This window comes from Oryzias latipes, chromosome 1 (genome assembly GCF_002234675.1).
Source record: "Oryzias latipes chromosome 1, ASM223467v1".
NCBI classification, from domain to species: Eukaryota; Metazoa; Chordata; class Actinopteri; order Beloniformes; family Adrianichthyidae; genus Oryzias; species Oryzias latipes.
In genome coordinates, this window is record NC_019859.2 from 20737770 (window position 1) to 20877877 (window position 140108).

The 140108-nt window shown below is 39.3% G+C and overlaps 8 protein-coding genes across 9 annotated transcripts; 5 read left to right on the top strand and 3 right to left on the bottom strand.

Annotated features, from left to right (window-relative positions):
• The first annotated feature begins 967 nt into the window (after positions 1 to 967).
• Positions 968 to 24752, top strand: pdlim3 (PDZ and LIM domain 3). Its single transcript, XM_023958077.1, has 7 exons — positions 968 to 2504; positions 16234 to 16385; positions 17459 to 17543; positions 17634 to 17821; positions 19903 to 20030; positions 20540 to 20651; positions 24390 to 24752. The coding sequence occupies exons 1-7, from the start codon at positions 2313 to 2315 to the stop codon at positions 24577 to 24579; spliced, it is 1047 nt and encodes a 348-aa protein (XP_023813845.1). The 5' UTR covers positions 968 to 2312; the 3' UTR covers positions 24580 to 24752.
• Positions 24753 to 31658: 6906 nt separating this feature from the next.
• Positions 31659 to 34269, bottom strand: LOC101165457 (neuropeptide Y receptor type 2-like). The gene is made up of 2 exons (XM_020701278.2): positions 34061 to 34269; positions 31659 to 33466 (listed from the first exon to the last, which is right to left on the bottom strand). The coding sequence occupies exon 2, from the start codon at positions 33437 to 33439 to the stop codon at positions 32354 to 32356; it is 1086 nt and encodes a 361-aa protein (XP_020556937.2). The 5' UTR covers positions 33440 to 33466; positions 34061 to 34269; the 3' UTR covers positions 31659 to 32353.
• Positions 34270 to 45802: 11533 nt separating this feature from the next.
• LOC101158747 (lecithin retinol acyltransferase-like) lies at positions 45803 to 48402 on the bottom strand. The gene is made up of 2 exons (XM_004066019.4): positions 47713 to 48402; positions 45803 to 47162 (listed from the first exon to the last, which is right to left on the bottom strand). The coding sequence occupies exons 1-2, from the start codon at positions 48196 to 48198 to the stop codon at positions 47007 to 47009; spliced, it is 642 nt and encodes a 213-aa protein (XP_004066067.1). The 5' UTR covers positions 48199 to 48402; the 3' UTR covers positions 45803 to 47006.
• Positions 48403 to 48521: 119 nt separating this feature from the next.
• Positions 48522 to 52330, bottom strand: LOC101162811 (lecithin retinol acyltransferase). Its single transcript, XM_004065957.4, has 2 exons — positions 49767 to 52330; positions 48522 to 49019 (listed from the first exon to the last, which is right to left on the bottom strand). Exons 1-2 carry the CDS (start codon positions 50298 to 50300, stop codon positions 48867 to 48869), a joined length of 687 nt encoding a protein of 228 aa, XP_004066005.1. The 5' UTR covers positions 50301 to 52330; the 3' UTR covers positions 48522 to 48866.
• Positions 52331 to 60287: 7957 nt separating this feature from the next.
• On the top strand, positions 60288 to 63698 carry fgg (fibrinogen gamma chain). Its single transcript, XM_004065958.4, has 9 exons — positions 60288 to 60422; positions 60498 to 60545; positions 60627 to 60813; positions 60950 to 61034; positions 61502 to 61632; positions 61896 to 62029; positions 62116 to 62300; positions 62459 to 62736; positions 62829 to 63698. Exons 1-9 carry the CDS (start codon positions 60360 to 60362, stop codon positions 63005 to 63007), a joined length of 1290 nt encoding a protein of 429 aa, XP_004066006.1. The 5' UTR covers positions 60288 to 60359; the 3' UTR covers positions 63008 to 63698.
• Positions 63699 to 64614: 916 nt separating this feature from the next.
• Positions 64615 to 70828, top strand: plrg1 (pleiotropic regulator 1). 2 transcript variants are annotated; one of them, XM_011477057.3, is made up of 15 exons: positions 64615 to 64772; positions 64955 to 65061; positions 65361 to 65497; positions 65593 to 65646; positions 65734 to 65827; positions 65923 to 66004; positions 66089 to 66187; positions 66294 to 66386; positions 66577 to 66726; positions 66875 to 66976; positions 69187 to 69289; positions 69401 to 69509; positions 69595 to 69734; positions 70090 to 70283; positions 70371 to 70828. In XM_011477057.3, the coding sequence occupies exons 1-15, from the start codon at positions 64764 to 64766 to the stop codon at positions 70428 to 70430; spliced, it is 1533 nt and encodes a 510-aa protein (XP_011475359.1). In that variant the 5' UTR covers positions 64615 to 64763; the 3' UTR covers positions 70431 to 70828. The 2 variants fall into 2 exon arrangements, with proteins under 2 accessions (XP_011475359.1, XP_004066007.1); XM_004065959.4 differs by having other exon boundaries at positions 65596 to 65646.
• Positions 70829 to 70934: 106 nt separating this feature from the next.
• On the top strand, positions 70935 to 108727 carry dchs2 (dachsous cadherin-related 2). Its single transcript, XM_004066020.4, has 20 exons — positions 70935 to 73721; positions 79357 to 79548; positions 79650 to 79881; positions 80839 to 81075; positions 85580 to 86605; positions 86673 to 86860; positions 88668 to 88767; positions 88861 to 89021; positions 89097 to 89934; positions 90405 to 90644; positions 94588 to 94722; positions 95680 to 95889; positions 96052 to 96912; positions 97005 to 97118; positions 98051 to 98262; positions 98349 to 98500; positions 101473 to 101603; positions 101668 to 101954; positions 102148 to 102289; positions 105641 to 108727. Exons 1-20 carry the CDS (start codon positions 72012 to 72014, stop codon positions 108229 to 108231), a joined length of 9759 nt encoding a protein of 3252 aa, XP_004066068.2. The 5' UTR covers positions 70935 to 72011; the 3' UTR covers positions 108232 to 108727.
• A 27586-nt stretch (positions 108728 to 136313) lies between these two features.
• On the top strand, positions 136314 to 139743 carry sfrp2 (secreted frizzled related protein 2). Its single transcript, XM_023958131.1, has 3 exons — positions 136314 to 136948; positions 137091 to 137171; positions 138432 to 139743. The coding sequence occupies exons 1-3, from the start codon at positions 136462 to 136464 to the stop codon at positions 138734 to 138736; spliced, it is 873 nt and encodes a 290-aa protein (XP_023813899.1). The 5' UTR covers positions 136314 to 136461; the 3' UTR covers positions 138737 to 139743.
• The last annotated feature ends 365 nt before the right edge of the window (positions 139744 to 140108 follow it).

Sequence of the window (140108 nt, forward strand, 5' to 3'; positions counted from 1 at the left end):
CAGTATTCGGGCGTTAGCTGTGACACCCGTTAAAGGCATCTCTTCGGCAGTTCATTTTACACTGTTTTGCTCCAACATCCCATTCAGAACTTGTTTTGTTCAGAAACAATCATATTATACCACAGAATAGGTTTTTGAGGCCAAGGAGGCAGTAATATCCTGTCTAATCAAACAGAACGCTTGAATATGAAGTTCTAAAAAGCTGAACTTCGATTAGTCTGCGAAAAATCTACATTCTGTCATGGCCAAATTACCAAACAAACAACCAAAATAGTCTAAAACTCCTAATTAACTATTAGCTTAGGCAGGCCCAGATGTTACGGACCATGCATGTTCAAAGTCCGGCCCTTCGGCCAAATTTCTACTGGCCCTCAGGCTCCTTCCAAAAACTCAAAAATATGTGGCCCTGAGCATTTTCTCATAACTATGTATACAATTTCTTGTTTGTGATTGGCTAAATTACATCTTGAAGGGCTTATGCTATGCTAAGTCTTTTTTTTAAATTTTAAGTGTATTATAATGCATGACCCTGGGAGAATTTCAGGCAGGCAGCTCAGCAGTGCATTTATAACCACCCTGCGGGCAGTTCAGCCCAATTAACTCACCTGCGCCTACGCCCTATTCATCCATTTCTGCGAGCGTTGCGTTTGTCGCTCCGTTAGGGGTAGTTTTAGACCCGTAGTTTTCTATGGAGATCTTGTTTTATTGTATCTGAATGGAGCCTCATGCCAAACTAAAAGAAAATATAGAAAATAAAGCATTCTCTATTGCATGAGTTTTCTGACTGACATGTTCATTCCTCACGAACAGAAACCCCAAAGCGGTGTTTTGATCAGCATTTCTAAGTGTTCCTCTAAAATCCTGCGCTCTGAGCACCAGCCCCTCCCAACCCACAAAAACGAGCGGGTTCTCACGAGCTGACGTAGACCAGTGAGAAGAGCCCCTTCCATAAAGAGTCTGCACTGCCCGCACCGCCCCCCCAGGCTACAAAACATACCCATTTTTTCTGCCAAAACGCTTTCATTTTATATGCACAAGATGCACATCCATCTTTGAAAACGTTTGGATGTCGTGGATTTCGTGGACAAGACGCTGACACACTCCTGAGACTGACCCTAGGATGACGTCATGAAGTGGGCGGCACCCACATGGAGCGAAAGCTGGAGCCTCAGGGATCAAGTCGTCTTACTTCTGGGTAGAAAAATGGCTTATGGAAATAACTCATATTTAATTATCTTGTGTGCTAAATATAATACGTTATCATAGACATGGATACGGTTTAATATAAAAGGCTTAAGAATAGCATGGTATAGGCCCTTTAAGCCGTTGTATAACAGTGTTTTGCAACCGGTTTGTGACCCTTTCTAGCTCAGTTCTAAAATGTCAACTGTAAATGATAAAATAATTGACACGAAGGATTTCGCTTCCAGAATAAGCAGAAAATGGAAATTTTGTTTTATGAGAACTGTGTCTGCCAAATACGTCAAGAGATTTCTGATGTTTTCAAGAAGTTCAATGTCTAGGCAAGACATGCTAACTTTGACGAGCTAATTGAGAGTTTACGAGGTGAAAAATGGAAAAATTGACAAGAATTTAGTTAAAACCTAATTAGATGGGGTTTATTTCTGTGAACAAATGAAAAGTGTATCACTGCACTGAAATGTTCATTAAAAAGTTCATTTGCATTTAATGTGATAAAAACAGTTCAAAGAATGTCAGGCTGAAACCTTTTTACCTCACCAAATTTGTCCGCCTTTGCAAAACGTTTGCGCCCCCCCATCATAGACCATGTCCAGACACATGACTAAGGAAAAATGATCATAAGAGGTGTTCTTTAAGCAGTGAGGGAAAGCTGTTTTGTATGAACACATGTGAAATGAGAATTGGACTGTCATCCCGCCTTGGATTCAGACACACAGTGCTGTATGGGATCAATAGTGGCTGGAATGCGTCTGTGAGACCTCCAGGACCTCCTAGAGGAGCCTTGTCTTCAGACCAAATAAGGACAAGAGCAGCAGGGCTTAAGCATGAGAAGAGGACAGCAGGAGCTGGAGGGCTGGGGCTGTCAGCAGATGGGAAGCTCTTCCATAAGTTATCTGTCAGATAAACATCTCCATGCAAATGTTCGCACGGGCCCAAACGTGCACTTTAGTTTGGTTTAAACATTTCCGGAGAACCAGTTGCAAAGACAAAAACTCAAAACAAGTACACCAGTTAGTTTTGATGGGACAAGCAGACAGTCTGATTCCAAAATCTGACCAATTACCTCACTGGGGTCTGCCCATTTCCCCTCCCTCTGCAACCCCCCCTGCATGGATCAAAATCACCATCATGGTGATACGTCCTTGCTGTTCGACAGCAATCGCAGCACTGAGCGGTTCCACAGACAGCTGGGAGATACCCTGCAGGTCATGCCACTTAATGTGGTGTTGGATGGGCCGGCCCCCTGGGGTTTCCGCCTGACAGGAGGAAGGGACTTTAACCAGCCCCTGACCATCTCCAGGGTGAGTGATGCGATCTCTGCCTTACAAGGTCAAAGCTGAACTGGTTTGAGCAAAAGAAAATTCATCGTTTTTTTTGGGGCCTCGATGTAAATTTTAGCCGAAATAATCATTCATTCATTCATTCATCTTCTTCCGTGTGTCCCTTTCGGGGTCACGGGGTTGCCGGAGCCTATCCCGGCTACTCATGGGCGAAGGCAGGGGAAACCCTGGACAGGTCGCTAGTCTGTCGCAGGGTCACACATATCACAACCATGCACACCTATGGACAATGTGGAGTGACCAATTAACCTATGAAGCATGTTTTTGGACGGTGGGAGGAAGCAGGAGTCCCCGGAAAAAACCCACGCATGCACGCATGCAAAATAATTATTTGACCAAAAAATAAAATGTTTTAAAAAAAAACACGGTTCATGTGAATTTTTCTCCTTCATTCCAGATGGATGACACATGGCTTTATTTTTTCACTTGGTTACACCAGCTGGGTTTATTCTAGAAACATGAAGGGGTGGTGCAGAGCCTGCACCTGTGCAACCAAACAAGCAAGAGGCTTAGACAAAAATAGAGGCTGACATGTTCTCAGACACACGCACACAAACATGTGTTACATGCTACACAAAAACTCAGAAAAAGTTTCCCTGAATCTTCTTTAACCCTGCAAACACAATCAACTAAAATTTGAAAAAACTGGGAAATGAGTGTCAAATAAACATTTTAAAAAGCAGACCTTTTCCGAGACTTTTCAGATGACATGATTATTAATATAAGAATATTTCTGAAATGTACTAAAATAACACACATAATGCAGCTTTGGAGTTTGCTCTGTTCCAGTTTCTTGTGTTTGGCAGCACTTTATCTTTAAAAGTAGAAATGGGAGGCATGACATATGGGAGCAAACTATTTCATGACTGAAAAATAATTAAATAAAACTGCACTTTTCTGCTAAATTTGCAATAGTTTCCAGCTGCAAAAAGGACATTTCCTGTTGATGAAATATGCAACAAACATCTGAATCCCCAAAGGAAACACATAGAGTCAGAAATGAGGGAAACAAGGGGAGCGTATGATGTTGAGAAGTATTTTTGGGAATATTTTTCTAATGAGAACAAAAAAAAAGCATCTGTTGCCACCGACCTCTTTGCCCAGCTTAGTATTGAAGAGTGGAAACAGAAGCTCATTATCTTGGATGAAAAAAACCAAAGCTTTGAACTTTACTTCTCTTTTAGATCAAACATAAAATGTTGATTTGCATAAAAGTCAGGCTTAGGGACAAAAACCAGAGAAGATGGAAACATTTTTCATGAATTGTGTGTGTTCAGTTTTAAAATGTATTTCCCAAAATTCCAGCTCTAAAAATCCAGCAGCCTTTTTTGCTCCTGTCTTGATTTTTGACAGAAATATTGCTGTAAGTGTTTTACAGCTAAATCCCAGAGTCAAACAAAGTTCAGGGTTAGGAGTTCACCTTTATAAAAAGAAATTAAACAGGACGATGCTAAAAGTGGAGCTCAGAGGCAGTTTTTCTCTGTCTGGCAGCCACACACCTGTCGAGGGATAAAACCGTGGATGATCGATTCAGCAGTTTGGAAAAAAGAATTATAATGATATAATAACATAATTATTTTTACTGTATTTGTGACCATAACTGAGTACAAAAACTGAAGTCAGAAAGATCCCAGCCACTCTGTTTAAGCTGAAGTGAGTCCAGTGTCCTCATCCACAGCCATGTTTGGTCAGGAACATCCTGCCCTTCATGACTCACCAGTTTAAAAGTAAACACAAATGGTTATCATCCTCATATTCAGCAAACAGCAGCCTTACAGGGGCACTTTGGAGCTCCAGCAGAGTGTCTCCCTTCAGGAGCTGCTTTGCCGATGGAAACAGTTGTTCAGGATTATGTGTCTCTGCAGGAGGTGTGTTATCACAAACACCAAGACCACCCCCACTGTAATCGTCAATCAGTCTTCATTTTAATGAATGCAGAACAAGTGTTTCTGTTGCATCACCATGATATATTTGTGAAAGGCCGACTATCAGGATCTGATTGATTCTGTGCCAGGATCCACCTGTGCAACAAGTTGGGATGTTTTCACACTTGTAACCCAGCTGGCCCCCGGTGGCTCAGCCATCCCCCAATATTTGTCTGCGTTCACGTGAAGGTGGAAATACTTTGGAACAAGGAATATGTTTTACAAGAATCCTAAAATGAGAATGAAGCAGTAGAAAAGTCATTTTAATATCAATGCTTAAGTCCTTTAGCATGTTAGCTGAAGTGACCTGAAAAGAATTTAGAGCTAAAAGCTAACTTTGCCTTTTATTGGACAGAATATGATGTGTTGGATGCTTCCAGACACTTTCCCGACATAACTTTAGTTCGACATAAATAATAACAAATGAACTCTGCAATGTCAAAAGTCCGAATAATAAAGACCCACTCTGCTGTTTTGTGTGAGCGAAGGCAGACACGGGAGCAGATGATAAATTACCATTGGAAAAATAACCTTTGCACATTTTTTTATTATCTCTTTATTTAGTTGTTTTCTATTTTGCACATTTCTTTTGCACATCTTTTTACCTGCCCTGTTCTGTAAATAGATTTTTAAATTATAATACCTTGATGTTTGTTTTTATGCTACATTTTCTTGTTCTTGCTTTTTTATTAAATTCTAAGTCTTTTTTTCCCTCTGCTGTCAGTTGCTATGGTGACAAACAAATTTCCCACGTGTGGGATCAATAAAGTATCTCTGATTCTCTGATTCTGATACCGTATTTGTGATGTAGAAATTAGCTCCCTGCCTCGGCTCAATTCTGATGCATCCACTTGCAGACAAATACATCCATGTACGTCTTTGTTGTGCTCTGATATAGCTCGCCATTTTTGTTGCACCCCTAATGTTAGGTTGGGGTTGTGAGGGGCTGTAAGCTAGCAGGTAAGAATGTTAACAGATTGATGATGGGAAGTCAGGTCAGGCTCACTCCACGCACAACTCTGATGAGAATTTCTAATAAAGTCCTGCCGCTCTGCAGAAACTATGTCCTAGAAAACAACACAGTTTTGTTTTGGTGTTTTTTATTTTGGCTAAAAAAAGGCATAATCATAATTATGACACCACTGGGAACTCTTAAAATAGATGAAAAGATGATCAGAAAGTGTTTTTTTATAACACTATTTTAACACTTTTCTGAAATGACCTAAAAATAATATGAAGCTAAAAGTTAACTATCACTTTTATTTGACAGAATTTGATTGCTTCAAGACACTTTCCACTCATAATTTGAAAAAAAAAAACTTTAAAAAGTTAGAATAGTGTTTTAAAGATGCAGAGCTGCAGAAACCAACATGCTTATTGTGTGTCAGGAGAATATTTCTGATGGGCAGATTCCTTTCTTTGCTGTGGATTTGTTGCTTTCTTGCAACTTGCACTCAACTCATTTGTTCTCTTTAGCTTCAGTTCTCCAGTAAATTTGGAATGATTCGAGAAAAGTGATCCAAAGAAAAGGAGACAAAAGGATAAAAAGCTTCATAATTTAAGGTAGAATATTTGAGTTTGAGCTGCGTCAAAACAAGAGAATGAAGAAGGTTCAGGAAAGCCGATCTGACAGCAGCACTCAGACAAACGCATCCGTGTAAATCACTCTTCCCTCTTTGGCGGCATGAGACATCCTCTCCGCACTTTCATCCACAGTTATTTATAGCCTTGTTATTTCATCTCAGTTTCAGTGCAAACTCTCTCTAGGGCTTGGTTTGTTATTTATATTATTATGGTCTGTGTGAGCATGGGTCAGGGCCTGTGTAAAGTGAGAATCAGCTCACAGAGGTTTTCTGTGTGACCCTGCAGCTTTCTTGGAAGCTTTTTCCAGAAGATTATGTTGATCTGGGCAAACAGGATACATGTTCTTTTTTATGCTCTGTTGGATGTCTACTTATGGGTACCAAGAGACAGATGTGAACCAGTGATAGACTGGGCTTCTCCCCCTGTATCTCACTGTGCTGTTTTAAATTTGTGAACTTTTGGAGACTTAAAGATTTAGGTCATGACTGAGCCCCCCCCCCCCCTTTTTTTGTGTCTCCTCCAACTGGGGAGCAGGTTAGACTCTAGGATTAGAGAAACAGATCAAAGGAAGGGATTTAGCCACCAAATACAGTATCAGTAGATTAAGTACCCATGATGCAAAACAGGCCAGGATTCTTTTTAAAGGCTTGCTTCATCTAAATAGAATTTACAGAACTTCTGTGTTTTAAGATGACAACAATACCGACATGCAAAACCATCAGGACAACTATTTTTAACTTTTAATTAAAAAAAAAATAAAACGTTTTAAATCATTATTTAGACCAGAAGTTTCATAGTTTGTGACTTGAGTGTTCTTCTTCTTCTTTTGCTCCTGGTTGACCCTTTTAGCACAGCTTCTCATTGGTGAAACACACCTGGTACAGACTGTCACCAGCTGGTTGGACAGGAATTTTCCAGTCATTGGAAAAAAAGCTGAACAGCAGCCATCAAAGCCGAGATTTGGCCAATTTTAACAGTTTGATCATAACTAAACTTGTTGAATTATTTTTACAATGGCCACAATACTGTAAACCTTACATGTTTTTTCAACAAAAGACAAAAAAAGCTATTGAAAGGCAAAGCCCCCCCCCCAAAAAAACAGTTTGATCAACATTTCCTTAAATTTGTGAATGAGAGGTTTAGAGTAAAACTGTTGTTTTGGTGCATGAAAATGATCAACCCAGGATTTATCCTTGATTTTCTCATACTTTAATTTTACTTTTTGCAAATTGTTTTTCAAATTTCTAGTGCTCTGTGTAACGGTACATTTGAGATGCAAACATGTTTGACTAACATCAGGGAAGTTTCTGGATTACTGAAGTGTTTCTGGAAAAAAAACTTTTGTGATTATGAAACTTGACACTTGAAGTTTATTTTATCATTTATACTTGAGTAAAAAGAGAGCAAGTGCAGTATACTAAAGAGCATGTTTGTGGAGTGTAGGAAGTATAACTTTTTCAAACTGGATTTTACAATTCAAATACAAGAAGTAAACTTCAAGTATACTGCCTCTCTTTAAGTATAGACTACTTGTAGTACACTTACAAAGACTACTTTTTGCTAAGAGGAAAGTTATTTAAAAATTGACAGGTCTGAGACTAAAACAAAAAACTTCAGAGAAACTACATACATGCGCAAAACAAACTGGTTATTTATTATTTTTTAACAATATAACTGACCAAAACAACATAACAACATAAGGAAGCTTGTAAAAGCATCCAAAGTGGAGGTTTGGTATCCGTGAGGAGCTCAGGGAAGAAAGAAGAAAGTGCTGCCAACCACCAGGAAACATTTATGAGAGTAATTTAAAAACTATTAGAGTCAGTTATTCTTCAGTGGAATAGATTATTCACATGGATCACATGACAGTTTCACTGTTTGTTTTTTTCCAGCACTTGAACAATTCAGAAAGCTCAACCCAAGGTCATGTTCTTTGATGAACAACAGAAAATAACAGCATTTCCCTCTACAGTTACCGGGTTAAAGTTAATGTCTGTTCAAAAGAAAAAAAATGAAAAAACACTTATTGCAGATTTGAAAAGCTTAATATAAGAAATATTTTCCTTTGTGGACTGAAAATAAACACATGAAAAAAAGACAGACAGACAGACATAGATAACATAATTGTGATGCGGGTGTGACAGCATGCTCTAATAAATATTTTTAAGAGTATACATTTTGATTGTTTATTTTTCTCACTTTACAAAATTCAAATTGGGCAGTCAATATATCCAATCAATATATGGGGTTACTACTTTTTGCATTTAAACAGCAATTATTCTTATAGGTTTTTTTTCACAGATAAGGGTTTTTTTAAGGATCATAGTCAGGTGTTGGACCAACCAATTATCCCAAACAGGTGCTGATGATTGTCAACGTCAGCTGTAGGTTCAAATCCAGTCATGAACTGAATTAGAAGCAGCTGTGGAGGAGGCGGCTTTAAACTGTGCTACCATGGTGAGGCTTTGAAAGACAGTTTACTTGGTGAAGACCGAGCACAGCAGAAAGACTCAAGGTAGTTCTTTTTTTTTTTTTTTTTTTTTTTTTTTTTTTTTTTTAACTTGTCCTGTCCAACAGCTGGGCAGACAGATGAGAGCTGAGGGCCTCTTGTGTTGGACATATTTTACTTTAACAAGAGGGGTTATTAATCTTCAGACAAACCAAAGGTATGTCTGAATAAACCCCTTTTGTAATTGAGGCCAAACTTTATTAATTTCAATCATGTCTGAAAATCTTTGGTGTTGGACCGGACGGAAAAGGAAAGAGGGGAAGAAGAGAGAGGGACGTTAGAGAGAGGGGGGGTAGGGGGTGATAATAGGAGGGGAAGGGGGATAAGACCATGAAGCAGCATAACAAGTTTACTGGTTGTTAATCATTATGGTAAGGTTCAAATGTAGTAAAAAACAAAACAAAAAAAAAGGGGCGGAGCCTGTCCACACACACTGAAATCTATTAAACACACCTGCTAGCTGCAAAAATGTAAAAATGTAAAAATGTCCACCTGTCGACATGTACACAAAACAGATAGTGTTCACACGCATACTTATGCCTTAAAACCAACTAGTGTGAAATATTTCAGTCATTCAGTCATGCAAACTGTTAGTGCAAAGGTGAGCTAACACCAGTGCTCAGGTGAGTGTTTATGTTCTTCCAAAATGGGTGGTGGAACGTGAAAAGAAGGAGGGAGAGTGCCCAGCCATCCCCACCCCAAGACCCCCACCGCAGCAGCAGCGGCAGCCGGAATCCCCCCAACGCCACACGGGAACCGGCAGGGAACAACCGCCGCCCGGGCGACCAAGCCCGCCACCCAGGCCAGGGCCAGCAGGGCCGCCGCAAGGCCCCCAGAGCCAGAGGCCAAGGAGGCACGGAGGGAAAGTGAGCGCCGCCCCAGCCCAACCAGGAGAGCAGCCCCCCCGCCGCGCCGGGAGAACCCAACGCAGGGCCCCACCGGAGAAGGACGCCCACAGCCCCAAACGAGCACCCCACCACCACCCAGGAGTTCCGGGCATCCCCCCGCCCCAACCCCAGATACGAGCCAGGACCCCCCAAGGGAGACCCGCTCCGCACTCCAGGCAGCCATCCGCCCGGCCCACGGTTGGTCCAGGGAGGAGCGAGGCAGGGGACCGCCGCCCCCGCCCAGGAGGGGGGAACCCCGGGGAAAAAAGAGGGCCCACAAGGGGTGTTGTAAATATGGCCCGACCAGGCTCGGCCACAGTTGGAAATTTGGCGGGGCCCAGCACTCAGGAGCGAGGACCAGAACCCACCCCCCAGGGACCAGACACCCCCGGCTCAGATGTAATGTGAACCCCCCCACCGCGCGGAGAGAGCACCGCCGGGCCCAGGAAGCCGGCACCCCGGGGACACGGCCGCCGTTGCAAAGGGGCCCGTACCCCCCACCAGGGAAGAGGCAGGGGACAGATGGACCCAGGTCCCACCTTCCTTGCAAAATGTGTGTGCGTGTATGTGTGTTTGAGAGGGTGTGTGTGTGCATGTGTGTGTGTTTATGTTGGGATGTATATATTGAGGGGGGAGGGGTGTGTGTACTAAGGGGGGTGCAGTTAAAATTGGCGGGTAGGGCACTAAGGGGACATCTCCTGATTACTCACAGTGACGTCCCCTCACCCTCCCCACCAAGGGGCCCTAAATGTCTAAGGTGCGGTTAAAATTGGCGGGTAGGGTGCTAGGAGGACATCCGCTGCTTGCTGGCAGTGATGTCCAAGCACCCCCCCTACCAAGGGCCCTACATGTCTAAGGTGCAAATAAAACCGAAAGAGGGGGGGCCCACTCCATACGGCAACCATAGGAGGGGGGCTACTGCCTAGTAAACCCCCCCCCCTCAAGGTAGTTCTGCTGTTCGGCAAGGTTTCTCCCAGACAAATATTTTCAAGATGTGCTGTTCAAGCTCTTTTTAAAGAAATGGGCAACCTCGAGGGTTGTAGACATGCTAGGAATTATCAATGCCCAGAAATACAGGCAGATCTTTATCCAACATGCAAACCTACCAGGTAGGTTTTTGATTATCTCAAAATGTTTTCTACAGCAATACAACAACTCCAAACATACTAACTAATGCCGTAGTCACAACTGCCCTTACAAGTGGATACAGGCTATCTGCGGGTAAAAAGTTAATGCATATTTGAATGCAAAAAATGTTTTGCACACATGCATGTTGTGAGCCCAGGTTGTAAGGAACACTTAAATCACTCATTTTTCAACCAATTTGCGCAGGGAGCCCATTAGTGCAGTTACAGTTGTAAGTGTGCGGTCCTTGATTGTCTTCTTCCATGCTGTCTGACTGTTAGAAATGAGGAATTAAGACAATCAGGGTGTAGTTTGCGTGGACATCCTACGTATGACATGCACATCCAGAATCTCATCCAGTATATTCTTTTGTATCTTCTTATGAGCTCCTACTTCTTATTACATGCATGCAGTCATTAAAGAGCCAGGGTGCACGCTTTACTGACAACTAGACTGTGGCGTAAAGGGCAATATACAACATCATCCCCCGTACTTAAGAAGCGTGTGTAACTCACATTAGCCCTACAAATACTTGACGATACACTCACAACAATGGTACGTTACATTTACAAGACGTCTGTTGAGGTGGCCGCACAAGCCTCAAGGGAACAAGACACGCCTTAGATTAGATTAGATTAGATTTGCTTCATTGTCATTGTTCGTTGGACAATGAGATCGAGGCATCACCATAACAGTGCAAGAATATCAAGGAACAACGGAATAAATATCAAACAGATCAGTATATACAAGTCTAAAAATATAAACTGTAATGAAGAATGTCCGCAAAATTGCATGCAAAATTTGTGTGTAAACATGTCAGATGTGCAATAGGTAGCAATGAGATATAGTGTTGACACTGTGGACAGAGTAAGTGGACAGAAGTATGGATTTTTATCTGGGCATTTTGGAATTGAGAATGTTATTGCCTTGGAAAGAAGCTGTTTTTGAGTCTGTTCGTTTTGCTTCTGATGCCTCTGTAGCGCCTCCCAGAGGGCAGCAGGTCGAACAGGTCTGAGCCAGGGTGTGAACTGTCCTTGATGATGTTCTGAGCCCTAGTGATGCAGCGCGCGGATTAGATGTCCGTCAGGGGTGGGGAGAGGGCACCCAATGATCTTCTTATCCGCGACCGCGCACCTGCCGAACCAAACTGTTATGCAGTATATGAGCAGGCTCTGGATGGATGACTGGTAGAAGGTCAGTAGCAGGTTGGTGCTGATGTTGTTCTTTCTGAGGACCCTCAGGAAGTGCAGACGCTGCTGAGCCTTCTTGATGGTGGCTGTGGTGTTGGTTGTCCAGTAGAGGTCGGCAGAGATGATAATGCTGAGGAACCTGAAGGTGTGGACCCTCTCCACATGCTCCCCATTAATATGGAGGGGGGTTGGGCCTGCGCCATGCTTCCTGAAGTCGACAATGATCTCTCTGTTTTGCTGGTGTTCAGGGTGAGGTTGTTCTCTGAGGACCAGGTTGTCCGCTTCAGGACCTCCTCTCTGTATGCAGAGACACCGTGGTGTCGTCAGCAAATTTGATGATGCTGTTGTTGCTGTGGGCTGGGCTGCAGTCATGCGTGTAGAGGCAGTACAGCAGGGGGCTTAGCACACAGCCCTGTGGGGCGCCGATGCTCATTGTGCGGGTGGAGGAGAGGTGGGGGCCGAGTCTCACAGTCTGTGACCGGTTTGTGAGGAAGTCGTTAATCCAATTGCATGTGGGGGGGTGGGAGGCCAAGAGTGAGCAGTTTATCGCAGAGTCTGTCCGGGATTATCGTGTTGAAAGCGGAACTGTAATCCACAAAGAGCATCCGGACGTAGCTCTGCTGCTGCTCCTGGTGGTTCAGGTGGTTCAGTGTATCAAGATGCAGCCCTCCAACCCTCCACGGGCCAGGACAACCCCAAAAACCCTGCAGCACCCGTGCAGGTCAAACCGCGTACATGTGCATGTGACTAAAGCAAAAGTCTTTAAGAACCATCCTTAGCGTAAAGAAGAACAAGAAGTTTCGGAAGGGATGGCATGGCCCCTCACAGAACCCTGATCTCCACATCGTCAAGTGTTTTTGGGAGTACAGGAAAAGACAGAAAGACACGAGAATACCTAGATTCAGAGATCAAGGTTAGTTGTCCAAGATGTTTGAGATGACCTACCAGCAGAGTTCCTTCAAAAACTGTGGAAGAGTTGATGCTGTTTCAAGGCAGAAACTGGACACACTCAGTACTCATTTAATGTCGATTTCTCTTTATGATCATTCACTGCATTTTCTTGTTTGATTAAAATAAATGGTTAATTTTTGAGGGGGCTGATGATTTGGGCTTTCTCCTGACGAGAAAAACTGAAGTGGAAAGTTGGCTTCTGATTCCCCTCTTCCAAACCACTTAGGAGTAAAGCGAAGTGAATAGCTGAAGTTTTATTGAATTTTCATCCTCCGTAGAAAATCCAGAAGACTGCAGTTGTTATTTTAACTATTCAGCATTCAGTATCTTTGTCTCTTAGAACTGAATATTTTTACTCTTTATTTATTAGTATTCATTGCAGAATCTGTCTTTTATACATAGCAGTCAATGGGAAATGTCTGCCTCTTGTAGTTGGTTGAGGAACAGCAAAATGTGGTACTTCTTGGTTTACCTGGTTGAAAGATGAAGGCCTGGGTTCAATTAGAAAAGCAGGTTTCCCCTAAACTTTCTCCTTGACTCGCAATTTATAAAGGTGAATCAAAGGCCGACTTCAGCATTGTGTTTTCTGTGTTTCTTGTGCTCCTGTGTTGTCAGAATGATGGAGCTTTTTTCATTTGCAGTTAAGCGTTGCCGCATTGCCTGTCGTGCTTTTATTTTGCAGGTCACATTGAACTCTGACCTTTCTCTGGTCGGTGCAGTTTTACAGAAGGGGGAGACACTTTTTGAAAAATTTGAACCACAGACAGAAACGATTAAATAGATATGTGGAGTTGAATGCATTTAAGTTCTGAATGTGAAGACACTGTTGTGTCTGGTCCACAACAGTGCAGCAGGTACATGCATAGAGCCCATGTTTACTTTATATACCATTATTCTTATTCATAGAGTGAGAGTCTCAGTTTAGCTTTTACATGTGTGCATTTGTCATGGACATGTTAGATTTTTTCACTGTATAAAGTCAGTCACATGTTCTTTGTTTCATTGCAGATTTAAATTAACTCTATATTTCTGCAGAAACTGTGGACGAAATTCAGAGTAATGAAAATAAGCATATTTATTTGGGGGATTTAATGTTAATTATAATTTATTGTGGTTCAACACTTTCAGCAAAGCAGCAAGTTGAACATCAATTTTACATACTTGGAATTCTATAAGGTTTTCTAAACTGTGAATGTTACAAACTGGCTCTCTGTCTTTACCTTGTAAACCCAATTACGTTTTAGCCCTCACCACCTCAGGATCTTTTAGAAACACTGCATGGAAATATATTATCCGATCAATAGAAAAGGAAAGAAAAAGCTAACCCTCTGCCTTAGCTTCATGAAGGTCATGTTTATTGAAAGTATAAAGTAGATATTACATTGAAAGCTCAGAACAAATAGGTAGGATAGCATTAGAACACTCACAAAATTTAAAAAGAATTTTTCAAAGCATTTAGTTTTCTTTTTTATAGAAATTGGTTATTTAGCTGTTTAGCTGAGTAAATTGTCAAGTAGTTTGAAATTTCCTGTTACTTTCTTTTAGAATTTATTTTTTTGACAAAGTTTAAAACAATACTTTTGTTCCACATGTTAATTGTCACAATAACAATAAGATCCACTCTGATTAAAATTGTGTGTTTGTTTTTTTTTATTATGTTCTTGTTGCATTTTTCTCATGATGGAGGACATATAAAAAGTGATGATTGGAGTGGAACTTTAAGCTGCACAATGTGGATTAAAGAAAGTATGTTCAAATGAATACAAACTGACGACCCGGAATAGTTGTAACACGGGGAAAGTTAAGGACAAAATAGAAGTTTAGTGCATGAGAGAATGACACTTCTTGGTAGAATACAACTTAAACTGGTGTCTGGCTTTGACTGATAGTCAGGGAGTCAAAAATCGAAGCTCCATCAACGCAACTGCACCTCCTCAAGCTGCACAGATGAACATCTATGTTCAATAATGTTGTTAAACTTCCCTTTACATTATTTCATTTTAAGAGAATAAGAGGAGTTGTGGTCTAAATCTAGATCAACTGTAAGATATGGATTTATGACTTTTCTTTCTAAATGAAAACACAGCCAAAGTAGCCATCACAGTTTTAGTTTACAAGAATACCCTCCCCTTCAATAAAAGAGACAGCTGTTCTTTCCTGTACTTGTTATTTAGGAATGTGCTGCCAAAAAAAGAGGGGCTTACAGACCTGAATACAGAAAGTGGAGCATCACTTTTAATCTAAACTTTTAAAAATTCAACCAAAAAAAGAAAAAATCCACACTGCAATGCTAACTTTTTAATACCATAACAGTACATTATCGGTTTACAATGAATCTTTTGTGTGTTTCAAATGAACTGAACTTGAGGAAAGAGTTTCAAAAACGAATTTTGATGGCCTTGCTTTTCAAAACCAAAGGGGAATGTGGTATTCCTGTAAAAATCCTGCTTCATTGTGTGTGTGCACATTCAACCCCATTCCAGAGTCTTCAGCTGTGAGAAAACACGATTCTGTCCTCACTGCAAAGACACGTGACTAACTAAAGAGCTGGGATTTCATTAGTGCTAAAGCAGTGCTGTAACACAAGCCTCCTGAAACAGTACCTTCATTACTCTTTTTGAAGATCTTAAAAGTTTTTTATTTGAAAATAGCTTTTAGGAAAAGCAGATTGACTCTATTTTTGTACTTTTTTTGGTGACAAAAAATCCAAACTCTTCCCTCATCTAATAAAAATACATTTTTGGCTGATTCATAAAGGAAAAACGAAGAAAATAAACAGCTTGGGTCCAATGAAAAACCTTTAGATTCATAATTATCTTTTTGATTGCAATAATTTGATGTCTTAATTTAAAAAGAATGCAAACAACCAAGTTTTTATATTTTCTGAGAAATTTTGATCTTCGGTTAAAACTGACAGAGTCCTGAAATAGACTTTGCTAGTTTTTGAGGGGGAAACGTAACAAAACATCTAAAAAGAAAAGCAAAAAAGACATTTAAAGAAATTCCGATTAAAGTAGCAAAATAAACCAAAGTGTTTGGTTTGATCACATTAAGAGAAATAACATTAAAATATTAAGTGCGTTTATCATCATTAAGCAAGCAAAGTTAGCATGAAATGAATAAAAATGCTTAAATGAATAGTTGATAAAAGATATTTGAGACTAAACCCAAATGTTACAAAACTGCATGTAAACTATTAAAACTGGCAAAAAATCTGTCATTTCAAATGGACCGTCTTCCTCAGTTTTACCCCATTTTTCTCAATGATTAGGTGATGCTGTGGCTTTAAAAACAACAAAACTAATGTATGTTAGTTTTAGAATAATAAAAAGAAAAAAGCAGATGAACTCTCTCCTTCTATATATAACACAAACATATTTGATGTGGTTTATTTTAAGTTTACCATCTTTTTGAGCAGATTTCACGAAAATCTTGTGCCACAACTTTTGTTTTGCAGAACTTTTGTAAAGTTATCCAGTTTATTTTAATATAACTCTTGTTTGGTTCCTTCTTATGCAGATCACTCCAGGCAGTAAGGCGTCCTCAGCCAACTTGTGTCCTGGGGATGTTATCCTGGCCATCGAGGGAGTCCCAGCTACAGACATGCTGCACTGTGAGGCTCAAAACAAGATAAAGGAGTCCAGCAAACAGCTGTGTCTCACTGTGGAAAGGTAACAAGATCCAGCAAGAACAGGACCACACTGTTTTACAGCGCATTTGATTTTTTACTACAAAAAGTTCCTGTTTTAAGGATTTTTTATCTACAGAAGTCTTAAATAAAAACACTCAGTGGAACTTTACTAGGCACACATGTTCAACTGTTTACAGAGAATGGTCCAAAAAGAGAAAATATTCAGTAAGGTCCGAGGAGAATGGTGAGACTGATTCCAGTTGATAGAAAGGCAGCAGTAACTCAAATAACCATTGGTTACAACCAAAGTCTGCAGAAGAGCGTCTCTGAACACACAACACATCCATCCTTGAGGCAGATAGGCTACAGCAGTAGAAGACCACACTGGGTGCCCCTCCTGTCAGCAAAGAACAGGAAACTGAGGCTACAGGTGTACCTAGATAAATAATTGTCGCTCCTCACTGTATTTTCTAATAAAGAGCAGTTCTTCAAATTCTGCCATCCTGCATCTGTCCTCTTACATATTTATTCAATCCAACAACTGGGGCTCTCAACGTGGAACAGTTTATAAAATGATCTAAAGCTCCTCTGTTTGATCTTGACCAATGAGCTCCAATGGATTTATGAAAACATGGAGAAGTTATTTGTGGTAGTTTTTCAGACTCTTTTATTGCACCTCGTTGTTTTGTCATTTTACTAAGTCTATGTGTAGTCTATCTATTTGACAGTAAATGTTGAGGTTTTGCTTTCAAGAGGGTTTTTCCCTATTGCTACAAAAATCTAAACTAAATCTGTTGGAATAAATCTTATATTATATAGAGAGGGAAGTGGTATTTATTGATTTAGTAAAAATACTTCTCAAAATAACATGTTTTTATACAGTATTACAGTATTAAAACTTTGTGGGTCCAAATTAATATAACAAAATGAAACTAATAAATGACACATTAAGCCACAGAAGTAGAGGAAGACAGGAATATGGCAGTTCAATGACACATTTCCAAACCTCATTTTTGATGTTTTGTGGGTTAGGATTATAGACTCACAAACTTGTGGCTCATGAAGATAAGCCATGCTGATTCAACCCTCCAGTCAGAATGTGTCTGTTCTCAGGAATCAATCACGACTCTGGTCGCCTCATGTTATGGAGGACGGCAGAGCTCACCCGTTTAAAGTCGACCTTGAGACCAAACAGCAGGTTTGTAGAATGATGATAAATAATTAAGAAAAAAACACTATTGTGTGTGCAGTTATTAGGAACGTTTCGTCCTATTTCCCACTTTTACAGGAGTATAAACCGATCGGCGCCACTCACAACCGCAGAGCTCAGCCGTTTATTGCTGCAGCAAACATTGATGACAAACGACAGGTGGTCAGCACGTCCTACAACACTCCCATAGGCCTGTACTCTTCAGGAAACATCCAAGATGCCATGGAGGGCCAGATCCGAGGCCTTGTTCAGCCCAAGCCTGAGAGGTACTGACTCAGGGCAGTAATAAACATTTCTCTATGAGCCAAAATTTCAAAAAGGTACATATTTTATAGCTTTTCTGAGACATTTCTGCAGAGCAGCGGGAGTTCATTAAAAATTCACCTCTGAGTTGTGGGTGGGACTGTTGGCATGGAGTAAGCCTGCCCCCATTTCCCATAATTTCTTTGCACCTTTTGCACTTTCTCCCACCAGCTTACAGCCCTTCACAATATATATATATATATATATATATATATATATATATATATATATATATATATATATATATATATATATATATATATATATATATATATATATATATATATATATATATATATATATGTGTGTGTGTGTGTGTATTCACAATGGAAATTGGCCAATTACCATAACAATGGTGACAGGGTGACTGGGTGATTAACATCACCCAGTGTGGGTCCTTGGGCAAGACCCTTAACGCTTTTGCCTACCTCACAACATGAGAGACAATGTTAGGAGAAACAATAGCAGACATTGAGGACAGTTACTAGTTCCTTGGAATTTCGCAGGCAAATGGCAACCTGTAGCAGGCAACAAAGAAAGCTGCAATAGCTAAATACCTCCAACGAGTAAGGCAAGTCCCGAGAAGCCGGCTCAATGGCAAAAATAAGACCCGGGCAATAAATAGCTACATGAATACATCAAGCTCAAGGACCCAACTGACAATGTGCTTAGTGAATGTCTCAGACAATGGAGAGCAGAGGATAAAGTGCTGGAGGACAGATCCTCATGGGAGGACAAACCCCTGCATGGGATGTACCAGCCCTGAGCCCTGAGCCCTGAGCACCAGAGCAATAGAGGATCAGATCTACCACACCAGACAAGACCCAAGGTGTAGGCTGTCCAAAGAGGCGCCTGAAACAATCCAGCACATATTTGCAGGGTGTAAGATGTTGGCAGGTAAAGCATACATGGAGCGGCACAATCAAGTGGCTGGAAAAATATACAGGAACGTGTGCAAAATATGAACTGGTAACCCCAAGGTCAAAATGGGAAAAAACACCCCCCAAAGGTGGTAGAGCATGAAAGGGCAAAGATCCTGTGGGACTTCCAGATCCAGACTGATAGTATGGTAATGGCGAACCAACCAGTCATTGTAGTGGTGGATAAAGAACAGGGAAAGCCGTTGTGGTGGATGTGGCAGTGCCAAGCGATGGAAACATCAGGAAGAAGGAACATGAGAAACTGGAGAAATACCAGGGACTCAGAGAAGAACTGGAGAAAGCCTGGAAAGTGAAGGTGACAGTGGTGCCTGTGGTAATTGGAACACTCGGGGCAGTAACCCCCAAGCTGGAGGAGTGGCTACAACAGATACCTGGAAAGACCTCAGACCTCTCAGTCCAGAAAAGCATGGTGCTAGAAACAGCTAAGATACTGCACAGGACCCTCAAATTCCCAGGCCTCTGGTAGAGGACTCAAGCTTGTGTGAGTAACCACCCACAGAAGGGTGAGAGGGGCGTTTTTTTTATATATATACTGTATATATAGATATATATATCTATATATACTGTATATACTGTATTTGTATGTATGTATGTCCTCCATCGTCAGAAAAATGCCACAAGAAAATTTTAAAAGCACCAAAAACCCAATTTTCATCAGAGTGTGTTTTTATAAATTAGTCATCCAAAAATGTAATGGTAGGAAACGTACGATTCTCCATTTGTTGCAGTTTGTTTGCGGATATTTTTTTCAACCTCAGTCTTTGTGCTCTCGTCATGAGTTGCCTCTTCAACGACCCCTCAATCCAGATCCAAAGATGTGCTGAACATGTCAGCCAGACTTCATCAGGCTGCTTGACTAATAGAGTGTAGCTATGTGAATGACAGGAGAGCATATAGAAGAGAATCCAAGTGGAGCTTAGCTGCAGCTGTGCCACATTAAAGTAGGACGGATAGCAGTGCAGTGTTTTCAGAAAAACAATATCTAAAAAGACATTTTATGACCGTCCAACATTTTTTCCCCTGCTTTAAATCACGTTCTGTATATTTTATCTATATTTTATGCTCTGACCTTTAAAATCTTGTGTTTCTGAAAACCGCTTCAGTCCCAGAGCTCTGAGCAGCATCGAGGAATCTGACGTGTACCGGATGCTGCAGAAAGACCAGGATATGCCCCAGGAGCCTCGGCAGTCTGGCTCCTTTAGAGCCCTCCAGGAGTTTATCGACAGCGACGGTGAGCCCTTTCTGCCTCCAAATCAATGCAAACATTTGTAAGATGGATGAGTGAAGGCTGTAAAAAAGAAAGTAAATTAGCAAATATTTTAACAAGATAAATAATCAAAAAAGATGTAACATTCATTTTTAAACTAAACTCTTTTAATGACTCTGCAATTTAATTTCAATTGTCAAACATGTTTTTCCCTTGATATAGAAATCAATGCAACCAATAATTGCCCGTATGTGACATTGTGCGTCACAGCAATTGCAATGTTAATGTCTGTTCTTTGTTATGTCAGTGCCGTGATGTCTAAGTTGTATAATATGTCAATAAAAAAAAACCTTCTCTATCTGCCTCACTGATTGAAGAGAGAAAATGCACTCTATTCTTACCATGACTAAAAAGTGTCATTCTGAATGCAAGAGGCTTTTTGTTAGTTCCTGAAGTGTTCTCGACTTGTGTCCTTCAAATGCTCTGCTTCCATTTATTCGCTTGATTGAAGCCTTCCTTTCTCCTGTGGACAGGCACTCGTCCCATTGTGACCCGGACAGTCAAAGCCCCCACCTCCAAACCAGCTCCACCTACAGGAAACTTGCAGAAACTGCCCGTCTGCGATAAGTGTGGGAATGGGATTGTGTGAGTGAAAACAGAGCAGGACATCTGTGGATCTCATTAATCTGTGGATCTCCAAAAAAGAATCGGAAAATTAAATCAACAACACAACCCTTTTCTTTCACTCTATAAATACAGTGACTCGGTTTGTTGCAGTGGTGTGTGTTTGTCTCTGTGTGGTCATGAATGAACATTAGACTAGTCCAGGTTCTCTGATTTAATAAGAGCTAGATAAGAGGAAATATGACTTTTTTATCTAGTTAGTAAACACATGTTTTATTCAAAGAGACTTAAAGGTAAATGAGCTATTTAAGACCATTTAAATAGACTCAAACTGGGAAAGATGGCAGCGGGGAATCAAATGGCAACCTCCTGAGCAAAAGAATACAACATTTTCGGTAACACTTTATATTAAGATTCCTTAACAAGCTTTGTTAACACATTTACAAGCATTATAAATGAATTTATAGGGTGTTAGTAAGACATTTATTAGTACAATAAGTCTAATAAGGTTAATTAAATTACTTAGTTAACACATTTACAAGCATTATTATTAGGATGTTTTCAAGATGCTAATGATGCATTTATTGATATTATAGGTGCCTAACAAATGTGTCAGTGTTAATAAGCTTAATAAGATTTATTAACAACCTTTGTTAACAAATTAAGAAGTATTATTATTGTTTGGGGCTCTTGTAAGATATTTATTAGCATTATAGATGCCTGACACAAGCCTAAGTGTTCATAAGCTTAATAAGTTTTATTAACTAACGTAACAAATTAATAGGCTTTATTAATGTGTCAGATGCTAGGAAGATATTTATTAGCATTATAGATGTCTTGCAAATACCTGAAAGTGTTAATAAGATTTATTAACATCTAAAGTCAGACCATTGTCTTCTAAATCCATATTACTAAACTGCTTATAAGCTTTACAAATGTATTAATTAACTCTGTTAATAGTTTATTAATTGTTTTGCAGCACCTCATCTAAAGTGTGGACGTTTTTTAGCACAAACAACCACAAAGCATAAAGATTGTAAAAAGAACTTTATGACATTAAAACAGACTAAACATACACAAATCGTTCTGTAAAAGATATATAATAATTTAATTCAGACAAATATTTTTTTTTTTAAAACATATACTGGTGTTGGATGAATAGCATCATAGCTAATAAGGATAAAGTATTAGCATCTATCCTGAGTGAAACATTCATTGCAAATCCCATCACCAGCAGACAGTTCTCTGCATTCAGTGCCAACTGCATTCAACCACTGTTGCCTTGCTTCAAAGTCCACAAGAAAGTTGCACAAGCCAGTCATTTTTGAAGAACGAAGACCATTTAATAAATCTACAGGAGCCATGCTTAAGCTAACACGCTAACCTGCCCATCTTTGATTATGAAAGGAATCAAAGATGGGCAGGTTAACTAATGTCACCATTGGCTAATGAATCTGTCAATCAAACTCATCAGCAAACCAGGCGTGCTTACTTTCAGCCAATTGAATGGCCTCTTAGACTTTGCTTTCACACAGGTGACGAAAAAAGCCCCGCCCATCTTTGATTCTGTACCGGTCGGTCGTTAGCGTGTTAGCTTTAGCATGGCTCCTGTAGGTTTATTGTCTTCGGTCTTCAAAAATTACTGGCTTGTGCAACTTTCTTGTGGACTTTGAAGCAAGGCAACAGTGGTTGAATGCAGTTGGCATTGAATGCAGAGAATTGTCTGCTGGTGATGGGATTTGCAATGAATGTTTCACTCAGGATAGATGCTAATACTTTATCCTTATTAGCTATGATGCTAGTCATCCAACAGCAGTCTGTTTTTTTTTAAAAAAATATTTATCTGAATTAAATTATTATATATCTTTTACAGAACGATTTGTGTATGTTTAGTCTGTTTTAATGTCATAAAGTTCTTTTTACAATCTTTATGCTTTGTGGTTGTTTGTGCTAAAAAACATCCACACTTTAGATGAGGTGCTGCAAAACAATTAATAAACTATTAACAGAGTTAATTAATACATTTGTAAAGCTTATAAGCAGTTTAGTAATATGGATTTAGAAGACAATGGTCTGACTTTAGATGTTAATAAATCTTATTAACACTTTCAGGTATTTGCAAGACATCTATAATGCTAATAAATATCTTCCTAGCATCTGACACATTAATAAAGCCTATTAATTTGTTACGTTAGTTAATAAAACTTATTAAGCTTATGAACACTTAGGCTTGTGTCAGGCATCTATAATGCTAATAAATATCTTACTAGAACCCCAAACAATAATAATACTTCTTAATTTGTTAACAAAGGTTGTTAATAAATCTTATTAAGCTTATTAACACTGACACATTTGTTAGGCACCTATAATATCAATAAATGCATCATTAGCATGTTAAAAAAAATCCTAATAATAATGCTTGTAAATGTGTTAACTAATTTAATAAACCTTATTAGACTTATTGTACTAATAAATGTCTTACTAACACCCTATAAATTCATTTATAATGCTTGTTAATGTGTTAACAAAGCTTGTTAAGGAATCTTAATATAAAGTGTTACCACATTTTCTAATTTACAGCCACTTACGATATATGAGAACTGGACTGAGGGACTCCTCCCCTCTCATGTTCAAACAGGAAGTACCCACTGGCTCCAAAAAGCCAAATCCCATGGACTTCTCTAGAGAAATATAAACTGACCAATCAGATTACTTTTGAGGTGAGGGGGAGTTGAAGATAAATACTAACCATCACAGAAATTGATACCACTTTTGGAGGAAACACGTAATTGAATGGATGCTACATTTATAAAGATAAAAAATAATGTGTGCCAGACAAATAAAACAGTAAAATGAATTTTAATGATTTTATTTTTTACCAGATATTGCAAAGAAATCTCTCAAAAGAACACGTGACAGCAATAATTATACAGTTTATGATCTGACCCTCAAAAAATTCTCATAGAGTTAAAAATGTTTTTCCCTCTTAATGTTTAAGCAGTTTTCAAATGATCACCAATGTTCTCCCTTGTGATTCATTATACATTTTAAAGAGCATTTAAGCTACGTTCACATCAGGCATGTGACGCAAGTTCAAGAACGCTACAAACAGGCATTCTTGAACGTGCTGGACTGTTGCTACCTGATACTAGCACATGTACTCACAGTTAGAAGAGAGTTATGAAGTTCAATATGTTCCAAAAAGGACGCACTTGTAGATTTGATGTGAGAACTTGTAACATAGAATGTGAGAATTTAATCGGAGAGTTGGTGCAAAATGTCAAAGCGGTGCAATTCTGGTGAATCTTGCTTCACTTTCACAGCTCACTCTGATATCTGAAAGACTTGGTGTCATAGAATTCCAGCTGGGCACAAACCAATTATTAATTTATCTGGTTGGGACTTCTGTGAATCTAAAGGGAAGCCATCCAAACATCACTACCAAATCTGAGTCCCTGATTGGTCAAAGTTCAGGTGGTTTAACTTTCAACGCGCATTTAATTGACATACATGTTGCACGTAGAGTCCGAAAACGGACTTAAAAACCTGAGTGTCGACACATAAACAGAGGAGTTTTGTACAGGAAAACCCGAAACTTGCTTTTACATGCGTTTACATACACTTTTCATTTAAAGTGGCCATCTGAACGCACATTTCCGAGCCTGGAGTGAACGTAGCATCACACCTGAGAAAACAATTGTTTTGAAAAAACCTCTTCTGAACATTGATGTCACCTTTTTTCTGTGTTTGAAACTGCAGGGGGACAGTGATTAAAGCTCGGGACAAATACCATCACCCCGGGTGTTTCGCGTGCTCCGACTGTGATGTCAACCTAAAGCAGAAAGGCTATTTCATTGTGGAAGGGCGTCTGTACTGTGAGAGCCACGCCCGAGCCAGAATGAGACCCCCAGAGGGACACGACCTCATCACAACATTCCACTCACCTTAGAAGCTTCTCCAAGCACTTTGCCAAACATGTTCAGTGATCTGCAATGTTTGTGCAAGATAATCTTAGCAGAACGAATCATGCTAATGTGATGAATTGGAAATCACACTTCACAGCTATGTCTCATTTAAACATTTGCCACATTTTTAATGTTTCCAATAAAGAAATCTGGTCAACTTTTTGTGAATTCCTTCATATTAGCAACACTCTTCTGGAAAAAAATCTTTTTAAGCATCAGACCCTTTAATGAATGCTTTATTTTTCTTTGATTTATCTATTTAAAAAGTAGAGGCGTAGTTGTCAAACAACCAAAGTACAAACCAACATGTCTTTCCTTTTCCAAACTAGGAAAAATATATATAATTGTACTGAAAAACGTTTGTTTTTTTTCCATTAAAAACATTTTGCTGGATCCAGCAGGTATTTATTTACTGCTTTCCTTGAGTACTTGACAAATCAGTTAAAAGGTTCAGAGCCAGTAAGATTAAGATACAGTTTCAAGGCCAGTAAGGCCTAAAAAGCAACAAATTCGTTCACTAAAGAGGCAGAAGATTCCAGAAAATTATTTAATATTGATATTTTCTTTTTGAATTTACACCTTTTATAAAATGTCTTAACAAGAGCACCGCATAAGAGTGAAAACTCACTCGACACGAGTGAGTTTTCACTGCTGTCTCGCCCCACTCCCACAGAGAGTAATCCTGTCCCATCCCGCTCCCAGGCCAAAGTTTAAAAAATAATCCTGTCCCATCCCACTCCTGGTAATCTGACTCCCATCCAAAATTAACCCGCTCCTTCCTTTGAATTATCTTTTTTCTTTTATCTTAGTTGTGCCAAATAGGGTCTGTTAAGAGAAGGGCAAACAGTGGTGGCAACTCTCCCGCCTAAATTTAAGCTATCTGGTTTTAGGAATTAAACCAGAGGTCACCACTAGACCGCCATTGTATTGTTTTTTGAAAAACTGCAGATTGGAAGCTTCAGGCACAAGCTCTGAAATTATGCTCATCTGGGGATTTGTGTAAACAAAAAATTAAGATCTTGCTGCTGCGGTGTTTTACCAAAATGTTTAATACAACTAAATTATTTTTAATCATCTTAGGACAAACTTTGTTGACTGAGCACATCCCCCTGCAGCAAGCAACTCTTTCCTTCAAAGCTTTGAGTCACCTGAGACAGAGTGCCACACTTCAGTTCTTTGGTCATCACAAAAGTCAGAACCAATTATCAAGTAGCTGGTGTGGAAGGAAGGAGTTAGCTTTCCAAGGTGTGAGTCATCTCGGACAGGGAAGGAGCCCCAGCATCTTTATGTCTTTGGTCATCACAAAAGTCTGAACAGGTTCATCAGATCAAGCTCGGAGATGCTCAGAAGATTGCCGTCCATCACGGTTATTGTGCCTCGGACGATTCATCAGTGCTGCGGTCCGTCCTAGTTTTACCATGGTGTACTACAAAAGAAAGTTAAAAAAAAAACACACATCCTCAAATCAGTCATCGTCATTTGAAAAGAGGGTTGGCGCGGCTGCAGCTGCGCAGGCGACTGCAGTTCATTGCAGTTGTTCTCAATTTCATGAGTGACCAGATGAGGAGATCAGGCCGTTTACACGGTTACAGAACGATGCATGAGAGGAGTGAGCTGGAAGGACTGCGTGTCACTCTGGACTTGGTCTTTTATTGTAAGAAAAAAATAATTTTCTCGTGATAACGACAGAAAAAGGCCATTTTCACCTTCGGTACTTTTGAACAGTAATTTGTAGAAAAAATGAAAATAGCCACTTTTGTGCCACAGTTGTCAGTTTAGCTTGAAATCGGCAAATTTCATCTACAACAAAAATTCTCTAAAAAACCCACATCTAGTCATAAACATTTTAAGCTATTTAATTTCTCACTATACATTTCTACATTTGTGATTATCTTTTAAATGTTGCCCTTCTAAGTGCGAACCAAGGCCTGCCTTCTTTTGTACATGCACAAAAAATGTCCCAGCTATATCAATAGGATTGTGTCCTCTTTGTACCAACCAGCACTGATCAATACACTATTGTGTTTGGCAACTGACTCCACTTCATTATTTCACAATTTAATATATTTAGTTCAGACAAAATCAATAGTCTTCTTACAAAACACCATTAATCAAACATTAACATAGAGAAATCCAGGGAATAGAAAAACCAAAGAGCTTTTTTTTCTTTGAAGTCTTGAATACAAGATGCATTAGCAGAGAAGGGTAAACTTAATTTGCTTCTAAGCTATTGTTGGCTTTATTTCATCAGCAGACAGTGCATCCCCATCCTGGGAGGGGGGAATTTTGTGACAGGAGCAGATGCTCAATAATGTCAGCCAGCTGAAGGGACAATTATTGACCTAATGCTGAATCCACCATCAATGGCTTACTAAAAATGGAAAACTTCAGCTAATGTCCCAGTCCTTGTGCTCCTCACGCACACACAAAGTAAATCAGTGAGAACATGGTCAACAGGAAGAGCAGCACAAAACTCGAACACCAGTGTAATCATTGTGAAAGCAGCTAGCAGCAATTAGAAAGTGGAACAAAGACAGACCAAATGAGCGGGGAATGTTTTTTTCTGGTGTGTGTGATAACAAAACCTGCAACAGTTTCCTGCTGAATTCATAATGGAAACAATTTTACCTCCACAGCATCTGCAGCTTGAATCGCGCTAAATAAAAAGAAGGTATTGAGTGCATCAAAACTACAGACTCCTATTTATCCTACTCTAAAATTATTTTTTACTTTTATACATAATCATTTCATTTCTTTCTTGAGATGTTTTTGGATTAAAGTGATTTTTTTATTGTGCATTTGCCAAACAATACATGGCATTATAAATTTAAAATGATAGCATTAAAATAATTTCTAAATTATACAAATCTGCAAAGGGTTTACCCAAAACAGTTGTCAAAACATGCAAATAAATATGCAAATAAGCAGTAGTTGCCATTGCAATTTGTGAAAAATCCAAATTGTATAAATGCTTTAAAAGAAAATTTGAAGACTATGCCAAACAGCAAATGCAAACATTACAGATGGTGACACATTTGTGCAACAGTTACAAATTCTGACTGTACTACATTAAATACAAGGTTTACTCTGCTCAATTGAGCTTAAATCCATAAAAAAATGTGGCATTTTATTAACGTCATCAAAGAGATTTCGATATAAAGCTTGCTGAGAGCCAACTGCTGGTGAGACAAAAACATCCAAAAGCAGAACAAGATTACAGAAATGCTTTAATACAGAAATAAAACACAGCTCCAAGAGGATTTTCTTTGGTCATATCAAATACTAATAATAAAAGACAGATGGAGCATTTGTTTTTGGCGTGTGGAAAAACTGCTTGTGGTTTTGCACACAAACCTTTTTTTGTGCACAGCTATGCCAACATTCAAGTACCTGCAGAAGAGCTGGAATACTGGAGAGTTGACTTGCTTTCAGAGTAAGATGAACACCATTCGTGCCAAAGACCATTTGAATTTTCTAATTAGGATGTACAACATCTATATACATGAGATTTTCTGCACAAAATTCAAGGTTCTTCTTGTAAAACTATGATTTCTTTTAATCATTTTTCTGAGTTAACCCTTGTGCTATCTTAGATGACCCCACCCTTACATTGACATGTTCTCCCTACCATGACAAAGGTGGATAAAGGTGGAAAGATTTCATGTAATCCATGGATGCCAATGAAGATCACAAATCATTGAAGAAAAAAGGTTCAGAGCACTGTCTAGTGGGTCTAGATGACCCAACTCCCAATGTTACAGTCCCTAGGATAGCACAAGGGTTACAGCTGCTGCAACTACGTCTATCTGTCCTTCAAATGAGAACATAAGCAGCAGAAACAGCACTTTCTGTATATTTTTTTTTAACTTTAAGCCGCATGATTTTGAAGCTTTGACGCTTTGACCACAATCAAAGCAAATTTTTCCAATGGTTTACAGATGGCATCAAGCCTGATGCAGTCTTACCATCCGTCTGTCCTTTGCTGCCCAGCTCAGGGTGGTTTTTCTAGATCCTGCCACTCTGACTGTTTCTGTCAGAGGACACTCGTTGCAGAAGTGTCTCCACCTCCAATACTTGCAGCATTCCTGCCCCTGCAGAAAGCAGGGGAGCCAGCTGCTGGATCCTGCAGGTGTGAGACAAAGGAAGAAAGGAAAGCAAAAATGAGTGTTAATGGAAATAGGTGGGGTCAAGTTGGGCAGGTTCAGACTGGTAAAAGACCCTCCATGGGGCTGACAACAGGGATGTATAATGTGGAGGCCCCCATGAAGTCTGAAGACATCTCATCTGTTTTCTCTTCCCGGGAGGGAAGCAAGAAATCACCTAAGTTGGTGCAGCTGCATCTTCCAACAGTACTCTGTCTGCAATCACATGGCAATTTCAGAGTAGAAGTAGTTACAGATCTCCATCAGAGCCATGTCTGTGGGCTCCGGTGGACTTTTTATCAAGGACAGCAACCGTGAGGTTGTGAAAATGCTTTTCTAATCAGCAAATCTTAAACAGATAGCACAGACACCTCATGATTAAATTCGAAATCATCTCAACTTTAAAACATCATTTTGTCTTTAATGGACACAATAACTTGGCATATTCCTTACAGCATTTTCAAGTTAAAAAAAAAGGGAATTTGATGTAACTTTTATACCCAAAGAATTGTACATTTAACAAAATGCAGAAAGTGTTTTTTTTTTTAAATGACTAAAGAATTATTCAAAAAATCAAAAAGGTTTACTTTTCTTTACTTTTCTTTGCTACTTAAAGCAGCAGAAAACAGGAACATCAAAAAAAAATTTGTCATTATGCTATCCAGCTAACAGCTTCAGAAATGTGTTACCTTCTTTTTTGAAAAATTCCATTAATAAGTTGTGATTCTTTATTGAGATAAGGTCTGTGCTCACAGATATTATTGATCATGACAAAAATGCGAAAAAGGTTTTAAAAAACAAATTTTCCTATAGATTTCTTTAGCTCTGCGCTTGACTCAAATAGCAGGGTATCTTTTATAAACTTTTGTGGCATCTGGTCAGAAACTGACAGTCAACAATTAGATAAAGCTCGTTGAGATGACTACTGTTGTAAATACTGTGCTATATAAATGAAATTGAATTGAATTGAATTAAACTGGCTTGAATTGAATGATGTTCTCTCAGTCTGGTGTTTTCAAGTATTCATAGAACTGCAGGTCACGGCTTACAAAAGTATGATAGAAGGTCTTGGGAAGCTCATGAATATGCTGCTGTACAAGGCTTATCTTAAGAGGATGTCTATTTTATTTATTTTTTAACTGCATTAAGTCTTTCTACTCTGGTTACAGAAAAAAAAAGCAAAAATAAATATATATGTATATATGTATTCGTGTATATATATATATAGATATATCTATATATATATATATCTATATAGATATATAGATATATATATATGTGTATATATATATATAGATATATCTATATATATATATATCTATATAGATATATAGATATATATATATCGATATATATATCGATATATCTATATCTATATATAGATATAGATATAGATATATAAATAGATATATTTATGAGACTGGGGATAAAAGAAAATCCAAAATAAAATTCATATTTTAATAATACACGTTTCTATATTTCATCTTTTTTTTCCCTGAAAATTGCTGGTAAGAAGCAATTTGCTGATGTTAGATTTTTTAAGAGTTTTATAATTGGGGGATATGTTTGTTAATTCATTAAAATATATACTTACTTAAATAAAGCATATAATTGCTAATGTAATACACGGCTATTTTATGATTTAATGATGCAAAAATAGTCCATGATTGAAAAGATTTCCATGTGATAAAAATAACCCAGTTTCAGAACCAAATGATCAGTCCCTAGTAATGCATCCCTTTTCCATTCCATGACCAGAACAAGGGTTGCTATGGTAAAGATCAATGATTGTGACCATGTTTTCTGTCTTCAAAATGCCATTAGTATTCTTCTTTAAAAAAAAAAAAAACTCATTGCTTATTTGAGTGATTCCTGATGGTGTTTATTTACAAGGGTTCTGGCTGCTGCATCAGATAGAAAACCTTGGTAGCCAGTGAGAAAAAACTAATAAAAAATATTTTTTTTAAAAATGTATTAGTGTTTATGAGACATTTATAGTACCTGGTTTCACATAAATTGTTTGAAACTACTAAAACATAAAAATGATGTTTTTGTCTTGATCCTAAGGTCCTACCTCTCAATAATGTAGATTTTTATTTTGATGCAGACTAGTTAAAAATCAAACACAGCAGGTAAACATTTAGAAATCTGTTCTGCTGAAACGTACAAAACTGATGGTTTAAAAGTCACTTATTTCATTAATAAAATTTCACTCCAAATCAATGATTCATTTTCAGTTGTAGATTACACCCAAATGCACTATGTTTACTATACTGTATAATTCCACTAAAAAACAACACACATTCAAAATACACATATAAAATAGGTCATTCATTTATTGAATATAAAACAAGATTTTATTTTGTTTTTAATCTTAATATTCCTTCCTACTTTAAGGACCTTGGTTTAATGATTAAATTTGGAGTTCTTGGATTTCCGTAAGAATTCTTGAAGTTCTGGCAGCTTGTGGTTCATTACGCGGCTTGAGGTCACAAACCACGTGTCAATTTATGAATGATAGAAGCTTTAAGCTGACTTTCTAATATGTCAGGAAACAATCTAGACAAATTGAATAAAGCTGATATGACATCTTGTTGTGTGGTTGCTCTCTATTAACACAGGAAAATGTCTTTTTTTGGAAACTACGAATTAATGTACTTTCTTAATTTAAAGCGAATACAAATTCAAATTCATTTTTAGCAATCTTTAAGTAAGTATAACAGGCAGTGGGATATGCTTAATGCCATTGTATTTGAAAAATACTAATATTGAGGCATCAAATGATTACTTAATTATTTAAGGACAGCTGAAACATTTAAAATTTTAATTAAAATTTGGGGCCAAAGGCAGATCAATGTGTTGGTGTTTGTACGGTCAACAGAAGCTCCAATGTGTCAACATATTTTTTTTTTCTATTTTAAGGTGCATTAATTAAAATCTAAAATCTGGACGTCTGAGAACCAAATTGGAATTACTTTTATTCTTTCATTGAAGCAATCTATCACAAGTCATTTAATACTTAATCATGACAGGGGCATCTGGACACAGAGCTGCACACCATTTAAATAAAGTGTCACAGTTGCAGTCAAGTCATTCATTTGATCATCTCAGAAGATGAAAAGAATATTAAACGGTCGTCTATAAAAGTCATCTTTGAACCAAAGTTTCACTTGCTAAAAAGGGAACTTGGTTATGATTTGACTCTATGTTATACCCAGAGCTCCTCTGCACCACATGAGAAAAAAAACAAAAAAGCACTTTTGATCTGTTTTTGAAGAATTACACTTAAACTTTGTATTAATTTCTTTTTTCACAAAAAGAAAAAATCTTCTGCAAAAAAAATAAATCTAATGAAGAGGCTATACCACAATAGAATTAAAAGATAACTTGAAATGCAAAATAACTACGTATTTTCATAAAGCTAGCTCTTCTATTGTCAGTTGTGCTGTGAAATACTTTGTTCCCGGTTGCTCTGTGTTGTTCATTTAACTGCTTAAAAGGTGAAAACACTTGTCAGATATTAAATTAATTGAAGTTATTGTCCTTTTCTGCCATTTTTGAAGGTCAAAATCCAAAAATAAGCCACAATCAATTGTGAATAGACACTCTCAGACTCTTAGACGTTTGTCGATTTATCATCAGTACAAACCCTGTCTTTTTGTGCCTCTCTGCTTGTGGAGTTCACAGTGAGGGAGCCACAACATTTGCACACAGTCAAAAAAGCCGTCCTGTAGTTGTTGTTCATCCATCCATACAGGATGGGATTGACGCACGTTGAGCACATCGCCAAGATGTGGAAAACAGTGAAGACCAGCTTAAAGTCCTTCATGTGCAGAACGGTGTTATCAATGTCAATTGCCAGCTGAAAGGCGTGGAAAGGCAACCAGCAGACGGCAAAAACCACCACCATGGTCAGCATCATCTTAGTGGTCTTCCTCCTGCGCTGGTGGTCATTGCGACCACACTTCATGTGATGCTTCAGCTTCTTCCAGATGCGAATGTATGCAACAGAGTTGATGGCCAAAGGTATGGCGACTTGCACCACCAGCATTGACATGCTGTAGAGCCGTCCGTTCATGCTGCTTCCTGGCCACTTCTCTGTGCACACCTGAATGGACTCCTCTGGTGAAAAGTCAAATGACCCGTACTCCCTGAAAATGGCAAGAGGACTTGCCAGCAAAGCGCTGATCACCCAGGAGAAGACAATAACCATGGCACACATGTCTTTGGACATCTTAGTCTCCATGTGGTGCACGATGCTCCTGTGCCGGTCCAGGGCAATGATGTTTAAAGTGATGGTGGAGACCTGCACGGTCATGCCTTGAGCAAAGGGCAGCAGGTAGCACAAAACCTGCCCAAACATCCACTCATCATAGAGTGTGTAGATAAGGGTGAAGGGCAAACACAGAGTGTTAACCAGCAGGTCAGCCACAGCCAGGTTTATGATAAAGAAGTTTGTCACAGTTCGAAGATTCCTAAACTTGTAGACGACGTAAACCACCAAGGAGTTTCCGGTGACTCCAAACAGGATGATGGTGCTGTAAGCCAGGATGAGAATAACCTGAACTCCAACCAGTTTTGTACTGTCATCCAGCTTCAGAAGACTCTCGTCATTCAATGAGAGTGCAGTGGAGCAGCAGTTCAGAGTATCAAGGTAAGACTCTTCCAGTTGACTCATGTTTAGTTGATCTTCTGGATCCATGACTGAAGTCTCTCCTCAAAACTAAACCTGCAAAGGAATCAGGATTATTAGTCATTCTGTAATGAATATAATTTTTTTTTTAAAGAAAATTTGGGAAAAACTTCAAAAAATCCCTCAAATAAAATTTGATTTTGTTAACTTACTTAAACAAAAATGTCTTTTTACGTAGATTTATTCACATGTTGAGAGTTATTGGTCACCCTAAACGTTTGTAAAGCAAATTTCCATTAAAAATGTTGTCTTTTATTTATGTATATAAAAAAGCATTGTGCACACTCAGTTTTTCACTGTGTATGCATTGGAGAGTCCTGTTGCTTAAAGATGCTGCCATTGAATAAGCTATAAATGCACAAACGATATGTAAAGAGTTTAAATAAAAACCAAAAGACAAACACGTGTCAGCGCCTCGACTGGAGAGGATGGTTTGACAACCCTCCTGTCAAAGCCTGCAGGGGCTTTAAGCCTCACCGTCTTCTCTATTAGACTCTATATGATCATCATTCCAACTAAACGATTTTTCCAAATTCCAATATTGCTCTAATGACTTATTTCCTTTTTATTTTATTTTTTTTTTAAGAAATGTTTTTCCAAAAAGTCGTGTTATGCCAGTTTTACGCTCACCTCAGTCCGCTGCGCGAAGCATTCAGGTTCTCTTCACTGTTTCTGTTCGCGCAAAAGTTTCCATTTTCTCCTTGACGTAAAATCCCGGCAAACAATACGGTTCAGACTTTCCTAACCACCATCAAAGAGCCTCTATGTTTAAAAAATAAAAATGGACCGCGTGCGCTGAGCGGCGGAGCGCGCAGCTGGAGCCAGTGCGCACTGCAGTTCGTTTGGCATTGAAGGTGTCTTTACTGGCCGGTGAGGCGGCTGCGTATAGGCGCTCAGAGGACGCACGTCTCCTCCACTGACGACATCTTCAAATATGAATTTGCATCACAATGAATGGGTCCCTGTTCTGTCACCGACTTCAGGATGTGTGTCAGCAACTAGAGAGGCTGGCGGAAGACTTCAAGAAAACAGTGATCGATCTCCTTCAATATCCATTTATCCTTTTTCTGAACTCACTTCATTCCCTTTCGGGGTCACGGGGATGTTGGAACCTATACTGTACCCTGGACAGTTCAGTCTATTGCAGGCCTTTCCCAAACACAAATAATAAACAACATATTAATTTATTAGTAGTAGTAGTAGTTGTAACTGACATAAACTGTAGCATGTTTGTGAATAAAATATAAGCCAGTATACTCAACAGAACATTTAAAAAGATAAGACAACAATATTTATGTTAAATAACATGAAAATATGATTTATTTATAGCACAATCCCTTGTTTATCAAGCCTGGGTTTCTCTGCACTTTTCAGTTCACAAACAGCCTCATTAGCTTGTCTTGTGACTCTAAATTGCCTGTAGAGGCAGTTGTGCATGCTTGTGATGGGAACCCCTGCCCTCCAGCAAAGAAACAACTGAAGTGTAATCAACAGTACCAAGTAACCTCATTAACTTTATAAAGAAATTTAGCTCTTTAAAATAGAATAGAATAGAATAGAATAGAATAGAATAGAATAGAATAGTGATATTTGGTATCTGTTGACTTGCAAATCAACAAGATAAATGATGTTTAAAATACATTTCCTATCAATTATTTAACAATAACCTGCCTAAACTTTAAAAACGGATTACATGAAAAAAATAATTAAAAACAAAACTACTTTACTTTTATTCTGAAAACCTATCACTCCACGATAAATAAATACGCTTTAAGGATCTCCATTAAACCAATAAATATTTCTGAAATGATAATGATGTGGTTGAATAAACACAGATTAAAAACCTCTATGAAGCAGGTTTTTAACAAACTGAACTTAATCTTAAACCTGCAAGCTTTCATTTGTCTCATGATCAGGGCTTTTTTTAACTTAGTGTTTGCTTCTTATTTTGTTACAGTCATGATTAGAGTTCTGTTTGCTATAGTTCTGCTTCCCGGTTTATTTTGAAGGTTTCCTGCTTGTCCTTATTTTTGAGTTTTACCTCCCTGGTCCCAATCTCGCTGATCGTTTTCACCTGTGTCTCGTCAGTCCTGTTTGTAGAAATGTCTTGTCTCTGCCGTCTTCTATGTTGGTCCATATTGTCCTCTTCCATGGCTACCTGTTTACAGTTGCTTTTTGTTTATGAGTATTAAAACTTTTGTTGTTTTGTTTTTTTTATTCTTCTTGAAACCACCTGCCTCCCGTCTCTGTATTTTTGGTCCTTCATCAATGAAGGACCAAAAATATTTAATATATAATATATATATTATAATATATATATAATATATAATATATATACATATATATAAAATATACAATATATAATATATATAAATATATAATATATATATAATATATATAATGTAAAATATTTGGGATTTCAAACATGGATAACCCAAAATTTCTACAGTAAAAGTGTGTGGAAATATCAGTATGTGTAGTCAACATAGTCTTGAAAAGAATAATAGGAGCTGATGGCCTGGATTATGGCAAATACTTAAACTACAGTGTCTCAAACATTGCATCTTTGTCAGAAAAAGACGCTCAGCACTTGTGAAAATGTAAAATATTTGGGATTTCAAACATGAATAACTCAAACTTTCTACAGTAAAAGTGTCTGAAAATATCAGTATGTGTAGTCAACATAGTCATAAAGAGATAAAAAAGGAGATGATAGCCTGGATTATGGCAACATTTTAAACTATGGTGTCTCAAACATTGCATGAATAGAAGAAAAGACGCTTGGACTTTGTGAAGATGGAAAATATTTTGGATTTCAAACATGAATAACTCAAACTTTCTACAGTAAAAATGTCTCATAATATCCATAAATGTAGTCAACATAGTCCTTACGAGATTAAATGGAGCTGATGGCCTGGATTATGGCAAATACTTAAACTACAGTGTCTAAAACATTGCATCTTTGTCAGAAAAAGACGATTGGACTTTGTGAAAATGTAAAATATTTGGGATTTCAAACATGAATAACTCAAAATTTCTACAGTAAAAGTGTCTGGAAATATCAGTATGTGTATTCAAAATAGTCATGAATAGAATAAAAGGAGTTGATGGCCTGGATTAAGGCAAAATTTTAATCTATGGTGTCTCAAACATTGCATCTTTGTCAGAAAAAAGACGATTGGATTCGGTGAAAATGTAAAATATTTTGGATTTCAAACATGGATAACCCAAAATTTCTACAGTAAAAGTGCCTGGAAATATCAGTATGTGTAGTCAACATAGTCTTGAAGAGAATAAAAGGAGCTGATGGCCTGGATTATGGCAAATACCTAAACTACAGTGTCTCAAACATTGCGCCTCTCTCATAAGATGCTATGTTGTGACAAATCTCAGACAGTATTGACATTTAGATAACCTCTACATTTTTTTATTTCATTATGAAGTGTTTGTACTGATTCTGATAAAATTATACATCGTAACACATCCATATGTGAAAACTTAAATTATATTTACTAATAACATAAACGAATGGGCTATATGGTTGGGAGTATCCTTATAAACACCCAATCTTATCTTAGCCTTTTTATTAAATAAAAATATTTTATTATTTGATAAGAGTAGCTAGTGTATTTTTTCTCCAAACATTCATTTAACTTTTCACTGTTGTAAAATTCTTTTGAAATTTTACATTTTTTGACGTCAGCCGTGGTTGCTCTGTTACCGTAAAGCTGAGAATGCGAGAGCAGTGAAAATTAAGGAGCGGCTCATTTGACACCGCAGTTCCGAATGACGGCTGGCTTGACGGCAGTCACATCTACTGGATCACAAAAACAGATCAAACTAAGTAAGACTTAAAAGGTTTACAGGACTTGCAGGACGCTGGGTGTAGAATCAGAGCAGAAAGTGAAATTGTGTTTATTTTGGTTATTGCCAATTAAGGCATTTTTTCCTTGACCTCAAAGAGCAAACAGTGAAACTTTACAAACAGTAGAATGTGGAAAACCTTTCATGAGTATTTATTCTAACTTATTTCAAGAATGTCATCCTTTTCGAATACCAAGAAAATCTTTTTTTAATTCTCACTAGAAATGACTGTGGTGCTTGAAAATATTTTGATATGTGTACATATTTGAGAGAGAAAGACATGTCACATGACACTTTTTCCTCACTGCTGCTTTTAGTCTATAACAATTAATCCTCTCAGCTATTCCTTGAGATAAAGACATCTCTTGTATATTTATTTCTCTGGTGGCCTGAAGGAAGAAGCTGGTGCACAATCTGGATCTTTTCGTCAGGATGGTCTGCAGCCAGAAAGAAAAGACACGAAGACATCACTAAGTATACAAAAAAAGTATGTTTGTTCTTTCATAACTAACAAAAGGAAATGTGATACATGTTCAGAGAAAGATCACAGGATACAGTCCACCATTGTTTATTTAATGAAAAAAAGAATAAACCAAAAAATGCTAAAGAAAGAAGGCATGCGTGATGAAGTAAGTACACACTTATTGTAGCCATTAAATGGATAAAAAAAAACAATGCCTCAACGCTGCTGAGTTAAATGATTTGATTTCATTTAAATTCAGTTTATATCAGGTAAAAACAATAATGGGAGTGAAGGGCCACTATGGAAAAAGGAAAATTAACAAATATATGAGAATAAAGTATATTGTAGCGACCTGGGTGTTAGCCCCGCCTTCAGCCCCTAAACACTCATGAGAAATGGGGAATCTTGATGTGAAAACCATGAGTGAGAAGGCTGGGAACACAAGTGACTTCCATGCTGTTTGGCTGTTTGCGTAGTGTTCAAAATAAATGGGTGTTGACGCTGAAAAGGGGACGTTGCTTCTCTGCCTAATTCTTCCTCTCTGAGACTGTACGGAGTCGTGCGATGTAAAGGGCACGGACAGCTCTTCAAAGAAGCCACTTCATTAGCAGTTCGGCTATGGTGATGTACCAGCTGGGTCATCACATTGGTGTCAGAAGTGGGATCCGATGCCGGTGCGCCATGGAGACCTACGCCGTGGACCGAGGGATGGCTGAGATAGAGCAACACTTTCACATCCTGGAGGCAACTCAGGATAAGGGAGGAGCAAGGGCGAAATCATCTCCCTGATGGTACGAGCACCCGCCGTCATCTGCAGCCGGTCCCTGCGAGTCGGGTTTCCACGCCAGTGATGAACCGTCCAGAACAGTCTGTGATGACAGTGCGCAGCCCAGTCGAACTTTGGGGATGCAATGGCTTAACACCACTGGAACCACACCTGGCTCAGGTCAACTTGGCAACCGGCTATGAGGGCTGGAGTCCCGAGGAGACTTGTTACACACCCAGGCCTGGCGTTGGAGGGCGCTACACTCCAGGTACTGCTGGACCTCTCATGCTGCAAGACATGTCGGCACTGACAGCAGCATTAGAGTGACGCTTTGGAGGGCAGGGTTCGACAGAACGGCAACAGCAGTTTGGCTACAGTGACGTACCAGCTGGGTTGTTAAAATATATTTTTTAACAATTTACCAGAATAAAGTCGTAAATTTATCCTTAAAGAAAATCATAAGTTTGGAAGTAAAAAGTCATGTTTTTGTTTGTTTTTTTGTTAAAACGACATGTTTAGCTTTTAAAATGTTTCAACAAAAACAATTCTATAATTTATTCATAGGACGGACATTACACTGCCCAAAGGTCGTGCTGAATTGACTTTACTTTTTACAGCTTTAAGTTTATGAACTTACAACTTAAGTTTGAAGAAAGAAAAAAAAATTCTCCTTGTAAAATTAAAACTTTTTAAGTATACAATTTTAATTTTGTAAAATGTTGACTTTTGTTCATGATTATAGGATTTTTCCAAATTTTTTTTATTTTTCTTTGGTGACCCTAATACTCCTTCATGCAAAAACCTTTTCAAGCTGAGCAAATCTTAAAATTCCACACAAAAAGCTAAAGTAGCTACAAAAAGTAAACAGTTACCTTAAATTTGCTAAACGGTGTAAATCAACTGCGTTAAAGCTCATTTGGTACGGAGTCCTGGACATGACATTCAAAAAATAACAAATTTTCCTAAAAATGTGGCCACAAAAATTTTGCTTCATATTTTGTGGGTACAATGTAGCATTTTGTTGGCTCAAATCAGTAGCATTTGAGGGCACGAAACGTTAATTTGTGGCCACAAATTAACATTTTAAGAAACACTCTTTTTTTATTTTAAAGGTCCTACCCAGGGCTCCGTAATTTTAACTAAAGTGTCAGAGCTCCAATTACATTTAATCGTTCAGCAGAAACTTTATGAAAAGAGAGAAACAGAGTAGTTGCAGGAGAGCCACAGTAAAATACTGTAGAACTCAAAATTCCAATGAAGCCAGGGCAAATGAAATGTGAAAGATGAAATTCAAGGTTGAAGCAGAAGAGGAAGTATACAGTGAGATAGATGTCTCACTGTATACTACGCTGGAATAAGGATGTCCTGAAGATTTTCATTAAATTTTTTCATTAAATTTATATCAGATGACACCAGGGCTGAAAGTAAGCTGGTACGGTTCAGTACTGTGTACCGGTATAAGATCTGGCAGAGGTACCGGCTGGAAGATCAGCTGTGTGGCAGCTCTTTACTGCTTTATTCAAAAGCAGCTGCAGGCTGATGCTGCCAAAACTGTGGACAAGACAGCACTTTATCTCATCATTTTAGCGTCTCTGTGGTTTTTGTGTCTTATCACCACTACAAAATTAGATCTACGTCCCTCTCTCCCCTCATGTTATCTGCTAATTCTGTCGCTCCACTAAACAATAGTTATCGTCGGTGGCGAAAGAAACGGCTCTTTCAGAGCCGCTGGAGTTTTTTTATAAACTTTGTTTTTACCTCTGAAGGTGGTGGTGGTGGCGGGGGTTTTTATTTGGTTTTTCACATTTTAATTAGTATTTTGTGTTGTGATTGCAGTGTTTTGTGTTGTATCACTTCAAATTTGTTTTAAAAGGAAAAAGCTAAAATTTTCTTTACCAGTATTTAAAAGCTGAATTGTAAAAAAGTGGGTCCATGTTATTTATTTTGTACCTTTTATCTTTGTAATGGCATATAAGGTACATATCATACAAGTTTAATTTGTTGTCTGGGGTCACTCGATTAATTCAGTCAAGTTGGCATATTTTTATGGAAGTTGGAGGTTGGTTCGGTTGAAATGTGGCAAGAAAAACAAATTATTCCTACAGTTTTCTGAACACTATTTTGATTGGTAGTTCAAGATAAAACCTAATGCAATGGTAGAAGTAAGACATGTAGCAAAAAAATATTTATATCTAAAAAAAAAGTCATTGAGAAAAAACAATGCAAGGCAGATTGTTCACGAGGAAGATTGTGAGGATGAAGATGTACAAGCTGCAGCTAGTAGAGGAGAAGAAGAATACTTAATAAATCAGCTCTACGGTGGATTTATAAAATTTAATCAATCCATTTATCTTCACAACTCACTGAATCCCATTGGGGTCACAGGGTTGCTGGAGCCTATCCCACCTTCAGCTGGGGCACAGGTAACTCACCATCACAGGGGCCACACAAACACATACCAACATTCACACTTAGGGACAATTTAGAGACGTCATTGAATCTATGAAGCACGTTTTTGGACTGTGGGAGGAAACTGGGGAAAATCCACACATGCACGAGGAAAGCACGATTAAAATCTTAATTTTAAAAATTGATTTCCTTGTTGTACACTTCATTGACCCTCAGAATCAAATTATCCAAGGCAAATTACTGCAAATTAGGAGGCTGACTTAATGACTAATGTCACCTGGGTCCTGCTTCAGAACGTGATCTGGTTTAGTAATATTTTCAACATGGATAAAGATGTTTGAGAGTTAAAATAAAAAAAACTGCGTGGCGTTTTGGGTAACAATATCACAGGACAAGGGTTTAATGCATTCAGCTGAACTTCCTATTCATTTGAATGAAGTGTTGAAAAAGAAACAGGCAATTTTCAGACATTGGATCCAATTTTGTTTTCTAAATTGCGCACAGAAAAGGTGAAGTTGTTGTTATATAAAGATTTTTCTATTCTGTTCTGAGATGCTAATGTTTAGTAAGGAACCTGTTTACATGATTTTTTTCTACCAGCAATTGATCTTTTCAATTAATATCTAGTAAAAAAAAAAGAGGAAACAGGAAAGTATACATCAGACTTTTGCAGAAAAGCTCAGTCATTTTCATAAAAAAACACTTTCTCTTTTTAAAAAAGGAATGCAGTAGGTTATTATAAGAAATAATAATTCTGCCTTTCTTTTATTCAATGCTTAAATTAGGAAATAATTTGTCCGATTATTTCAATTCATTTCTAGTTTCTTCTGCTGCATTTAAAGATCAATTACAGGAAAGCTGCACATTCTGATTCTGTTAAAATGCGTTGCTTTACACTCAAAGTTGTGAGTCTTTTTCAGTTTTGTTCATAGCTTATTCAGTTACTGCTGTACCACTCTTCACAGAAAAGAGATGTTTAATGTATCAACTTCCACTGAAATGTGCACAGAAGCATCTCTGGAGATTACATTAAAAAAATACAAATAAATAGTTCCCTTAAGTAGACAATTTGGGGGCAGAAATTAGTATTTTGTTGGAACAATTTAGCATTTTTTACCCTCAAAATCATAATTTTTAGGAACAAATTAACATTTTGTGCACATACATTAGAATTTCAGCACAAGTTACGCATTTGTGGCCGCATTTAGTGTGCACAAGTTAGAAGTTTTTGGCACAAATTAGCATTTTTGTCACAAATGAATCATTTGTGAGCACAAATTGCTAAATTGTGGAAACAAATTGCTTATTTAAGTTAACTTTTTTTTAATGTCATGACCTTACTCAAGTTAGTATTTAATTATTACAAATTAATAGTAGGATTTGATGATACTAAAATACTAATTTCTGCACACAAAATACAAAATTGTGGGCAAAATGCTAATTTGTGTGCACAAAATGGTAGTTTCATTTCACAGGTTATGAATTTGAGGAAACTTTTTATTTGTTTGTTTATCTATTTTTTTTTTAAATATCAAGTTTAGGGTTCCATACAAAACAGCACAAACTGTGTGACTGAAACTACTATTCGAGTTGGCTTTAAGTACACTGAAAATCCAAGATTATTTTGACGTCTATCCCTAAATCATAAATTTTTAGTGTTTGAATAATTTAGACATTAATAAAAAACTCATTTTTGTCTTAGGCCCTTAAGACAACTTTTGTTGTCATTTGGCTTTTTTTTTTAACTGACCGGGACAGAATCAAGTCATTTTATGATATTTTGAATCTGGGTGTCATCAAAGAATGTAGCTTTATAAGTAACATTTAGACATTTTAACCAGTTGGAAATCATGAATGGGACAAAATTGTTAGTGTTTAACTAAAATGGATTCAAAGGTGAAATGAGTTTGACAGCAAAGGGCTTCAAAAGATGTGTTTTGTGTGTCGTCAGGAGATTTTTTTAATGTTTTAGCCCTTCTGTGACAACCATTTAGAGGTAGTGTTTTTTTTTATTTACAGTGGTGGACAAAATTGTTGGTACCCCTCAGTTAAAGAAGAAAAGTCCACAATGCTCACTGAAATGACTTGAAACGTTCAAAAATAACAATATACTAAAATTTATTGAAAATTAAATGATCAAAATCAGCCGTTACTTTTGAGTTGTTGATTAACAGAATTATTTAAAAAAAAAATAATGAAATAGTGCTGGACAAAAATGATGGTACCTCCATAAAAGACTGAGAACTAATTGCCCAGGGGGTCATGATGTACTCAGGTATGTCCTTTAATTGACATCACAGCTGTTTTCAAATCCATAATCAGTCAGTCTGCCTATTTAAAGGGAGACAAATAGTCACGTTGCTGTTTGGTGAAAAGGTGTGTACCACACTGAACATGGACAACAGAAAGCCAAGGAGAGAATTGTCCCAGGACGTTAGAAACAAAATTATAGATAAACATGGTAACAATTTTGTCCACCACTGTATGGATAGTTTGGTTGAGTGACTATTCATTTCGCAATGACATGGTAACTGTGTTGTTATTTCCATTTGCAATTTTAAGAGTCAAAGGACAAAACTATCACATTTGATCCAAAACATCCATTTAGCTTTAGTGGTCTAGGACCCTGATATTTACTGTAGTATAATAGTATAAGATATCGTCTCTTTGAGTCAACTGTTTTCAGTGAATCCACCTTGTAGTCAGAGATGATCAGATTGATGTCGTCTACAGGAACTTGATAGTTATGCTGGTAACACTTAGAGCAATAGACACTTAGTTAAAAGTTTAGTAAGGCACAACCCTGGTCTGAATATACATTTCCAGGATAATATTTATTATTTAAAACTTTAGCATTTTACTCTTTGATGCATAAATGACATCAAATTGATCTTAAATTCCTGTTGTAGATTATTTTTATGTAGTCATGGACATATCTAAACTATGTTTATTAAAATGGTTCTGGCAAAAAGGTATTATATCTCTTTTTTTCAATAGAGTAAAGGTAAATCATTTAATGCCAAGAGCCTACCTGTTTTCCAAAATTTCAGTAGAGATGAACCAGCTGAATTGTCTATTTTTACAGCTGTAGTTTACTGTTTATTTTGTATAATTAATTTACCAGCTGTCTACTTAAAGACATTTTCTTACAACTGGAATTTTTAAAATGGTTTTACATCTGTTGTGTTTTTTTTTTTTTTTTTACTTTTCTTTATCTATTAACTTCTAAAAAATGCTTGGCAAACTGGAATCTTGAAGATATTACAGTATAAAACTGCACTTAAAGCTCTTGCTTTAGGCTTTCATCAGCCACATAAATCACAGATCCAATTATGCAGAGATATGGCTTGTTTTTTTTTCCAGTGACAACAAACTAAAATCTCAGAGTGCTATAAATGCCAATGGTCCATATGTTCAACTCAGCAGCGTGGTGGAGAGTCCAAATGCAGCAGAATCGATGAAGAAGTAAAGAAAATTAATTAAGTTAATTGGAAAAACTGTTGCAGTTGCACAAAAAACCAATAAGCAAATGAGGAGAGGAACAATAAAGTAAACATATCCCATGCAGTGATGCAATCACACATGAGAAAGAATCTGACAAAGAGAACTTTGTCAATTAAAAAAGAAGAGGTTTAACAAATAAAAGCAGCTGGAGGATTTAACAGAAACCAGCATGAGAAAATGGCGAGAACGAGACTTTAAAGCGTACACCTGATCCGCCTCACTCACTGGAGTGAAGACTGGCTCGTCCTCATCCTCGCCATCAGATGAAGAGCTCCAGCTCTCCTGCTCAGCCCCTCCAGACTGACTGCTCTGTGCACCGTACTGCTGAGAGCCAGACAAACTGTGGGCTCCCCCAGAAGTATAGGGGCCACTGTAGCTGCCATAAGTGCTGGATTGTCCTGTAGGTTTCTGATGGAAATATTGCCCGAGTGAGACCCTTTCTCTCACAAGCCAGTGCTGAAATATTAATCCATGCTTTTATAACATCTAGGATAGACTATTGTAATGCTTTTCTTTCTGGTTTTAAGAGAAATACTGTCAACCGGCTGCAGCTTGTTCAAAATTCAGCTGTACACCTTTTAACCAGAACCAGAAAGAAGGAGCACATTACTCCAATTTTGAAGTCTTTGCACTGGCTCCCAGTCAGCTTCAGGATCGATTTTTAAGGTTCTTTTTTAGTTTATAAAAGTCTACATGGAACAGGACCCTCATTTTTATCCCTCAGATTTACTTTTAGTCTATGACCCTTCCAGAGCCCTCAGGTCCACAGGTGCAGGTCTGCTGGTGGTCCCAAAGGTCAGAACTAAAACCCACGGCGATGCATCCTTTCAGCACTGTGGGCCTCGCCTGTGGCACAGCCTGCCTGAGGACGTGAGGGCTTCATCCACCATGGAGGTTTTTAAGAAAAAACTTAAGAAACATCTTTTTAGTAAAGCTTTTACATGGTTTTTACTTGTCCACATGCTTTTATTTGATTTTATAAAATTTTGACAGCTAATTTTATGTGTTTTGATTTTAAAGGAGGGATGTGTATGTGTTGGGTTTTTGTGTGTTTTTATTAATTCATTAATTTTATTATTATTAGCATTTATTTTTATTCTTATTATTTTTACTATATTTATTATTTTAACTATATATATATATATATATATATATATATATATATATATATATATATATATATATATATATATATATATATATATATATATATATATATATATATATATATATATTATTTTTTTCTTGCTTTTTTATTCTTTCTCTGGGAAGCACTTCTAGATGCTGTATAGCATGAAAAGCGCTATATAAATAAAGTTGAATTTGAATTTGAGAATAAATTAGAGCTTAACAAAAAATGAGGCAGCACTTTTATGATGAAACAGAGACAGTCTGCATTCAGGAAGTTTTATTTCTTAAAATTGTCACTACTTTTTTCATTTTCTGAACACAACAAAAAAAATTAAAATTGAAAAGCCCAGTTTGAATTTCTGAGTATTTCTTTATTCAAATCGTATTCAAGTTGAATCATGAACGGATGAAAAAAAGCTGTTGGAAAAAGTTTGTAGCTGTTATATAGAAGCTACAGTCTGCAGGCAACAAGCTCCCTGCTCTGCTCCATTCTGATGGATCATCTTGCAGACAAATAGATCCATGTACGTCTTTGATTTCCTTGTTAGAGCTGGGATCTGGGTCAAAACTACTACACGTTTTGGGATGAGACTGGGTTTCAAAACTGTACAGCTGGATAACTCCAGTATTGCTCGCCATTTTTGTTGCACCTGTCATAATAGATTGTGAGGGGATGTAAGGTAGCAGGAGAGTGGGTGAAAAGATGGATGACAGTAAAAGGGGAAGCTTACTCCACGCCCAAATTTCAAATGAGCTACTGCAGCTCTGCAGAAACTATGTCCTGGAAAATGACACAGATTTGTTTATTTAGCCTAAAAACAGCATAATCATAATTAAAAGACCACTCTGAACACTTTTACAATAGAGCAAAAGAGGATCAGAGTGGGATGTTAATCTGACCAAAAGAGACCTGTGGTCTCTCAGTGCAATTCAAGCGAAAAGCAAAAGAGGAAACTTTTTTACACTTTGAGAAGAAAAGTTATTCATGGAACTAAGATGAGTCACAGGGTCTGTGGTTTTGTAGATTCATCTAATTTTATTCTAGATCAGCTTTGATGTGAAGGCTGTGTCACACAGACACTCTAGTCATAAGCTGCATGATTCTCAACCGACCAAAAATTTGGAACAGCTCAAAACCAAATTCACATAAAGACTTGTCAGCCAAAATCCTCGACAGACACCTGCGGACATCGATGAACGCAAGAAACACTTATGAATTACGTACATCACGCATTTATCACGACAGACCGACATTTCATATTTGGAAAATGTGCAAAATGCAGGTAGCGGCTGTGTGAAACAGTGTTAACACAGATGTCTGTTTGTGATTGAAGGCATTGTCTTTGATTACTAAATGAACTGTGTGAGGCTTAAAATCCTCTCAAAGTTTTAGCACAGTCAGCTTTTCATTTTTGCTTTCCCAACAGGTAAGAGGTTGGTTAGGACGCCATCCAGATGGTGAAAGAGATGAGAAAGGTAAGCAACGCTGCCGTCAGCGTCACACAGCCCAGGTGCAGCATGGTGCAGACGCCGCACAGAGCTGTCAAGTAGGCGCTCATTCTGCTGAACACGATCTTCCGAACCGTTGTGCAGAACTGAAAGACAGAGTTTCAGAATCAGAGTTATTTGTCCTTGAACCTACTCTAGATGGAGCTATTGGCCTCCAAAATGATGCTTTTGACCTGAGCAGCTCAGGGCTGAAAGAACATTTGTGTGACAGATTGTGAAATTGGAAAGACTCAGAAGTTTAACCCTGGTTTTCTCTACTTTTGTGCAACTTTGAAAGTACTGCACATGCTCACTGTTCCCTTTCTAATATATAGCAACCCTGCATTGTCTATTTCTGTGTAAAGAACAGAGGCACTTTCAATGTCTTGAATTAAAAGTTAGGTTCCATTTAAAGGTAAAATAGTTTGTTCTGTTGGAATAAATGGGTTTCTATACAGGAAAGAGTTGCGTGGGATTAAAATGTTTCAGTCAAACTTGCGAGAAAATTAAAAATAGACTTTTTTAAGATAACTTAAATAGCTGACATATAAATAAACTATTAGATGTATTTTTGCTTAACTCCAGGTCAACACGTGGTAAAGAATTGTAGAAAATACATTTTAAAGAGTTTTGATGTCTTGCTTCAGGACACCCTACCTGGTAAGTCTGATAACTTATGGCGACGCCGTATCTGCAATACATGACATAGTGTTCGCAGTTGTACCACAGCAAGCTGTAGGTGACCGATCCCAGTAGTTTCTCAGCCCGCTGTGCCACCTCTTCCCCATCCAAAGGGGGCCGCTTGCACATTTTATCCATGTGGTTGATCAGAATCTCTGCTCCATAAGCAAAATCCTCCACAGAGTCCACTCTTACGCTGGCCACCTTGGCAATGACCCCCATCAATAGGCGGTTGTTGGTCACCATCTTGGCAATGGCGGATTTGTCCTTGGAAATTGCCGGCAGGATGTCAGGAATGAGGTGAGCTACCCGGTCGTTGCCCAAGTAGATGCCAAAGTGGGTGAACAGCGTCCTGGGCACCTCCAACAAGTCCCCGCGTTTGTACAGCGACAGGTCATGCTTGGAAGTTTCTTCTTTTTTGAGGAGCCCAAAGAAAAAGTTGAGCAGCTGATAGAGAAACATGATGGTGTGAAGCAAAACCGTAACGCCTGACCATTTTATTGGAAGGGAGGGACGGGGGTGGTGAGTGGGATTTAAAAGCTGCTCTGCATTAATTGTTCACGCTTTAGGAGGAAATAAAGGGGCTTTTAATAATCTGTGCTGTGTGGTCAGACTTGAACACAATCCCCCCCCTCAGCTTTTTTTTGCAATGTATTGAGGTCAAGGATCCTCATTAGGAAACCTGACATGGCAACAGGCAGGTCCAATCCTAATCTAAAGGTTACAGAGACAGTCAGGTATGATAGCCAATTTAAAAAAAGAAGCCTTGTAAGACAAAGTTTACTGTATATAACTGTTTTATTCAGCTTTTCTTTATATGAATTATTGCAATGTATAAAAGTTTATCACAACATTTTACAATTTTCAGTCAGGGATAGGTCGTTCGTGGATGACAGTACTGGCAGATAAGAAAAGAAATATTAACATTTTCAGTACATAGGCTGTAAAGAAAAACATGATAGTATTATAATGGTATTTCTATACAAAGGTAACTACAATATTATTGTAGCATTTTGAACACGTTTGAGTCTTAAGTCTTTGAAGCCACATGATAAAGGCGATACAGGGAAGTTTTCGTCCAACTCATGTTTGTGTCAAGTTTTTTCCTTTTGCCGATGAAGAAAGCGTCCTCAACCTGCCATCCACAAAGAGAAGGGGATCAGAACGGTGGGTACAGTGGTTGAAGGAGCGACGCCAAAGCAAACCAATGAGATAAAGCCAAGAAGTCCTGTGATGATGACACTCCGCTGGTCTCTGATCAGAGATTTCAAACTTTCACAGAACTAGAAAAGAGAAAAAATAAGCAAAAATAAGGAATTTATGACATTATTGCTGTTTAATTGTGATTTTATTTTTTTAATAAGTTACTGATGTAAACTAGCATCTCAAATACTTCACAGTCATTGTAAGGGGGCTTTTCATTTTAATTTCACAGCAGCTCAGACTAGATTAGCAAAAAAATGTAACAACGAATGATGACGTTAAGATCCTCACACCTGATTGTGGGAAACATGTTCTTGTGCTATTTTTTTTCTATGAAGGAGAGCATATATAAAGAAAATTAAGCTTAAAATTTTATTTCTGAGTATTTCTTTATTTAAAATACCTGTGAATCGGGAGCAGACAAAAAAATGTAATTGGAAAAAGCGCTTTTTTGTAATGTAGAAAACACACTTTGGGCACCATTCCCTCTGCTCTGCTCCAATTTGATGGACCCACTTAGACAGACACACAGACAAATAGATCCATGTATGTATTGCTGCCATTTTTGTCCCACCAGTAATGTTAGGTTATGAGGGGCTGTAAGCCAGTGGGAGAGCATGTAAACAGAATGATGGATGTCAGGAAGTAGGGGCGGGCTTACTCCACGCCAACTTTTTATCTGCATTTTTTCAACAAAAATTTTTTTTAATGCATCGTCAATAATTTATTATAATTTCTTTTTTATAATCATAATAACCAAGATTGACTTTTTTTTAATGGGACAAAAAATCAAATCCTTAAATAGTAGTTTGTTCTTGCTCATGTACCTTCTCAGTCTGCCTGCTGGTGGCAGATCCGTATCTGCAGAATGTGACAAAGTGCTCGCAGTTGTTCCACAGGAGGCTGTACTGAACGTCTCCCAGCAGCCTCTCGGCCCTCTGGGCCACGCGCTCGCCGGGCAGCGGCTGCGTCTGCATCATCCTGTCCGCGCGGTTCACCAGGATGCTGGATCCGTACGCGAAGTCCTCCAGCGAGTCCACTCTCACCGATGCCCTCCTGTAGATGCAGCCCAGGATGAGTCTGTCGTTGGTGATGACGGAGCGGAGGAGCCTGCTGTTGCTTGTAAACACGGGGAGGATGTCTGGGATCAAATGCGCCACTTTGTTGTCGCCCAGATAGATGCCAAAGTGGGTGAAGAGCGTTCTCGGCACCTCCAGCAGGTCCCCCCTCTGCAGGGGTGGAGGGGGAGCGCGCGGTGCGGCGCGCCCCCGATCATCGCTCTCCCACCAGGGAGACTCGAAATACTTGAGTCTGAACAGAAGAGAAAGTTTTTCTACAAGAAAGGTCAAAAGCTGCAGCATGGTGACTGAAGGAAATCAGCAAAGACGCTCGATGAGAGCTTTTTATTCACAAGAGGAGGAGGCAGGTCAGAGGATCGTCATTGGCGCAAGCGGTTTATAGCACCTCAGAGGCTCCTGAGGCTCAGTTTCCACATTTTATTATACACATAATAGACGATTCAACATAAAATCTATTTTATTTTCCTGAAATTCTTCTAAAAACTCCATAATTTAAAATAAACTGGTCTGTTTTTAACCTAACCCAGAAGTTCAAAAGGTACTAACCTTTTTCCTGAGTTATTGTAACTCGGAAAAAAAAGAGAAAATAAAAACATAAATTGGGTTCAAATGAAACCACTGTAACCCAAGATATATTTTGCTCCAAAAAGTGTCCCTAAAAGCAAGGTGAATAACCCAAGAACTTGGTTGAAGAAATAACCAAAATGTTTAAAGAGTCTATGATTCATAGTTTATAAGAAAAGAAGTTTTTAAGCAGTCAGTCATTGGAAGGCCTTCCCTGTTCCGTCAGGTGCATCCTGGTGGTCAGAAGTTCACTTCAGTTCATCCTCTGATCACACAGAAACAAACCAGAAAATGAGTCAAACATATGAGGGTTGAGTTCATTGAGTTTCATATTAGTTTAAAACACTGGATGGGGCTCGGTGCTGTAGTGGCCCTTCAAGAATCCAACCTTAAGCCATGCATGTATATGAGTGGGTTTTCTCTGCACACTCCAGCATCTCCTCACAGCTCCAAAACATGCTTTGATTGATTTAATCTAAATGATCCTGCGTGTCTTTTTGATATGGATGCACAAACTGTCCAGCTACTTCTCCCCAAAAGTAGCTATAAGATAGGCTCCAGCATCCCAACGGCACAGCAAAAAACTAAGCAGGAATAGATAAATGGAGAAAGCAGGAGTACTGAGATTTAAAAATCTCATGAAGCCCCATGAAAATCTTCTGACTTTACTCAATTGTCTGCCCCAAGAAAAGCTTAATCATTACACAGGGTAAAATGTTTGTATCCCACTCTAGGCGGTAGAATCTCTGATGTCTGGTTCCACCAGGTTTTTTCGAGAGATCACATTTCTTTTCTTTTAGTGCTTGAATTATAATGACAGCTCCTCAGATTTGACTTTTTTAATATTGTGTCATCACATCTTATCACTCTTCTTTTTTGTCTTTATTTCCTACATGCATTAATCAGTTTCAAGAATGTACCCTCAGGTCTCATGCACGTGATTTCAACTCTCGTGTTGGTGCTTCTTAATCGTTTGTACTTTAGCACTGTGAAGATTAGGCTAAGATGCTTAGAATTTGGAAATGAAATGAAAAAAGGAAACGAGAAATGACAATGTTTAGTCCAGTTGCAGAAATTCTTATTTGTGTTTTGGCATCATTTGTTTTGGTGAAATCCAAAAAACCTTCGTCATTTTCTATGACGTAGTTTCTGCAGAGCATAAGGACATACATGGATCTATTTGTCTTTACCAAAGATGTGTCACACCTAATATCAGGGCGGATGTGATCTTTGTCTCTTTGATTTATCAAATTTAAATTAAGCTGGAATTTCCCTCTTTCTACATTCAATTAGGGTAACCTAAAACATCAAAGCTGCATCCTTCTTGTCTCATAAACATCCACCTAGTCATGGACCAGTAATCTCCCTTAAAAAAAGAGACACAAACAAACAAGAAAAGAAACGAAAGCATCATACAAACTGGCATGAATAGCAATATTGACCTGCGTTTGCATGAATTAAATGCTTCAAAAAGAGATCAATAGAACCTAATTAAATTCAATTATTCAATGTTTATTTATATAGCCCAATATTTACAACAATAGTCATCTAAATGGGCTTCATATAGGTAATTGTGTAATAAAAATGAATCAAAAAGAACATAAACTCATAGAGTGCAATAGGTATAGGCTAAACGAAACTAAACAGACTAAAATAAACTGGACATCCCTGCCCTTAGACCATCCTTTGCAAGAAGGAAAAACAGATTCAGGAAAAAAAAAAAAAGAAACCTCAGGGGTGTCCACAATAAGAAGGGATCCTCCCCAGGACGGACAGGCGATGTACCAGAACTCTTAGAGAAGAATTAGCTTATCTAACTCTACAACTACATGTTTAAATAGTCAAGCAGATAAGTTTCATCCAGATAAGTTGGGGGATGGCGCGAGACGAGGCAGAGGTAGGGTCCACAACCAAGGGTAGGAGCAGGAGCAGAGACGAGGTCCACAGCCAAGTACAGGAGCACTTCCCTCCCCCGGAGGGAAGTGGGAAAGAGAGACAATACATGAATCGCACTGCACCAAGCAGAGCATTTAGGACACCACCATGTTGTACTTTTAAGCTACATGTCTCGTTGCATGAATGCTTCTCTGTCAGCTGTTTGTTATTGCATTTTCATTATTTATCATATCAATGGTTTTTGCAACAATTCCAAGCAACATTAGTTTTATTTATTTATTTGTTTGTTTACTTTTACCATTGGAGCTATTTTTATGGTTTGATTTTGGGTAATTTTTTTTTCCTACTTAATAGATGTTTTTTACTTACCTTGACATAACTCAACATTTTAACGTCCGGATGGGCTGTGTGTAGGCCGGGGGCATGGGAAACCTTGGTTTCCCCAGGGGACACGATGACCGTAATCCAGTGTAGGTTCTCGCGCTACTACCTAACTAGCCACCAGGGGGCCCAAGTCTGTGCCCGTGCCCAGCTCAGAAAAAATACAGGGTTGTGTCAGGAAGGCATCTGGTGTAAAAATCTCAGCCAAACCACCTGTGTGAATCAGTAAAAGCTGGTTTGCTGTGATAACCTCGCAGGGGATATGCGAAAAGGTGAAGGACAGCATAACTTAATATTTTCCCATTTTAATAATCAGTTCTGAATCTTTCATGTGTGGATCACCTGCTTGTTACATCATCTTTTGTGATCCTGGCAGAACCTTGAACAGTTTGACATCCTTCCTAAATCAATTTTGCCAGAGTTTGTCAGAGTTGCCAGTTGAGCTCAGAACACAGAGTTCTGGTCCAAGGTCAACAACTAACTTCACCATCAACACACGATTTTGTTTAATCTCTGTTTCTAATGGAAAGACATCAGCAAAGTATTCTTAATATTGTTCACCTTTTGGCATAGCCCTTCATGGGTCGACACAGCTTTCCCCGCGTTGCATAATTTGTTTGGCAAACATTCATTTGCTGACACAACCCTGTATTTTATCCGGGCCGGGGACCGGCTCAGGGAAACCCAGACTTGGGGCCCCCTTGTGGCTACATAGGTAGACAGTAGAGTAAAGAGTCTTGCCCAAGGACCCACACTGGATGAAGCTCATCACGCCCCCTGGGAATCAAACCCTAATTTCTCTTGTGCCAGTCCTGCAGGCAAAGTCTTCAATAGGCCATAGAAATCAGTTAGGAGTGGCAGTGCAGGGGCGTCTCAGAGGAAATCAGCCAATCATGACACATCCAAGCAGCACAGATACATAAACACGCAGCAAGACCCGGTTTTGAAAACTGGTCAAAAAATAAACTTTTATTTCTCTGGTTACCTTTTCCCACTTGACATGTTACCTGAGACAATAATAGAAAAGACGCCTGCGAGAGTTTTTAAATTGTAAAATAAACCCATTTGTGTTCAGAAGAACAAGATCACTGACTCTGTTTTTGACTTCCAGTGCGTAGATATAAGGTAATGAACTTTATGTTTTTATAAAACTGTTAGACACAGAGAATCAACCAGGAAAAAACCCAGCATGTCTTCTCCACTGGTTTATGACTTTTGAATAGTCTTGTTCTCTTTTAACATCATCTAATGATCTTGAAATTCTTGCTTTTGTCAGAAGTCAAATATATTAAAAAACTTGATTTGCTTTTCTTCTTTTGAAAATGTTGCTTTTGCAAAGCTGAATATTTGCACAATTTTACTAACTTCGAGTTTTTTGACCATTTTGTTTTTTTTTTCTTTCTTTAAAGGACCTTGAAATGAGCTTTAGTGAATTGCTGCTACAAAATATTTTTGTAAAAGGAAAATTGTAAAAAAAATTTAGACCTTGGTAAGATTGTTACGACGGAGTTTTAGGGCCACAAAAAAAAAAAACTAAAATTACGAGATTTTATCTCGTAAATTTAGGAGATAAAAAGTCTTAAATTTACGAGTTTTTATCTCATAAATGTACGAGAAAAAAAGTCGTAGATTAAGGAGAAAACACCGAAGTTGTCCGTTTATCTGAACCTATCTTGAAGATGAAATATGTGGAGCCTTTTGTGCAGTTTTATTTCTGGATTTTTATAGGTTTAAAAAGTTTCGTAGATTGTAAACACTTTAGTAAAATCTTGAGACACAAACTCAAAAAATCTCAAAGGTTCTTTAAATGTTTATTCCATTTTAGAGCTGAAGAGAAAACGGTCAGCAATTTTCCAATATTTCAACTTTGTAAAATAATGACATTCTTTTTCATTTTTTTGAATATTATTAATATTCACAGTTCACTATCTGGACAGTTAGCTGCAAACAGATTTCATTGGTTTAGGAAGGTTTTGCATGAATCCGGATCAGCCTCGCCAGAACAACATCTTTGTCGGACGTCCTTTCCCAGAGGAATTACATGATGAGACAAAACATTCTTTGACCAGATTGGCTTAATCCTGTAAACTTCACTTTCACACTCACGCTTTAGACCAAAATGTACACAGAAAAACACAGCCATCTTTTTCATCTGTGTCTCCTGACCATTTGTTCCAGAGTGTTGACCTACATTCTTTAAAAGTTTGACCAAAGGGATTTATCCAACTAAAGGGTTTTGTCTTTTCAGTCTTTGAAGTATCAGGTTACTTTAGCAAATACAAAGGTTTTCTCCTCAGAATCAAACCTAAATAATGCCAGTAAATTAAAATGGTAGGATCTAGGTTTGATGTCACTGTTTGTTCAATAGGTGTGACAACAATGCCAGAATAAATATAACCACCAATAAGTGAAGTTAATATTAAACTTATTCTCGGAATTAGACTGGACATTTAAACCTGTTAGCACTGACTTAAGTTCTTTTTTTCCTGAGCATCAACTTTCAAAATCTATTTTATGTCGAATTTATTTTTGCAAACAAAGTAACTGAATAAACACAAACGTGTTTGAAGGCCATGATCCCAGGTTGCATATCACATCACATGAAGACTATTTTAGCTAGTAAAAGACCAAAAGAAAGTACATTAAAGAAAAAAGTTATTGAAATCAGGTCAGTTTATCAAGTTTTTGTTAACAGATTCTCCATTTTCTATCATGTAAAATTAGCCATAATGTTAGCAGAAAAACTTGGGTGGCTTTAAGTTTTAAAAATTAAATTTACACATGTATCATGTATCAGACTCAGCTCTGCTGCTGAGTCTGATATGTTTGTATTTCATTTCTGAGTCAATATTCGTATTATTCTTAAGACTTAAGGTGTCAGCACAGGTAAACGCTACCTGCATGGCGTTTCCGCCTGATGCACCTCCGATGGTGCCAGTAGGGCAGCTGCTGGGTCATCAGCCGGGAGCCACCCTTCATTGATGTTTCGCTCCATTAATCCCGGAACATCTCGTGGTGGTGGAGCAACGGCAGAGACGTCTCCCTGCCGCCCCCCGCAGCTGCCCTTAGGACCCATCTTTTCCCCACGAACTGTCCCTCCTCCTCAACTGTAGCCAGACAAAGATTTAAAAATCATCAGTAAAAGCTTTTTTAAGCATTAGAAATAGCACATCAGCCGCAATAATGAATAATAAAAATGTTGTGAAACATGTGTTTTTGATCCTTTCATTTGTACTGCCCTTCCATGTTGATGTTCTCATTTGCCCCCCTTCCACAGTTTTTTGTCCCCTTACATAAAATGCTATAGCTGCCCCAATGATCAGACATAGGCGGTGTGGGATCCCAAAAAAAGGACACCAATAAAAGGCATTTTTTAGCCAACATCTGCTTATCTATGTCATGATTCGAACGTGAGTTCAAAAATGACCCAGATGCTGGAACCCGGAAAGAGGCTTGACACAACGGTAAGATTTCAGTGGTTTAATCTGAACCAGAACTTGACAGGACTTTCTTCCAGGAAGAGAGAACGTGGGCTGGCAGGAGGAATCTAGAGCTGGAATCTCCTTGAGGGGGAACAGCGGCGGGAGCGAGGCTTGGACCAAGACGAGGCGAGACGGCTGGCTGGAGGTTACATGAGACGGCGTAGGCGAAGCTTGAACCAAGGCGAGGAGAGGCGGCTGGCTGGAGGTTTCTAGATGCGGCGTGACTGCAGCGTTGGAGGACTGCGACCAGGTGAGGATCCAGAAGGTTTACGTCCATAGGAGGAACAACGAACTGGCACCGGCTGATGATCCTGGAGGAGTTTATGAAGGCAGGTGTAGATGAGGTGAGTGGATCCAGCTGATCGCGTCCAACACAGGAAGGAGGGGGGAGGAGGGAGTAGCTGACAGGCCATGACAATCTATTTATAATTAATTTTCTTTTATCCATATAATGCCCAACAAAGTCATCACAAATTAACGGATGACCTGGAGGCCTGTTTTTGTTTGCTCCTGACTTAAAACATTTTGAATCAATTTTAACTTAATTTTCTTTATAAATAGCATTTGTCCTCCATCATCAGAAAAATGCCATAAGAACTTGTTAAAAACACCAAAAAACACATTTTTCATTGGAGTGAGTCTTTAAGAACTAGAATGTTTTTGTGTCTATGCTGGTATGAATTGACAATCTATGTTTAGTCAACCAAGTCTTAACCCTTGTGCTATCTTAGATGACCCCACCCTTACTTTGACGTGTTCTCCCTACCATGACAAAGGTGGATAAAGGTGGAAAGATTTCATGTAATCCATGGACACCAGTGAGGTTCACAAATCATTGAAGAAAAAAGGTTCAGTGCATTGTCTAGTGGGTCTAGATGACCCAACTCCCAATGTTAAAGTGCCTGGGATAGCACAAGGGTTAAAGTATACCCTGAAACCTCTAAGTTTACTCTCCTTCTGTCATAGGTGAGGATCAAAGGTGACAGAATATTTATGGCAGACCTCTTTTCCATTGTCTGGTACTTTGTCATGGACCACCAGTAGTTTCTGGTCTTTCAGCCTTTTCAGTATAAAAGAGCTCAGACTTTCTGCTTGCATGACATGTTCAGGTGCTTTGCCAGATTTAAATCTAATCTGATTTAAATATTTAAGATAGGGTTGACCCATTAGTCAGCGTTTTTTTTAGGTTCATACAAGGAAAGTTATAACAAAGAAAAAATGTATCAGTAAAAAGCAGATCATGTAAAATGTAACAATTTAAACAAAAATGAGCAAAAACTGCAGATTTCAGAATAACTCCTAAATAAGCAGACAACATAAATGATATTAAGTGCAACGCCTTTTACAGAAACAAAACAGAAAAGCAGCAGCAATATTTATGAAAAGTCATTTATGGAAGAATTGTGGACAAAGTGTCAGATACGCTGCTTTTTTTGTCTTTTTTGCACCAATCCTTTCAGCTGAATCTACTTAGCGTCTGTGGCCGCATGCTGAACCCTAACGTGGCATTAGAACAAACCTTTGCCCCTGCAGGGTCTGCAAGATTTACATGGGGGCCTAACGGCTCCAGCCACAAAGCTGCGTCTAAGGAGGGGGGGACCCTAAGAAGGTTTGTCCTGTTCAGACGACTTGTGGACCGTTCACACTTACAGCCCCAAAACACAATCTTTTTTGTTTTCCCTTGTTAAACTCCAAACTCCATGGAGTTCTTGCTCATTAGGTGATCATTTGATGGCTCTGTAGCTGCTAATCTGAAGGATTCTGCTTTCGTTTTTACCCTGTCACCATTGATGAAGTGTCATCTGTCTGGGAATTGTGAGCACAGCGTGTTAACATTTATCAGCTGAATGGATTGATTGCATCCTTCATGGCGGTTAGAGAAAGAAGGAGACACTTTCCATCTGCTGTTACAACACAAGGAGGCCAGTTCAGCAGAAGTTCAGCTCTGTTTAGGTCCATGGGCGTGGCAGTTCATTCTCAGGTCAGTGAAGTGTTCATCCTTTCCCCGCCATATTTATGTCATAAACCAGGTCTGATGAGGTAAGAATTATCATCTAATGTCAACACGGAGCCTTCGGATAAACCAGTAATAATCTTTACTTTCCCTCCTGTATCTTCACTGTTTGGTTTGAGGTGATAAAATGATATGAGCTTCAACGAATAAGTTTGGAGGAAAAACTCATAAATAATCAAATTCTCTTTTAGTCAACATGTTTTTACAAAAATAGTATGACAGGATTATAAGACTGCAGAGCTGTGGGAATCAAGTGATTAGCTTTCAGCCACAATGAACTGTTGTGTTTTATAAACATTCATTTATGGTGTGACTTGATGAACTGCTCTTTGTTCAAATATCATGACAGTCGTGGCATCTTGTTTTAATGAGAGAAAACAACGATAATTTACCACACGGCCAATACTGTTTTCTGTTTTAATAGTTACCTCCACCCAAAAAGTTACCTGTGTCTGTCAAATTTGCTTCCAAGTCATGTTCAAAAACCCCAAGGTCAAGCAGGTCACAGAGGGAAAGGTTATCGGGATGTATTACAACTTGTTGTGATAGTATTTGCCAAGTAATGCAAAATGTGCTAAAGAACATGCTAAGCACGGGTTCTTGAACGCGATTTTAGCATACAGTGTTCACACTTGACTGTTGCTACCCGATACTTGTGCAAGTAGTACTCATAGCTGAAAGAGGCTTGCAGCAAAATGTCAAAGCAGTGCAAATCTGGTGAATCTTGCTCCAAGCTTTTTCTTTCACATAACTATTCTGATATATGATAGACTTGCTGTTATAGAATTCCAGCCGGGCACAAACCACAGTTATTAATTTCTCCTCCTTCATAATTAATTTTCAAATGGTTGGCACTTCCGTGGGTTAAAAAGGACACTACCCATAATTCACTACCAAATCCGAGTCTCTGATTGGTTCAAAGTTCAACTGGTTTAGCTTTCAATGCGCGTTCAAAGGCAGAGCGTTTGTACATAGAGCCCAAAATCGGATTTAAAAACATGCAAAGCTATGCATGAACGTGATAGCTTCAAGCGTGCATTCACATAGACTTTTTATAGGAAGTGGTCGCTTGAACGAACGCACGTCGCCAAGGTCAGTGTGAGCGTAGCAAACTAGCCATGCATGAAGATCAGTTTTAAGGTGTCTCTGCTGTTTTCCTTATTACAAGCAGGACCACAATTCCTTCGAGGTGCTTTAGAAATGAGTTTCTGTTGCAAAAATTGAGCAGTAATTTTCATATTATTATCAAGTCTCGATTAATACAATAACTTTTTCTGAAGACAATCAATAGGAACTCCATTTTGATACCTGACATGTGTTGTGTAATGATTCCTGGGATAGACTAATTTAATTATTTTTAAAGCTTCCTCTTTGTTCTTATATAGCATGAATACTTGTAGAATTGCTAAACAATCTGCATATGTATTGATAAAGTATAAATAACCCAAAAAATGCTTTTGATTGACATTCATTTAAGACACCAAAATTTAAATGAAATGGCATGAAACAATATGAAGCATAAAACTTTAACAAAACGTTCCAGTTTTATGAATTTGATCTTGTTTTCATACTTTTGGCAGCACATACTGTGTGCATGTAGACCCTGCAGAATGCTTCCTCGTGTAATGACAGATGGACTCAAGCAAGTGAAAACAAATGATTTGCCTTGATGTGATGAGTCATGTTGTGATTCTTTTTCGATTTCCCGACTGCAGACGAGCCATGTTCCAGAAGATGCTGAGTCATCCTCACCTGCAGTCAGATTTGCACAAATATAGCTTGTGCCGGAAGGTTGGAGCTGTGTTCTAGTTGGTAAACTTTGAGAACGTCACAACTTTGAAGCAACCCCTGTTACACTCTGAGTCACAGATCTGTGACAACAAAGTGAGTGGAATGTTTACCCATGAACCTTTACCAAAGTCTGACCCGTGGCCACGTACAGATATATATTCCCCCAGTCCAGGCACCCCTTCACTCTCCAAAAACACAGGAAGCCAGAACAACATGCAGTCAAAACTTCTTGCCACTTTGGGAGGATTTCTATTACTCTTCTCCCTGGCATCTGCAGTGAGTTCAATGATTGCAATTTTTTTGTTGTGAGAAAAAAAAAAATCAACTCACCTAATCTGTCCTGTTTTATAGCAAGTAAGAGGAGATAATCTGGGAACATGCACCACAAATGATGGCTTTGTGAGTACCAAACTTGTGTCATGTGTTCATCAAAATACATCTTTTTTTCCTTTTTAATCAACTTGCCTTTTTTGATTCTAGGGAAAATACTGTCCCACAACATGTGGAGTTGCTGATTACTTCTTCAAGTATTTACCAGAAGTGAGTGATATTTTGGCGGAAATGCAAAAAGACCTGGACATGATAGCTAACTTGACTGAAGGAGCAGAAGAAAAAATTACATACATGCGAGATTCAGCTGCTTCAGCCCAGAAGAGCTCCCAGCCAGGTGAACACCATGTGGTTTTTTTTCCAAAAAAGATAGAAAAATGTTGTTTCTCTCTTCATTGGTTGGTTTCATAAATTCTTTCAAATGTTACATGTCGAGCTTAAAATAAATGCATACGTGGTTGTTTTCATTTCAGAGCCTCTCTATAAAAGGTCGTCAAGTATGCTGGAAGACGTTCTTCGATTTGACAAGACAATTATTGCACAAGAACAGCAAATATTGTGAGTAAAACAGAGGTTTACGTCTAACTGCAGGATTTTAGGCGTCAGTTCTGATCTCATAGACACTTTTAGTAGTCTCAGCACTTCAGTATCATTCTATTTTGTTTTAAGTTTTTTTTATTTTTGGTGTTTTTGAGGATCATATCTACAGTTATGCTAACATGAGCTGCTTATGTTGTAGAGAGTTGAATTGTTTTCCTAAGAAAAAGGCTTCCATCATCCTGTTATGGGATATCATGTAGTCAAAGCTAAAGAGGAGGAAACGCTTGTCTTTTTTACTTCCTCACAGAACGTTCAAAAATTGCACCACTTTCTATTTTTCTATTGATGTTTCAACTACTTTTTCTCCCAATCGCCACCAAACATCCCACAGACGGATTTGCAACCCAAACATTTTTCATCAATAATCTTTTTTAGCATAAGGAAATGATGACTCAGAGTCGTCTTGGGTGTCCCTGTCTCACCAGTGAACTCCAGAATGTGATCTCCTCCAATGAGAGAAGCATGGCAGACCTGAAGCAGCTGTCCATGCAGCTTCAGCAGAGATGCAGCGAGCCCTGCAAAGACTCCGTTGAAATCCAGCCTATCACAGGAGCAGGTAAACACTCCCCGTGACCCTCTGGCCGTTCCTATTTCATAAGGAGTTTCTCAATCGGGCCTGTTGTGAGCACTTTGTGTCCTTGTTCAGGGTTTAGTTTTCTGCCAAAATCAATAAGCTACATCGAAGCTTTTTTGTTTTGTCTTAGAAATAATCTTCCATTACTTCAAATTTGGGGTATTCTTTTAGGCATAGACACAAATGGTCACGTCCCACGAATGCATATTTTTTTTCATTTATGATTGTTTGTTTGTTGTTCTCAGATTGCCAGGATGTTGCAAATAAAGGTGCCACCACCAGCGGCCTCTACTATGTGAAGCCAGCCAAAGCTAAGGAGCAGTTCTTGGTTTATTGTGAGATTGACAGTGTTGGGCGGGGTTTTACGGTACTCCAAAGAGTAGGTACCCATTTTAATCCTGCTATTGTTTTTCCCACACTCAAAACAGTTTTTTTATCCCAGTCCATTTTCCTTTTTGTCCGCAGAGACGTGACGGCAGTGTGGACTTCAGGAGAGACTGGGTCCAGTACAAGGAGGGCTTTGGCTATCTGTCTCCGGATGACACCACCGAGTTTTGGCTCGGAAATGAAAAGATCCATCAACTAACTATCAGCACCACCATCCCGGTTGTCCTCAGGATAGAACTTGTTGACTGGGAGGGCAACAAAAAGTACAAACGAACACCCACGCACTATGACAGATTGTGTAACAGGAGCAGAGAGGGACATGATAAAACAAACATGACCTCTCATTGATGTGGCTGGAAAATGTAAATAACGAGATCTAAGCTGGTTCAAACGTCTCACTTCTTGCTGTCTCTTACTCCAGGCACGCTGACTACGCCATGTTTAGGGTAGGCTCAGCAGAAGACAATTACCGCTTGATGTATGGCTACTACTTTGGTGGCGACGCAGGAGATGCTTTCGATGGTGTTGACCTAGGAGAAGACCCCAGCGACAAGTTCTACACGTCACACAATGGCATGCAGTTTAGCACCTTCGACAAGGACAACGACAAATATGATGGCAACTGTGCCCAGCAGGACGGCTCCGGGTGGTGGATGAACAGATGTCACGCCGCTCATTTGACTGGAAAATACTACCAGGGTACAATGACTCTAAAAGTGGTTACTTCCATGTTTAAATGTATAAATAGGTTAAAAACATTAAAATTTGGAATCTGCGTTTCTGTCATCCAGGTGGAAGATACACGGAAAAAGATGCGGGTGAACACGGCTATGACAATGGCATCACTTGGCTGACGTGGCACGACCGCTGGTACTCGCTGAAGGAGACGACCATGAAGATCATTCCCCTCAACCGCATCATGTCAGGAGGAGAACAGCAAGCTGGCGTGAAAACGTTTGGAGGACTGTGAAACCGTTAAGTGTTCTGCACTTAGGCCTCCTCAGATCAAGTATTCAGCCACCAACTATCACGGTGTCACTGTGTTGTTGACCATTGTGGAGATTTTTGCCAAAAAGAATTTTCGGTTTCTTCAATGTTGTTTTGACCACTAAATACATGTATTTTCCTTACCAAGTCTTGTTTTTTTTTATTCTTTGAAAAGTCATCAGTTCTTTAAGTCCTTAAGGCTAAATTCAGGCTTAAACTTTTTTAAATTTTTGAGATCAAGCTGCAGGGAAAACAGGGGCCAGTCAGTGGAAGAGTTATGCCAACGAATATTCAGTTTGACACCAAAAAGAGTCAAATCAAGAGGCCCTATGAACACAGAACGCTTAAAGTTCCACTCTGATCGTCTTTTGATCTATTAGAAAAGCGTTCCCTGTGCTTTTTAATTGTGCCACTTTTTGGCACAAATTGAAAAACGTATCGTTTTCTAAGACATAGTTTCTGCAGTGCAACAGTAAGTCATTAGAAAATCACCTCTGAGTTGTGGGCAGGACTGTTGGTGTGGAGCAATCCTGCCCCCCTTCCCCAAAGCACAGAGCAGGAAGCTTCTGACCCACCTAGGGTATTTTCTGCATATCAAATGCAACCTTTTTCAAACAGTATTTTTTTATCTGCTCCTGATTTACATTTGAATAAAGAAATACTCCGAAATGCAATTTGCAGCTAAATTTTCTTTATAAATGTCCTCCATCATGAGAAAAATGGCTGAAGAACATGTTAAAAACACAGAAAACACAATTTTCAGGTCTTTGATGAAAATCAACTGTGCTGTGAACCACTGAAATCAAAGGCAGGAGGTAGAAAATGAAATTACAAGCATAGATAAGGACAGCAAGAACTGAAGAAAAACCTGAAAATGTATCTTCAGAGCACTAATAATACATTGACAACCAAGAAATAACTGGAATCCAATTATATAAGATTAGATGATTGTACTATTTTCAGGCTGCTTTGGTTGTTGCAGGAATTTATCCAAATCAAATTTTCCTTTGAAATATTTACTGTAAATTATTTCATCTCTTAATAAATGAGTTCATTGCTTTTTTTGTGAAACCTTTTTATTAAAACAATATTTAATAAATAATAAAATTGGTTTAAAAGGGAAATTTAACAGCAAAAGATTAATAAACTAAAACAAATCAAACCAACTTGTGGATAAAATCAACAATTGTGAACTTCTAAATAGAGCAGACTCAGTAGTGTCCAGCCTACATGTATGAGAGGCTGGAAGAATGGTCATTAGCAAAGGGGAATAAGTAATTCCCAGACACTAGTTCTTTTTCACATCAAAAACAAAATGTTTTATTTTTTATTATTATTTTTTTATATGAACCCTTAATTTATTTCTGCACCAAATGTGTAAACGGCACAGAACTGTTTAAATTTGCCTTTTTACTGAATAATTAAAAAAAATGTTGAAACCCCCTAAAATATGTATATGTATTTCAAAACGTCCCGGAGAAATTGCGAAAAATGGGGGCTTGATAATAGAAAAACATAATCTCCGCCACTGTGAGACGCTGGGATGAGACGTACCGCCAGAGGGCGCTCATAAAATAAATCTTTTAGCCTTTCAGGCTGTTGTACTTCCGGGTCATGCAGACTCGTTTGTCGCGGCGGTGGACTGTTTTTGTCGCTTTGCTACACCTACGGTGTTCGTGGATTATATTCACCGAAAACTACTTAACTGCAGTGTGATATCAATCTTTATTATCGCCACAATGACCGAGGTGAGACTTTATTTGAGTTATTTGATTTTCTTTGGTCCACGCTTTAGACTCACACAGCACTGGACCCGTCTAACTACTGGATGTTAACGTTCTGAATCTTCACACGTTGTAGTGTATCCCCCCTGATAAATCACATGGACTCGTCTTTCAAGTAAACTTTTTTTTCCTTCTAATTGTTACAGGAAGTCCAGAAACACTCAGTCCACACTTTGGTCTTCAGATCCTTGAAAAGGACTCATGACATGTTCGTGGCTGACCATGCTAAAGCCGTCGCTTTAGATGATGAAAGGTATACTGAGCTTTTACATTTATGACTTCTGTATTTAAAATGTGTATCATCACTTTAGTTAAAACTCACGGTCATGCTAATCGTGCGTTCATAATATGTTTATTAGTTTATTATGCAATAGTTCACATCAAAAGGGTTACTTTAACCTTTTAGGCATGCATTGGGAGAAAATATATTTTTTCATGTTTTGATTATAAACATCTTTGGCACTTGGAGATGGTTTGTCTATATGTTTCCACTTCACGTGGGCACACGGGTGGGTTTGCGTTGAAGCTCCTCTTTTTTTTTTTCGTTTTAAGCCACAAGTTGAAGTTGGCCGTGAAGCTAAAGGCAGACTACAGTCCTGTGTTACACATGCCAGTGCTAAAAGAAGGAAAGGACAGGATGTCACAGTATCCAGACGGTCTCCACGACAACGAAGCTTACATGCAGCCGGGTGAGTGGGAAGCATCACCGTTCAGTGTTTTTGGTTTTAAATTGTAAAAATCTGACTTTTTTTTCTTGTTTGTCTTTGGTTTCCGACAACTTCAGCAGATGATCCTGAATATCTGATCACGGGAACGCACGCTTATCCCTCTGGACCTGGTAAATACTTTCCTTTTAGCCAAGCTTAAAGGAACTTTATTCATTTTTTTAGCCAGCTTTTTATTATCTATGTCTTTAACCCAACAGGAGTCGCCCTGACAGCTGACACAAAAGTGCACAGAAACCCCAGTGAGTCAGGAATCCACTCCTTGGCTCTGGCTTTACCACCATCACAAGCAAGGTAATCCTGTTCAGTCAATCAATACAAATAGTACTGAATCAACTTTTCGGGATTCATTGATATATCTATTTTTTGTCTTCTGATGGCTGTTTTAGACAAGAGTCCAGCCGCACTGCAGCCACAGTTGCAGAGATCCGTCGTGGAGCAGAAAGAGCTCACGCTCAGTCCACCGCTCTGGTACATCACAAGCTTCTTAAGCGCTTTTTTTTCTCACCCAGTCTTGGTTGACAAAATTCTAACGCAACAATCTGTTCGTTGCAGCTGCTCTTGGAAGGAGGCGGCACCAGAAATTCCAACCTCTTGAGGAGAACGCCGGTCATGCCCAAACCGCAGTGGCATCCTCCCTGGAAACTCTTTAGAGTAACTGCAAATTATCCTTGAACTCCTTTTCAGTTGTGTCAAATCCGGTGACGGAGGGGAAGCAACATCTCACGTGATTACTAAAAAGGTTTTTGTCACCTGACAGGTCATCAGCGGCCACCTGGGCTGGGTCAGGTCCATCGCTGTGGAGCCTGGAAATCAGTGGTTTGTGACAGGATCTGCAGATAGAACAATAAAGGTTATCTCTTCTCTATTTTTTATTTTATTTATACAATACGTTGTTCTGATTGTTTTTATACTGTTTTTACACTACAAAGCTTTTTTTCTTCTCCTTTTTGCATTTGTTGAGGTGGAACAGCAAAAAAAAAAAGAACCAGGAGTGTTTTGTTACAGGGAAAGGATATCATGAGACTTGCTTTTTCCTTCAGATCTGGGACCTGGCCAGTGGGAAGCTGAAACTGTCTCTGACTGGACACATCAGTACAGTGCGTGGAGTGGCGGTGAGCAGCCGCAGTCCGTACCTTTTCTCCTGCGGAGAGGATAAGCAAGTCAAATGCTGGGATCTAGAGTACAACAAGGTACAAGCTTCTCTTCACAATATCTCTAAAAAAAAACATTTTAGGGCTGTTTGAATATAAACAAAGACAAAAAGTTCAGTCATTTCTTTCTTTTTCTTCATACGTCAGAGTTTTGGTGTTTTAGTGACATGAGTATTTTGTGTTTTAGGTAATCCGGCACTATCATGGCCACCTCAGTGCTGTGTATGATTTGGACCTTCATCCAACTATTGATGTCTTGATGACGTGCAGCAGAGATGCCACAGCGAGGGTAAGATCGGAATCCACTCATTACTCTTTATATATGTCACACATGGAAGAAAAATCCTACATGACAGACAAGAAGTGACAAAGCTCAGATCTTTAAATAAATAAATACAGATGTATTAAAAATAATCCTGCTCAAATGTCTAGAGCTGCAGAAAAAAATTGTTTTTGTTTTATCATAGGAACCATAGTTGGGGTTTTTGGAGAAAGCAAAACACTTTTGAGTTCTTTTGTGTATGAACAAATGTAAACGCCCCTGTAAACAAAAGTTCAATTTAAGGACACTGATCCAAAAAAGAAAAACATTCCTCGTTTATCCAAAATACACCATGAGGGTCTGAAATCGTGGCAAAAACAAGGAAGTCAGACTATAATTGTTAGAATTAGGAATTCTACAATTAGTCCCTGGAAAGGAAATTTCTTTTTTTTAATGCCAATATTTTTAAAGAATGATATTTGCTGTGCATTTATCGAAAATGCAACTTTTTTGTTTCATTCTGAAGCTGCAGATTCATCTGGCATCAATTTAAAGCACTTTAATTGTCTTAGTTTATTCAAATATTATAGTGAAAAATCTGCCCTGCTACTCGAAGGCTGTATGGGAGAGTAGAGAAAGAAAAAACTGGACATTTACTGACACAGATAAGAAATTATAGAATCTTTTTTAGATGAGAGCGGATCAGAAAGTGTGGTATTTAGTTCAGATAGTCATTCACTTCACAATGGAGGTTTTTCTGTGTGAATATAATCAATAACGGTTTGATTAGACTCTTTTGTAATACAGACTTACTAAACAGATTTAGTGTCAGAAAACGTTTTCATGAAATAATCACAAATTTCTAAAAAAAAAACTATCAATTTGGTAAATAGAACATAAAGGTTACTTAGAAACAAAAACAGCACATCTTTGTTTGTTTGCATGAAGCCATTCATCCAGAAACCAAAAGCAAATATTTTCTAAATAATGTCACGTGACCTCAGTTGTAGAATTTCTGGTTTCAAAACTTTTTTCTCTTTTTTTCTGTAAATTGTGCTCAGACTACTTTTACCTAAATAACGTTAGGATTGACAGATTTCCCGTGGGGAAGACTGCAAGTGAGGATGACGTTGTACAAGCTAAAATCAGTAGAGACGAAGATAAGGAGAAAGGAGCTGCATTTCCTGCATTTATCAGGTTCTTTAGTACAATAATCAATTTAAATTCTTTTTTCACAAAGCCCATGTCTACATTTTTAAAAATTATTTTTTAAAAATCAATTAAAACATTAATTCAAAAATGAATTATGTGGGCAAACAAGTAAGCACCAATCAATGTTAGGTAAATTACTTTTAAAGAGTAATTGATTACTCTGTTTAATGGATGAAATAGTTAGATAAATCAGTTCACTCATTCCTCAATTTAAGAGGTAATTCACTACTCGTGACTTTTTTCCACTCAAATACAAATTCTTAAGGGAATAAAGCTACCACAAACAACATGCCCTCAAAAGAAAAACTTAGATTTTACTCAAGGGAAATCTGTTTTTCTTTATTTTTTTTTGGACCATCTCAATAATTTCACCAGGTGAAAATAAAAAAATATACATACAACCCAGATAGTATATAGACAGGTTGCTCATTGACACTAGGGCAGTGGAAAGCTCTTCATTTAAGACATAACTTGCACTTACCTGAAAATATTTTTACCTTTGTTTTCAACAAATTGGATATAATTTGAATATCTCCAGTTGCAGAATGAGCCTCAGTATTTGTCTATGGTCATATTTCCACTCTCTTCATCTTACTCTGACCAACCTCCAACTCTGTTTGGTATCGGTTTTGTTTCATTTAACCAAAAGACAAGGGTTTGGTTGGTTTGGTTTGGTTTCACTGCAGCAAACAGTAATGAATGAAGTAAAGTGTTCAGAAATTCAAGATTTCATTTTTTCTTCTTCCATTGAGAAATTGGTCATAATTTTTTCATATGCATGGTCTTAAAAGGGTCTTAAATTTAACTTGAAAAAACCCTGCATTCAAACACAAATGACAAAAATAAGTTTCCAAGTTTCAAAGTCCTGATGTTTGTTTTTTAGCAAAAGCCTCTTTTTACCTTTCGACGTTCTCAGCGCCTTACAGGACACTCATGACTGGACTTTGTAGTGTTGGTGGTTTCTGACGACATGGCTGCTGGGTTAAGGAACTGAACTGACTGGATTTCTCTGCCTGTGTTTGAAGGTGTGGGACATCAGGACCAAAGCAAATGTGCACACCCTAACGGGTCACACCAACACTGTCGCCACGGTGAGATGTCAGGCAGCAGAACCTCAAGTCATCACCGGTAAATGCGTTGTTCCAAACAAAAGCATTCACAATTTTACGTTGTTCCAGTAAAGAGGTGGCTCATTTCCTGCTTCTTAAACTTTTGGTTTGTTTTTCTTGTGTTTTTAAGGGAGCCACGATTCCACCATCAGGCTGTGGGATCTGATCGCAGGAAAAACCAGAGCAACTCTGACCAACCACAAGAAGTCCGTCCGGACGCTGGTGATGCATCCCAGACAGTGAGTGTGCAACAAAGGCACGCCGGCCCCCGACAACATGCCCTCACGTTTCTAACTGTCCCTTCTCCCACGTGCTCGGCCACAGATACACGTTTGCCTCTGGATCGGCTGATAACATCAAACAGTGGATGTTCCCCGACGGAAACTTCATCCAGAACCTGTCCGGTCACAACGCCATCATCAACACGCTGGCTGTGAACTCTGATGGAGTGTTGGTGTCTGGAGGTGAAGAAGCCGCCGTGAGCTTATTGCTTTACAAAATAGTGACCCTCAAGGGCCAAATGACACATTTCAGGAAATAAATATTTACCTTTTTTTTGTTTTTTTGTTTTTAAATGAATCTTTTGGTCAATGTACCGGAACTTTTGCAGTTTGTTGTCTTGCTCCCGCTAAGGTTCATGGGACTAGAGATTTTTTTAAATGTAAAAATGCACAAACATAAATCTGAGCTGCTATTACGTTACTTGTGTTTGGCCAACTTTGGACACCATGTCTCAACTTATTTGGTTTTAAGTGAACTTTTGGGCACAAAAGAACCCCCATTGAGCATTTTTTTGTCTTTTTCTTTTTAATCCTGAAGCTGACAACGGAACCATCCACATGTGGGATTGGAGGACGGGATACAACTTCCAGAGGATCCACGCGGCCGTGCAGCCCGGATCTCTGGACAGCGAGTCGGGAATCTTCGCCTGTGTGTTCGACCACTCGGAGAGCCGGCTGATCACCGCAGAGGCCGACAAGACCATCAAAGTGTACAAAGAGGACGAGACGGCTGTGAGTACAAGCGGGCCCAAAAAGTACGAGCTCACCTCCATGATGCAGAAAAAATTAAGCTGCTCTTCCTTCTCTTCTTTCTTACAGACGGAAGAAAGCCATCCAGTCAACTGGAAGCCAGAAATCCTCAAGAGAAAAAGATATTAAAGACTTCAGTGTTTTTCTTTATGGAACAGGGATGATGTTTTTGTTTTTTTACGTACTTTAGCTGTAGATACGCCCAAAATTATCTTTTCTTCTTGCTTCCTCATCACACAGACTGCTTGTCAACTACTAGTAGTTTCATTAAATCGGTTGCTTTCTAAGAACTTTTTGCAGTCTTGTTCATCTGTCAAATTTTGAGCTGCCGCTGTTTGCTGCTGAAGTAACGGCTCCATGGTCTTTTATCCACGACCGGACTCCCTTCAGATTGTGATCGGCGTGTAAAACCACCATTAGGTCATAAGGAACGTCCACACATAGAAACACACTCTGCTCTTTTTCCTCGTTGGCAATGTGAAGTTTATTTTTGCTTCATTTCAATAAAGATCACATTTTCTCATAAATCTTATGTCCTTTTTAGTTCAAGAGTATTCTATGCCTCTACAGTCATGACCATAAATATGTGGACAGAGACACATTTTTTTAATTTAGTTTCTGTACATTACAAAGAGTGAATTTTAAATAAAACAACTCGGATGCCATTGAAGTGCAGACTTTCAGCTTTTATTCCATGGGTTGAACAAAAAGATTGCATAATCCTGAGGTCCTGACTGTATTATCAGATGTTCTACTGGAGGGTTTTTCACTCTGCACCAAATAAAACCAAATTAATCTTCTGGATTTTTCTACACTATTGTGCCAACAGCATTGTTTAATTAAAGTTTGAATTCAATAAAAATGAAATTACAGTAGTTTGAAGCCTAAAAGTAAACTTTTCAAACTTAAGTTTAAAAAACGGAACATACCAAAATGTTGTTAAAGAAGGGGAATCAGTAAAAGATTATGGTTTATACTTTAGAAAATAATAAACAAAATTATATATATATTAGTGATATTAGGATACAAATTTAAATTGTAAATAAATAAAATGTACCAAAACAGTATCAGTTCTTCTCAGATTTACTTCAGTAAGTAGTATAGTTTAAAAAAATTAAAAATTACAACTATTGTTTTCTTTTTCCTTTTCCTTATTCGTCATCCTGAGCTAAAATCTCACAATTAAAAGTAAACACTTTTGATGTAGAATCAAAGTTTGAAAAACTGCAACTCTCCTTTTTTACCAGTAGATAGAGCTCCTCATGCATAAAAGTCTAAAAGTTTATTAGATTCGATTTTCCATCTACTGTACCCCCTGTTTCCTGCTAGTTGTGATCTTCCACAGGTCAAGCGCACGCGGCCACCTGTCTGCCAGCGCGAGGCTGTGAAGGAAATTATCTGGCACCCTAATTCCATGTTAAGCCACCCGGGCTGCAGATGGAGAAGATCAGCGAGGGAGTCGCAGTCTGCGAGGAGGAGCGTTAAGCGCACGCGCTCAGGCGGAGGAGTCCTGTAGACCGCGGAGGATTTGCGCCACAGGCTGTTTGGAGTTTCCAACATGGATGGAGAGAAAGCGCGCGCTGTCCTGTGCACTCAAATATTTCTGGGTTCGCTTTGAAAAATGTTTTTAAAAACGTGATTGTGGATTCAATTAGATCAGGGAAGATGTAGTCTCGCCTTGTCCTCTGGAAAACCGCGTCTCAGGGAGGAATGGAGCTTCTTCGCGCGCTCCTGCTGGCTCTCTTTTGCGCACAGGCGCGCGGACAGGTATACAACCTGACCCTGTCTGTCAAAGAGGGTCTGCCCGCCAGAACTATTGTCGGAGATCTGGGAGCGGGACTGAGCAGACGCAGCACTGGATTTTTCATCTCAGAGAGCAGAGACTCGTATGTGTTCAGAGACTTGGAAATCGACGCGGACTCGGGCATCATCTCCACTGCGGTGGTCCTGGACAGAGAGAACAGAGATAAGTACGACTTTGTGGCAGCCACTCTCACGGGGGAGGTGATCAGAGTGAGAATAGAGGTGGAAGATATCAATGATCATTCCCCAGTGTTTCCATCTGGGGAGGTGGAGCTGGAGGTGTCAGAGCTGAGCCCAACAGGGAGCCGCTTCCATCTTGAAGGTGCAGAGGACCAGGATGAGGGGCTTTTTGGAACTCAGGGGTACAGGATCATAGAGGGTAACCTGACAGATTATTTCTTTCTGGATTACTGGAGCTCATCAAAGCCGCCCCTCAATCTAGACCTCATCCTCAGTAAAAAACTTGACAGAGAAACTCAGGACGTTTTCTCCTTGACCATTGAGGGCTTTGATGGTGGGATTCCAGCCAGAACGGGAAGGCTGCAGTTGAAAATACGTGTGCTGGACGAAAACGACAACCCCCCTGTGTTCAACCAGACTGAATACCACACCTCAATCCATGAAGATGCCCCCGTCGGGTCCTTTGTGTGCCAGATCCACGCCACTGACCCCGACCTGGGAGACAACGGTAGAGTGACTTATGAGATCAACAGGCGACAGAGTGACCTGAATCACGTTTTTTCAATCAATGAAACCACGGGGGTGGTTTATCTCAACCAGAAGCTTGATTTCGAGACTCAACCCTTTCATGAGTTGATCATCAGGGCACGAGACAACGGCGCTCAACCCGAGTACAGCAGCACCTTTGTGGGTGTCAAGGTGCTCAACATTAACGATAACAGTCCCACTATCACGGTGCTGTTTCTCAGTGAGACGGGAGAAGCTCTGGTATCTGAGGCAGCATCAGTTGGAGACTATGTCGCCCGGATTTCACTGTCAGACCCAGACCTTGAGGAGGAGAAGATCTCTGTCACGCTTGAAGGAGGGGATGGGAAGTTCACCCTGAAGCAAACAGATGATTTTCTTTATGCGTTGTGTGTTCACTCTGAGCTCGACAGGGAGGAGGAGGACCTGTACGAGTTGAGGGTGAAAGCAACAGATTCTGGAAGTCCTCCGCTTAGCAGTGAGATGGTACTTCTTCTGAAGGTGCTGGATGCAAACGACTGCCTCCCTGTCTTCGAGAAAGAGGTATACACGATCAGCGTTGCAGAAGATCTTCCTCTGGGGAGTTCCGTCATACAGATGACAGCTCGAGATGCAGACGAAGGGCCCAACGCAGATGTGAGATTCTCCATCCTGAAGACCAACCAGGACGGCCTGATCCGCATTGACCCGCAGTCTGGCTTGGTTACCACGGCGGCAGCCCTCGACAGGGAGTCACAGGAGGAGCTGTGGTTCCTGGTGGTGGCAGCAGATGGAGGAGAGCCGACTCTTTCATCTACAGCCACAGTGTCTGTGACGCTGGAGGACGTAAACGACAACGAGCCAGTGTTCCAGCAGCAGCTGTACAGCGTGTCCATACCAGAGCACAGCGACGTCGGAAGCTGCTTTTTACAAGTATGTCAGGACAATGATAAAAAACTAAAAAACTTGGTTGCGTTAGAGCAGAGAAGAAAAAGCCCCTTAGTATCAAAGGCTAATAATTTCTTCGCGAAATCAACGTCAATAAATGACTGTTAAAAGCATTAATCCTATAAAACCATTCATATCATATACAGACATTTCTGAGACCTCTTTCTCATAAGTTTTATAAAAACTTCCCTTAAAAAGTCACTATTTGGTATCTCCTGTTTTCTGCCCTGTAGATCATCATCATTCCACTAGGGGCAGTAGAAGGGCTTTTTCGGCTCATTTCAAAATGGCTGCTTCCCTGAAATCTCAAAAAACACTTTTTTTTTAATGGAAAACACAGATAACATACAGTAAATAACAAAGAATAATACACTGTTTATCAATTCCTCAAAGTAAAAGCCATGGGGGATACATGCACAAAAATAAAATTATGTAAAGCTATAAAGCTGAGCAAAATTACATGTTTTAATTGCTTTTTTGTTTGTACTGGGGGAAATGGATTGTAAATAAAGTCTAATTTAAATGAAAAGAATTGGGAGCTTTATTGCTAAATTCAATTTTTATGAAAATAATACTTGGTTAACAAAATCAGGAGATTTATCAAATAAAATTTAGACGAAAGTTTATTGTTAAAAATAATTAAACCAAATAAGAATTTTCTAATCGTAAAGAAAAATGTGGATGAATTTGAGTGTTTAGCAGATGTATTATTCTGTCCTAAATTATTGCAGTGTACGTGCAAGCCTCCAAAAAATGTATCAACGTTTCCTCAAATTGAAAACAGGAGTTTTTAGAAATTTCCTTTTTTAACCTTTGCATATACTGATTTGTTGGATGAAACATATGATCTTGAATGTAACCTCTTTCACTTTGTTGTTTACAAAATATTTGTTTGGCAGAAGCCAAACCTTTTCCCAACAAATTTGTCCATGAAATTGAGTCCAGAATTTTGTGGTTAGGGGTTCCATTCTGAGCTTCTGCTGCAACAGTCTTCGGACAGCTTTGTTTTGATTTCTCAAAGTAGAGAAGCAGAGTTTTCCAACAGCAGTGTCCGTCACGTGAACCTTTAGTTGGGGAGCAGATGGAGTAGAAGTTCCCGTAAAGAGATAGGTGAAGTTGAGGGATCTCAAAAAAAGTTTTGGTGTGAAACGTTTTACTTAATTTTCCAAATTCTATCACAAGAAAACTCCTCCGTTGTTATTCTTTTTTTTTTTTAAATACCCCCGGCTCCATAAAAAAAAAGGATGGTAAATGTATCATAATTTATTCTTTATAGTTACACCATGTTAAAAATGTGTGGAACTAAAATTGTTGTGACCAAATCACCCAACAGATCATAATTGATACTATTTATATATCAATAAGGAATAATACAGCATTGGCAAGTTGTTTTTCTTTTCTTTTTTTTTTTGCATGGATTTCATCAGAGACAAACATTTTGATTCTAAAAAATTTGAGTTTGCTGTCAATTCTTTGATGGAGTGGGCTTTACAGAGTTACGCTTTAATGCTGCCATCATCTGACTAACCCCGAAAATGGTCAAAAATCAGATACATTTTTCAGAATAAAGGGAAAGAAATAACTGTTTCCCCACAATTTGGTACCTATACCTCCATAATCTACCAAGGATTGCCCTGCACTTTTTCAGTATTTGCTATTTCCCTTTACTCTACTGTTATCAGTATTGCCAACTCATATTATCACAAGTTAAGCAGATTATGTATTTCCCTAATTATTATGTTTTCGGTTAAAACTGCAGTGGATTTGAGAGGTCCTGCAGCAGTCATTTAACTGAGCACAACCTCTCAGGAGAGACTGTATTTATAGATGTCGTCCAAATGTTTGGCAAATTATACACTTTAATTTAAATTTAGACTCTTTATTTAAATATGTCATTCCTTAGAAATTCCCAGATGCCGAATTCCATGCACAATACCAGGATTGCATCCAAAGTTTTTCGGTTTAATCATTTTTATTAATGTAAGTAAGACCTTTGGCCTTACTGGGATAATCTGGATCAAGTTGGACTACTACAGTCAAAAACAAATGTAGATTTTGTTTGGTACCTAGAAAACCTGGCATTTCTCATAAGCAGGAGCTGGGACCTACACATGGTTTTAGAGGGGCAGGGGCTCAAAGTCAGAAATGGAGATCAAAAACAAATTCTTTTGTCCTGTAACCCTTGTGCTATCCTAGGCACTTGAACATTGGGAGTTGGGTCATCTAGACCCACTAGACAGTGCGCTGAACCTTTTTTATTCAATGATTTGTGATCTTCACTGGTGTCCATGGATTACATGAAATCTTTCCACTTTTATCCACCTTTGTCATGGTAGAGAGAACACGTCAATGCAAGGGTGGGGTCATCTAAGATAGCACAAGGGTTAAACAACATGGAAATTGTGTAAAATTTTAAAATAAACTACTAATAGATAACTACTCGGCTACCGTATTTGAAAGTGATATAATTGCCATTTCTTTTATGTAAACAAATTATTGTCAACATGAGTTTGTTCACTTTATCATAGACTTGGAAGACATCAAAGCAATGAAACACTGGAGGTTATTTCTGCTGGCACAAAACGCTGCAGGCATAATCAACATGAATCAAATTTAATTCAGATGGTAATATTTTAAACACAGACATGCTACAACTTTTATCCCCTGAATGCTGAAATGATTAACAATATTTAATGATATCATACTGTTGCTGTGAGGATCTGGGGGTGTAGTTCAGTTTTTCAATGGTGTTTTTGATCATGTTCTGTCCTCTATCAGTCACTCCTGTTAATCATCCACAGCTGTCTTCATTTCTGTTAATTGTCTTCAGGGAGTAGAAGTGTCTGGTTATTATGTCAGGTCAATAGTGTCAGACCTGTAGTGAGGAAGCTATGAACTCACCATAAATACTGTTCATTTATTTTGAAAATTCCCCCGGAGTTTTATTTTGAACTTAGTTCCCAATTTCCCTCAGACGTCTAGCAAAACTAAAAAAAAGTCCTTGACTAATCTAGAGCGTTTTTCTTTCCAAAATATTAACCATATTTGGTGACTAGTTGGACCAGAACTTTCAGATTTAAGTTGCTTCGCTGTCGTCTCCAGTTCTCTGTGGGGCAGCAGCTTCTCTCGCTGTCCTCAGCTGTCCCTAACCCTCTCTGACATAAGCGGCAGATGTGAACCCCCCTGTTACAAGAAAATGTTTTCAACAGAATACCGGGGGTGTTTGTTGCCACGTTTTTTTTTCTTGTATCTCCAACATAAATGTACTAATGTTAATACATAAAAAAAAAAGAGGGCACCCAAGCACTTTTTAATTATGAGGCAAAAAGGACAGGTGCTCAAGCAGGACCCTGTGAGTGCAAGTGCCTGGATAGGAGTGAGGAGTTGACTCTTATAAGTACAAACTCCAATTTTGTTTGGTTTTATAGAGAATATTATACATCTAAACTGGCCACAACCTTTTCAAATTCTTTGTACAAATTCCAGTATAAATCTGATAGCTAATGTGTCTAGTCATCAGACAGGACTGATTGCTTTTTTTTTGTCTCAATTTAAAGAGACAAAGCATTAAACCACTCCTCCAAGTTTCATATTTAGACTTTTACAAGAAAAAAAAACCCTGCACAACTGCAGATGTTCCACCACTCTGAATCACATTGCATCTGTTTGCCATGTCATCAGACAAAAGTTTCCCGCAGAGTCTTTGCACAAAGGCGTCAGTGTTCCTTGTAAACACAAACTCGAGCTCTTCTCACTTCAGTTCTGAATGACAGACATGGCGCCTGGTGCCACTCTGTGGCAGTCTCAAACTCTCACATGAGAAGCCTTAATTCAAGCATAATGTTCTTTAAAAGTTAGTGACATTAAAGGCTGATGATACGGCCCTGTAGACTCACAACTTGATAGTTATTTTACATCAGGCGTGTAATTACATCAGGCGAAAATACTTAAAGTCCCACTCTTAATGATTTTTTAAACTATTTTCAAAGTGTTCCCAGTGACCTTTTAATGATGATTACACCGTTTTTAGCAAAAATAAAAAAATAAAACTGTTATTTTCCAGGACATAATTTCTGCAGAGCGAGAGTAGTTCATTAAAAGTTCACCTCTGAGTTGTGGACCTGGATCACCCCCCCTCCTTTTTTACTGAGTGCTCTTTCTTTACACTCTTTCCCACTAGCTTACAGGCCCTCACATCTCCAACCTAACATTACCGGTGCACCATAAAGAGCGTGTAATATTGAAGCTATCTAGCCGTACAGTTTTGACCCACATTCCAACTTAGACGAGAAAAACAAAGACGTAAATGGATCCATTTGTCTGCAAGTGGATACATTGAAACGGAGCAGAGCAGGGAGCTTGTGGCCTGCCAAGTGCATTTTCTATGTCACAAATAAGCTATTTTTTCAAACTGCATTTTTTTCATCTGCTACTGATTCCCAGTGATTTGAATACTAAAAAACTCAGAAATACAAATTTAAGCGTAATTTTCTCTTTATATGTTCTCCATCATAAAAAAAATGCTAAAAGAACATGGTAAAAACACCAAAATTGCCAGAGTGGGTCTTTAACATTGATGATAAATCCTTTTTGGTGTCATTTTTATGTTGCAATGTCTTAAAGGTTGATTTGGACATGATGGGTGTGTCACAGCACACATCCATTCAGACCTTTATCCTCGTCTCTGTGGCTTACTGCGGTAAAAGTTCATTGATGCCGCAGTGATATAACTCTTTATAAGTAAACTGCAAAGACTGACTCAAACACATCCTTGTCACAGGAGAATAAAGAGCAGGCGGTTTTCCCCTGTTTGTTCTTTGAGGCTTAAGTCTTCTATTGCCTGGGAGGACGTTTTTATGCCTTTATTGTGTTGACCTTTATCTGACAGAGTGAGACTGGTTTATGATTTACAGTAGCATCAAACAGGAGAAGCTGCAGTCACAGCTGCCGAATTATGGCACAACTCTTAATTACAGTTGTAGTCACACGATGTTGATTCATATTTGCTGAGGGAATCAGAAAAAGAAGGGATTGTGATTGAGTTGGGTTCAGCTGAAGGCACAAAGAACTTGGGTACAGGAGGAATGACTGCTTTTGAGAGTTAAAAGTATGTTTCATGTTTAAATACATTCATAGGTTGACTACGAATGGGGACACTTTAAGGAATGCAACAGAGTGGCGACCTGTGCAGGGTGTACCCCGCCTTCGCCCAGCAGTAGCCTGGACAGGCTCCAGCAACCTTGTGACCCCAAAAGGGATATAGCCAGTTAAGAAAATGGATGGATTAAATTAAATTGAATGGATTAGCAGAAAAAGTAAAGTAACTTGAATTTGATAGATTATTTACATTTAGGTAATAAATGTATACAGTAAATCATAAAGTGCTTAAAAAAAGATCTTTGTTTTCTATAAATTGGGGCAACATTTGTGAAGAATACGTATATATTAATGCATACCTCCTTAAAATGAGTTGCATCAATAACAAATTTGCAAGACTAAACTAACACTTCTACCAGTATTAAACTGCTAAACTGACTATTGAAGGAGGGGAACATGTGCAGGTGATAAAGAGGTGGTTGTTATTTTGGGGTTTTCTGACTTTACTGTGTCTTTGTTTTAGGTTGTTGCCACGGATGCAGACACTCCTGAGTTTAGTGTGCTGCTCTACTCTCTGTCCGATGGCTTTGACAATGCGGACAGGCACCCCCTCTTCCAAGTCCAGCCCCACACAGGAGAGCTGTGTGTTTCTCAGGACATTGACAGAGATGTAGGTCCGAGTGTTTATGACATCCTGATCAAAGCTGAAGATCCAGTGAGTGACATCTTTCTAAGATCACCAAATAATAAGGCAAAACCTGATTCTTCTCAATCCAGTTCTGATCAATTGAAAAATATATATTTTTGCTTCTTTAGGGAGGTCAGAGTGCCCAAACCTATGTGCATATTGAAATAGAAGACCTGAACGATAACGCTCCGGTGTTTAACCCAGAAGAGTACACTGTTAGTGTCAGCAACCACGCCCCACCTGGCACCGAAATCCTCAGCGTTATAGCGACTGATCAAGACACGGGCAGGTTTGGATACATCAGCTATAGTATTATACCCAAAGACATGTCCAGCTTGTTTATGCTGGACACACAAACAGGTAAGGACACCAGGACTTTTGTTTGTCTGTATCATGTCGGGTTTCTTACAGCTGGGTAGGACTGTTTTCTTTAGTTTTTACCACATAGCCCATTTGTTGGGATGTAAGACGACTGTGTGATTGGATTAAGACATTGTGTGAGCGTGTAAGTAGCTTGTTGACTTGTGTAAACCCCCATGATATGATTGTTTATGTCACCGCTCAGCATGGTTTAAGGAGAAAATCCACTGATTTAGGCTCCAAGGGACAAGGGGAAGATATAAGCATAAATATGAAAATTAAAACGAATGAATGGGTTAATATTCTGACCTTTTTTTTTAAATAAATACAAACTAGTAGAGATTTTATTGAATTTTAAAGGAAGATCTTTAATTCCTTTATCTGTCATCACATGAGGTTGGTCAAAATGTGTTTGCACATTAGCACACCTATTATTGTAGTATTGTTTTTATATTATTCCTATTTTTAAGAAAGATTTTTTTTTCACGTTTATCTTGTTTAATCATTCCAGATTTTAGATATTGACAATCCACAACTTGACTAAGAATAAACATGTTCACCTTTTTGGCATATCCCTTCAGGTCGCCACAGCTTAATCAGCTTTTACTGAGTCACACATTTGCTTTGGCAGAGATTTTTATGCTGGATGCTCTTCCTGATACAACCCTGTATTTTATCTGGGCTGTGGACTGGCACAGGGAGATCCAGACTTCGCCCCCCTTGTGGCTACATAGTTAGGCAGTAGTATAAAGGGTCTTGGCCAAGGACCCATAAGACCCTTCACGCTACTGCCTAACTCTGTGGCCACAAAGGGGCAGTAAACATAAACATACTAACATAAAGACAAATATCCTAATATAATAATATAATGAAGTTGAATAAAAGAAAACCTTTTTCTGATTGTATTATTTTACTGCATTAATTTCAAGCAGATCCAACTCAATCTGCTTTCTTCAGGGATGCTCTTCCTGAACTCCTCCCTGATCCACCTGGGTGCAGCAAGTGTGAAGCTTTTCATAACAGCCCAGGATGGGGAGGGTCTGGCTTCTGCCAGACCTGCAGAGGTCACCATCAACATCCTGCAGAGTGCTCAGATTCCTGCTGTGTTCCAGAAATCCCGCTACACTTTCACAATTCCCGAAGATGCGGCACTCGGGACATATGTGGGGAAGGTGCAGGCTGTTGTCCCGACGCGTAAGTGTGAACATTCCCAAATCCTCATAGTGAGGAGTGTTGGAGAGAAGTGAAGGGAATGGTTTGTGTTAGCATCCTGATAGATTTGGCCAATCAAAGCAGAAGCAGAATATGTATTAAATAAAAGAAAAGGAATAGTGCACATAGCCGCTGGAAAAAGAATCACATGAGTAATGTTTATAGGACAAACTTTTGGCTGTTGTATTTTTCTGATAAACTATGCGGACCGTAGCCCAACAGTGGCTAAGATGACCCTAATGACCCGTTATGGAAACCAGTGGTATAAAAAATAGATGGATGGACATTTTGTTGCATCTTTCTTGTCAGAATAGATTATTCTGCATTTTATTGTAATTTGCTTTTAAAAGCTTGCATATCCTCCTGACTACCAGAAAACAAAATGGTACAGTCAAAATTTTTAAGATCTACTACTAAAAGACCAGAATCCACCATACATGTCCTCTGTAGATAGCAAAAGGAGTTTGTTCAGTAGTATGCAGTGGTTGGGGGATATTCAGGTTTAGAATTGTCCTCTAAGGAGGACAAATTTGCATTGCTGGTAGTAATGAGGATATATTATACAGCAATCATTTTAAAGTTTTCACCTCTGTGCCTGTCAAACCCAAGCACTTTCAGGTGATGCAACACCCACGTTAAGACCAGCTCTATTCTGTTTGGTCAAACTAAACATTTTTATGCTAAAACTATGTTAAATTGGTATTCTGATGCTGTAATGGGTCATAAACTGCAGCTACTGTTACATGGATTCCCAAATTATTTTTGCTTGTCTAAAGCTAGTAAAGAATAATATTAGACTAATGCCAGTTGCTCCCCACAGCAAACTTTCACAATGCTCAAAATCAGGCTTACACTGTTTGTTGTGAATGCAGATGGTATCCACCCTGACTGTTATAGGTATACGGTAAAACATTTAGATAAAAAGCAGCCTGTAGCAAATCCAGCTTTGTGTTTTTTTTTGTTGCTTTTGTAGATGCCCAACCTCAGAACATAGCACAAACAAACAAAAGCAGTCCCAGTCTGTCCTGTTCTCTTTCTGTCTACATCTGCCCCTGCTAGTTATCACTGATGGAACCATCAGGATTCAGGTGATGACCAGTATGTGTAGCAAGGATGTCTGAAAAACAAACAGCATATCGCATCCATAGACACAGATCAAACACCCCTTTCCTTTCCCGCATCTTTCTGTCCAGGAAAAATAAACTGCTGCTTAATCTAAATTTCTATAGACAACAAAAAAGGCCAAAAATACACTTCTTTTGCATATTACTAAATGTACTCAGTTTTTCTTTTGAAGAAATTTAAAATGAGGTTGTTTTCAGTAAGGGTGGTGGTGGAGGGAGCTTTTGACCATATTTAATGTAAATATATAACAATTTAGCAAGATTTTTATCTAAAAAAAATAATCATTTTATAGTTGAGCTATTTGCAAAACTCAGATTTATTGACACACTGCTAATTGTAATCCCACTGAATTATACTTGCATTACTTTATTTTCTTAATTTATTAAAAGTCTTATCCATCCAACCATCTTCCAGACCGGCGTAATCCCCTCGGGGTCACAACTCTGCAACTGTTGGGGGAAGCCAGGGTACAGTCCAGTATCAGCCTAATGAATTTTGCCCCTTTGTCCCTCAAAAATGTTCTGATGCTCATCAGTGCTGTACCCTTTGTATTTTGTATCTCAACCATTTAAACTATTGATCAATGAGAGTCATATAGACAGCAGTGTAGTTACATTTGATGCATGTTTTAATACATTTTAAAAATGAACATTTAGTTAAAAAAATACATGTGGACTTCTCACACAATAAATGCATGACTTTTTATCTGTTTTGAACTGAGTTTATCTGCTCAGATCATCCATATTTATGTATATGAAACATCATTCCAACTTTTCAGGATCATCTCCTCATTATTGTCTGGTTACATTATGAAGTCCCTTTAACTGCTAAACTTCCTCTCCACTGTAGACAGGCATTTAAGGCTCTTTAATCCATTAAGAGATTAACACTTGAGCTTAAAGTCAAAGCAACATAGATTGGACATCCTTAAGCTCTCTGCTTGGGTTTTTTAGAAGAGAAACAAACACTTGGAGGGTACTTATGGGATTTTCCTAACTGTGCTGTAATTACTTCAAGTTCACACTGACTGCCCAATGAGCAACCATCTCCACTGAGTGTTTTAGGTCACTTGAACACAGCATATTTTTGTGCAAATAGACCTGAGAAAACAAGAAGAACAATCAACCAAGAAAAGAAATGTGGCAATCAATATTGTCTAATTCCCTAATTCAATGTATTAATATTATTTATTTTGATCCTGCTCATTCTAATGTGGCCACAGTTTGCTAAGCATAGTTTAATAGTGGCCTACATCCCGTGAGTGACCAGTTTGTCACATTGAAGACATTTTTGTGAAATCCCACTTATTCACCTGAACAACTGTGGGAAAGAAAAACTCTCTAAATGGATGTAAAGTTGGAAACATGCAGTGGGATCAGGCTCAATAAGGGCAACCATCTGCTGTGACTAACTGGGGTTAGAGAGGACAGGAAAGAAACAAACACAGAGAAGATTAAAAAAAAAGCTTGAATGCAGATGCTGTCATGGATAACAAGCACCCAAATGTCCAAACAGGTTTACGCAAAACACGACAACCCCTGAACTCTTTCCTTGCTCTGTAGTGATAAGGGTTCGGTAAGACTCCCAAAGCACCATTTGACTTTGACTCGAAAATGATTCAACATGATTTGATTAAGTATACATTTATTTTCAACAGTCTATCCAAAGCCTTCAACCTTTCAATAAACAACATTAATAAATATATACAATATATACAACATATATTAATATACACAATTATTTAATGGGGCAATTTTATGTAAAACGAAAAGTTTTGGCTATTTGGAGAGAGACCCATTCTGGTTAAAATTGTGTTTTTAAAAATATTGTAGCATTTTTCCGATGACAGAGAGCATATATTAAGAAAATCAGGCTCAAAAATTGCATTTCTGAGTATTTCTTCATTCACATTGTGTGAATCAAGAGCAAAAGGAAAAAATTCAGTTTGAAAAAGCTTGTAGTTGTGGCGTTAAAGAAACCTGCTCCTCTCCATTCTGATGCATTCACTTGTAGGCGACCAGATCCATGTACGTTTTCCTCGTCTGAGCTGGCATCTGGCTTAAAACTGTACAGCTGGATACCTCCGATGTTGTACGCCATTTTTGTTATGTTAGGTTGGGGGTTGGGTGGGTGAGGAGGTGTAAGCTAGCGTTATAGCGCATAAACAAAGAGCTCTCAGCAACAGTAAGGAGGGGTGGTGTTGCTCTAGTCTACTCCAACTGTCCCGCCCACAACTCAGTGCTCCTCTTCCTTTCATAATTTCTTCTAAAATAGCTCAAAAGTTGATCGGAGTGGGACTTTAAATGAAATAATTGTTGATATTAAGCTAAGTAAATTTTTAATTAAAAGGGTTTGGAGTACATTATTTTTTGAGGTCATTGTTGACAAAAAATAACCTGTAAACATCTTGTTGAACATATTAAAGAGAAAGTTCCAGAAGAAAATAAAGAAAATTTATAATTGCTACTTTGTTCAATGATACATCCCTGTATTATATTACGTCAAACTGTGGGGACCAAATAGTAAAACAATACGTATTGCAACTAAAAAAAGGTTATAAGTACAATAAATAAGGCTGGTTATTATGATCATACTCATCACTGTTTGTGAATCAAGGAGTGGAAAAATTAAAAAAGATTTCCTGCATAACTATTAAAAATTTAGAAACACTTATAATTTAACACTTTAATTTAACACTTCAACACTTAAATTGTTGTGAAACAAAAATAGATTTAAAAATAAGAGGCTTATTATTTACTTTTTGAAAGGGTTGTTTGTCACATCAATTACCTTAAAAATTATACAAAAATATTTTTTACTGATATTTAAAATTATATTGTTTCAGATGCTTTACTAAGATTGTGAATATAGGCTAGGATTCAAAAGTTATAGATTTAGCTGTGAATTTCCATGTTATCATGTCACGTGTTTCATATTGTTCAGGGTTTTTACTGTTGTAGATAAATGCTTTTTTAATTAACGTAACTGAAATTGAATTTAACTTTAACTCGATTTTGACTGAAAAAGGTGAAACTTTTCAATAACAACAACGTTTTAAATTTACATCATGTGACTAAATATCTTTTTTCTCTCAATTGTTATATTTGATGCATCAATAAAACCTTTTGATCCCAATAAATTTAAAATTTTAAACCCATCTTTAAGGAAATTGAGCACAATCTATATTTGCAAATATATTTTAAAGAACAGGCAAAGGTAACCACTTATTCTTGTGCTTTCATTGGTCACATGAGTTTGCTGCATATATTAAGTACAACAGCAGCCTGTCTGCTCTATAACAGCCAGAATAAAGTCCAATTAACCTTAAAAATTAAGTTATTGTGTTTTGTTTTTTTCACAGAGTCAACAAAATCTGTTTCCTACCGAATCTCGTCTGGGGATCCACACAAATGGTTCTCCATTCATCCGAAATCTGGTGCGATCAGCAGTATCAAGCCCCTGGACCATGAGAGTCAGCCGTACGTCCTGCTGGTTCTTCAGTGCTACACAGAGACCTCTGAGGTCTACAGTACAGCTCAAGTCAACATCTCTATAGCAGACATAAATGACAACGCCCCCGTCTTCCCCAAAAGCAGCGACTCCATCACAGTGTCCCAGGGGACTCTGCCGGGGACAGTGCTCTTCATCGCTCATGCTCACGATCACGACAGTGGTGCCAATGGAAGGGTGCGGTATTACCTAAAGCATACAGGTGGGCTGTTTGCCATCGAGCGCAACCTTGGAACTGTCACCCTCAACCAGAGCTTACAAGGGGGGCATCAGTCAAGCTATGGGCTGGAAATTGTAGCTGAGGATGAAGGAGATCCATCACTCAGCTCCATACTGACACTTTTGGTTGATGTGGACCAAAAAGCCGCAGAGGACAACCTGGCATTTGAGACTCTTGTTTATCAGGTAGAGATAGGTGAGGCATACCGCAAAGACTCTCGAGTCATCCAGGTGAGAGCGCACCAAACCTGGGGAGCTCGCACATCCAACACAGACCTGACTTACTCTTTAGAAACAGAGCCAGGGTTCCCTCCCGCTCCGTTTCGTGTTCACCCAAAGACTGGGTGGCTGTACCTTTCCAACAGTCTAGATTTTGAGGCTGAGTCAAGGTTTCGTTTTCAAGTGTTGGCCACGTCCACGGATGCCTCTCTGGAAAACACCACAGCAACAGCAACAGTGATCGTTCATGTGTTGGACATCAATGACAACGCACCTGTGTTTGGTAGAGAGGTTTACTACTTCACTGTGTCAGAGGGGTCCTCACCTCAGGGTCTCGTCGGAACAGTTGAGGCTGTTGATAAGGACTCTGGGAAAAACAGCCAGCTGTCCTACATCCTTCTGTCGGACGGGAAATTCTTCCGCATCAACGCTAGAACAGGTGACCCATCAGCATAGACCCCTCCGCTGCGATTGTCAGTCTGACTTTGTGATGATCTCTCCTCCAGGTGAGATCATCAACTGGGTGGCGTTGGATCGGGAGCGACACGGCCAGCACACCCTGAAGGTGATGGTGACTGACCAGGGACACCCTCGTTTAAACGCCACGGCAACCGTTCACATCCTGATCACAGACATCAACGACAACAGTCCACAGTTTAGACACATTCCTGCTAGCAAAGAGCTGAGTATCCACGTGAGTGAAATGTTCAAAAGAATATTTATATTTTTTCTCTATTTTTTTTATTGTTCATACAAGACGTTCCAAAATAAAAGAAGCTATTTTCTATGAACAGTAGAAGTTAGACAGAAAAAGAACATCTTATTGTACATGCACCTCCTTGATCAGCGTATTAACACAAGATGGCAACAGACAAAAAATAATAATAAAGATAAATAAATTAAAAGTAATTCTTTCCAAAACAATGACCCCTTCCAAAACTGATCCCCAATTCACAGTTTGAGTTAATCTAAATTGTTATCCATCATTGTAGTGTATCTATCAAAAATTTTATCCTTGAATGTTTTGTTTGTGCATGTTTAAATGTAATACCAATGAGTTCCATAATTTAACACCATGAACTGATGTGAAAAACAGAATAACTCCAAAAAAATTACTTTATTGTTAAATTTTATTTGATGCAGTGGTTGAAAATAACATGGAAACAAAGCTTTATTTTTGTTGATGAGAGCTAAAGCTACGTTTTATTAAGTAATTAAATAGTAATAAAAAATAAAAGTATTCAAATTACAAAAATCTATAAAAACATAAAAATTACTTGTTCAATGTACCCTCTTTCTAAGTCTGGTTACAATGAGCAACCTTCCTATATCATGGATAAAAAATGTATTCCTTAAAAAATATTTGTTATACACATGGAAATAAATAAAAGTTGGTTTCACCCATTAGACCATCCACCTGCCAATCAAAAACCCAAACTTCTAAAAATATACAAACAAAAGTTTGAAGAAATCATAACAACTAACAAAAAATAACAATTTCAGAGTTCATGAAAAACGCAAAAAACATATTTAAAAATATGTCAATGGAAAGTGGGAACTTGGAGAGAAGTGATAATTGCCTTGAAGTACACCCTACTTTTTTCTGCCAACAACATTGTATGTTACAGTACAGACCAAAAGTTTGGACACACTGTCCCATTCATTTGAATGAGAGGGTCGGCCAAACTATTGGTCTGTACTGTATGTTTGCTCCGTTATAGTTTTTTTTATAACAACTTGTTTGCTGTTCACTTTAAGCAGCTTAACTTCCCGTAAATAAGCTTTGTTGGTTTTTCTAAATATACTGTTTATTTTTATATAGGCAGAAAAATGTCAAACTACCTTAAATGTTCCTTTTTTTTTTATCTCCAAGCAGGCAAGGCAGTTCTTTTTATATTCCAAATGTAAAAACTTTCTTCAATCTTTTTTTAACCCTTGTGCTATCCTAGGCACTTTAACATTGGGAGTTGGGTCATCTAGACCCACTAGACAGTGCGCTGAACCTTTTTTCTTCAATGATTTGTGAACCTCACTGGTGTCCATGGATTATATGAAATCTTTCCACCTTTATCCATCTTTGTCATGGTAGGGAGAACATGCCAAAGTAAGGGTGGGGTCATCTAAGATAGCACAAGGGTTAAAGTTATCATCTTTCTCAATAGTTGATTTTTTTGCCCAATAGAAATTATTGAGCAAACCTGGGTCTGTAGTGGTTATTGGCTTTCATTTCCAAACACATTTCAGTCATTCATTTGTTCTCTTAGTGTTTCATAGGATTTTATTTTTTCAAATGTTGAGAAATAATTTATTTTTTTAGTTTTAATTTTCGCTTTAATCTTTTTGAGTCATCTGAGTAGTTCAACTACTGACCAAACATGTACATTAATCTAAAGAAGCAAGACAACATGTGGTCAAAGGAGCTCTCCATCCAGGCTTGTGAGGTTTACTCAACACTGGTTATGTGTGATGAGCATTTCATCTCCCTCCTCTCTGTTTGGCAGATGCAGGCAGATGCCCCTGCAGGATCTGTGGTGACAAACATGTTTGCAACAGACTTGGATGCAGGAGAGAATGGAACAGTTACTTATTCTCTGATGACAGGTGAGCTCTAAATGTGTGTTTTTCAGTTGGAGCCTTTGTTTTTACCTGACGAACAGAGATGGTAACTCTGCTGTTTTCTGTCTTTCGGTTTAGAAGGGGATGCGGTCGGACACTTTGAGGTGGACAGTGAAAGCGGAGAGATTAGAATGACTCAGCTTTTCACCCAAAATACCAAACAGCATTACATTCTGAAAGTAACAGCAAAGGACGGTGGAGTTTCTCCACAGGAAAATACTGCAGTGCTTCATGTGCAGGTAAGAACTACTTGTGGTGGAAATAATTTTAGTTTCCTGTTGTAACTACAAGTGTTGCATGGTTTTCTTCCACAGGTCTATGGATCTGAGAAAGCGTTCGGCATCTCCAGCCACCAGGCTTTGAGGCATTTCTTTGTGCGTGAGGACACCAAGCCTGGGGCTGTTATTGGCTCTGTGAGTGTGGGGAGTGAAGGCAGGTTTCATTACTCCATCGCCGAAGGGGATGGGAGCCTTTACTTTGGCATTGATGGCACCTCTGGTGACCTCTACGTTAACCAGCCACTGGACTACGAGTCCACGTCTCAGTTCTTCTTGCTGGTTCGCGCTGAGGATGTGGGCCCTGCTGCTGGGGTGAACGTGTCTGTTGCTGTCAGTGTCACGGTGGAAGACGTCAATGATCACACGCCTTGGTTCTTGGAGGAGCTGGTGATTTTTGGTCTACGCGAAGACGCCGCAGTTGGGTCACTGGCATTTGCCTTTCATGCCAGAGATGCAGATGGGACTTTTCCAAATGGTGCCCTCCGTTACAGTCTTACCTCTGACATCAGCGAGTCTCCATCCCATTTCCCCTTTGACATTGACCCACGCACAGGTTGCCTGACTGTCGCAGCACCACTGGACCGCGAGAGTGTACCCTCTTTTGTGTTCACTGTAACTGCAACAGACCAGGCCATCAGCAAGGAGGAGAGGAAACAGGCGTCGGTGACGGCTCAGCTCTTTCTGCTAGACGTAAACGATAACCGGCCAGTGTTTGTGTCAGGCGACACAGTCCAGGTGATGGAGGATGCAGAGGTGGGGAGTCTCCTGCATCATTTCCTGGCTATAGATGGGGACTTGGGGGCAAATGGGGTTACCACTTTCTCCCTTATCGCTGGAAACAGCAAGGGTGTCTTCTCGCTGGAGGAGAGAACAGGTAACCACTTGTATTTGTTTTATTTACACGAACAATAAAAAAGCATACAAATTTCTTTCTTTTCGAATTTTCATTGTATTAAAAACAAATTAATTCTCACAATTGTCATTCTTTGAAAAACAGAAGTCATTGAGATTAAGTTAGATTTAGTGAATAGTGACAAAAATTAAATGAAACCTTTAAATTCTTTATTTATTTGCAATAATTTTTTTCATTAATGAATTTTTTTTAACCTGTTTTGCATGGCGGAGACATCTTAACATTCACCTTACCAAAGGTTTATTATTGATATATTTATATATTTATATACAGTACGTTGTGAGGATGAAAAGTTGCGTTTTCTTTAAATAACAGATTTTATTTTGGTAATTTTACTGTAACAATTTTTACTCAATGAGATTGCCTCTTTCTCTTGAAAAACTCTGCATCTTCTAAGTTTGGACCTTTTGTTTGTATTTTTCGTCTTTAAGGTCTCCTGTTTTTGTCCTCTCCTCTGGACTATGAGACTCAGCAAGTCCACCGTATAACTGTCCGTGCTGTTGACCACGGCGCCCCCCAGCTCTCCTCCACTCAGACTCTGACGGTGAAGGTGGGGGACGTGAACGATCAGGCGCCGGTCTTCAGTGAGATCATCTATGAGGCCAGTGTGGCAGAGAACAGAGACGCTGGAGAGCCAGTGGTTAGGGTGTCTGCAACTGACATAGACTCAGGTAATGTTTAAGACCTAGTTTTCCTTTTTATCCGTTTATCTTTTTTTTAAACTGAGGTGATCATATGAAGTTTGGTTTGTATGGTTTTAACTCATAGACAAACTCTGAAAACAGAATAAAAACACAATTTTGGTTTTTAAATTTTTACTCTGATCATCTTTTGATCTATTGTAGCAGCGTTCCAGGTTTTTCTTTTAAGTATAATTATGCCGTTTTTAGCCAAAATCAATACATTTTTGTGTGATTTTCTTGGACATAGTTGCTGCAGAGCAGCAGTAGTTCCTTAGAAATACACCTCTGAGTTGTGGGTAGGACTTTTGCAACAGAGTAAGCCCGCCCCCACTTCCCTTCGTCCATCCGTTTACACTCTTGGCTGCTAGCTTACAGCTTCTCACAACCCTAACCTAACATTACTGGTGTAACAAAAATGGTGAGCAGTAACAGAGCTATCCAGCCAGATGCCACCTCAGACGAGGAAAACAAGACGAACATGGATCTAGTCGCCAGTGAATGCATCAGAATGGAACGAGCAGAGAGCTTGTGGGTTGCCGACTGTAGCACCTACGTCGCAAATAAGCTCTTTTTCCAATGGCATATTTTCATCTGATCTTAATTCCCCATAAATTTAATAAATAAATACTCGAAAAGGCTATTTTGAGTTTAATCTTTTTTTCTCCATCATGAGAAAAATGCCACAAAAGTCAAAAACATCAAAAACACCATTTTTATCTGAGTGTGTTTCTAAATCCAACCCCAAAAAAAAGCTTGAATATTCAGAACATCATATGATAGCTGATTTTTATTCTGTCAACAAAGTTTACCTTCATTTGCACCAACTATTTTCACCTTTAGGTTGTACAAGAGGACACCATGGCCGTCTCACCACAAAATGTTAGGTTGCAGATCTAACTGGTGGCTCTTAATGAGCTAAATAAACCTGATATAACTTTGCACAGATTCATAAAAGTGGGCAAATAAAATGCTCCAACATAATATTGGGACATCTATACAGTGGCTCAATCAAAACATATATGTGCCAAACTTACTCTCAGCAATAACACACACATATTCTTAAAGGGTATTTTTCTAGTAAATACCAAGGAAGTCATGATGGCAAACCAGCCTGGAAAGGAAATAGCAGTTGAAGGAAGCCTCGGGGTAATTTATGTGTGGTGCCAAAAGACAAGGAATAGAAGAGGAAACACAGTTGATAAAATAGTAGCAAGACAAGGCTTAAAAATAGATGAAAAAACATGATTTAGAATCTAATGTTCAATGCTTTTTTGAACAGCTTTTTCCCAAATGATACATTTAAAAATAAAGTTAAAAAAGCAGGACAAGATTGTTTTTTAATGTATTATCTCAATTGTAGTTTTTAGCCCAGACTTGAGTCTTTACCAGAGTAAACACCAAAGAAATAAGATGCAACCTAGTTATTATTTATTATTCAATTTGATCTGATGCCATGTAAGAAGCTCTTTTTATTTAAATAAATGCTTCTCCTTAATAGCATCAACTTACTTTTAGCAACAGTGTTACTCATTAGTCTTAATTTTAATATGCTTTGGCCTTTCATATTGCATGTAAGAAGAACTTCTTTTAAACTCCAGATTGTTTGTTTGGGTGGCTGGTGATTTGGTTCAGCCAGAAAAATCCTCCTCAGCTGCAGTTAGTCTTCAAAACTCTAGATGGCAGCACTCGCCTGCTTTCCTGAATCCTGACTCGTACCATCAACTGCTCTCAATTCCACAGACAGACTTTGTTACAAAAACGTAACCAGAAAAACTGCAATTTAATGTAATTCAAATAAAGTGTAATTGTTGTTCACATGTTCACCAGTTTGTTGCAATTCTAACTGAAATCATCTGCTCTTAGGTCAGTTGGACTCTCCCTCTGACCTCAACTCATAAATCAACACTTAATAGCTGATTATTTTTATGCGTTGAGGCTCAGAAATTTCTATTTCATCGTGCAATAAAGTACCTGTGAGACCTTTCCGAAGTAATTGAAGTGGAGGGGAACGTGGCAGAACGGTCTGCAGGAGAACCAACATTCTTGTTAGTGGGAATTGTCCAAGAACAGCAAGCACACTACTCCTCTGGGAGAGGTGAACAGTCCTCACTCAGGATGATTGCCATAATCCAAGCCATCTGTGCCAATAAGAGCAGTGTTTTCATCTATTGCCTGGTCTTGCGGCTCAGCCCGCCCTCCCCAAAGTCTTATTTCAATGTCCTTTTTTCTGCTTTCCACCACAGATGACCATTTTTTGTGTCTCCTGTGGATCCAGCTTTCATACTTTTAGAGTGACACAGACAAATGAGCAGGGTGACAAAAACCTTTATGTTACTCAGCACATCCCGGATTCTGCTGAATCACGCGACTCTGCACACAAATACACGTCCTGTGTTCTCATCACAAGATGACTCATAGTTTTAATTTTACTGGTCCGTTTTATGGTGAAATGTGATCACCACCTCGGGCTGGTCACTTTTGTATCGTACATTATAAAGAATACCTCAGTGATTTCCTTTAAAAGACCTCAGCCGGAGGAAGAAAGAGGTTTTTATGCGATTGATTCCATTTATTGTGACAGAGCTTTTAATAAACGTAGAGCATAACAGACCAAAAAGATTATTTTTTTCATTATATGAAAAAAAAATTATTTTAACAGTAAAAATTGGTTTGCACAGTGAAAGACACGTTCTGGACAGAGCGCCAAAAAAGAACAACCATTAATAAAAAAAACTTGAGTCAATTTTAATAGAATATTTTAGTTGATGCATTGTTTTTCAACACTTTTATCATTTTTTTGGCTCTGAGAATGAAAAGAGAATGATGCAAAACCTGCTCCTATCAATGTCCAATAAGCTGAGGTTATTTAATAGGTGCAGTTGCTGACAGCCAGAGGTAATCTCCACCACATGTCCTGAGTAACGCAGTGCAGACTTGTGACTGAGATGCTCACAAGTCATTTTTCTTCGCATGCACTGGTAGCTTAAACCTGTAAATCAGTTTGCAACAATGCAGCAGTGACCAGGCTTCCACCCTTCACTATTGTATACGGACTTCATCGTTCTTTTCATCCAGCTGTCTCGTTCTTTCGAAAGTTGAGTGTTAGCGGCCTTTCTGCGGTGGAAGCCATGTTTTTAGTCTGCATCAGATTTAACACATCAGGTTTTGCAGCACTTATTTTTCTGAAGGTCTTGTGTTTGTGCAGAGCTTTTTATGCTTATAAAAACTTAGCGCAGTCACATGGTCATGAGGCATCTGTGGAAAGCAGTTTTCCCATTACTACAGGCCAGCAGACAGCCTTTGAAAAGCCTCTAAGTGCCAAAAAACGGTTTCACACCTGCATCTAGTTTGGGACAGTTTTCACACTGCACTTTTAGGAAAAGCCATGAGTGGGCTAATGTCACACAGTTAAAAAAGATGCTCATTTGGGAGCAAAATCGCCTGTATTTAGAACAGATCAAAACTTTTCATGGGCTGGACAGTCCATCTGCATCCCTCACCGCTGAAAGAAGCCAAGTTTTACAAAATAAAACTAGTTCAAGACAATTATTTAAAAGGCAAAGCAGACTTCAGTTGTTTGGTCTTCAGGTTCGCATGAGCTTTCAAACAAATGCTGCTCTCAACTAATCATTTATTGTAAAAAAAAAAACAACAACAACAACATAAGGTTAAGTCTTAAAGGGAACATGTGATTTTTCTAATTTGATCGTTCAAATTTGAAAGTTTCAAATCCCCCCGTGATAGCAAAAAATGAACTCTAGTCCCATTCAGGGTCACTGGGATGGGGTAAACCCTGGACAGTTCTCTTATGAGACCATTTTTTTTAATGTTCAAAGAGGTTTTATCTATTTATTAATCATAACAGTAGAAAAATGACTTGCATTAGAGAGTTACTTGTGTGTTGATACCAGTCGTGTGTGTCCCCCTCCAGAGGAAAACGCTGTGGTGTGGTACAGTCTGCTGCCCGGTCCTGGCTATGAGCTGTTCAGCATCAACCCGTACTCAGGTGTGATCACCACCAACTCCCGCCTGGACAGAGAACAGCATTCACACTTCATGCTTAGAGGTAAAGCCCCTCGCACAATATAAAGACTTCAAAAATCATCCTGTTGCATTTCAGTCTCAAGGGGCTGTGAACTGGATTTCATTATGGGATGTTAGGAGGCCTTAGAAGATTTAATTGAATAATCATTTGCCTTTGGGAGGCAAGCAAGTGGAATGTCTGTAAAAGAAATCATGACAGACCTAAATTTTTGGCATCTCTCATCAATATGGTTTGAAAAGACTGAATCTATCAGCTGGAGGTTTTGTGGATTTGAACTTTGATTATAGTCATCTGCATTCTCAAGCACAAACTTTCTTCACTACCCCACATCGCTCTGTTTCCCATTCTGCAAATGCTCTTTTCCTGCTTCATAGCCAAAGTCATAAAGACTTTAACGTCTGCTTCTGCAGGAGGCCAGAATTATTCAGCAGATTGATTTATGTGAAGTTTAAAGGCCTAAACTGTGTTATCCAACCTCTGCCTCCCGCACCCTCCTCGCTCTGCTGTTGTGTTTGCTTACACACAGTAATTACACGCAGCCTCGCCAGCAGTGGGTAGTGATTAAAAATGCTTTCAGATGGTTTATCACAATATTTGTGCAGTCACCAGTATGACGAACAATTAAATCCAATAATAAAAAGTAATGACAGGAAAGCCCGGGCATGCTAAAGTACTGCTAGAATCACAGAGGGCTTCTTGGAAACACTGAAATATGTGGCAACTGATTTGACACAGATGGATTCAGAATGAAAGTTGAAAATGGATGAAAAATGGATGCTGATGTTGACAGTTTATCAGTTTATTAATCTCATTTTGTTTTAGAGTAGTTTTCTTGGTGGTTTTGCATATTAAATTCAACGTCAGTGTAAATAGGCCCAGCAGTTTTTCATTCCTCACATATTCCAGGAGCATAGTCTCCTTTTCTGCTAAAAATGTCTGATTTGTTTGTTTGTTTGTTTTTCAAATTCCCATCTGCAGTTCAGGCTCGGGACAGCGGCTTGCGGCCACTTTCGGGTACAGCCACAGTTCTGTGCTCTGTCCTGGATGATAACGACAACCCTCCAGTCTTCATGCAGTCCTCCTTCACCATCCGCCTGCCAGAAAACCTTCTTCCTGGGGTCATCCACACAGCTCAGGCCTTTGACCCAGACCAGGAAGAAAACAGCACCATCTACTACTCCCTATTAGGTAGGGAATTCCTGTTGCTGCAGATTTGGGTCTCTGGATATATTTTTTTAGAATCCTACACAAGAGTTGTGTTTGTTTAACAGTTTTTATAATATTTTGGGATACAATTTATTATGAAAATAAATAAAAGTATTCTTTTTTTTCCTTATTCAACATCTGTAGGTGAGGACTACGAGGGTTTGTTCACTGTTAACAGTCAGACCGGTGCCATTAGCAGCACTCGGGTTCTTGATCGGGAGGAAACAGAAAATTATACTCTCACAATAAAGGCCCTGGACTCTGGTCCAATCCCACTGAGCTCCACTACCCAGCTTGAGCTGGTGCTGCTGGACCAGAACGACAATTCCCCCTCCTTCAGCTTTAGGAGCTACCGTGCCTCTGTCGTGGAGGGCCTCTCAGCTGGAAGCGAGGTCCTGCGTGTCAGCGCCTTTGACCCAGACGAAGGCCCCAACGGGGATGTGACCTACTCCCTGACAGAGGACGGCAACCAGGGCGCCTTTTCCATCGACGCCTTCACCGGAGTGATCCGAACTACCAAGTCTCTGGACAGAGAGAGCAGGGCTCAGTACACGCTCAGAGTGGTGGCCTCTGACAGCTGCTCTCAGGGGCCGCTGAGCTCTGTGGTGTCCGTCAGCATACAGGTCGAGGACGTCAATGATAACATCCCCATCTGTGATCAGAACCCCTTCGATGCATGGGTGTCCACAAGGACGCCACCAAATCAGATACTGACCACAGTGACTGCGACTGATGGAGATGAGGGGGAGAATGGGACAGTGGAGTTCAGGCTGTACGATGAGGAGAATCTGTTTGACATCAACAGTGAGTCTGGAGAGATCTCTCTGAGGAGGAGAGTTAGAGCAGGATTCTCAGGGAGGAGGCTGCAGGTTGTGGTTTCAGACAGAGGAAATCCTGCTCTGACCTCCAACTGCCTGGTTCTGATCCATCTGAAAGGAGAGCACGAGGGACTCCAGTTCACAAACATGGTGTACAACGTTTCTGTGAAGGAGAACAGCAGAGCAGGTATAATTTTATTCTCCTGTGGCTTTACTTTTGACTAGTATTCAAGAAACTACAACTGTGGTGATTTTTTTTTAACTTTTCATCTTCTAAAGGGACTTGGATTGCAAAAGTGGAGGCCAGGGACCAAACAATCAATTCCCAGAGGATCACATATTCCATATTCAGCGGCAATGAGAATCACATTTTCTCCATCAACCGTCACACAGGTGAAAACATGGCAAAAGAAATTCTGGCTGTTCATTCTCAGCATTTTTTTTTATAATTTTTTTGCAATATCCCATCATGTACACTAAATCTTTTTCTACAGTATCATCTTCTACCTTTAATCCTCTTAATTTCCTATGATATTCTCTGGAAAAACCACTTTATTCATTTATGGATTCATTCAGATTTATCTCAAACACCTGGAATATTTCCTCCTTCAACAGTTATCTAGAGCTGAAACCGCCGATATATATGGTATGCCTAAAATTAACTACATATGCCATAACACCTCAGAAATGCATAACACTTAAAAAACATATTTCAGAGAAAATAATAGACTTAATAAAGTGCAGCAAAACACAACAAATAAAGATAGTCTAAACTTAAAAACAAAGGCAGTAATCCATGTCTGTATAGATATAAATGTGATGTAAAATTGGGATTGCGATTAAATATGCTGCCTTGATGTTGAGGTTAGTGATTATTCTCCTTCACAAATCAGAAGGCTCTTTTCCCTAGTTTAGTTTTTTGAATGTTGTTTTAAACACCTGAAGCATTTTTTTTGATCAAGTTCTGGGCTTTAAAATTGTTTTTGGTGACACAAAAACCTAATACAGCAGTGGTTTACCTTGGGTGATGCTGGCTGGGGTTTTAGATGTTTGTATTCTAGCCTTGACTTTATCTGCATTTATTGCTGGTTTGACTGTGAACCTGACTGAACCATAGAGTGATCAGATAGTAAAAACTCTTCATTGAGAAAATAAAAAAGTGATGTGTGTTTCAGGGAGACACCCTCCCTAAGCCTTGCTGGGAATAATTATTTCTGCCCTAAAAAATAAAATATAAAAAGATGAAGAAAAGCAACTAGTATCATGGATTGCAAAAAAAAAAAAAAAAAAAAAAAACTCATCGGAAATGTTTATTTCCGCTTCAGGGGACATCCGTGTTCAGAAAGACAACTACTTGGACTTTGAGGTGGACCCTCACATGCAGCTGGTGGTTCTGGGTGACAGTGGACTGCAGACGGCTTACTGCAGGGTCTCCATCACACTGCTGGACATCAATGACAACGCACCACAGTTTGAACACAGCAGCTATAAAACCTCTGTTTGGGAGGGCCAAGTGCTCAACACCTATATCATGCAGGTAAACTATATTGAAAAGAGCATTTGACTTTTAAAAATGGACCTGTCATTGTGAGTCTGTGGTTTGTTTTCCTCACTTCTGAACAGGTGTTTGCATCAGACGCAGACAGCGGTGTGAATGGACAGATCGAATACTCCATCCTGTCCGGGAACAATAATGGCGCTTTTATTTTGGACTCTCTGGGAGGCATCCTTGCTACTAACGTTGCTCTAGATCGGGAGATCACCTCTTCTTACAAGTAAGCCTGTTTTACATGCAATGAGATTTATTTAGATTATTTGCATGGAGATCAGGTCAGGTTTTTAATCTCTGTTCAGTGAAAATGAAACCTTAAGTGGGAATGGAATGTCACCCTTTGATCAACCTACTGGGCAATCAAAAGACCATAACACAGTCTATGTGCAAGTTTGAGCTCTAGGATTAGCTTGTTTAAAAAATCAACCCTCTCAACCTACGTTCATACTGCCTTCTGTGTGCAAAACGCGCACAAAACTCAGCGTTCCTGTGTAACTATGCAAGTTTTTACTACTATTTTGGGGCTCTACATACAAAACAGGCAGCCATTGAAAGTAAAAATCAGGTCCAACTTTGACCAATCATGGACTCGAATTTAGTAGTGACCGGTAGGTAGCATCCCTTTCAATTTACAGAGGTACCAATAATTTGAAAATTTATCATAGAGGAGAAATTAATTATTGTAGTTTGTGCCCAGCTGGAATTATATGACCCCAAGTCTTTGATATATTGGAAAAGAGCTGTGAAAAAAACGCCTGGAGCATGATTAACAAGATTTGCATTGCTTCCACATTTCGCACCATTAAATCTCTTCCTACTGTAGGTGGCAGACATGAGCTAGTAAACAGTACGAAAAGAAAAGGAAGAAGAAGCCCCTCCTTGCTTGTCCAGTGTGAACACCATGGACTAAACACCAAGGTTGCATGCCCGGTGTGTACGTAGCATCAGAATGATCATAAATAATAACTAAAGCAGCAAACTTTAGAGATGCTTCGGACACCAAAACATGTTTGTTTTAGGTGTATAGTTAGACATTTTAGTATGGGAGTCACTGAAGAAAAGCTCCCTTTAGTGGCCTGCCTCTAGTGGTCTTTTGGTGAAACTGCAACAATGTGGAATTTCCTGGAATGTGGGGGCTTGGTCAAATTCTAGCAGAAATGCATGAAAGAAATGTGTGTTTTATGGTAGAAAGCCACAAAGCATCTTTGTTCCAGGGCCAACATTTAGTGTAAACCATGTTTCGCCACATTATTCTTGCTAATGGGTCAGTAGAGGGCCACTTTCTACATAAATCTGTTTCCAACTCACAGATACGTCTGAATAGATAACATAAAAGGTTAAGCAGTAGTCGTACTCCCTAGAGACCGGCTGGGCCTCACCACAACAAGTAACAGTTTGGGATGCTGACTTGAAATCCCCTTCACCCGTGAATGAGATGAATGTATTGATCCTGATGAGCGGCTGGCATTAATCTGCACTGATCCCTCTAATGTTCAGCAGATGCTGCAGATGCACAGGCGTGGAATAATTTACATTTAGTTTTGGGTGGCTACATTTCTTCTGTGAAGGCCGTTCAGCTGATGAGTGCCTCAGTTCCTTTGAGGTTCAGTGAGCCGTGGCACAGTGCAGACATGTGAGACAGATTTCCTTTTCTGGTCCTCTTTTAGCCCCAGACTGCACAAGGGATTTATGTCAGCCATCTTGAGAAATGAGCTGTGGTCAGCAAGGTCCAGAACACATTTTTGTCTTGTGTTTAAGTCTGGGGAACTAACCCAAAGAAGTTACCATATAAACTGTTACAATATTCTCTTTCCTTATGTTGTAATACAAAATTGACCAAATAGAACAGGAAAAGCGAAAATTAAAATTTTGCTACAAGGTGTCAGTTGGGTGGATGTGTCGCTGATTAAAAAAACTTCCCCCAGAAGAATTGGGATAAAAGATAAATTGATAAAATAAATTAAAAATTGAAGTTAATGTTTTCTGGCTGCTTTCAGACCAACAAAATCCAGTGAATTCAGTTCATATTTGTTTACCTTTCTTTTTTTGACTCTACACTCGTAACCCTTGTGCTATCCTAGGCACTTTAACATTGGGAGTTGGGTCATCTAGACCCACTAGACAGTGCTCTGAACCTTTTCTTCAATGATTTGTGATCTTCACTGGTGTCCATGGATTACATGAAATCTTTCCACCTTTATCCACCTTTGTCATGGTAGGGAGAACACGTCAATGTAAGGGTGGGGTCATCTAGGATAGCACAAGGGCTAAACAGACACTATTGTTCAAAACAAGCTCATACCAGAATAGAAAAAGCACAAAGGAGACAACACAGTTATTTTGCTAGTCCTCTGACTATAAGCAAAGGCTCTTTTACCTCTTCTTCATCACACTGGGATGAGAAGTCTTTCAATATTTTAGAGTCTTGCTCCAATTCATGTTTACATTTGGGCTTGTTTTTCTATCCTACGCCAGTTAGCTGCTGCTCTTTGGTTGTTGGGATAGTCCTTCTGCATTTACGCTGAAGTTAACCGAGGTTCACGTGTGAGCACATTTAGACCCTTGCTCTCAGATGGAGCAGAGTTTTCTTGTTCTTGTTCAGGTGTGGACCAAGCTGCCGTAAACTGCCAAACAAAGCAAACTGCCTAAAGAAGTAAACTCTACAGTTAAAAAAATAATAATTATGACCTACCCAAACTAAATATGCACATGCTGTATGTCCTATGCAGGGCTGCACAATGGCAAAGTGGTCTTGCCTCACCCAAGGAAGCTCTGGTTCAGATCCTGGCTGGGACCTATCTGTGTGGAGTTTGCATGTTGTCTCCGGCCAGTCTAGCTTCCTCCCACAGGCCAAAAACATGCTCCTTGGGTTAATTGGTTACTCTAAAGTGTGCACGTGTGCATGGAGTGATTATGTGGCCCTGCGACAAACCGGCAAACTTTCCAGGGTGTACCCCGCCTTCGCCAAACTCGTGACCCCAAAAGGCATACAGTAGGTTAAGAAGGTGGATGGATGGATTTTTTTATCCATCCATTTTCCAAACCCGCTGAATTCATTTTGGGGTCCACTCTGCCACAGTGCAGCCATATGACTACTAGCTAATGTTAAATAATATCGCTTCACTTTTTTAGGTAACATAAGAAAAAAAATGTGCAAAGATTTGGATTTGCATTTTTTTTATGTGTGCATTACAGGCTGGTTCTGCAGGCATCAGACAAAGGGACTCCTCCACTCAGCAGCACTGCCACTGTTAGGGTCCAAGTGGTGGATGTCAATGACAACAGCCCCGTCATCCCAGCCATGGATCCTGCAGTCATAGCTGAGAGTGAGTCTCTTGTGAAGCTTGTGTACACAAAGCGCCTGAAGTAACACACTAACTCTCTCCGTAGATCTACCTGCAGGAAGCATAGTCACACAGGTGGCTGCGAACGACGTTGACCTGAATTCGGCTATAACCTACAGCTTCTCAGAGAATAGCAGCAGCAGCGCTCCCTTTACCATCGACCGTTACACAGGGCTCATCACCCTGACCCAAGCTCTGGACCATGAGGCACAGAAAGAGTACACTCTGAAAGTGTGGGCCTCTGACTCCATCCACCACACCTCTGGAGAGGTCAAAGTTCAAGTGCTTGATGTGAATGACAATGCTCCAGTCTTCACACAAGTTTCCTACAAGGTATAAATAACATACGGATTAACACGTACCAATAGAGTTGAAGCTATACAATTTCTGTTTGTTGAAATTTTAATTTTAAGTTAATAACAGTATCGTAGATCTTAACACTTCAGGCTTCATTAGCCTGACCCTTAAAGGTCTACTAGAATGAGCTGGTATTTTTTTAAATTGACTCTTGATGTGTTTTTTAAAGGTGGAAATGTCAGAACTGGCCTCAGCAGAAACCTTAGTTCTGACAGTGTCAGCCACCGACCGAGATTCTGGACTCAACGGAAAGATCACCTATAGACTTCTATCATCCCCCTTGCAAGGCTTTTACATACAACCAGACACAGGTACTGAACTGTTTGATGGTTTACAAAGTTGTTCCAGACCTGATGAAAGAAAGTTGGTAATCGTAGAGCATATGTGCATATGGCACAAAAGTGATATTATTTTGCATTTTTAGTTTAGACAAAATTTGGGAGACTACTATGAAAAGCAAATCAAAACAGAGGAGCACAAAATACACCCAATAATTAAGACATTTAAACAGGCCTACAGTAAAAATGTACCCAAGGTTTTATCTGTTTCAAATCAAAAGTGGGGTCAACTCTATATGTCAAAGCAAAATGGGAAAAGGATTTGAGAGGAAAAATCTCAGAGGAGATGTGGGACGATATGTGGAAATTTCACCAAACCACTATGCAGTCACAAAAATGGTGAGAAAGGGCAAACTAATTAAAACAAAGCAATTTGCATGGATAGGGATTCAAATCAAACACATATTTTTTAGGAATGAGAGAAAATAAAGCTCTTCTGGGACATCATCCACTCAGCTGTATGTGAAACACTCAGGTATAAAATACCCCAAACATGTCTTGTGATGTATCTGGGTTACTTAAAGGGAACTGTACATAAAACTGACCAAAATCTAGTAAAAGCTCTTCTTGTGGCAGCAAAGAAAGCCATAACTAAGAACTGGCAGAAGGCTGAAGGACCAACACACAACCAATGGATGTATATTGTGGAAGAAATCCAAAAAAATGAGAAACTTACATACAAACTAAAAATAAAGGAAGAACAATTTCTGAAGGACTGGGAAAAATGGTATATGTACAAAACAAAAAAAGGTTATGACATGTAGTGAACTTTGTGTTCAGAATCCTGGAAAGGAAAAAAATTCAACCTGAAAAACTCTACATACCTCCTTATATTGAGTTTTTCTTTTCTTTTGTTTTTCGTTCAATATATAATGTTTCAATGCTTCAAACTTTGTTCATGTGTTTAAAAATAATAAAAAGAAATTTACAAAAAAAAGTGAAATGAGAGGGCACAGAAACATTTTTTATGAAAAGCTTTCAGCACCTGAGTACTTGGTAATTTTTTTCTGTTGTATATTTTAGGTTTTGTGAAATTAGTGGGGGTTTTAATCACGTTTTAATCATGAGTTGTGAAATAAGAAGATTTCAGAAGTGACTGAAAAAGAGCTTCAGAGGAGCCGTGGCCTCAGTCTTACCCCACACTATAAAGCCCAAAAGCTTGAAAAGAAGATAACTCCTGCTGAGCTGAAACTAAACCAGCTCTACTCAACACGTCATATTCACTCAAAATTGTCTCCTATCATCTCCGAGCTTCAAATTCAATATTAAAGAGAAAATTGTCTGCACCCTCTATTACTGGAAATTACATGAATGCTTTCGGAAAAAAAAAAAAACTTTTGTCTGAAATCCAAAAAGGTAATATTTGATTTTCTGTGAAGTGGTCTCCTCTCCTTCTCTGTGCTGAAACGCATGTGGTCATCATTTCCACCAGCTTAAGTGGCTGTGAAGTGGAATAAGTAACGGGACTGTCAAAGTCTTTGATGTCATCCAACAAGTAAATTGCTCCTACTACAGTCCACACATGGAGTCCATTCAGGAAGTATTACACAGAACATGATGATACACTGTGAGATCTAACAAGCACAGAAATTTCTACATTACTCCTGGGTACTTTATATTTATCTGTAGGATTAGGAAAATATAGTATTTAAATCTTGAATTTGAATTAGTCACTTTAGTTGTTTACAGTAAATTAAATAGAATGTGTATTTGTTCTAGGGTACTGTAAAATCATAATTATGTCTAAATAGATTAAATAAATTTACCTTAACTAATTGATATTTTACTGATCTCTATCTACGCATTGTTATTTTTACTATAGAAAACCCCAACACAACCCAATCTTATTCTGTTTTTTGTATTTTGCAATAGTGTTTGAAAGTAAAAATAGCATTTGGGACCATACTTTAGTTTAAATATGCACCAAAGTATGAGTTTTCAAGGAAATGCTGACCTAAATATACATTATAAAGTATACAGATCATATGCAAATTTTGATTTTTTTTTGTTAGATTATAATATATAAAGTATACAGATCATATGCAAATCTTGACTTTTTTTGTTAGATTATAATAGAAAAGAAAACTTGTTTGTATGAGACTGCAGCTCTGCTTCTGACCTGTATGTCATCCAAAACACTTCATTTAAAAAAGAACTGATGTCCTCACAGTTCAGCATCACGATGTATTACTATTAATTCTTTTTTTGTTGTTGTTGGAATGGACAAAAGAAGATATTATACATCATCATCAATAATAAACTACATGAACAGTAGTCTTTCCATGTTTGTTTCAAAGGGGACTCAAATACACAAATGAGATTTATAATACCCAATTCAAATTTTTAAATTAAGCTTTAATGTCCCATTTAACTGTACCTTCTCTTCTTTGCTGTTTGTAATTTGTTTACTCTTCGATGACAGGATTCATTCCAGTTTATAATCAAAAGTACTTGTTGCTAGTTTTGTACCTTTAACTGAGTCTTTCTAGATTGACACATCACTCCATTTAAAATTCCCCAGCATGACCATGAACCTACCGGTACTTTTGTTTGCCTAGATTGTCCTGATGACGTAGTCTAAAAACATTTTGTGAAAATCTTTTTACTGTAAACATGTCACAGCAGCAGAACCTTGAGTTACAGTCATAAAAGCTGTTAATTAAGTTAAGAAGTTAAGATGAAGTACATAGACCTACATCATCTGAATGAAGTTTAATGAGCCACACCTCCAATCCATCATGTCTACACTCTAGTTAAAGCTCAACTGATCCTTTTATTACCTTTTTTAACACAAGTGTAACATCATGTGCTGACCAAAAGCTTGCCATGTAGATCAGAGACGGTGCGAGAGAAAGTGAAACTATTTTACTCTTTTGCTCTGCTGCTGCCTGTAACCGTCACCACAGGAAGTTTCCACATTTGTTAATTTTGATGTGAAAGTCCCAGATCTGAAAACAAAGAGTTTAAAGCCCAGGAAGTGATGTCATCTGATCGTTATCAGATTATCGGGTTTTAATCGCCACACGAACTGGCAGCTTATGAAGGCACAGAAAATAATATAGCAGGTACAATCTTTGAAAATGTATGTTAAAGGTAGATGAATGGGACACTCTGCATCTCTCAATAGTTGTTAGACATAAGATTTATTTTAATTCATGTAATATTTGTTGTTTGTTGTTTCTGTTTGTTTAAGAATTTAGTACTAGCCAAACAAGTTAGAAAAAATAAACTGAATCTTTTTGTACAAAAGAATAATTATATGTGTACCTGGTAAGAAAACATGTTACCAGACATTTCATTAACTCTGAATATTTTATTTTTCAGGTTCTGTTTTTACAAGCAAGCCCTTAAAGGCCATTACAAATACCAATCCGATCCATCTTCTGGTTGAGGCGCGAGATGGCGGGGATCCTGTTCGCTCCACTGTGGCTTCCATTGATGTGCTGATCCTGGACTCCAATGACCATGAACCACTCTTTCCCCAGGACGTCTACACACTCACTCTGCCAGAAGACACATCCACGGACACCACCCTCCTCACTTTGTCTGCAGAGGACAAAGACTGGAGTCAGGACAATACACATTTGGACTACGCTATCACTGGGGGAAATGAAGAGACACGGTTTTGTTTGGAGGTGAACATGGCCGCAGTTGAAAATCAGATGAAAAATGTTGGAAGGCTCGTCCTGTGTAACCCCTTGGACCGTGAAACAACAGAGAGCTACGAGCTAACAGTGAGTGTTTCTGATCGAGGGATACCTCCGCTGAACAGCTCGGCGGTCGTCCGAGTAACGGTGACAGACTGCAATGACAATGCCCCAATCTTTTCCAGCACAGAGTACCACGCACAGGTGAGCGAAAACAGCCAGATAGGTACCAGTCTGCTGCAGGTTAGTGCTCAGGACCCTGACCTGGGAATCAACGGCCTGGTGCGGTACGACATCATTGCTGGAAACAATAAGGGTCACCTAAACCTTGACCCTCACACTGGCCTTTTGCTGATCAACCACTCACTTGACTATGAACAAGACCCAAAATACACTTTAACTATCAGAGCATCTGATGCCGGTGAAGCGGCTGAAAACCATAAAGTGTCTTTTGCAGTTGTTTTTATCACAGTGTCAGATGAAAATGACAATACTCCATACTTCATGTTCCCTGCGGTTAACTGTTCGGTTCTGGAAAACCTTCCAGCATTTACTCACACATGTTCTGTCCTTGCTGTTGACAATGACTTGGGTTCCTACGGCCAGCTCACATACTCTATTGTTTCTCCTTGCTTCATGGACTATAGCGGGGGCAACCCTGAGAAGAAGGAAGCCTTTGCCATTGATCCACTTACCGGCGACATCCACACCAGACAGACTTTTGATTATGAACGAGAGAGTGTGTACTGCTTTGTAGTGGAGGCCAGAGACAAAGGCGACAAAACAGCCACAACTAGAGTGCAGGTGCTCATCAAAGGAGTGGATGAGTTCAGTCCTGTCTTTGCCCAAAATAAATACCACTTCCTCCTGCCAGAACACATAAAAACTGGAGAAATTGTGGGTTTTGTGATGGCAGTGGACCAAGATGGAGGTGTGGATGGGCTGGTGGAGTATTCACTTGTTAACTCTTCACCTTTTTTCTCAATCAACAAAACGATTGGTGCTATCTATGTGTCCGGTCCAGTTTATCGTAGAAGAGGAGGCCATGGCGGTGAGGATGGGGTTGAGCTGGTGGTCTCTGCAGGTAGCCCCAGACCAGGCTCTAAGACTGCAACCTGCCTAGTGTATGTCAATATCTCCAGCTCAGCAGAGGACCTCTACGGCATGCCCCTCCATGCACATGTGCTCACTTTGAGTATCCCACTTGCCATGTTCTTCCTTGTGCTCTCCATCTTTGTCTGCTTGACTGTCAGGTACAAAGTTAAAGAAGCCAACAATCGAAAGGTGGATGGTTTGGATGCACAGCTCAGCCATGGTTCAATCAGTGAATCAGACAGCCAAACACAAAGCGTTATATCCCTGCAGGATGTGACTCAGCCTAACACCCTAGTCTCGAAGAGGGATGCTTACTGTCAGTCAGACTCGAGTGGCCGTGGATCAGCAGAGGGAGAGACAGCAGAGGACCAGGAAATCAAGTGGATCAATGAGTTCCCTTGCCGTAAAACAGATGAGGCTGCCACACAGGCCACTGGGATTCAAAAGACTTCCCCACTGGCAGATAACGTTTCCAGCCACTCCATTGATGTTGGGCCAGAACATATTTTAGCCATTAATAAATGTTTGGGTATGGCCATGCCAAGCACGGAAAGCCTCTACCATTTTAAGGAGGAAGGAGGAGGTGAGGGACTACTTCCTGTAATCCTTAAGGTGAAAGACTTAGAAGAAAACATGGGGACAAAAGGGTATGCCCCTTTTTCTCAAGCCTCAGCTTCTGCAGATTCGTTGTCTTCACTTGTGTGCCTTGAAGAGCAGCTGCAGGGCAGCTACTACTGGGACCATCTACTGGACTGGGAACCATGCTTCCGAAACCTGGCCTCAGTTTTCACAGATATAGGCATGCTTCCCGATGAGGAGCTTCAAGGGGGGCGCGAGGACGTGGCAGCAGAGTCCATCTGCCTCATGTATCCACCTCCTCTAATAACAGGAGTAGCTCAGCCTGGCATTCGAACTGTTCCCCCACGTAAGCCAGTGCGAGTCCCGAGCCTGAGCAGGAAGTCCTCTTTCCCCAAATATGCTTATTCGCCTTTGGGCAGAAACACAGGACTTACTCCGTCAGCCATGACACCAACTTTCTCACCGTCATTGTCCTCCCTTACTGTAAGGACCCCCAACACCTCTCCAGTTGTCTCAGACTCTGGGGTAGGGGGCATCAGAGTCGACTCAGGGCCTCACACTGTCAGCCTTTTAGAGTCCGAAATTCATGTTTGACGAAAAACTTTATTATTTAATAATTTTTTAATGGTTTGGTTACATTTTAAAACATGCTTGTTTCTATATTCATCAAACTGCTCGTACTTTGTTTTTCCTTTTTGTGTGGATTCAAACTCATAAATTAATTGTATTTTGAAAATGACAAATTACAAGACTGTAATACTGGAATTTATTAACCAATTAAATAACTTCTTTACATAAAATCTAAAGCAGTTTCGAAATAAACCTGAAGTCCACCTGCATTATTGTTCTACAATATAACTTTTGAGGAAACAAATGTTTTAGTTAGCTGCAGAATGCAGTTTTTTTAAACACATTTCTTTGTACTGAAAATGAAACACTTTGTTATTGCGCTTGATTCTAAAAAGGACATTTCTTTATATTGTTAGTTTAATGAAGTCACAAAAGAACAGCAATGTTGATCTCAAGTCAAGGCAGTCTTGCTGGAATTGTAATAAATAAGTTATGTTTTGAATAAATACCCTTCTAGCTTTCCTGTTATCCATATTTATTGCCAATTAAATCTGCCTATAAGGCATTTAATTGGAACTGAGGGGGATGGGGGAGAGTACTTTTTCAGTCGCTCATTTACAAAACAGTTTGAGATTCAAGCTGCAAATTTTTGTTAAAAAACGTTTTTTAGTTAAAAGTACGGTGGTGAGACCCACCATTGCAGCAAAAAAGTAACTGTGCTGACAAAAAAAGACATTGCACATAAAAAGAAACTCTGCAAATAAAAATAAATAATGTTGTAAATAAAATAAATACTACAAATAGAAAGAAATGCTAGTGCGCACAAAAAACTAAAAATATTGCAAATAAAGCCACAATGGAAGTGGAATTATTGGGGAGGGTTTTTGCCCGTCCACAGCTGCGAGAAGAAGGAGAAAAAAGAACAGGAGTACAAATTGGAAAACGAACAAGAATGTTTAACCCTTGTGCTATCCTAGGCACTTTACCATTGGGAGTTGGGTCATCTAGACCCACTAAACAGTGCGCTAAACCTTTTTTATTCAATGATTTGTGATCTTCACTGGTGTCCATGGATTACATGAAATCTTTCCACCTTTATCCACCTTTTTCATGGTAGGGAGAACAAGTCAATGTAAGGGTGGGGTCATCTAAGATGGCACAAGGGTTAGGTGAAGATGGGCACAAGGGTTAGGTGAAGATGTTATTGTTCAATGTCAATGTGTGCTTTTTTACTGTTTTTTGGTCAGGCCATGTAGCCCAGTTTTGAAGTTACCCCACTTATCTTTTAATTTATTGCAAAAGCGTTCCCAGTGGTCCTCTTTTGATTATGATTATGCAGTTTTTAACCAAAAATCTTTTTTAAAAACTGTTGTTTTGAGGACATAGTTTCTGCAGAAGGACAGTAATTCATCTATGTATTGTGAGTGAAGTTGCTGATGCGGAGCAACCTGACCCCCCCCCCCCCCCCTGCTGCTGGGAGCTGTCTGTTTACTTGTTTTCTGCTAGCTTACAGCCCCTCAAACCCCCAATCTAGCAGTAACGGTGCAACAAAGATGGCGAGCAATATTGGAGCTATCCAGCCGTACAGTTTATAGCCATATGCCTGCTCAGACAAAGAATTTGTCTGCAAGTGGATTTATCAGAATGGAGCAGGGAGCTTGCTGCCCACCCAGCGTATCTTCTGTCACAAGTACAGCCTTTTTCAAACTGCATTTTTTCATCTGCTCCTGATTTAAAACAATTTGAATAAATAAATACTCATAAATGCAATTTTAAGCTTAATTTTCTTTATCTATGTCCTCCATCATGAGAAAAATGCCACAAGAACAATTGTTAAAACACCAAAAACAGGATTAAGGCTTCCTTAATCCTTGTGCTATCTTAGATGACCCCACCCTTACATTGACCTGTTATTCCTACCATGACAAAGGTGGATAAAGGTGGAAAGATTTCATGTAATCCATGGAAACCAGTGAAGATCACAAATCATTGAAGAAAAAAGGTTCAGAGCACTGTCTAGTGGGTCTAGATGACCCAACCCCCAATGTTAAAGTGCCTAGGATAGCACAAGGGTTAAATTTTACTGAATTAATTTTTTAATCCTTAACACAGTTTGTAAAACGTTGATTTTTCAATGTTGTTAAAAACACTAAGCTGTTTTCATTACCACTGGGAGATTAAAAGCATGTTGTTTGCCCATTTAAGCCATGCATTTCAGAATACCTGGTGTGTTTGCTCAACCCAACCAAATGACAACATTTCACTATGCAACGGGTGTTTTTGCTTTTTAATTCATATGTTATGAAGGAGCTGAGTTTGCAGGCATCCCTTTCATCTGTGCTGGCATTAGTCAAAGTGCTTGATTTGGGTCTTTGTGATGGAGGAGTGGGTGAGCTGCCTCCTCAGTCTGTTCAGTGTAATGCAATCACTTCGTCTCCAATCTGGCACAAAGTGCTGCAGCAAATCAAAGATTTTGCCTTCATTTTAGAGATCAAACAATTCTGCTTGAGGGTACCTCAGTCCAAATCCCTAACCCCTCATGTGTTAAGAGATTTCAATACAAAAATAAAACAGTAATTTGATTTTACCATCAAATCGAAAGACTCAATCCTTAACTTCTGGATAATGAGCTGTAAATGCATTTTTCCATATGTGATTTAGTCTTTGTAGATTTCTCCTTTTGTTTTCCAGAACAGTATTCTGAACATCAAAGATTTCTTTTTACCCTTCCAAGGAAAGAAAAGAAATTTAAAGTGATTAAATATGGCTCCACTTGGTCTGCTGTAAGTCCAAATGTGCTGCCTTCTGGAAAACATGAGGCAGGGGAGCTAAAAAGCTGAGTCCTATATCTGATGGTTCCATAAAAGAACAGTAAACAACCCAACCTTGAAGCATATATTCCAGTAGGCTCTGTATTACGTCACTTATAGATAGGATATGGCCTCAGTTTGGTATGGGGTTTTGATAAGTTCTACAGTTTGTGGATCAGAACCACAGTGACAGAAGACATTTCTTGTTCTATCAGGGGAACTAACCAAACAGACTTTTCATCAAAAAGAACTTCAAGAATCTTAAATATAGTCTGCTTATTAATTCATTCCTGCTGTCATTCCAGTGAATTTACTCTGTTAAGCCAACATTTTTAGTATGATCCCATAGAACTTGCAAATGTGTAAATTCATTTTTTTAAATTAAATGTTTAACATGCTTTACATCATAATAAGCACTCGTATCTAAAATCTTCAACATTTCATACTCAACTACATAGGTCCTGCAACAGTGACCCTTAAATGGTACATTGATTCAAAAAGAAAAACAGTAAAAGGCTGTTTCTCTGTCCCAATAAGAAGAGCTCTAATCGTTGTCTATGAAGCATATCCATTTGAATCCGCAGCCTATTAAACATTGGACCTGCTATTCTGTATCTTTTTCTTTAAAAAAAACACATTTTTAAACATTTATATTTTATATTTATACTACATTTGAATCAAATTAAAATATAAAGACAGGGTGCATTTTTTTTGTCCAAAAAATTCCTTCATTGGTATTTCACACATCAGTGTTGAAACAACAAATGAGTGACCTTGGTCGCCTTTCAGGCAGATTACTCAGCAGTGTTTTACTTGGTTACTCTCCCCTAGGGCGGTTCAGTTAACTCACCTGTTCAGCGTCCTATTTAAGTCCAGGTTTGCAGTTGTTCACTCTCTTTCTTTACCGCAAGCGCTGCGTTCGTCGCCCCACCCTCCTCCCCGGCTTCCACCTGTGAGCTCCGTTAGGGGTAGTTATTACCCAAAAGTTTTATGGAAATCTTATCTCATTGAATTGTACGGAGCCTTATGCCAAACAAAAAGGACATGAATGCCAACTTTAAGAATGTGAACGCCTTAAAGAATGTGAATGCCAAAACTAAAAGAATTTTAAAATAAATCATTTTAATGCATGAGTTGTCTGACTGAAAGAAATATTGGCAAAAAGCATACATAAAAACGGTTTCGAATACGAGATGAGATAGCTTTTTGTGCTTCCTTTTCTTACACATGTAACTGTAACACAAGATTTTCCTTAATGGTACCAATGAAGGAACAACTATTTAGCTAAAGATAGAAAACTCTATCTTGCTTTCTCCAAAATGAATACTTTCTATTTTTTTTTGTTTGTTTGTTTGTTTTATTATTGTTATTATTATTATTATTATTTTTAAATGGCTCTTTAATCCCTGTTTGACAACCTTACGTTCCGAAAAAGGCGCCTAATAAATAGTTGTTGTTGTTGTTGTTGTTGTTGTTCTTGTTGTTTTTTTTTGTTGTTTTTGTAGTTGTAGCTGTAGTTGTAGTTGTTGTTGTTGTTGTTGTTGATAATAATTTTAAAAAATAACAAACGACAAAACGAATCACAGAAAACTTGCCTAACATCAGTAACATTTTGGTTCCAAAATCAGCCAATTCTTTTCCCATTAGGATGTTCTCGAAAAAAAGTACTCTGGTTGTTTAAGAAAGAAGAAAGACAGAAAACATAATTTTTACAAAAGTAACTACAGTGATGTGAGGTCAAATCTGTAAGTTTCTTTGCTTTTACTGTAAAAAAGAAAATAACTTTAAGACTTTTCCCTCCTGTTTTACACGGTGTGAAAAATTTGTGTATTTTGAACCCTAATTTTCTTTTAAATAAGCCCAATTTAACCACTTTTTAGAGAAATAATGCCTTTAGCCTTAATTCGTCTCAGTCTTGTACATTCACATAGGGTGCTATGCTGTCATCTTATATACTCAATAATGTGCGCAGGATGTATAAATAAAGATCACAGCCTCAAACTCAAACTAAAGCATGAGATCTACAAGATCAATTCTTGTCAGATGTAGTTTGGTTTTAAAAGTTCCTGACCCAGGTTTTCCAGTACTAAAGGAAGAAAACATCTGATAGTTAAGTCTGAGAGCCAATTGGAATAGACCTGGAGCCAAATAAAATACAGCTGGTTTGCCATCTTTGCTTGGATGTTGTACAGTACTTATCTCTGCTTCATACCCAGATACAAACTCAACCCTGAACAAGATTCAAGATTCAAGATATTTATTTGTCATTGTCAGTGGAACAACTAGAATACGTTTGGAACATCAACAACAAGTCCCGAACTGTGCCTGTCTGGCTTGTATCTTGCAATATAAGTTTTAAGCATGTCACCATGATGTATGTTAGCAAACAATGCAAACTGAAATTGAAATGGAAAAAAATACCACATTTCTGTTTTAGAATTGTCTGTGTTTAGTCATATAGTTGAATAAAAATTACAAGTAAGATTTATGTTTTAAAAATAAAATCCAGTTTAAAGTTAAAGCATAAGATTCAAGTTTGTTCCACAGCAAGAAATAGATGACATTTCTGTAAAGTTCCTTTATATGTTGTACATCCCCTTCAACTTAAAGAAACTACAAAAGGTATTTGTATCTATTCATTTCTTTATATAGAACATTTTTGGGCATATGTGTACATTTATTTATTCAGCCAAGTAAGTCTTTTTTTGTCACAGTCAAAAGATCAATAATTATAAAGGACTTTAAGATTGTTTGTTGAATTGCTGTAAATGGACATGATGTATACTTGGATTCATCTCTTGTAACCCTTGTGCTATCCTAGGCACTTTAATGTTGGGAGTTGAATCATCTAGACCCACTAGACAGTGCTCTGAACCTTTTTTCTTCAATGATTTGTGATCTTCACTGGTGTCCATGGATTACATGAAATCTTTCCACCTTTATCCACCTTTGTCATGGTAGGGAGAACACGTCAATGGAAGGGTGGGGTCATCTAAGATAGCACAAGGGCTAAAGGAATTCACACAAAACTGCCTGAAAAACATAATCATGGTTTTAGTGTCACAATTACCTCCAAGGAAAACAAATGCTGAACCTTGCAGGACCCCAAAGTTCTGTTTGACTTCTAATGCAATTTAGCACGAAAACACATCATGGACAAAATGTGTTGCCATTGCTAAAACTGAGCTCTTGACCTTAGAAATGCAGCACACCAACAATAATAGTTATATTTACACTTTATATATGTTACAAAACTTGTAATAAAACAGCATAAAAGGCAGGTAAAGACAAAACCAGAAAGTTGTGCAGAGAAGAGTAATCGAGGGCAATTTAGAAGATATTAAAGCAAACGCTAAACTAAAACAACTACAAAAAGCACATATCAGGAAGAACAAAGCTGAAAAAGTCTGTGTATATTCTCATTCCTCCAGGTTGGTTCCATCAAAGTAGAACGTATTAAAGCAGTGAATTGGATATGGTTCATACCGTATTAATATAGACGTTTCAACTGTTCTTCAAAAAGCTTTCTCAAATTAAGAATTCTAAAATGTCAGAATAGAGGGGCGCTTTGATTGGTCAAGACGTTTCCAGCCGAACAGAATTCTAACCTGGCACCATGAAACATTCCGTTTAAATTTACTCTGTACTGTCCTGAAACTAATTGAAGCTATTATGCTTTGGATTGGCTCAAATGGGAAACATAACTCAAGGACTGCCTGTATTTAGAGAAAGGCAGTACTCGCTACAAGGCCAAGGCTGTTTCTAATTGTTTTCCAAGATGTAAGCCCTCTTTAGGCCCACTAAAGAAAATCCCACCCAGAGATCAGGGAGCAAACTTTGGAGATAAAGCACTGATGAATGGTGTTGAGGTTATCTCCAAAGACACAGATAAAGCTGAATAAGTCATTGAAACATGTTTCCAGTTGCTTACAATAAATTGATGATTTATTAACACAGCCTGGAAGCCTTCTTTGCCTGTATACAGTGGGTACTTTAAAAACCAAATTGACTTTAGCTGAAGTATAAGTCATAATAATATACCGTGTATATATTAAACCCTTGTGCTATCCTATGACCCCACCATTACTTTGACGTGTTCTCCCTACCATGACAAAGGTGGATAAAGGTGGAAAGATTCCATGTAATCCATGGACACCAGTGAAGATCACAAGTCATTGAAGAAAAAAGCTTCAGCGCACTGTCTAGTGGGTCTAGATGACCCAACTCCCAATGTACTCCCATAGGTCTTTTTAAATAAACCAGAATTAAAACTAAGAAATGTGCCCTTTTAATTATCAAAGAAGCTTTTCTACAGATGTGGATCATGATGAGAAAAAGACGATCCTATTTTTGGTATAAATTCCTAATTTGGGCAAAATGAAAATACCTCTTTCAAATGACTTTAGGGTCACTGGGATGCATGCATATTTAATTAAATGGCAGAACCAGAACCTTTGAGAGTTCTGTAAACCTATGAAAGAACCTTAAAATCAGTTTGATGATGGTTCTCTAAAACAGTGTAACATAAGCTCGCTTTCTGGTCTGAATCAACATTCTTGTTACTGAAACGGGAAGGCTGTCGCCAAAATATGAGTTTCTTGGAGCGAGCAAAAAACGTAGTGTATTATAACTCTGCAGGTGGAGTCTCTGTACTTGATTTAAAAAATAAATGGGTCAAATTATAGCAATGTTTTTCTCAAATAATAAAATCATCTGATTATTACATCTATAACCTGAGATACAAAACTTACATGAGAACTATTCCAACTTTCCATCTACACTTCTGTTTAACTTTGAAACAAAGTCTTGGAACGAAAAAGCAAAAGTAAGACTGATGATTTTATCGAGTGGTAGTAATGTCCGGATTTGAAGACACTATTTTTCATTCTCTCTCAGCTTGAAGGGCTAAATGTTGAGGTAGGGAGAAGCCAAAAGGGTAGGGAATGAATTCGGAATTTGCTAAAAACTAAATCAGTTACAGCGCTAACAGTACTAGCAACAGCTGCATTAAAGTTGCAACAATTGTTTTTATCAATATGGGTTTTATTGGATTAAACTAAATCAGACTTCAATCAAAATCTGTTTTTGTGAGCAAGAAATATTGCAAACTTGATAAGCTTTTTTTAATGAATCCAGTGTATTCATCAGTTTTTTAAAAATCACAGTAAAGGAAGTATATGTTTAAAAAACTTTAATTAAAGTCTGCGTTTAAATAGATTAAGATTATTCACTAAATTCCACAGAAAATAAGCTTTAATTGAATTGTTCCAATGATCATAAGTTCACTTTTGTTTTCTGAATCTGTTATCCACAAAGAATGTGTCACTTTTGTGGTTGCGAGACTGATTTGTTTAATTTTATCAAAAGGATGGTGATTTACAAGTAATATTAAAGAAGACAGACCATCATTTCTTACCATGCCCTTTTGACTTGAGTCAACAAACCTATGTGCGACATCTTAATATTTATATCTGCAAATCTGTAAATTCATCTAAACTGTTACGTTGAAACCTCATGCAAACAATGTCACAGTGTGAGCATGCTTTATGCTCCAATTGCTGTCTGGAAACAATCCAAAACTTTCTTTTCTGACTCCTACCCAAAAGAAAAGAGACCACATTTGACAGAAGAAGAAAGAAAATCTAACAGTCATTATTTACAAGTATAATGGCCCCATCTTACTATTTATTTATGAAGCAGCCATTTCCTGCAGACATTTTTAATCTTAACAAAGGTATAACAATGCATTTTACATAAACAACGAATCACAGAACAAGTAAACCGCACTATGTGACCAGAACCTACCTCTGCTTTTATCAGAAACATATGGAACATCCTTTCCATACTTTCAGATGTTTGACAGTGTGTGGGACGATGTAAGCCAGAGTGCACTCTCAGGCCTGCTAGTGATGGAGATTAATACAGACATGATATGGGTTCACTTAGCAAAGCTGGGAACAAGACTTTAAATGTGAGCTGTGAGCGGTAAAGGAATGGACTGGAGTTTAACTTAAATCTCACGGGGATACAAGACGCTGGGACCTATGAACAACGTTCATCTGTTGATCTTTATTTTTAACTGTAGGACAGCACTGTCGGATCTAAACAAACAATGTCTGGTTGCTATTTTGTCGTCAGGGTGTTTCAATTGTGGTCGCAGAGAAAAAGTAAAAGCATATTATTGTTCTCCCACTGGCTGTTTTCAGGTAGAAGTCAAATTTCGTGGCAAAACACTTACTCATTTTATTTAAGAAACTTGAGATTTGACTTGAACTCCTGGCCAAAAAATTAAGTAAAGTCCCACTTTGATCATCTTTTGAGCTACTCTAAAGGTGTTCCCAGTAGTCTTTTGATCATGATTCGGCCGTTTTTACCAAAATTAAAAAAAAAAAAAATTTTTTAGTTTCTGCAGACCTATATTAGTTCATTAGAATTGCGCCTCTAAATTGTCGGCGGGACTGTTGGCATAGAGCAAACCCCCCCCTTCCCCTCCCAGTTGCTGAGAGCTTGGAGCAGGGAGGTTGTGGCCAACCCAGCATCCAGGCCCTTTTTCAAACAGCATTTTTTTTGTCTGCTCCTTATTCATAATAATTTGAATAAAGAAATCCTTAAAAATGCACTTTGCAGCTTCTTTGTCCTAGAAAAATACCACAAAAACATGTTAAACAAAAACAAAATACAATTTTCATCGCAATGGCTCTTTAATGTCTGAAAATTTTGAGAAGTGCAAGCCTGCTTTTGGCTGGTAGAACGCATGAAATAAATAATTTTGCGAAGCACATGCTCACCTTTTCATTAAAAACCAAGATTTTAACAAATATAGCAACTGTAGAAAATAGCCATGGAATATTTCACATAGCACTTCTTTATAATCTCACAAGGCCTTGATGTACGTGAGCATTATATTTGTCTTGTTTCTAAGAGGATTTTGTTTCTTTTAACAAAGTTTTTCCCAGTGTTTGTGCTGGCTGCCAACCTTTTCCATGTCAGAGTCATTCAAACATAAATCATTAAAACAACTTTAATCAACAAAGTGTGTAAAGCCTCCTTTCACTATGCTGCAAATTATTTGTTACTGTAGTCACAGGTCTTTTCAAATAGTGTGGACCATTTTGTAGAATTGCCCTTAACTGCAAAACTAAAAAGCTGGAACAACCTTTAGTGTTTCCATTTACACTTAGTCACATAAACACACAAATAACCAAACACACACACACACACACACACACACATAAGCAAGCCTGGAGCCCTTTAGCGAGACCAGTTGGGAGAGAGGAATGGAGCTTTGTTGGTGGAGGGCAAACATGCTTTGGATGTATAAAGGACCCTCAAGCATCACATTTGGGTTCAATCATTGATGTTTGTTTGGTTGGGGGGGGCACAATATATAAAACAGATGGACAAAAAATGGAAGGCGTATCATTCTCTTGGACTAAATCTGCCTGACAGAGTTGAATAATATTTTTCTCTTTAACCGCTAACCATAATCTCTCAACTTTTTTCCCCCAATTTAGGATGTAAAAAAAATCCTTTTTTTATATTCACTTTTTTTTCTAACATTGTTTTTGTTGAGTTTTTTCTTCATACGCGACAAACTTTATTTTGACATTTAAAATGTTCCCGTGTTTTTTCTCGTCTGTGTTACCTTCTGCTCAAATGAATAACATGCCAACCTCTAACCTGTCTGTAATTTTACTCTTAATGGACTTTACCACACACTAGAGTGTGAACGTCACATTAAACGAGTGTCTGAGGACATGCAAACAGAGTTAGGTTGTGAGCAAACCCTCAGTTGTCTCGCACCCTTTGTGACCTTTAACCTGTCAGGGAAACGGTGGAGCGAGAAGGCCTTATGGGGGGTATTGTTTCACCACAAAGTGAAAACACAAGGGCAGGTGCTCCCTACAGAGCCCAGTGTTAGGCGCCTGGTTCTGCTTTGATGGATGGGTTTCTCTGGGATGCCAGGCTTCTTTGGGGCAGAGTCCACAGCAGGGGAGGCACCATCTGGGAAAAGAATGCTAGGGCTGGCCTGAAAGGGGAAGATATATGCTGCAGCCACTGGTTCAAATGTCTGCATCTGACACCACACAGACAAGGTGCCAATGGTAGCTTTTCCCCCTCCTGTCTAAAAAGAGCTCATCCATTTTTGGTTAGGTAGGATCAAAAAGTTTAAAGGGTTACGTTTTTTCAATCTGGCCATCTTTCTTCTTTTCGTTGCATGTCCTTCAGCAAAAAAAAAAAAAAAAAAAAACTTCAGGGAGTAAATTGCACAGACTATCAATCTTTCAGTGGCGCCACTTTCATATACTTTGTCTTAAACAGTCACAGAGCTGATCTGTCTATACATTTTTCTATACTTGCTATGTCTGCAGGGCCTTGCCGTCTTGTCAAGCTGTTGGGCTTTGGTCTCACATACACACACACACAAACACACAGGTTTGCTTAGTGGCCGTCATTAGGACATCACAGTTACTGCTTTGAATGTTATACAGTCCAACCCTTACACTAATTCGTACCTCAATAAATAAAGTGGCCTTACAACCAGATACAGGGTGTCTGCATGCAAAAGATTAGCAAAGTTTTCGGGACAAAAATATCATGGCCGTAGACCATTCAGTGAGCTCCTAAAGCAAAGCTGTTCATGCAAGTTATTTTCTACAGGCAAGCTGCAAGTGACAGGTTGTAGTGAACACTTCTGAAATATGCAAGGATAAAGTAAGGGGGAAAATTCGGTGAGGTTCAAACCCAAAATCCTGCACAAGGGTCTCAGAAGTGGTGTTATCGCGTGGTAAGTTGTGTCCCTTGCGTAAGGCGGCATAAGGGCATCGTACAACAGCGCCACCTGCACATCACAAGTGCGCTCAACCTACATTAGCCTTACGAATTATTCCTTATAGATTTAACACTCACATAACAATTCTATCCTCTATTTTCAACAAGCCTTAAAAGAATTGCAGGACACACCTGGCTTCCATGTAAGATGCGTCTGGTCTTCTGCACAACCGTCAACAGACCCAGACAACCCAAAAACCTTTAAGCAGCTAAAGGCAAACGCTAAACCTTTAGAAGCTTTACCATTCACAATTAGTGCCTTCTTAGAGTTTTTGAGAGGATTCCTTTGATTTTGTAGAAGCCCATCATCAAACTTTCTTTTTATTCATGATGAAAAGTTTGCCTATCTACAAAATGTGTTTTTGTTTATTTATTAATTGAAGGGGCAGTGGATCCTGGGTGGGCCACAACCTCCCTGCTCCAAGCTCTCAGCAACTGGGAGGGGAAGGGGCGGAGGGGTTTGCTCTATGCCAACAGTCCCTCCGACAATTTAGAAGCGCAATTCTAACCCTTGTGCTATCTTATGACCCCACTCTTACATTGATGTGTTCTCCCTACCATGACAAAGGTGGATAAAGGTGGAAAGATTTCATGTAATCCATGGACACCAGTGAGGTTCACAAATTATTGAAGAAAAAAGGTTCAGAACACTGTCTAGTGGGTCTGATTGACCCAAATCCCAACGTTAAAGTGCCTAGGATAGCACAAGGGTTAATAAAATTACACACAAATTAGAACTTTGATAAGGCCATGAAAAAGGTTTTGGATTAAATTATAATTTATGCTACACAGCACCAGCAAGCAGCACTGTCTGTGTGTCATAACTGATTTGATGCTAGCACGTGCAGATTGTTGAATTCACTTCACAGCAAATAAAATGAAATGTCATAAAGAAAGTGAATATTTGCACGGAATTTTCCATATACATACGGCCAGTGCTGACCTATTTTCTTGGCCGCACAGACCCAGAGGAATAATTAAGTTTAGGATTACAGGAATACGGGTTAGGGTTAAGCTGCATTCACACAGAACCCAATTTGCGCAGCAGAGGCGGCCAGTTTCAATATCAGTCAATGGTAAAGACATGCTCTAAGGTTCAGCAGTGCAATTTGAACAACGGGCGTGGCACAGAGGCCTGGCAGCAGCGCGATTAGAGCAGCGCAGCGCAATTTGGTACCCATCTGAACAAAACTGCCCAAGAGTTCCGGAAGTTCCAGGCCAAACGGTTATGGTACCTACACCGGCTCCCAGGAGGCGAGCTGGCAGCCAGACAGACATCCGCTGCAGGATGGGGAGCCAGCCTGCTCAGGCCTCCTGAACTTTATGATATTTTTCTTATTTTCATCGAGGCATTAATAAAAAAGTTCCCCTGATTTTACTTTTGTTTTTTCTTTTTACCTTCTCTGGTTAATTTGGGACAGCAAGCCTTCACACTCGGTCGGAGAGAACACAAACAAGTAGAACACATTTGGGACTTTAACTTTAAGGTTAATATTAAATGTGTGCGGCCAACAACAAAATCCAGCCTTGGAAGCACTTAACCCTTGTGCTATCTTAGATGACCCCACTCTTACATTGATGTGTTCTCCCTAGCATGACAAAGGTGGATAAAGGTTGAAAAGATTTCATGTAATCCATGGACAGCAGTAAAGATCACAAATCATTGAAGAAAAAAGGTTCAGCGCATTGTCTAGTGGGTCTAGATGACCCAACGCCCAATGTTAAAGTGCCTAGGATAGCACAAGGGTTACAATGCATACAGGCAATGCAGCAACGTGCCCTCTTCTCTTCTTCCACACCTGAGCTGATGTGCACGCTTGACGGAGCACACCAGGGAGCTTGTGCAATGTGCATGCACTCCCGTGCCGTTGTGACTTTATAATGGAGCATCTTTGCAATGATTGACAGTGATTTAAAAGGAAAATTTCTCAGAAATGCAAAAATGAAATGATTGTTTTTTTACTACATCTTTCACAAGAAAAAAGCCACATGTTCATGTCAAGAAATCTAAAAACATTATTTTAGTCAGAGGGGGACTTTAAAGGTATTTCAATTTTCTTTCTTTTCAAACTTGAAAAAATACATACACACTATAAACTATTAGCTTCATTAGTTATGTTATAATGATATTAGTTTAAAAAGGTATTTACAAAGAAACAAACATGTTCTCCACTGGCCAAGGCCAGTAGTACAATGTTTCAGTTTTTGGATGACTGTGGTTACTGTAAGTTTGAAATGAAGCAACAACCACAGATGCAGATATGAGCAGGAAGAGCTGTGTGTGTGTACATGTGCATGTGTGAGTGATGTGTGTATCCAATCCCAAGAAAGTGGCAGAAGAAAAGACAGCACCACCCCATGTGGAGCTCATTTTGCCCCTCCGCTTTGTGGATAATATGAAAGCTTCGAAACATGTTGCATCAGAACCATTTTTCAAAATCTAGTTTACTGGTACAAGCAGGAATGTGAGCGACAGCTTGTGTTTTCACATGTACTGTACACAGACTGGAACACTGTAGCCCTTCTAGAGTAAAATGTGGTCAATTGAGAAAATGTTTATTGGGTTTATTGGTTTTATTGAATTCATGGAAAATAAACATGTTACAATGGCTGAAATTAAATATGGTCATGTAACAAAAGTACGGTACTTGGAGAAAAAGTTTGCTTTAAAATAATAAAGCTTTTTCAGATGAAATGTTTTCCCCATCAGTTTTAAAAACGGATGTGTGATTGAATTAATTATTTTAGAAGATTGTTGGGAGTATTCCCTAATATCACATATTTTCTGCACTATTGGTCTCACTGGATTATAAGGCGCTCCATTAATGATTAGTCCATTTTTTAATTTGTCATATGTATTGGTCGCAACTACAAGCCACATTAGGCGAGACAAAAGAGTCAGAGGCAAATCCGTCAGTCAGGCTTTATTAACTGCGTTTACAGTAACTCTAGAACTATTTTTTTACATGCTACACATTTGCCATGTTAGAAGCATTAGCCGCATTAGCCATGTTCGCGTACTCACAATACCGCTAACTCCCAACTTTGTTTGCAACATCTAAAAAAACAGACTGATATTGCTAAAAAAAAATATTACTACGACCACGCAAACCCCCAACTTTGTTGGTAACACATAAGAAAACAGTCTGAAACGCTACATGCTGCGTAAGAGTATTCACAAAAACAGCCAACCTTGTTTGCATCAGAATTAACCCACATAGCCTATGAGGCTCTCTGGAATATCAGGCACACTGTTGTTTTTGAAAGAAACTAAAGGCTTCTAAGTGAGCCTTAAGGCCCGTACACACCAGGACGAATATTCGCCAGGCGTTATTCGCCAGCGTTTTTCGCCACGTTTTTTGTGTTCACACCCAGGCGATTTTCGCTGACGATGAGCCGAGCGAACATGCAATTTCATTCCCTGACATTAGATGGCGCTTAATGTAAAACAGAAATACTCCTGTACACGAGGTGGCGCTGCGCAACTTTACGCTTCTTAAAGTTGTTTTTCACTCAGAAGAAGAGAGCAAGTATTGACGCGCTTCTCAGAATAATACAAAGAAAACATGAATATTTCAAGCACCAGTTGCTCCAACTGGTGCTTGGTTCGGGGATATTTTAGAATGTCCGTCATTAATTCTTCGCGGCTGTGTAGATGCAACTCGGCGTCTATCTTCTTCGCTGGTATGTGTGCTCAGCAAGGCAGTTTTGTGTTTGAGCGCCCCCAAGTTGTGTTTTACTGTAACTTCAGAGGCTCCAGATACGTGTGCAAAAGCGCCGTTCTCATTGCTCGAATAGATTTCGACGCAACGCGTCAAAAGAAAAAAACGAACCCGAGGCGGGTTTTTTTTTTGACGCTTTGACGCGTGGCGCTTTTTCCCGTCGGTGTGCACACTCTCATTGGTGCCCTTTGTTTAGTCACGAGGCGTTAAACGTCAGCGAAAATCGCACGCGAAATTCGTCCCGGTGTGTACGGGCCTTTATAGTGTGGAAATTATGATACAAAAATCTATAATGGTAATGGTAGAAAGACCATGGCCGGGAAAGCAGTCATGAGAGGAAAAATAATCGCCTTCTCATCCCACAAAAAAAGAAAAGAAAACTCTAAACTAGTGGATTTAGAGCAAAAAATCAGACTGTTAGAGGAAACCTACAGCAACTCTCCGGATGAACAAACTCTACAACAAATAAGGAAAGTAAGAATCGAATTAAATGAAATAACTAATCAAAGAACACAGTTTTTATTACAGAGACTACGCTTGGAGAGGTTTGATCACAGTAATAAATCTGGGAAATATTTGGCAAATCAACTCAAAATAAACAAAGAGAAGACAACTATTTCATCAGTCATAGACCGAACAGGAAATGCAACACATGATCCAGCTGCAATAAATTCAGTTTTTAAAAACTTTTACCAATCTCTCTACTCATCCCAAATTAATCCCTCTGACAATGACATCAACAGTTTTCTCAATAGCATAGATTTGCCTAGACCAACAGAGGAACAAATCACAGCCCTGGAGTCCCCTTTTACTAAAGAAGAGCTACATAAAGCATTAACCAACATGCCTAGTAAAAAAGCCCCAGGACCAGACGGCTTCCCAGCAGAATTTTATAAAGAGTTTTGGCAAATCTTAGCTCCCATTTTTCTCAGAATGACAATAGAAATTAAGGACAGCAATTATCTACCTCCAAATATGAATTCTGCTAATATAATCTTACTTCTGAAACCTGGGAAAGATCCCACATCACCATCCAGCTATCGACCCATATCGCTGATTAATGCAGATCTTAAAATAATCTGCAAAGCTTTGGCGGGAAGGCTGGAGAAGGTAGTTCCCTCTCTAATACATCCTGACCAAACAGGTTTTATAAAGGGTAGACATTCATCTACCAACATGCGCAGATTAATCAACCTCATAGATTATACAACCATCAACAACCGAGAAGCAACCATTTTGTCACTGGACGCAGAAAAGGCATTTGATCGGGTCAACTGGAAATTTTTAATAGCCACCCTGAACAAATTTGGCTTTGGAAAATCATTTATTAACTGGATTAAAATACTATATGCCTCTCCTAATGCTCGTATCAGAACAAATGATCAAACATCTCCAAGCTTTAATTTACAAAGAGGAACCAGACAAGGCTGTCCACTATCTCCGTCTTTATTTGCACTATTTATTGAACCTCTAGCTGCTGCTATTAGGCAAAGTCGAGACATTGAAGGCATTCAAACCAAAAATTTAGAACACAAAATAAGTCTTTATGCAGATGATGTTTTACTATTTACTCCTAATTCACAATCTTCCATCTGCCAAATCATCTCCCTAATTAATAGATTTTCCTCAGTTTCAGAATACTCCATAAACTGGTCTAAAAGCACAATTTTACCAATTAATTGCAATTATCTAAATCCGTCATCTATTAAAATACAAACAGGCAACATAAAGTACTTAGGTATAAATATCTCCTCTAGGCTTTCTGATCTACTCAAGCTAAACCACACCCAACTACTTAAAACAACCGAGGCTGATCTCACTAGATGGAAAACTCTACCCATTTCTCTAATCGGGAGAGTTGAAGCCATAAAAATGATGATTCTCCCAAAAATTAACTACCTATTTTCAATGATTCCTTCCAAACCTCCAACTACTTGGTTCAAATCATTAGACTCATTCATTTCCCAATACCTCTGGGAAGGTAAACCCCCACGGATTAGTTTAAAAACTATTAAAAAACCTAAAGATAGAGGAGGACTAGGCCTTCCAGACTTCCAGGACTACTACTCCGCGAACAGATTGTGTTATGTACAAAAATGGCTGAATCCTGGTGTGCTGGATGAATCCTGGCTAGACATTGAACAAAATCTCTGTGATAACCTAGATATTTCTAATTTACCTTTCTTCAGTTCTAAAATTAAACAACACAAATGCTTCAGAAGTTTAAACATCAGCTCATCCTTAACAGCCTGGTGGGATTTTCTTAAAAAAAACAACCTCACATTATTTCCATGTAAACTTACCCCCATTTGGAATAACCCTGACATTTTGATTAACAAAAACATGATTCATTTTGCTTCATGGAAGAACAAAGGAATCGAGCAGTTCCAGCATATAATTCAGAATAGAAAATTTATGTCCCTCTCAACGTTATCCTCAACCTATGGAATTAATATAAACAAATTTCTAGAATATCAGCAGCTTAAATCAGCTATAAGCACTAAATACTGCCTGACCCAAATAGACCTAGACCCTCCCCTTACAGTAACACATTTCATGGACCTTAAAAATCCCAAACTCACCTCCAAAATTTATAAGATGTTATCAGACATAGATGAAACCATTTACTTACCCATGACAAAATGGGAGTCTGAGCTATCATTGAATTCTAGTGATCAATTTTGGCTACAGATCTGTTTGAATGCCTTTAATATGACCAAAAGCCCTAATCTGCAACTTATTCAATACAAGATTCTCCACAGAACTCACTACACCGGACAGAGGTTATTTAAAATGGGTCTCAATCAGTCTGCTACATGCACACAGTGCATAGGTAACAACATAGACGACTATTTGCATGCCCTCTGGGTCTGTCCACCTGTCCAATCATTCTGGCGTAAGGTTTGTGAGGATTTATCAATCTGGTTTAATCATAAGATTCCTGCTTGCCCCAAATTCTGCTTATTAGGTGACCTGAATAACATCAACATGGAATCTAACAAGGCTTATATGGTTCTCACCGCTGTATGTATCGCAAAGAAAACGATCCTCCTAAACTGGAAATCTAAAAATAATCTTAGCATCAACCACTACAGAAACCTCATGTCAGAGCATATTAGTTCAGAGATAATGTCCTCCACAAAAAACCTGTCGGCTTCAGACTCTCCCTGGCTCCAGCTGGTTAGTCACATCACCTAGTGGGGGTGGGATGGTGATAGGTTGAGCCGGGTCCTGGCTGGTTGGGTGGGCCGGGGTGGGTTTGGGGGGGTGGGCTCTGCCGGGCCTGTCGTTCTCCCGGCTCGGGGCTCTGGTTGCCTGGGTGGGGTGGTGGTGGGGGCGCACACTCTGCCGGCAACTTGGCAGGGGTTCCTGGGCGGGTGCCTGCTGGGCGCAGGGTAGGCAGTGCGGCTGACCGGGAACGGCGGCCGGGTGCCGTGCTGGGTGGCTGGTCGCCGTGGCGGGGGCTGGGGGGGGGCTTGGGGCTCTGGGGCCTGGGGTCGTCTGCCCGTGGCCGGTGTTTCGCCCGTGGCCGGTAGTTGGCGCGTGGCCTGGCCCCCCGGGGGTCGGCGCCGCAGTCACAGCAGGGGTTAATGGGTTCACTTGGGTGGGTTTATTTCATTATTATTATTATTATTATATTAATTATTTTATTATTATTATTAGTATTATTATTAGTATTATTATTAGTATTATTATTATTATTATTATTATTGTTATTATTATTATTACTTATTTATTTTTGGGGGGGGGCCTGGGGGGGCAGTGTGCTAGTCCTTAGGGGGGCCAGGGTATGAATGGTGGGGCTGGACCCCCTGCCCCCCCGTTCTGGCACCGGGACCCTTCCTTGCTGGCTGTCTCTCGGCGCCGCGAGGCTCTGGCCTCCAACTGCGGCTGGCTTGGCGTTTCTGGCTGCCCGGCCGCTCTGGGAGGGGGGGCGCCTACCGCGGCCGGCTGGGGGGCCGGTCGCTCGGGGGAGCCTTCTCCCCCGGTTGTGCCCATCCGCCCGCTCCTCCCCGCTCTCACCCAAACAAATATTGCACACAGGCACATAGGGCCCCGGGATCTGGATGGGAGGGGTATGCTGGCGGGGCTCACTGGGGATGCCCCTCTCTGGGTTCTCGTTGGCACCCGCCCTCCTCCCCGCTTTTTACTTGCATATTAGACACTCTGATTCATCTAGGGCCTTGTGGAGAGGGTCTGGTGGAGGGGGGCACGGTGAAACATCCGTGCTCACCTTTCGCTGGCCCCCCCACAATTTTAACTTCCTCTGTAGACACACACACTGCATGCTAGCAGCACACACACAGCAAATACACACCACTCACAGAGGGACTCCGGAGTGGGGGGCTTTGCGGCTTGGCAGCGGTGGATCCCCCCACACTGGTGACCTCCTATTTTACCTACAGCACACACACAGCACTCCCACACCTCCATACATGGGTGGGGTCGGGGGGGGGCGGCCGGTCTTCACCCGCCTGGTCCTCTCAGGGCGGCCGGGCTTATGGGTGTCCTGTCGGCTGCGGGAGGGGTCGGGCATGCGGCGCTGGGGGTCGGCCGGCTGGGGGGGGGGTTGCTGCTTGGCGGCGGGGGTAGGGAGGGTAACCAGATGATTGTGAGTATGTGTGTGTGAGTGCATGGGTAGGACCGACCTGGGGGCTGGCTCGCTGGGACCCTCTGGGGCTTTCCCTCCCCATCACAGAGAGGGGAGGGCACTGAGAGGGTTGGGGAGGGGGGGGTCAGATATTATGGCGGGGGGGGTGGTAGTGCGTAGGGTTTTAGGGGGGTGGCTGTGGCTGTGGGTGCGTGGCGATCCCTGGGTTGCTAAGGTCGCGGGCCTGGGCTGGCTTGCGGGGACGGGGCGCCGGTCGGGTGGTGGCCGGCTCTTGGGTTCCGGGGGCCCTGGCTTCGTCCCTGGCCTTTGTCTCGGTGTCCGGCGCCCGGTGGCCCTCATGGCTGCCGCCTGGTACGGCTAAGCGCTCCTGTCTTGTGGCCTGGGGGCCGGACACTGGGTTCGCTTGTGCCTCTGGGCATTGGGGGGGCCCCTGTAGGGGGGCCCTCTCTGTGCTTGGCTGGTGGGGTGGGCGGTCCCCTCCTCCTCCCCTCCCGGGCTGCCTGGGTCCGGATGCTGGGGGGGCTTCTGGCCTGGGGGGCTCTCCTCCCCTCTCCTGGTCTGGCTGGTCTGGCTGGGTAGGATCTGGCTCCCTTTATGAACACACGGTTCACGTCGGCAGCATGCATGTATCTCCACCCCCACGTGCACGTGCACACTCCACACCGCTCCCTGTCTGCTTCATCCCTCCTCCTTACCTACAGTGTATTGATGGACAGTTTTTTTTTTTTCTCGCTCATCTTAGTGTCAGATTTTCACCTTTGATGTAACATTCGTCTTTCCAGCAGATCTGGTATAATTGTTACAGCTTAAATTAATAACTTAGTCAAATCAGTGCTTGTATCCCCCACCTTTTCACCTTTCTTCCTTTTACTCTCTTCCACCCTCCCCTCACATTCTTCCCCTCTCCCTCCCCACACACACTAAATGTAACAAATAAATAAAAAATAATACAACAAAAAGGGGTTTATACAAATCTACACTCTAGTTTCTTGAAGCTATATAACCTCTTTTTGTGATAGTAAAACCTGTCCAACACAAAAAGCCCTCAGCTCTAATCTGTTTGCTCAGCTGTTGGACAGAACAAGTTAAAAGCGAGAAGAGAAATAAAAAAGGAAAAAAAAAAAAAAAAAAAAAGAAAGACCATGGCTTCCTCTTACCATATAGACATGCTTCATAGGTTAATTGGTCACTCTAAATTATTAAGTGTGAATGTGAATGTGTATGGGTGTGTGATTGTGGCCTTATGTCAAACTGGCAACCTGTCCAGGGTGTACCCCGCCTTCGCCCATGAGTGGCTGGGATAGGCATCGGCAGCCCTGTGACCCCAAAAGGTACAACAACAGGTATAGAAGATGAATGAATTAATATAATGGTAAAATGGTAATTGGCGTATACTTGTATAGTGCTTTTCTCAAATTCCTCAAAGGCCCAAGGCACTTTACAGTCATTCACACACTGATGGTGACTCCGCTGCCAAACACTGGCCCCAACCTTTAACCACCAGAAGCAATGTACGGTTTAGTGTTCTTGCCCAAGGACACTTCGAGACATGGGCAGGCAGATTCTGCAATCTTCCAATCAGAGGTTGACCACCCTACCTAGCAATATTACCTATTCAACACCTTAAAGACAAAATAGACTGGGCCAAGCACAGAACCCCGTGGGATACCATGACAAACCCTGCTGTGTGAGGTAGACTCGTGTCATGTTCATGAAGGATTTCAGGTAGTACATGGGTAATCTCAAACTGAGATCTCCACAATCGCCACATCTTAATCATCAGAGTACCATAGAAAGAACGTGCAACTGCAGTTGTGATTTCAAAGGGACTAACATCTCTGAGAAATGCTTCCTGTTTCTTGTTAGATCTGTGTCACACAGAGTTCAGGTAGGCCAATGTCAAAAAAACCTCCAGTTTGGAACCACTTAATCAAGTGGCAGAGTGTGGATGCCTAGAACTCAATTTACAAAATATGCCTGATTATCCTAGTGCACAATGTTCTTCTTAAATTACATTACTTAGTCTGAATAAATTTACTCGTTCAGAACCGCAATGTTCTTCAAAAACGAAAGTAAATCCATATGTTGCTCAAGGGGTTAAGTCAATATAATTCCAGGTGTTATTTTTGGCCTTTAGCTAATCTTTTAGAAAATAACCAGGATGTTAAAATGAAACTTCTTGCATTAATCTGTATAGATTTTATAATTGTGTTAAAACGTTTGACACTTTGATAAAACATATTATTGATTTTGGAGAGAATGGCTACAAGAATGATACTGTTGTGTTGTTGTTGTTTTTTGTGTGTGTTTTTACTGCAGGGTTGCTATCTGGCTAGCCTGGAAATACTATTTTTCCAGTGCCAAACTGAATAACACATGACAAAATTTCCCAGTAATTGTGTTATTTGATGCAACTAAATTGTTATTATTAGGGATTATGTGTCATTTGATATCATGTAGGTAACTTCTGCATGTCAGGAAAGGTCTAAGGTCAGATGAACTGTCAAATCAGACTTAGATTATGATAAAACCATCCTGTAGTACATCAGAATTGATGCTCTCAAACACACAACAAGGCCTTTTAAAGCCCCTGGCGTTAAAAGGATGTTATTGTTTAGTTATTACGAGGCCACTATTTAAGTGTGTGCAGGGTTGTGTCTCCCCCAAAACATTGGGATAACTCTGGGTCTTTCTCCTCACAGTGGGGCTCTGCTGGTTTATTACACACTGCCCTGGGCTTGTTCCATCTACCTCCACCCACCATTAGATGCATAACCACAGCTAGCAAAAGCAAAAGAAAGTGACACTACTCTAAGTTGATGCCAGCATACGGTATATAAAAAATATGGGATATGTGAAAGGGTGAGGGTGTAGGGCACGATTCTGCACATAGAGGTTTGACTTTAAAACAGGAAAACAGATATGTTGTTGAATCCATTATTTCACATCTACACAGTATGTTTGTAATTAGTCATTTTACAATCCAGTGCTTTATGAGAGAGACAATGTCTCCTTTAGTAAATTATACATTAATGAACTTCCAAGTTTATTAAATGAGGAATTTACAAACAATTAAGGGTAAACTTTAACTGTAGGGAAGTAGCTGAGTAGAGCAAAAAATGTAGTCTGTGGTTTGTTTTCCCGTGCTTAAGTAGTATTTGTTTGTGGCTAGGACTCTAAAAAGTAGTTTTACTGATATAAGTAGATGTAGAGTTACTGTCAAGATTAAATCAATCCAATCACGTATGTAGCTTTTTGTTTAAACTGGATCTTTTTTATTCGACATAGTAAGTCAATTACAGTCTAATTAAAAGTGGTTAAATTTATGGCAAAAAATGTCTTGGATCAATCTTAGGTCAGATTGATCGTATCATTCTAAATTACCCAAAATCAAAAGTGAATTGAAACGGCAACCACAAATATTGAATCGAATTGTTAAAATAGAATCGTAACACCCCTATTTTATTGTGTACAATTCCATGTGGCAGACAGACACATCACAGCATGGCACTGATTTTGACATGGTTTCACTGTTGTTTGTCATCCACCGCTTCTTTAGAGCAATACTGGGTTCGTGCTTATGCACTAATTTTAATTTATTTAGCTGTGTTTTTTTTTAGCTGAATCATATCAATTTTTAATAAAAGTCTAATTTTCAAAATGAAGCCATGCTAGACCCTTGATAATCATCTCATACTTTACCTCTGCAGCATACTCAATGGGATTTGCACAGTAAACAAACTTATCACTATGACTGCACATAAAGTATTCTGGTCCTTAATGGTGCTGAATTTGGTCAACAACCACAACTTTTTGGAGAAACTTAGAAAGTCAGAGAGGCTTTCAATCCCTGTATTTAGGTGGATTAAACTGAGTGTAGACTGGAGTATGGAGGATGTTTCGCAAATGGCTGGAGGGAACACTAAGTTCAGACAAGCTCCAGGAAAAGCTTGAGCTGTTTTCAATGAAAGTGACAACAATCCACTTTTTGACATTACATCCTATTGTTCAGAGCTGTGGGTGGGTCTGTTGGCGCAGGGCAAGCCCATCACCCTTCCCGTCATCCATAATTGAGAGCTCTCTGTTTACACCCTGGTAGCTTTCAGCACCTCACAACCCATACCTAACATTAGCGATGCAACAAAAATGGCGAGCTATATCAGAGCTTTCCAGCCATACAGTTTTAAACCACATTCCAGCTCAGATGAGGAAAAACAAAAGACGTAAATGGATCTATTTGTCTGTAAGTGGATTAATCAGAATAGAGTGGAGCAGGACGCTTGTGGCCCATCCTGGGTATTTTCTGCGTCACAACTACAAGCTTTTTCCAACGGCATTTTTCATCTGCACCTGATTCACAACAGTTTCAATAAAGAAATAATCAGAAACACAAGTTTGAGCCTGAGTTTCTTACTATATGTCCTCCATTATGAGTATAAAAAGCTATAAGAGCATATAAAAAAACACAATTGTCATCAGAGTGGGTCTTTAAACTATTTTATTGCGATTCCCCTATACAACGTCTAGTCAGTCTTTTTACTTAAATCTGGTAAGTCACTCTGGGCAGGGCATGGATAGGATAGGAGACTTGTGCTCCTGCCTTCAAGCAAGAACACCTCAATGATGCTTATTAGGGAGAAGCAGAAACAACAAAAGGACAGTTGGATCTTCCTTTGATTGTCCGATGAAGTCAAACCCAGTTCTGAGGTTATGTGTTGCTAATCTGAAACAGTGAAGTTAAATTCTCAGAACTTACAGTAGAGCAGGTTCTGTTTGTCGGAGCTGCTCAAACCTCAAACAGAATGTGTCCTTGCATTCTTGTTACAACTATGAGTGAATACCAAACCTTTATTTACACTTCAGTCTGTGTCTGGTATTCAAGGGTCACTGTGGGTCATTAGGGACCCTCTAAAACTGTTACTAAAATTAAAAGAGATTTTTTTTTGCTTACCTTAACTTCCTGATTGCTTTCCCTGTGCACTCATTCATCAAATTAAGCCAGCACACAGAGGAAATCTGTTTTTATGATGTATGACCAAAGATTTGACCACATTAGTAACTCAAAACAGCTTGACGGAGGCAACCTTACATTGTTAAAATGATCCAAAGTCATTAGACACATACAAAGATCTTATTTCCTACACATTTTTCATTTTTCATGTTTTAGGCTACAAAAATAGTAGTGTTACTCTACTTTCCCTTTTTTTAGGAAACAGTTTTTAAAAAGTGAAAAATGACTGAATAAGCTGCACAAATAATGTTACTTTCTTTCTGTGATAAGACTCAAGATGGAGATAGATCCTCAGTAGAAGACTCTGCTGTGTTTGCAGAAACGTATGTCAACATGGGAAGAAGTGGATGGACATCACTGCTGACTGGTTCCATGTGGGAACAAGCAGGGAAGGGTCACTCAAAAAGCACTGGTAAATGCAGAGTTGCTTGCTCTTTGCTCTGAGTTGTAAATATTCCCTGAGAACTCTTCACAGCCGAGCTTCAGGAACCATCAGGGGTCAAAGAGCAAAAGCCCATCATAAGGTCCCGCTCGCCACAATAATCCAGAGACAGACCTCAAACAGAAAACCTGTCAGACTGATTACTGTGCTGTTTCGTGATGTGTTGATATTCATCTGTAACCTGAAATACTTTATTAGTGAAGGGATTCACTTAAGAAAAGTATTGCAAAAAAAAAAAAAGAAAAATCAGAACTTTCCAAGAGTAAAATTTGGAATTGTTGCTGACAACAACCCAGGAGAATTCTGCACAAATGTACAGAAGCTTGTAGTATAAGGGGGCCCTGCATACTATAGCTTACACTGATGATTTAGTTCAATCATAGCCATACAGTCATGGCTGTATGGGCCTAAAAGCAGGTGGAGAAATGCCAACATGTGGTTTCCAGTCAAGATTTTTTTTTTGGGCAACCATTCTCTTTTTTTTTTTTTAGATTTCAAAAAAGGCAAATGCTGACTTTAAACTGAAAAAATATCCATAAATTCAGATACTGTGAATGGACTGTTTCACAGTTAAAAAACGCTTTAATGATTAGGTCTTCTGTTGATCTACATTATAACGAACAGATGGAAAATGAATGAAAAATGTTTTTGTTCAAGCATTACAAAGCACACATTTCCGATACTTGATTTCTACTTTGATGTGAGATTTGTTGCATAAACTCAATTTCAAATCCAGTCCTTGCAGGGTGTTTTTAGTTGAAAAGAACAATACTAATCAACCAAAAAAAGAAAAATCAAATAAAAGAAAACGTTTTAAAGAAAAATCCAATGATATTGGCACTAGAAATGATATTTTCTACAAAATGTAATATACAAACCACATTCATAACATGGCGTTAGTTATTTTAAAGGGTAAACCTGACCAACATCTGCTCCACAAACCCCATGCTGACTCTATTAGACCTGTGCAGCAGAACCATCAGTTATGCCAAGCAGGAACACTCAGTCTTTTGAATGCACAATTCTGACAAGTATAATTCTCCTCGAATGGAATACATTTCGGAAAATGATCATAGAAAGGAAGCATTTGAAGTTAACGAGCTCATTAGTGCACCTCGCGATGATGCTTAGAGTCATGTGAGTTATCAACTGGCTTTCCAGGGATAAAAAGGATAAAACACAACTGAGTGCTCTTAATACTACCAATATTTTAGGAGGTTTTAAAATATGTTTGGGACACAGAGCCTTTACTTGTTCCGTTGTTGCTCTGATGACATAAATTGCATAAACAGCCAAACATTTTTAAGCAAATTGTGGATTTGCAGAAAAGGAGAAATGGACTGAACTTGAATAAAATGTAGTTAAAAAAGCCAACTGGGACAATTTTTCAGAGGTTATTTGTTTGTTAAAGTCCCACTCCAATCCTCTTTTGATCTATTGGAAAAGCGTTCCCAGTGGTCTTTTAATTACGATTATGCCGTTTGAGACCAAAATGGAAAACAAAAACTGTCATTTTCTAGGACAAAGTTTCTGCACAGCGGTATGAGTTCTTTAGAAATTCACTTCAGAGATGATGTAGGCTGAACTCTTGGCATGAAGTAAGCCTGTCCCTATTTCCCATCATCCCTTTGTTGACGCTCTCTCCCTCTAGCTCACAGCCCCTCACACCCCTAACTTAACATTGCAGGTGCAACAAAAATGGGGAGCAATATTGGAGCTATGCAGTCGTACAGTTTTAAACCAGATTCCATCTAAAACGAGGAAAACAAAGACGTTCGTGGATCTATTTGTCTGCGAGTAGATGCATCAGAATGGAGCAGAGCAGGGAGATTGTGGCCCGCGACCATAGCTTCTACTTCACCCCTACAAGGCTTTTTCCAACATTATTTTTTTCATCTGCTCCTGATTCACGATTTGAATAAAGAAATACTCAGAAATGCAATTTTGAGCTTAGTTTTCTTTACACAGTATATCTCCTCCATCATCAGAAAGATGTCTTTAATGTTTAAAGGGTTCGCATTCTACTTCTCTGCTCTCACTAAGTCCCCAGCATGCACTTGTTTGCACAGATGAAGAATCTGAATCTTGAGGAAAAAAATTAAACTCCACTTGTCCTGAGGTCCAAGTCTGAGAAGAATCCTGTTGCTGCATGGAGCCTGGTGGGGTCTGGGGGCCGACAGGAGCCAGAGCAGCAGAGCAAAGGTGGGGAGCAGATTTGGTTTCCCCCCCCCCCCGGGTGTGCTGAGAGGAGGTCTGCTTCTCACACCAGGCCAAGCCATATTTCACCATGTGGTATGAACCTGCAGACCTGCCCAGAGGATTTCACCACTCCTAATGATGGAAAATTAACGCTCCATTGAACTGAGCTAAATGCCCCCACTGACATTTCCAAACTATTTACAGCACGGGTCGAAACACAGCGAGCTGAGGGATCACTCTGGCTATGTTTCTGCTGATTTAAGCCTAATGAGGAAAAGCTGTCAGACAGATTCTGTTATGATTTCATGCAGGGCTGGAGACGAAAAAGGGAGGAAGGCTGTCAGGAAAATGACTGCTGGTAAAATACTAAGAGCTACAATTAGAAAGCATTATGTCTCTCAGACCCAGAGTTTTTTTTTTTTATTTCCCTGAGAAGACAAATATGTCCACAAGGTTCACCTGACATGAGGAAACCAACTGTGCAGAATGGAGAAGAGGTCTCTGCGCAGACTCCTCCCAGTCATGTCTGGAAGAAAACCTCCCGTTAACAGTGGGTGCTGGCCAAAGGCGCGCGCTCCATCCACGAGGACCCACCAAGCTTTAGAACCCCTTCAAGGACGACCACCATGAGAGCCCTCATTTCCGCTGTGCTGCTGCTCACAACAACCCACTGCAGCCGCGCGCTTTTCAACTTCGACCAGCACGAGCTGCTGTTCAAACGGAACAGCTGCAAGCAGATCCCCGCCAGCCTGCCGCTCTGCCACGACATGGAGTACACGGAGATGCGCCTCCCGAACCTTCTGGGCCACGAGACCATGACCGAGGTTCTGCAGCAGGCGGCCTCCTGGATCCCCCTGGTGCAGAAGCAATGCCACCCGGACACCAGGAAGTTTCTCTGCTCTCTCTTCGCCCCCGTCTGTCTGGATGACCTGGACGAGCCGATCCAGCCGTGCAGGTCCTTGTGCGAGAGCGTGAAGCGCGGCTGCGCGCCCGTCATGTCCGCCTTCGGCTTCCCGTGGCCGAAGATGCTGGACTGTGAGCGCTTCCCGCCAGACGACGACCTGTGCATCCCACCTGTAGACAGCGAGAACCTGGTGCCAGTCACCGAGGAAGGTAAAAAAGCGTCCAGAAAATCACAGCAGAGGGACTTTAACAACCTGAAAAGGGGGAAATAGTTTGATGCCACACACTTTACTTTCCAAATTTCAGTAAATTATATTAAACTTGATCTGATTTATATTGTGTTTGTGTTTAGCACCTAGGGTGTGTGACGCATGCAAGGAAACTGATGAGAAGGACAACGAAATTGTGGACAGTTTGTGCAAGAATGACTTTGGTAAGTTAATCACTGAAGCATGACAATTTTATTCTAACAGGTTATAAAGACAGGAAAGAGAAAAGTTTATTTAAAAAACAAACATGTATCATAAACTTCAAAAAGTGATTTTCTTTAAGTTGAAAAAAATAACATCTAATATGAAAAATACACGCTTGATATTTTCACCCCTTACGTCTATTGATGCAAATATGAACCAAACCCCATTTGGTTCCAAAATTAGCTTAATTTACCATCAACTTGAAAGCAAAAACATAAGCGGATCTTTAATTCAGTCGCTGGAAATAAATTCAGATGTGAAGGGGTTAACATCAAACCTTGTGGACCATTACTTGGTCAAGGAAGTTGAAAACAGCATTACCTTTTAGTCATTAAAGGAAAAATCTATTTTTTAAGTACAAACTTGAGCAGGACGTCAAAGCTAAAAAGCCTATTAACGAGAAAATGGATTATTGTCTGAGCGTTTTTAGGAATTTGTGTGTGATTTGTGAGGAGGATCCCGTGTGTTCTTCTTGCCTTTCCTCCTTGTCCTGGTTTTGGCACAAACACAATTTGGCTAAGCTAAACGGCGTTTACTTATACCGTCCCCCATGCACACACACTGATGACGGCTCAGCTGCCAAACAGTGGCACTTATGACCAAAAAGAGTGATGTTGGGTTCAGTGTCTTGCCCAAGGACACTTAGACACATGGTGGGAACCGAATCTGTCATATTCCGAGCAGAGGTCAACCGCTTCTTCATCATAGCTTACTTTCTGTCAACAAAACCTGTACCTCAAACAATTCATCCATCCATCCATCCATCCATCCATCCATCCATAATCAGAACCTGCTGTATCCCTTTTGAGGTCACAAGAATAGTGGCGCAGACCCAGCCATTGTTGGGCGAAGGCAGGTACACCCTGAACAGTTCACTTGTCTGTTGCAGGGCCACACTCACACACATGCACAACTAGGGGCAATTTCAAGACACCTGTTAGGCAAGCTTTGGGACTGTGGGAGGAAAACAGAGAAAACCCACACATGTACAAGGAAAACATGCAAATTCAGAAGCGCAGAAAGGTCCCAGCTGGGTTTCAAACCAGCGCTGTGAGACAAGAGCACCAACCACTACTCTAGCCCAAATTAAATAAATGCCATTTTATTCAGGAATATGAGGTAGAGTCATGCTCTTATAGTCCAGAAATGTGGCCATAATATGTTATTCATGGTGTCTAACCTAACATCAAACTTTTCCATCTCTCCATGTTCGTGTCAAGCTATGAAAATCAAGGTCAAAGACATCTCGTACATCAACAGAGATACCAAAATAGTCCCAGAGACAAAGAGCAAGATCATATACATGGTGAACGGTGTGACCGAGCGCGACCTTAGGAAGATGCCGCTGTTGCTGCGGGATGGGATGCAGTGCATCTGTGAGGAGATGAACGACATCAACACTGCCTATCTGGTCATGGGCCAGAAGACAGAGAGCCACCTGGTCATCACCTCGCTGAAGCGCTGGCAGAAAGGACAGCGCGAGTTCAAGAGGATTTCCAGGAGTGTTCGTAAGATGCAGTGCTAGGAGTATGAGAAGAGATCATAAAATCTGCATGTCAGTGTTGATAATTAGGTTTTAGTTGTACCCTTTCCATTTTTTTTTTTGCTGCACATATTGCAGCTATGGGCCAGGTGTGTAGCCTTTGAGCACATCTGGATTGCTTCTCAAACTTAAGAAGATGCATATAAAACTTGTGATCAAAGTAAGGAAGCCTGTGGATTTGAAATTGTTGTAAAATGCAGAAAAAAGGTGAAATTCCTGTGGCGTTTTTCCAAGTTCAGCTATTTTTGTTGCACCAATGACCCCTAGTGGGCATTTCTTAAATAGCACGTCTTTTTATGAGTTGTGTTTGTCAATTTCATTTTCAAGTTAGTGTCTGTCTTATTCAGTTGGGGGGGGGGGCACAGAAATACTAAAACACATGGCTGGGGTAAAAAAAAAAAAAAAAAGAAAGAAAAAAAGCAGTTACAGCTTTGGGATACATGGGATAATGGATTGTCACTACTGGCAGATGCAATTCCTGCATAAAAACAGTTTGTAAAACCCCAAAAGACACACTTTTGTCCTTTCTGGTGGTTCAAACAAGGTTTTTTTTACTTTAAATGTTCAGCAAACATATCTTACAGTAAAATGTACAAATGCTGAAACAGCTTCAGATGAGAGTCTGTGAAAAACCTTCTTTCCATCCTGTCTTCTCAAGCTAAAATGAGAGATAGCTGGCTATATGCTCTTTCTGTAAAATTTACTTATTTTTATCTCTGTTGTTTTTTACGTGCATATTTTTTTTATTACACATTTTGTTAATGCTTTTGATTTGCTGTGTTGACCAATAGGTTCTGTTTTTTAGGTATGAACTCTAAAAGTTGGACGTTTGGACGGTGGTGTTTTATAAAGCCGTATCTAGGCAAACTACAGAGAGATTGTGTGTATGTTTTACCATGTAAAGTATCTTTACATTACAATGTAAATATCAAATACTCTCATTAATTCTTTTTATTTGTTTTCAGCAAATAAAAGCTGCCGACCAAAAATGTGTAAATGTGGTCATATGAGACAAATAAGGAGGCTCTGAATGATTTTAATACTGATTTTCTAATAATCTCTCAAAACATCTGATTCCCAAGTTTAAATACTTAATTACAAAGGGAAAGAAAGTAAATAAAAATTCCTAAGTTACTCATTTACCAAATACTTAAATTACTTTAGAGTCTCACAAAGTGACCTAAAAAGGCAAAATTGAAGAAAAAAAAGTTTCAATTTTTGTACAAAAAAATGTCTTTTGAGAATAGTGCCATGTTTTTCAGTCCAAAATGACTTTCGAGAAGGTTCACCACTGGCTGCCTGTTAAAATTTGTCAGACATCATCAGAAAAAGCCTTAAGATATTAGTCAAATAA

Bases quoted from the DNA above. Each gene is read 5' to 3' on its own strand.
- pdlim3 (XM_023958077.1), top strand. From the start codon at position 2,313: ATGGATCAAAATCACCATCATGGTGATACGTCCTTGCTGTTCGACAGC. The intron at 20,031-20,539 runs GTGAGCCCTTTC...TCCTGTGGACAG, and splicing joins GGAGTTTATCGACAGCGACG to GCACTCGTCCCATTGTGACC. The intron at 20,652-24,389 runs GTGAGTGAAAAC...TTGAAACTGCAG, and splicing joins AAGTGTGGGAATGGGATTGT to GGGGACAGTGATTAAAGCTC.
- LOC101165457 (XM_020701278.2), bottom strand. From the start codon at position 33,439: ATGGATCCAGAAGATCAACTAAACATGAGTCAACTGGAAGAGTCTTAC.
- LOC101158747 (XM_004066019.4), bottom strand. From the start codon at position 48,198: ATGTTTCTCTATCAGCTGCTCAACTTTTTCTTTGGGCTCCTCAAAAAA. The intron at 47,163-47,712 runs GTAGGGTGTCCT...TCTGTCTTTCAG, and splicing joins TAAGTTATCAGACTTACCAG to TTCTGCACAACGGTTCGGAA.
- LOC101162811 (XM_004065957.4), bottom strand. From the start codon at position 50,300: ATGCTGCAGCTTTTGACCTTTCTTGTAGAAAAACTTTCTCTTCTGTTC. The intron at 49,020-49,766 runs GTACATGAGCAA...TCTCTTTTCTAG, and splicing joins CCAGCAGGCAGACTGAGAAG to TTCTGTGAAAGTTTGAAATC.
- fgg (XM_004065958.4), top strand. From the start codon at position 60,360: ATGCAGTCAAAACTTCTTGCCACTTTGGGAGGATTTCTATTACTCTTC. The intron at 60,546-60,626 runs GTGAGTACCAAA...TTTTGATTCTAG, and splicing joins GCACCACAAATGATGGCTTT to GGAAAATACTGTCCCACAAC. The intron at 60,814-60,949 runs GTGAACACCATG...TTTTCATTTCAG, and splicing joins CCAGAAGAGCTCCCAGCCAG to AGCCTCTCTATAAAAGGTCG.
- plrg1 (XM_011477057.3), top strand. The intron at 65,498-65,592 runs GTGAGTGGGAAG...CGACAACTTCAG, and splicing joins CGAAGCTTACATGCAGCCGG to CAGATGATCCTGAATATCTG. The intron at 66,977-69,186 runs GTAAGATCGGAA...CTGTGTTTGAAG, and splicing joins GCAGAGATGCCACAGCGAGG to GTGTGGGACATCAGGACCAA.
- dchs2 (XM_004066020.4), top strand. From the start codon at position 72,012: ATGGAGCTTCTTCGCGCGCTCCTGCTGGCTCTCTTTTGCGCACAGGCG. The intron at 96,913-97,004 runs GTATAATTTTAT...CATCTTCTAAAG, and splicing joins GAAGGAGAACAGCAGAGCAG to GGACTTGGATTGCAAAAGTG. The intron at 98,263-98,348 runs GTAAACTATATT...ACTTCTGAACAG, and splicing joins TCAACACCTATATCATGCAG to GTGTTTGCATCAGACGCAGA.
- sfrp2 (XM_023958131.1), top strand. From the start codon at position 136,462: ATGAGAGCCCTCATTTCCGCTGTGCTGCTGCTCACAACAACCCACTGC. The intron at 136,949-137,090 runs GTAAAAAAGCGT...GTTTGTGTTTAG, and splicing joins GGTGCCAGTCACCGAGGAAG to CACCTAGGGTGTGTGACGCA. The intron at 137,172-138,431 runs GTAAGTTAATCA...GTTCGTGTCAAG, and splicing joins TTTGTGCAAGAATGACTTTG to CTATGAAAATCAAGGTCAAA.